Source organism: Macaca nemestrina, chromosome 10 (assembly GCF_043159975.1).
Source record: "Macaca nemestrina isolate mMacNem1 chromosome 10, mMacNem.hap1, whole genome shotgun sequence".
In the NCBI taxonomy this organism is placed as follows: Eukaryota; Metazoa; Chordata; class Mammalia; order Primates; family Cercopithecidae; genus Macaca; species Macaca nemestrina.
Genome location: NC_092134.1, coordinates 134,848,598 through 134,957,929, shown reverse-complemented (window position 1 = coordinate 134,957,929; position 109,332 = coordinate 134,848,598). Strand labels below are relative to the sequence as shown.

At 48.9% G+C, this 109,332-nt stretch overlaps 1 long non-coding RNA gene across 1 annotated transcript; it reads right to left on the bottom strand.

Moving 5' to 3' along the window:
- Positions 1 to 2,171: 2,171 nt before the first annotated feature.
- LOC139356894 (uncharacterized) lies at positions 2,172 to 84,534 on the bottom strand. The gene is made up of 3 exons (XR_011609405.1): positions 84,442 to 84,534; positions 46,319 to 46,467; positions 2,172 to 3,069 (listed from the first exon to the last, which is right to left on the bottom strand). It is a non-coding gene; the product is annotated as an uncharacterized lncRNA (long non-coding RNA).
- Positions 84,535 to 109,332: the final 24,798 nt, after the last annotated feature.

Here is a 109,332-nt window from a genome sequence, read left to right as displayed (position 1 = left end):
GGCACATTGCTCGACACAGTAGCGGGAACCATGACCATGGGCACACACAACTCCTCGTACTTCTCCCGGAGGGCCGACAGCTCCAGGAGTCCCATTTAAATTGACCCAGTATCTGCACGCTGGCTGCTGAGAGGCCATGGTGTGGAACGGCCAGGACATCGCTTAGTCATAGGGGGCACAACACCTCACTTGCCACTCTTGTGCTTCTATTTCATCAAACCCTATTTTCTCCTGAATATTGACCATAGCAAAGTCATTAGCCTTGGAGATGCATTTGAAACATCAACTTGCTTTGTTCAAGAGGTTTAAGACACACTTAAGTCTTTCTTGCCATGCTTAACACACTCGGCTGGCCCTCTCTGAAGTGTTTCTGGAACAAAAGCCTTGGCCTGCTGCGTGAACATTCACACTGAGCACACTGTGGCGAGGCCGCTTGGCCAGCCAGCAGGGGGCAGAAGAGAGCCACAAGTGCCACGTGGGGTCCCTGCAAACTGCGCCTCTCTCCCTCAATCAAGGGGGGTGCCTCCTGCCCATCCAGCGGCTTCCTCCAAGGCCTCTTCAGCTGCCACAGCACTGACTTCAGACTGCTCAGCCAATGGGGTAACAGATTCAACAGAGTTTCATGTTGTTAAAGGAAAATTTCTCTTACCAGGCAACCTTAATATCAGATTCAAGGTAAAATAACCAACAAGATTGTTTCCAAACCAACGTGCTACTAGTGCCTTATCCTTCAATGCTGCTTAAACACGAAGTATGAGGAAAAAAGAGCATGGCACTTACTTCTTAAAAAATAACACCTCTTCCAGGTTCATGTTACCCATATCATAAAGACTTAGAACTGTGGATTCCCTACAGAAACGTGGAGTGGGGGTGGATCCCCACCGCTGACCCAGCCTCCCCCCAGCTCAGTCACCCCCCTCACCATGGGGTTCACACCTCTCCAGGCCTTGTCACCTCAACAAGGAAAGGTGGCGTCTCTGAGATCTCTTCACAGGGAGCACCTGGGAGCTAGAGAGACACACAGACACACCCATAACTGCTTTAAAATCCTGAAATGCAATACATATTCAAGGACTTCATTATTAGTTTTTTAAAACTGTAAGAACAGAGTGAGCCTGGTTTTAACCTCTCTGCCACAATAACACCGTGTACATCTGTCTTTTACTGTTTGTTCCTTCTCCAGCAGCTGCTGCCTGGCTGGCTGACTGAAGAAGAGCCTCTGGTACTCTGGGAGGAGGCCCTCGGTAAAAGCGTGAGCACCACGATCACGTCTCCGGACGCCGCACACGTTAAGGTCACCCACAGACCACCATTCCCAATGCCTAGAAGGCACGAAGGGGCCTCCTGCTCTTTGTAAATGTTAACTCTCCTAAGCTATGTTGTGTTGAAAAATTTTAACTGCAGTCCACACATACTTCTTTGTTTCAGTCTTGTTTTTATCCTAGAAGCATATTATTATGGAAAATTAAGTTTGCAAGGTTGAAGGGTTTTCTGAAAGTCGACTTCTAATCCTGGAAGAAAAAAAAAAAAAATGGGCCAGATGTGGTGCTCACGCCTGTAATCCCAGCAGTTTGGGAGGCTGAGGCGGGCAGATCGCTTGAGCCCAGGAGCTCGAGACCAGCCTGGAAAACACGGCAAAACCCTGTCTCTACTAAAAATACAAAAAAATACAAAAAAATACAAAAAATTAGCTAGGTGTGGTGACATGTGTCTATTCCCAGCTACTCAGGAAGCTGAGGTGGGAGGATCACCTGAGCCCAGGAGGTGAAGGCTGCAGTCAGCCTAGATTTGCGTCACTGCACTCCAGCTTGGGTGACACAGTGAGACCCCGTCTCAAAAAAACAAAAAGCAAAAACAACTGCATAAAAAATCATTACAGAAGGGAGCTGGCCGAGCACAGTGGCTCACGCCTGTAATCCCAGCACTTTGGGAGGTCGGGGTGGGCAGATCACCTGAAGTCAGGAGTTTGAGACCAGCCTGGCCAATATGGCAAAACTCCATCTCTAATAAAAATACAAAAATTAGCTGGGCGTGGTGGCGGGTGCCTGTAGTCCCAGCTACTCAGGAGGCTGAGACAGGAGAATCACTTCAACCCGGGAAGCAGAAATTGCAGTGGGCCGAGATTGTGCCATTGCACTCCAGCCTGAGCAACAAGAGCAAGAGTCCACTTCAAAAATAAAAAGGGAGCTAATGTTTTTCATTTAAGGGAAAGGAGAAGAACTTTCAGTATTTATACATCTCACACACACATCTGCAGTGGTGGCCTCAAGTATTCAAGATACACATTCCCACAAATATAGTTCAAAACTACTCACCAAGTTACACGCTAAGAGCACATGCATTGTAAGAATGCTACATTATATTTTGTAAGCATCTGTATCCAATATTTTAGCATACTGGCAGTTTTCCCTTCAGGTGCTGTATGCCTAAATTATTACATGTTTAGTCATTCATTTTAGAATTTATTACTTCCTTTAGACAAAAGAAATATATTTAAACGTAAGCTACTAAATTAATGACTTAGGGGAAAAATTACTAAATTAACTTGGAAGTTCAACTTTGCAAACTGTATTTGTTGGACCTCATGTAAGCTAGAAGATGAGTTTTTTAAATTGTTGTGTGTTTCCCTGGAGGATGGAAGTCTCCTCTTGTCTCTCATCCACTGTGCACACCACTGCAGCCCGCGCCTGTCCTCCACGGCGCCACAGTGCGGCCTGCAATTCACCCTGTACCACGCCTTCCACACCTTACCTGAAAGTCACTAAGTATAACCAAGAAGGAAATGAAAAGCAGATAAATGACCTCCACCCCCACATCCAGCACGCAAATGTTAGACATTCATCAAAGTAAAACCAAAAACCAAAAACCCATGTTAGCTCACGATTGTAACTGGTAGAGTTATGTGCATGGCAATTTTAAAAGTCCAGTTAAGTAAAAACCTAATTGAAAGTCTCAAGAAATGCGAAGTTTATACAAGAAGACATCTGCAAACATTGACAGTGAGGAGAGGACTTCACTCTGCATCCAGCCTGTCCTGGAAGCCACGGCCAAATGCCAGGCTGTATAGATCTGAAAAGCAGAGAAAAACAAGCGTTGAAACGTGTACAGTCTCAGCAATGTACAAATTCAATGTAGGATGCTCAGAAACCTTGAATTTCCAATCAGAAAACAGGAACATGAGCAAGTTCCCCAGCAGTGCCCACCTTCTGCCTATGGCACGTGTAACAGGATCGCTGGCCACCTCGGGGGGACAGAGGCTTCCTGGTCACATTCGCTCTGGCAGCCACACAGCTGGCCCCACCACAAACACCTGGCTAATACTGAAGAACCACCCGCTCCCTGGGCTTTGCTCACTCTAGCCGGGAGAGAGTATTTACAGAGTACATTATCGACTGAACCCTCGTTCAATGCGTCAAGCTTGTTGAAGACAGTGAACTGAGCAGAGCAAATGTTCCCAGTTGGATGGCACTCAGTCACAACAGCAGCAGCCACTGTTCACAGGGTGCTGGCTTCGTGCCGGGAACAGTTCCAAGCATCTTCTTTCTGTCCGAGCAATGTGCACTGCAACCCTGTGGGGCCGTTTGCAACGTCCACCAGAGTTCTGAGGCAGCCGAGTCCAGGCTGTCTGTGGGCCTCGCCGTGTGGCCGTCCACGTCCCCTGCAGACCAGACCTCACTGCAGGTACCACGGGTTCCAGAGCCGTCTTGAGGCACATGCTCCCTTTGCCACCTCTTCCTGGCCCCTGACACCAACCCTCACCACTGCTGCCAACACTTTATTTTCTCATGGCTCCTGAGGGGCCTGTTCTTTCTGCCCTTCCCTGCTCCCTGCGTCCGGCTTGGAGGATGCCCACATCAACGCCAACGCTCATGTAATCACCACCCCTTCCATGGGGCTTGATGCCTAGGAGTCTCAATATCAGAAAGTCAGATTCCTGTGCTTGTTGGAGAATTTCTTCCCATTGTGGAAGTGAAGGAGATCAAATTCTAGGTGCCTGCAATCACCTCATTTCCACAGCTAAGCAACTTCAGTAGCAGCACAAAACAAAAAAGCTTTTTTAAACTTCTTTTATACAAGCTAAATACAATTTAATTTTTACATCCACGTTCTCATCAGCTCCCACCTGATGAGCAGGCAAATGGTAATTTTCAAAGAAACAAATTGTTCCATAATTTTAACACTTAGCATTATCACTATTAAGCAAGAATTATCCCAAAAATACACGATGATCTTGTTCTCACATTCAAAACTTGATTGTCACACAGTGAAATAGCACTTAATGCAAAGGAATGTTTCTTTTCAGGTTTCTGCTCTGGAAAAAAAGATTTCTGGCAAAGAGATAAACAATTATGTAACTATCCAAAATGCCTCCTAGAAAAATAATGTCATTAGTTAGTTCTTTAAAGTGTTACAAATGCAGTTGAGTTTTAATAGTAATTTGTCCACAATTATCAAAAGAATCTTTAAAAATCTTAAAACTGAAAGAATAACCATAAATGGATATAAAACGCAAAGCAGAAGAGTTAATATTTGGGATAGAGTTTGGCCCATATTTTTAACATATGCATAGTTATTTATCTAGCTGAAGTATATCCCTCTCCTCCTAGGCTCTTCAACAAGCCTGATTTTCAAACATAGACTGGCTTTTGATACATGAAGGCAGCTTTAAAAGATGTCAGGATCGGGCCGGGCACAGTGGCTCAAGCCTGTAATCCCAGCATTTTAGGAGGCCAAGGTGGGCCAATCTCTTGAGGTAAGGAGTTCGAGACCAGCCTGGCCAATACAGCAAAACCCTTCCTGTATTAAAAATTTTTGTAATTAGCCAAGCGTGGTGGCACACACCTATAATCCCAGCTACTCGGGAGGCTGAGGCAGGGAGAACTGCTTGACACAGGAGGCAAAGGTTGCAGCGAGCCAAGATCGCACCACTGCACTCCAGCCTGGGTGACAAAGTGAGACTGTCTCAAACAAGCACTTAGACCTCAGAAAAAGCTTGAGCATCCCCCGCCCCAACCAACCCAAGGAATCACATGGCAATGGTTATCATGTGATTTCGACACAAAAAAGTTCTGTTCTCTCTCAACACAATGGTAAACACTTGCCATCAGCCCACAGAAACTCCCAGGACCCAGTAACACCGGACTAGCAAGAATAATGGGCACGTACACAGTGTTCAGCTGCAGAAAGTGATGGCACCAAGAATGTGTGTGTGCTCAAACCAGATTCCTCGCTTTCAGGGTGGAGGGTCTCCCCGGGAAGATCATCCAGCGGGATGGTTTCCACTTCCACCATGAGGAGGAAACGGGGGTTTCCTGAGGGCACTGACAGGACTTGGGTCTCTGCCCTTGTCCTCTGTCCTGTTACGGGATGAGGGTGGGCTGAAGGCAGGTTCTCCCTACATCTTCCGGGCAGGAGAGATGGAGCTGACAGGTGGACGACGGCTTTTCCAAAATGTTCCCATGTTTATAACCTGTTATCGACCTGCTTTCCCTGGAGATCATGAAGCCGCATCATTGCTTCTCTTGCATTAGTGACAATCCGTTGGTACGGCCTCTGGGTCAGCCTCTGCGCGGGTCTGAGTCACTCACTTGTGCCTTGGCCTCAGCATGCTCGTCTGTCAAATGGGCGGCCCCACAGACCAGTGACTTTCAACCGGAGTTCCAAGGAGGTTGCCCAAGGACAGGCATGGGGAAGAGGAGGAAGAAAGCTGTCCGAGGAAGGGGGGAAGGGGAGGGCTGTCCAGGGAAAGGGAGGGGGAGGAAGAGGAGCATGGAGGGAGGAGCAGAACGGGGGTTCTCTGAGGAGGAGGACCAAGTTGCTGAGGTGTCTTGGAGTCAGAGGTGGCATTGGGTTGGGCTCTAGGCCCTCTGTTACATAGTTTTAGGCTTTAACTATTTGTTGTTTGTGGACACTTTAAAAGATTTAATTTGAAGAAAACCGGAATTGAGGATACCTTGCTTCTAAAACACAATTTCTCAGGCCTGAGACTAAGTGCTAGGCATTGCTCATTCTGTTACTGTCATTTCCTCCTATTTAAAATCAGCCGAACACCCACAATCTCCCTTCAGTGTAAGCATCACCTTTTCAGAGGATCTCAAACAGCAGAGTGAGCAGCCCTTGACACCGGCCTTGTGCATGAGGAGTGAAGAGCAGACGTGCAGTGAGGGCTGCGGACAAGGGAGGCCGAGGCCCAGTACCTCCCTGCACCGCTGTGCTCTGCCAGGCCTAAAGGACACCCTTGCCTCTGGGGTGAACAAGCAGCACAAGCTATCGACACTTATTCCAAAGGAACAGGAAGAAAATTCAAATGAAGTTAACACTGTTATCCCAACACAACACTGCAACAGCCCAGAAACAGAAGGGCCAGTGAGCCTGAGATGGGTGGTTCCCACAGAGGGACAGCAACATTGGCATTAGGGCTTTTTGGCAAAAAAAAAAAAAAAAAAGACAAAAAAGGTAACATGGGCCACCCATTATTTCCTGCCAGTGGAAAGACACCCACAGGCCCCCAGACGCCAACGGTCCCCTGGAAACGAGCCCATGCAGTGCCTCGGGTCTTCACACGAGCAGGCACGTGTTGTCCTCAGCACCCCCACCCGGGACACACACACACCACACTTGGCTCCCACACCTGAGGGTCCAGGAGAATGGCAGGAAGTCCCCGCAGGACAGGGCATCCTGTGAGGGCACTGCAGGGCTACGCACCTCAGAGAGGCCCCCGGGCAGGTGCTCTCTCCCCAAAGGATGAGCCAGTCCTGACCACACCCAGATCGCGGTGGCCTCCAAGCCAAGCGCCAACATCTCACGTCCAAAGGGATGCGCAGGTACCTGCTGTGCGTGGAGCCCAAGCCCCTCGCAGAGCTCAGGACGAAGCCAGTGTCTAGTCCCGGGGCCGTCACCAGCCAGGAGAGGCGTCCGGGGCCCTTCCCAGCAATGGCCATGGGAAGTAACAACTCAGGCCCATCAGGGGCTTCCTCACTATGCAGGTTTTAGAAGTGGAGACAGAGGTTCAGGTCTAGTGGCACAAACATCGATGGACCCCATGGAAATGCGGGTGCGGCCCCTCCATCCCACCAGCCTTCATGGCTGCTCCTTTCTGCTCCCATCACACATGTCCCCACCCAGCCAAGCCCCTTCTCCTTTTCCACACTGGATTCATCAAATCAAATCTCGCTGTCCTTGGCAAATGTACCATTAATTTATTTACTGCCCAGAACAAAAGCACACTCCAGTTAACATGACACCCCCGCTATGATAGAACCACCTTAATTCAGACATGATGTGGATGAACAGAGGGAGGAGGGGTCGAGGGCCGCCCTGGAATCGGCAGCTGTTTTCTGGGGAAAGCCTCCATCCCACCCGAGCCCGACATCGTGCCACACTGTCCCCATGGTGTCCGAAAGCTCCAGGAAGACAGGGTCACTCTGACCCCTTCACACCCACAATGCCAAAGAGGAGCAGGTGTTGAGGAAAAGTCTCCTGCTAGTGCTGAAGACAAGAGTAATTCCTCGTGGTGCCCAGAATGTCAGAAGAAAACAAGGCACCATGTGGACGCCTTCCAGGTGAATTTTGGAATGATTCTACCGAATGCCAGTCATCCTTTTTCAGAACAAAATCCATACAACATGTGTCGCCAGCAGAGAGATGGTCCCTTTCACGGCTTACAAACACACCTACGTTACACTGAATTTATCTCAAGCCACCCTCTCTGCGCTAATGTAAAACGTCTCCCTTATTAACCAGTAGCCTTTCTCATCTGGTGTTTTTTAACAAGCAAGAGGGCCCTGTAACACTCAGGCATTGTCTAAAACGTCAAATGGAAGCCTAAAATCCTCTTCCATGCAGCTTCACTGCAAAGTATTTTGATGTGAGCCAAATCGTGCTATTCCTACACCTCCATAGGAAACTCAATGCTTCATCAAGGAGAGCAGCATGATTTCTGCTAGGCACAGAAACTGGAGGGGTGGGGATAGGGTTGAGGGAACATTACATAGAAAGCACACCCCGATAATCACCTGCATGAGAGCCACACTGGCCGGCAGCCCCGGTCGGCTCAGTCTCTGCAGTCACAGGTGTGAGGCCTACAGGGCAGACACCTGGCACTGCTGACCACCCCAAGGTCATGGCCTCTGCCCCTTCTCTGCTGACCATCAGTTCTAAGCTTCTGGCAACACCGCCTGCTGCCCTGCCTGACTGACTCCTTCACGAAAAGCAAATGTTGCCAGGATAGCTTATGAGTACATATGCCAGGAAAGCAGCTCTGATTGATGCTGAAACCCCCTTCTCACAGCCCTGGCATCTCCCCTACCCCCGATGTGTACATGCTTGCAGCTCTGACCTCGCTCAGTGTCCACATAGGCTCTGTCCCCTGGACAGCCCAATGCAGACTCAACGTTGAGTCAGAAATGCACAAAGAGGCTGACAGTTATGAACCACCTGCCTGTCCCCCGAAACACAGGTTGAAATGCTCACCCTCAATGCGATGCTGTCAGGAGGTCTCTGGGAGGTGATGAGTTCCCAAGGCTGGAGCCCCGTGAATGGAGTTTGTGCCTCAGACAAGGAGCCCAGCAAATCCATCACCCTCCCACTGTGTCAGGGCCAGAGAGAAGGTGTGTGTGAACCAGGAAGGGGCCCACACCGGAACCCACCCGTACGGCACCCTGATCCCGCCTTCCAGCCTCTAGAACTACGAGAAATAAATTTCTGTTGTTCATAAGCCATTCAGTCAATGGTGTTTCGTTACAGCAGCCTGAGCTGCCTGAGATGACAATGCTCACCGTCCTACAGAGACGGCTACTCCCCTCTCCCAGAAAGAGGGGATTAATTAAAATCCCTGTCTCTCCTCGCCACCACCACAGATCTCATTCCCCCACCCTGTAAGCCAGCAGATGCTACGATTAAAGGAAAAGGAGGATCGTTTTAGACCAGCCCCTCCTTGTCAGTCTGAAGCCTTTGACTTTGCCCACTTCCACGGTGGCCGTGTCACCGGATTCCCCATGCCAGCTCTGCATCTGTACCGGGTCCCAGGCTCTGCACAGACTTCTCCAGTTGCCCATCCAGCACACCTATTTCCCCTTCACCTTTGCAGATTGTCCTTCGATCCGCAATATTCTGGTTGCCTCTCTACAGCCCAAGGCCTTCCAATCCAGCCATTCAGGGTGAGCTCAGCCGTGCACTGGAGTCCTTGGCTCAGGTAACCCAGACCCAAGCCATTGGCACCAACGATCTACTGGCTGTGGGGTCTGCACAGCCACCAGCTGCCCCAGCCACACCAGGGCCTGGGAGGGGAGGCAGAGAAAGCTGTGAAGCTGCCAACAGCCGTGTGGGGACAGGAGCCTCTGGGATGAGGATGCCATGGAAGGAAATTCAGAGAAAGAGCCCCAGGGCTGGACGGGTCATGTCCAAAGTCTGCACTGCTGAGTTTTTGAGGTTTCTGAACTCAATCGCTGACCCCGCGTGGCGTTGGACACGGCAATAAAGCAAGACCCTCCCCCCCTCCCCCCCCCACATACACGGGGCCTCTGCCCTGGTGGGAAGTCCGGCCTGGGCGCTCAGCTGGCACAGCGAGCCTGGAAGTGGGCCGATTCAGACGGCACGCCTGAGCTCAATAGGGACAGACACTGTCTCCTGCTTATCTCCAACACTTTCTCTGCATGTCTAGTTACAAACAGACGACGCAGTCTCGGAAGCACAGATCCCAGGCCTCCCCCTGCTCCTCTCCTTGGTGCCATTGACAGGGAGGGGCCCGTATGGCCTCGAAGCCGCACATCCACAGCCACCCTGCCGCTGAGACAAGGGCCTTTGACGGTTACTTCTGCCAAAGAACCCTGCTCCATCTTGGAGCACACCATGGCGGGAGGGAAGCTCCACCTGGAGAAACAGCGATGCTTCTCCCCAGGGCCAATGGAGGGCACCCCCCCACCCTGCATTCAGCAGCTTACTTACCTTCTGGAAAACATCTGAATTAATGGGGAACACTAAAATGAAAAGGTCACGCAAGAAAGTTTAGCAGGCCCTGTGAAGTCTCAGCAAGTCCAAAGGTTTCTGAACCAAGACTGCTGGGGTCGACGAGCTTACAGGCAAAGTTTCCACACGGGCCTTCAACAAGCAACGCTCAGCAGAGAGCGCCACGCTCTGGGCAGAACCTCAGACACCACAAAGTCACATCAGAGCCAACAGCAACTGAAATACAGCGCTCTCCTAAGATGTGTGCGTTACCTGCAGGAAGTCACTAGACACTAAGATGGGGGAAGAAAAGGATAAGATTAAAAACAAATTTAAAGTAATTTCTGCATACAAAAAAAATTCTATATCCACTGGCTTCCTTTCTGGGAGTAGTAACTTTTACATGAGATGCACATCCCAGTTGGAAGGAGTCTGGGTTTTCCATGGGCAGAGACAAGGGCTCTCCAGGAAATGTGAACCCTTTCTCACTCACTGAGCCGCGTTCCCTGAGGCCATCCTGACCTGCCTGAGCACCTCCCTGCTCTGCCTCCAGCCAGCTCCTTCCAGCACTCACCCCGCTGCTCCCAGAGCCTACACTCGCCCAGGATCTACTCTTCTGCTGCTGTCAATCTTCTCCTGCCAAACTTTCACTTTAGGGTAAATAAGTTGGAAACTAAAAAGTTGTAAGACCCCTTGGTTTTTTAAAAATTTGTCTTCTCAGAAAACAAAGAACACTAATTCTACTTCCATGGTTTAATATCTTGCCCCCATCTGCATGCTCATGGATATGTGCTTTTATATATATTTTAATCAAAACTTATAATACTGTTGGCTACATTCAGTTTAATTACATTTGAGGTAAGAAGTTTTAAATTCAGTGAATTCAGGCACTCAAAATTTAAGCCCTCTGACATCTATTAACCAAATGGAAATATGACAGGTGGATATTACAAAAATCAAGAGAAGTGTTTAATATAAATCCTGGACTTTTAGATATTTCCAGAAATGTAACGTATATATTAGTACACAAACTTGAACATTTTCACAAACCTTTGAACTCAAATTCCATTCTTAACTTTTACAGGTAAATCAATATCCATGTGTGATTTTAAGCAGCTTAAGCATAAGCTCTTAAAAACCACCAGAAATGCTGGGGGCAAATTCCACTGAGCAGTAAATAATGAACTGCACCCAACAACCCAGGTACCTCCCCCTGAGGCATCTGGAACATGAGGATTAGGAGCAGCCTTTTGTTTCTGAGGTGCCCGAGAGTGGGGAATCCCAACTCCCCAAGTCTAATAAGGCCTCAGCGATAAGGAAAACTGGTTTAAAAAAAAAATCCCTGCCGGCTCCCTGCCATGGGCTCCTCCCTGCCACGGGCTTACAGATCTCACTTCCTCTCCGTCCCCCAAAGCCTGACTCCTGGTCCCAGCCCTGCTGCTCACTGGGGTGAGGCCGTGGGTGTCACTGCACCTGTAAGGGGAGAAGCTGGTCAGGATACAGGATTCCTGGCTATCCTGCCAGTGCTCAAGCTGATACTGTAACTTTGTAGTGAGTTACTTAATGCAAAGGTTTAACTTCTGAGTAATTCAGATATGTGTATTCTAACACGGAAATCCTGAACGTAGAACACAGGCCACACCCTCACACAGATGCTATCTGGCTAGCACTCTTTGGCTAGCATTCTTTCTTGTTTGCCTTTTCAATAGACGTTTTTAGAAGCAGTTTTCAGTTCACAGCAAAATCAGGAGGAAAGTACAGAGTCCTCACATTTCTATCTTCTTCCCCAGCACAGGCAGAGCCTCCATCATTCTCCTGCCCCCACCGGAGCAGCACTTCTGTACGACCGACAGACCCACATCAATGCGGCACCACCACCCAGAGTCCACAGCTCACACGAGGGCTCGGCCTGCTGCTGCTCACTCTGTGGGTTTCACAGACATGGAACGGCATGGATCCCCCATGAAAGCCCCATCCGGAGTTGCTTCCCCAACCTACACATCCCCCTATGCTCCTCCTATTCATCCCTCCCTTCCCCAACCCCTGGCAGCCGCTGACCATTTTACTGTCTCCACAGCTTTGCCTTTTCCAGACTGTCCTGCGGTTGGACTCACACAGCAGGCAGCCTTTCCAGATTGGAGACTCACTTAGCAACATGCGTTTAAGATCCGTGTCTTTTCATGGCTTAGTGGTCCCGTTCTTTTTAGTGCTGAATAATATCCCAGTTTCTGACGTAACACAGTTTATCCATTCACTTACTGAAGCACATCTTGGTTGCTTTCTAGTTTTGGCAATTGTAAATAAAGCTATAAAGCTGCTGTCAACATCTGTGTGCACATTTCCTCGTGGAAGTAAATTTTCAGCTCCTCTGAGTGAACGTCCAGGACTGTGATTGCTCCTGTGGTCGGAGTGCTTAGTTCCATGGAAAACTGCCACGCTGCCTCCCACAGCAGCTGCCCCACTTCCCCCAGCGATGAGTGATGGTCCTGACGCCCACACATCCACCAGCTCATGGTCGTGTCAGAGTTCCAGTATTGACCAGGCTGGTGGGTGTGCATTGGCGCCTCGCTCTATGACATAAGACGTGGGCCATCTTTCCACGTGTAGATTTGCCATCTGTGTATCTTCTTTGCTGGGGTATCTGTCCAGGTCTTTTTTCCATTTTTAATCAGGTTGTTCATTTTCTTGTTTTGAGAGTTCCTTGCACGGTTTGGATAACAGCCTTTATCAGATGAGTCTTTTACAGATACGTTCTCCTCGTCTGTGGCCTGCCCTCTCATGCTCCTGAGATACTATTATAAAAAACATTTTAGACAGAAGATGGACCTCCCAGCCCACCGCGGTTCTCATTTTGGCCATGGTCACCACCCTCCCAGCCCTGGTTCCCACCTTTCCACGATCTGCTTGTCCTATGGGGGTCGCTCCATACGAAGTTCCTAACATATCTCCAACGATGGCAACATAAAAGCAGGCAGTTTGCAGGTAGGAAGGAGCTGAAGGAGGCCGGAGCAGAGTGTGAAGGCCAGCGGCTTCATCCTTCGGGGACAGGCAGGCCTCTCAGATGTCCCTCTGGGTCACCTCCCAAATGAAGTACCTGCCTTGGCCATGGGCAGGAAGCAGGACCTGGCCCAGATCTCAGCGTATTTGACCTGGCACGGCATTTACAGTTGAGCCTCCGTAACCGGAAACTCTACTCTGGGGAGAACACATTTTCATTATCAAGGCTTATTAATTAAGAAACCAAAGAGCAATGTCTGGAGCGAGGATGCAGGGACTCTGTGTGACCCACACGCTCATTTCCACCTGACGCAAAGGACCCTGGAGTGAGGGTGCAGTGCCTGCTCTGAGTCACCAGCACCCTCGTCGTTTCTACATGAAGAACCCTGTGAGTCTGTCCCAGGACTTTTTAGCCTAGACTTAAAAATTCACAGCCCAGGAAACCCTAACCATTTTAGGAACCTGAGGGGTGGGCCAAGGGGATCTCACAGTTTGGTGCTGGCTGTGGGGGCAGGAAAGGGCGGCTGGGGCTTCCCGCAAGCACTCCCGGGAGGCCGTGCACTGGCCCGAGGCTGGTTCCACCTCCTGTCCTCGGTTCTCATGCCCAGCAGTGACAGGAGCGCTTCTTCCGGAGCAGTCCCTGGCTCCAGGCCCCAACATCCATGTCCAGGCCCCTAGTGGGGCAGCTTCTACCCAGGGAGGCTTGGACTGGAGACAGCCTGGAGCTCTAGGCAACCACCTGCTTCCCGAAGTGGCTGCAGACAAACTCCTGCTTCCAAAACCTGGCATGGGCTGTGTGAAGCCTGGAACATGGGAGGCGCACTTCGCAGGGTCCCTGATCAGATGCAAAAGCAAGGCTAAGAGCAGGAAAATTATTTAATTACCCTCTTGGTCATCAAATAAAGTCATAGTCACTTAGACCTCTGTGTGACTAGAAGTATACACATTATAGAAGGGTATATAAATGTAAATACATACATGCTTATTTTTGTTTCATATACCTTACATATATATATGCATACATGCATATATATAAAACATTGATAAACCATAGTTAAGATTTCAAATCTCAGTCACAAAGATCTCAGAAGCAAATTACTATCCTTAAATTCTAAACAAAGACGTAACATTTTAGATTCTTGTGAACAAAACGTTCTCTATTAGCATTTTATTTTAAAAACTAAGATTTCTATTTTAAATAATCACTTTCACTGAGAGATTCTATAACTTGCTACATACCTTGATTTCCAACAATAGCTCATTAGTTTCAGAAAAACTGCTCTACGGGACTTTTGCTATTTTAAAGCATAATGATGTCTTTCTCTCTATACCCAAGAATACAAAGATGCCCGTGCAGATGTTTCCAAAGCAATTCAGATGAGATGGTCTAGACACACAGTTTAGGACCATCACATTTTCAAGAAAAAAAAAAAAAGAATCACATTTTCAAGAAAAAAAAAAAAAAAAAAGAATCTCATTTTCAAGGGCAGAAGATCAAGACCAAATCCAGGATGTTCTGAAGGGGTCACCTTATATTTAAATTATTTCATGTATTTGTAACTTGGGTGGAACACATCCTTAAAGATAACGAAATAATGCACCACAGCCCTTAAAACCCGCAGCATAGTATCTCTTTTGTTTGACATACACTTAATTTTGTCACATCTTCATTTTATAATTTCAAGATTTCTAAAGCTCCTAAAGCCTCAAATCGAGAGAGAATTTGACTTTGGCAATTCCCAAAGTCACAAGCAGGTTGTATGTCCACAGCTATTTGGAATGTGGTTTCTGATGGAAGCTTCATGAATGCACATGAAATCCCTCTGGACTGCAAAGACTGACTCAGCGTGTCTCAGAATGAAAATATATACGTTTGTGATGGACAACAGAACAGATCCTAATTACTAAAACAACAGGAAACTCTACAGCACTTCTCATACAGAACTTCTCATACAGAACGAATGCAAAGTGTTTGAGGAAAAGTCTTTCCAAGTGAAAATATCAGAGCTGATTGGAACAAAGAAGATTCTGAAGATGATCCTGCCTGCTTTATGAGACTTTTAGAATTTTCCTCATCGGCAAGTGAAAATGAAGCTCCTGCTTGCCCACTGAGGACAGGGAGAGAACAGGGTAGGATAACAGACCTTCAAACACTTCATAGGGGGAGAAAGGAAGACAGGCCAGTCCCGTACACCCATTGGCACACCCACACCAGCTGTGCAGATAACTGTGATGGCTGGGCATCTCAATGAGACAGCTGGGCATGGGTGATCTGCCAAAAGACAAGATGGCCAAGTTTGGGCGGAATCCCTGGAGGGTGGTCACTCCAGGGCCTCTCAGGTCTGTGCCCAGGAATCTGCATTTCCAAGTAGCCCAGATGAGCTGCTACCCAGAGGCCCTCACCAGTCATGGCTCACACAGGCATTGGAACTCCACACGCCTCCTGCTTCTGCAAGGTCTGGCGTGGATTTTCCTTAATTGCCGACACCGTGCTCCCCTACGCCTACTCTCACCATTGGTCCCGAGTTTACTGAACTTACAAACAGAACAAGAGAAGGGAACTACAAGGGAAAGCATCCACCTGAAACAGGACTGACCAGGGCTTGTGTCAGCGGACACAGCAAACACAGCCCATATCTGTGCACGGCTCACCACTCACAAAGTCCACAGCAGTGCGGTTTCCACTCAGAACGTCCGGGTGTCTGCGGGCATGGAGAAGATGCTGCACAGCTGTTTCTATGCTAAATACTTAAAGATGTGAATTTTATTACATATAGAAAAATGTGTTTAGAATACAAATGTGTGCATTTATGTTAAATACATGAAAACACATAATCCAGGTGTTTCGGTTCATACCACTGTGGAGACTTTTTGGTTTGTTTTCATACAACTGCCCAATTGGGGCCCAGAACCAACACCCACCAGCTATGTCACTGAATCTGTTTTACTGTCACAGACCAGCCCTACCCCCCCCACACACACACAAAAAGCCATGGCACTTATTAAAAAATTAATTTTACAACATTATTAGAGATGACTTGTGGTCCTCTTTGAAGAGATTGCAGCACGTGAAGGATTTCAAATACACGTATGTTCTGGGTCTCCTGATCTTAGGACCCGTCCACACTGGTGGCTTTAACGGTGCTTCGTGGAAACCTCCGGAAAGCATGTGTGTCATGTCTAAGAGCAAACTAGAGTTCACACCTCAGCACTGTGTGCCTCTTCTTTCCTCCATCCCACAGGCACTGTCTTCTCCCAGGGAGCTGGTGCTGTGCCTCTGTCCTGCCAGTCCCCGCCAAGTCCCTGGTGCCATTGTGAAGAACCAGCCTCTGTCTGTCCAGGTGTGTTATGCAGAAAGCAACTCATCCAAATCTGTTTAAGAAACACACATTTGAGATGCCTATAGGCCTCAGAAGGTGGAGGCAGACAGGATAAAGGCAGCTGTCGTAGGAGCTGAAGATCAAGCCTGTCTAGCGACTGATGGACGCTGTCTGCAGTGAGCCACCGCATTTAGTGAGGCTGTCTGGCTCTTCACCTCCGCCAAGCCTCCACCCCTCGTGTCTGGCCTGGATTCTCTGACGCCTGCACGGCCTTCACCTGGTTCATAACTCAGCTCACAAAGGCCCCCATACAAAGGCTCCCGTACCGCAGCAAGGACGGCGGTGGTCGCACCTGCGGCCATTTATCCTCTCTGCATCTAGCTCCTCACCCTGAGGCAACAGCACCTCTGGAGTCACAGCCTGGCCTCCCAACTCTCCCCCATCCCGGGCTTCTTGGTGTGTTGCTCTGCTGCACACACCTCAGCAAATACTGCTGATTAGCCAGAATCACCCAGAAATCTCTTGATTCTGGCTGCTTTTGTAATTTGTAATATTTGTACTTCGGGTGTGATTTGAGGAACAACAAATTTTAAAATTAGAGAAGATGTGGTTTTTATTCTCTCCTTTCTACTTGCAACCTTGAAAATTCTAGTAGCAGCAAGGGTTTGTTGAAAATAAATTCCACCAAAGAGAACCTATTACAAAGGTACTACAGGGTGTCAAATAACCACATAGATGTAAATAGAGATGCAGACAGATATAAAATCCTATGGTTAAACCAGATTGAGAAATGCTTGCCAGTTTGTAGGACTTCTAAAACTTGACATAAATGTTGGCTAAGGGATATAAGATGCTTTGAGATGAGTGAGATGCTTGGCCTAGAACCACAGGCTCTCTCCTCTTTACAGCAGAAAATCCATAAGAAAGTCAAATCTGAAAGAACCAGGCACCGTTGAGTGGCATGATCAGCCATCCTTCCCCATCCCTGGGCCAGCTGCGGTGAGTGCAGCCAGTCCTTCACCAACATCCGTCCTCCAGACCATGGCTACACTTTACTCCCAGCTCCCTGTCATTATGTAGATTAGGTAAATCATGGCCACTCTCACCCTAAGCCTCACCCCTACACCCCGCTCTGCCAGCGTGGCACTCACCCAGTCCCAACCACAGCAAGGACAGCTGTGTCCTTGGGAACGCAAAGCAGGGGTCTGGAAGGAACCTGGATCCCCAAATACCTCATGGAGTAGTCACCAGCCTGGAACTTCCTCCCTGAAGGGTTTGCGAGAGAGAAAACCTCCTTTGTTCCTGAAGCTACAATCCTGCAGAATCTCTAGTCACAGCATCCTTACCTACCCTCGTCAGGAGCCGTTCATGCTCATCAAGACATGAGAACAAAACTGCAGTGGCACAGTCACACCCCCCCAGAACGCAGGCCACCTGCTGCTCACATTCATCGTATTAACACCAAAAAGCCACCATGGTGGATATCCTGGATGTGGACACTCGGCGGCCTTTTGCTGGAGATGCGCTTTGTGCATTTATCGCACGACCATCTTGGCATCAGGAGGGCCTGCGCAGATGGCGGGTCCTCTCCTCCGGGAGCACGTGCTTGAACGCCAGAGTGTCCTGTGGATCCACACAACCGCGCTGTGTGCCCCAGGAGCTTAGAAACTACCACTGCATCAATGTGTCCACAGGTGACGCCGGGGGCAGAAGCCAACCTCAAGCAGTCACGGTCCTCCGTGGGGCTGGCGTCCAGGCAGGAAGGCGGCTCAGCAGCTCTCCTCTCACTGTGGAACTTCCTAGGTCCCCACATGAACAGAACTTAAGTAACACGCAACAAACAGGAACGAGAACACGACCAGCAGCTTCTAAGATGAGCAAACTGGGCTGATCATGAGACACCTGACGGGGACGGTGCCAGAGCCCCTCCCAGTGAACTGTGAGGACAGCGCTGCCGGCATCTCCCTAAAACCAGCCCAAGTCGAGTTAGACTCGAGGCTTCCCAGGAGTGGGCAGAGCCATTCAATCTCCACAGTCTGAACATTCTAGGCCATTTCATGGACCTCATCTCACAGATGGGAACCAGGACACTGCACCATAGACCCTGCCCCAAGCCCCCGTTCCTTCCTCTATACCACACACCAGTACAGAGAACACTTAGGGACTGGCCATTCATGTAAAATACTGCTTAACTGAAACTTCTGATTTAGAAAATCTAATTCCTACTCACAGAGCTGAAAGTGTTCTGTGCTAGGAGGCGGCAGCTGTAATTAAGCATGAGAGAAGAAGAAGGGATCAGAGTGGTGCCAAGTACTAAATATTCATCTAAATCTATTCACCACATCTCCATGCTCCTGTCACCTGCTTCATTTTCTGTCCTTAAAAGACACCATAATTAGGTCTCAAAATAGACAACCTGTTTTACTGATGCTTAACTATAAAGGAGGGAGCTACGTATCCAAAAGAGATATGGGAAAACAGAAAATGTCCACAAGCGATCGGGTTGGAGGGCAGCTGCAGCAGCACCTGGCTCTGTTGCGTTGTGAGCCAGCCACGTGGGCTGGACAGCTCATTTAGCCACTGAAATTACATCATCTAAGATTTTTGTTTCAGTTACTTTGATAAATTCTCCCTCCTGCTATGGAGAGTAAGGGTTGAGCTTGCTTTCCTTTTATTTTTTGAGTCGGAGTCTCGCTCTGTCACCCAGGCCAGAGTGCAGTATTACAATCATGACTCATCGTGGCCTTGACCTTCTGGCTGAAGCAATCCTCCCGCCTCAGCCTTCCAAGTAGCTGGGACCCACAAGCGAGTTTCATTTCTTTGCTAACCAATTCCTTTTCAACCACCGTGCGGTGAGCCCATCAGGACCATCTGCCCGGGTGTCCACCTTGCTGACCGGCTGTGTGGTCTCTAAGGAGGATGCACCCCTGTTGCCCGGGCTCTGCATGCAATGCTGAGTCTCCATGTCTGCCGCCGTCTGAGGGATTGACAGCCCGAAGCATCCCGACGTGCCACCGTAAGCCGGGCTTTATTCCACAGGGTGACTCTGCTTCCCGTGATGAGATGCAACACGTGAGCACAGATCCAAGGGTGTGAGCAACAACACATTTCCCAGATACTAAGCAGAGGACTAAGGCTTTAGTTCCTTACTTATTTGCCATAGGCTTGATTCAAAACAGCTTTCTGGGATCCTGGGGACAAACATCTCTAACTAGTGAGAATTCTGGCTTCAGTAACGGAAGACTCAACTAATGCCCATTTAGTTTCTGCTGTTTCCATCAGAACTTGAGGCCAAAGAAAGGGAAAAATAAAAGGGGGACCAAGGTCCTGACACCCCAGTTTGTACAAGGCCAACCATCCTGCTTGAGGGGTGAAAGGAGCAGTGTTTTTAAACTGTCGAGTTTTAAAAACATGGCTGTAGGCTGGGCGCAGTGGCTCACGACCATAAGCCCAGCACTTTGGGAGGCTGAGATGGGAGGATTGCTTGAGACCAGGAGTTCAAGACTAGCCTGGGCAACACAGCAAGACCCTATCACTTTAAAAAGAAAAAAAAAGTCTTTTATTAAAATAGTAATAAAAAGGTTAATACAATAAATTACTATGTCAACATGGCACCCCCTGCTGTCAGACGAGGTGGATTCTCTGTGGCTACAATGAGGCCCGGAGAAAAATGTAATCGGCATCACAGGGAGGAAGGTCAGCCCCGAAGCCCCACGACACTAACTCCTGTGCAGTTTGTTAACCAGCCTGAAGTCTCCTCCGCCATCAGACAGAAGCCTGGTTTAGAGGAACGCTGCCCACGGGACCTGGGTGGACTTCCGACACCAGCCAACCAGACAGCCCCACCCTGGGACCCTGCCGGCAGCGCCGACTGGAGAGAATGGCCTCGTGAGTGTCCTTTCCCGCCAGAAGCCGCAGACCCTGAGCCAGTCCTGGCTGTGACTGAGGCTGCGCATAAACGTCTGTGCCCAACAACTCACCTTTGTACATGACACGCTGAGTCCGCCTCATTTCAAATGTTTCACTAGCCCCAAGGCGAGTATGGATATTACAGGTTAACTCACTGCGCATGTGCTAGACTTTCCCTGTAAGTGTTCAGACACTCCACGAACCGGATGAAGAAACCCCACTTTCCCTGTAAACGTTCAGACATTCCATGAGCCCGATGAACACACACAGCAAACAAAAACCGGAACGTTTAACGCCGCGGCCTCCCCCCTTCCTGAAGGATGTGTGCTTACAGCTCCCCCGAGACCACATTTCCCAAAGCACAGACTTACTCTGAAAATAAAACCTCCTTTTTTCCTTCCTCTGTACATTTCATAGGTCATATTAGCAACTATTGCTACAAATGCAAAGAAATGGGGTATCATCCGTGCTGGTCACCCAATTCCTACCACCAAAGCTTCAGGGCCCCCCAGTCTGACGGAAGCTTCTGTCGCCCTAAAGCCAACTCTGGAGATGAAGGCCGAGCTGGGGAAAGGCTGCGTCACCCACAAATCCACACCCCGGGGCCCTCTGCAGCTGTGTGTAAGGAATTCTTGGTCTGTCCTGGGGTTTGGGGAAATCAGGATGCTAGTAGATACCATACGCTCTGCCACAGGACCGTGAAATCTGCGGAACCTCAGAGGAACACAGACAAATGGCTGCACGAGTCCCATAGGCCGAACCTCGATGGGCACCCGTGTCAAGAACACAGACACGCCAGGAGAGGCAGCCGATGAAGGCAACGCTTGCAACCCCAGCACGCGGCAGTGTCCGAGTGTGGGGGTCTCTGGCCAGGCTCCACCACAACTGCCATATTCTGTGACAAAATTTTAAAAATAGGTTTTAGCTATTTACAACTCTAACTTGTTTTACAGATAAACAACACAGGGTTCCAACAGGCTCCAAAATACTTTGCCTAGAACCAAGTCTAGAATGCAGATGGCTGCTGCTCCGAGTGTCATGAGTCCCCTGCAGTGCCATAAGTCCTAGATCTAGGTGACTAAGTGCTCTTCCTAAACCAGAAGGCACCCTCTGTCCCCAGACCAGTCCATCAGCCCCGGCAGAAGCTTCTAGAGTAAGAGCCTGTGGATTTGTATTGGATGGATGTAAACCAGGCAAAGTCACCGGGGCTCATCCTGGAAGCCCATCCATTTACCCTCTCATGCCCTGAAGATCTTTGCCCCCAGCTCCACACCCTCAGTCACGCTGAACCACAGGAACTGGCTTCTAGGCCTTAAGCCACTCCCACCTCCCACTCTCCCCTGGACAGAGCCTTCTCAAACCATGAGGCCCAGAGTAGCCTTAACAGGTGGTCCCAGCAGACCTGGCCGCTGCATTTTCTTCCTGGCAAAAGAGTCAACAGTTACCCAAGTAGAGCAACCAAACGGGATGTTTTTCCACTTAAAAGGTCTCATTTTTGTCCATTTAGAATTGACACTTTGTGTATGTGTGTGTGGGCGTGTGTGTGTGTGGGCGTGTGTGTGTGTGGGCGTGTGTGTGTGTGGGCGGTGGCAGGGGTTCTCGTTCTGTCACTCAGGCACAGTGCACCGTAAGTACAGTGGTGCTATCACGATTCACTGCAGCCTCAACCTCCTGAGTAGCTGGGACCACAGGTGCACACCACCACTATTTAATTTTTTGTAGTGTCAGGGTCTTGCTATGTTGCCCAGGCTGGTCTCAAACTCCTGGGCTCAAAACTGAATTTGCTCACCTCAGCCTCCCAAGGTGCTGGGATTAAAGGTGTGAGCCACTATGCTCAGCCTATAATTGATATTTCTTAAACTATTAACTGAGTTTAACACATGAATTCCACTGACATAGATACCAGCACACACTCACAGCTCAAGGGTTTTTCTGAATCTCGATTCTGTCCATTCAAGATCAACACCTAAAGAAAGGGCCAGAACTGACCCTCCCCTCAATGAAGCCTAAGGGCAAATGCAGCAGCATCTCAGGGTATGAGGAGACAAAGTAAGAAGGGTGGAAAATACACATTGAAATTCCGGTGTTAGAATCATAATCAACACTGTAAGAGACAATCTGCTTTCCAAAACATCTAGCTGCTGGATTAACCTCAAAGTCACCAGATTCCACAGGCAGGTGCTCAGAGAGGCACAGCTTTCTAAGGCAACCCACCCCGGGCAGCGTAATAGCCTTGGGGCAAATAGACAAACGCTTGTTTCTCTCAAGGGGAAAGGTGCTCATGTCCTTCCAAATAGTTTCTTCTTCTAAATCAGACAACCTGCTACTACGCTGTTTAGAGTGCCAGTGTGTTCAGAAGTATGAAGTGAAAATACATCTCAGGACCCCGAAATCACTAAGCTAAAGGGAAGTCAAGGTGGGAAACGGCTTAGGGCAAACCTGCCTCCCATGCTCCTAACAGAGACTAGAGGGAAGAAAAAAAAAAAAAAAAAAAAAGCCACGTTCCTCCCTCACAACCGTTGGTCCACAAGGAAATTCCTCAGGGACAGAGGACAGAACTCAAAGTCACCATCTGCACACGGAGACAAATACAGATCTTACTGCTTTCTCTAGAAAGGTTCACCAGAAACGCATCTGTCTCTGATCTACCTGTGACCTGGAAACCCCTCCCCGCTTCGAGTCATCCCTCCTTCCTGGACCAAACCAACGAACATCTCATATATTGATGTCTCACATCTCCTTAAAAAGTGTAAGGCCAAGTTGTGCCCCACACACCTTGGGCACATGTCCAGGACCTGAGACTGTCACGGCCCATCCTCAGCCCCTCCTAAGGCTGGTGTCCCGGGTGTGTCCTCAACCCCTCCTGAGGCTGTGTCTTTAACCTTGGGAAAATGAACTTTCTGAATGGGCCGAGAACTATCTCAGACGCTTCTGGTTTACAGGAAGCATTCTCTCCTGCGGGTATAATGCAATCATGTGGAATCAAAAAAATGCCACTTTAGTAAAGGCCAAAGGAATTAGGGTTTGATGTACTTAAAAAAAAAAAAAAAAAAAAAAAAAAGGAACGTTCTATTTATCAATGGACCATGAGACCCCACACCCCCTTCTGCAGTGATGTCAACTGGGACGAGGGGCCCCTCCTGGGGATGCAGCAAAGGCTACCCTCTGACCCCACTCCCCAGAGTCCCGGCTTCCTGCTGCTCAGGGAACAGCAACCCCAGCTTCATGGGGCTCGGGCCGCCAAACCCAACTCCCATCCATGCTGGAGAATCACCCCAGGGACTAGCGAAATGGCAAGTGCAACTCTCACCTCATCCCCTTAAAGGAGAAAAGGCACCTACCCACTCCTCTTCCTGCTGGTGGGAACAGGAACAGGGGCAGGAGCTGGAGGGGCAGGGGTCGGGCAGCAGGAGGGAAGCAGCCTGGGTCCCTGCTAGTCCCAGGTGGCAATTGCCAATCAGCCCTGACCTTCGCTTTGCAGAGAAGAAATCCTTCTCTTCTGGCAGGTCCCTGTTAGAAGTTTGCGCCCATTCCTTTAAAAAAAAAACTCAGATACAACATGGGTGTTTTGCTAACAATATTTCAATTGCCTGGGGGCCTTGGGTCGAGTGACGCCAAAACAGGAACCTGAACCCTGTTATTCAGGAAACCACCTTCCAGCCCCATCTACCCTCCCAGACTGTCACCTTATGGTATTTGTCTGCTGGATGATTATTTTTAACAATAACTGCTCTTAAGAGCGAGGTGTACAGGACAGACAAGAAGTCAGCTCGGGTGGAGGGGAAGCAGGAACAGACCCCTCTCCCTGCAGGACGGTGGAGAAGGGACCTTCAGCACCTGGGTTTGCAGGATGCTGGATCTCCGAGAGCATCGCTCACAGCTCAAGTATGGCCAGACCCTCCTCTGCCACAGCCTGTTCAGGAGAAGGTAGCACCTACCCTAGAGACCCACAGCCCTGTGTGGGGTTCAGCTGGAGATGAACTTTCCTCCCTTGGTAAGAGCCAGAGCCAGGGCCAGGGGTGAGGAGAGGAGAGAAGCAGCAGGTGTGAGGGGCACTGTGGCAACTCCACACCACGCTAACTCTCATCTGACGTGCTCCAGGCAAAGCCACGCTTCTTGGAGGGCATTTCCCTTCACATGTCCAGAAATCATCAACATCTAGTCTCCCCACTGAACAGATTCTTCCCCAGGAGGCAGGGGCTTGGCTGTAACATGTGGTAATGAGGGGCGCGCCTTCATGCCCATTCCATAGTGTTTCCTGTTACCTAATTTTTTTTTTTTTTTTTTTTGAGACAGAGTCTCGCTGTGTCGCCCAGGCTGGAGTGCAGTTGCCGGCTCTCAGCTCACTGCAAGCTCTGCCTCCCGGGTTTTTACGCCATTCTCCTGCCTCAGCCTCCCGGGTAGCCGGGACTACAGGCGCCCGCCACCTCGCCCGGCTAGTTTTTTGTATTTTTTAGTAGAGACGGGGTTTCACCGTGTTAGCCAGGATGGTCTCGAACTCCTGACCTCATGATCCGCCCGTCTCGGCCTCCCAAAGTGCTGGGATTACAGGCTTGAGCCACCGCGCCCGGCCGTATTTTACTTTAAAGCTAAAAATGGTCCCCGTTTACACTGTGTAGTGACACTGACAGCAAAACACACGAGATTCAGTGTGATCCCACACCCGTCACTGCTGACCTCAAGATCTTTATTTGTTCATTTTGCTTCTAGAGTTTGTACTCTATCCCCGAGTTCCAGGCCTGTGGATTCAACCAAACATAGACCAAGAATACTTTTTTAAGGTGTCTGTACTAAGCATTCAGACTATTATTCATTAAGCAATATCGTTTAACTACTACTCGCATGGCATGTCCATGGTATAGGTGTTACGAGCAACCCTGACATGACTGAAAGTCTGCAGGAGGATGTGCGTATGTCATATGTAAACACGATGCCTTTTATACCAGGGACCTGAGCGCCCACAGACCTTGGTGTCCATAGGCAGTCCTGCAGCCCACCCCCGTGGGCACTGTGGAATGGTTATAATAGAAAACAGAGATTTTAAACAGTTATGTACCAAATCTAATCTTTTGTTAAGAAATTCCTGTGTATCACGTGTATTATTTGCAAGTCCTTCCTGGCCCAGAGACTTGACATGTTCTTATCATCTTTTCGTCCACTGATCTAACGAGTCATTCCAGTAAGTTTATTGAACACGAATAAATTTTACAATTAAATTATTATGGGAATCACACTCATACTGTAAGCTGCTTTGATTTTTAAAGTGAAATAACCAATAGTTTTGAAAACCAGCTATATCATAGAATAACAGGATAAAGCAGCCCCATGACATGCAGAAACATGGGGTTTCAAAGCTAACCAGTATAAAACACGTTACAATCCCCTAAATTGAAAACGTTTTACACCACAACAAATATTCCAGAAAAAAACAAGATGTTCAAAAAAGACTTATGCAGAAAACCACTTTTCCCCTTCATTTTTCACACGGTTTCCAGAAGCTTGTGTTTGGCAATAACCATGAACCAGAAGTAGCGTCCGCTGCAACTGCTGCTACTGCAACACAGAATATTAAAGAGAAAAAAAAAGGACACAGTATATTTCCTATTGATGAGAACAGGTAGAGCGTTATAAGAATGAGTGTGTTCTGAAGTCAACAATGTTCCATTTCTAGGTCTCTTGCAGACACTAGACGGCAACCACCAAAGCTTATGTACTTGGCAACGTTGGAGGAGACCAAGTTCAGAGCTGTCACAATACAGCACCATCCTCACGCGATTATCTCAGGAGGGTTTGAGGGCAAGTGCCCCCATCACAGCGGGAAAGCTGCCCAGCCCAGCACTTCCTGAGATCACAGACCTTCACCTTCCCACGTCTTCAATAGCTCCTTTACACTGGGAACCAGTGAGCAAAACCTAAAACACTTCCTCAAATCTCAAGAGTTTTGAGAGCTCTTCTCCTCGCCCCTTCTCTTACTGAAAAAGCCTCTTTTCCAAGCAATCTGTATGCTTCCCAGAGCTGCGGCAGGAGGAGAGCTAGTGTTCGGTAGACCGAGTTTCAAGCATGGGGAGACCAGGAAGCTCTGGACACGGATGGTGGTGATCGCAGCACGACAGTGTGAACACACTTAATGCCCCCAAACCATACACTTAAAAATGGTTCAATTGCTATATAACTTTACCACAATCAAAAGACTGAGAAAAGTCATCTGTAATTACTGTCTCCACTATCTTGCATCCTGTAAGATGCATTTGCTTTTGGAAATCCTCAGAGCAATCATGAAAGATTAATACCCTGTCGTCTCTGAAACACAGGCAAAGTCAAGGCTTTTGATTATAGGAAAGTAGCTGGAGAGCACAGCGTCCGTTAGCCACGGCATCCGTGGTAGGACAAACACATGGTAGGAAGGTGGTGGTCATGCTACACGCAGATGGGAAGGCTGTGGGGAGCCACAACACCCGATGCTTGGGAGGCACCTGGGCAGGAGCTGAGAATGTACCAAGCACGTTCGATCACGCAACTTTCATGGACCCTGAGTCCAGCCACGGCCGCTGACATCCACTGTGCCCGGGGTGTCCTCTACCACAGAGATAGGCACCCCATGGAGGATAGTGCACAGATTAAATGCCAAAGCAAAGAAATGCTCAGGTCCACCTTCTCATATAGAAGCAAAAACACATTTCCCAGACCACAGCAACATGACTCTCCACCTAAATGTACCCCCGTCCCATTTATTCTCGAACCAGTCTCTTCCGGACCCCACAGCATGACTCTCCACCTGACTGTACACCGTCCCGTGCATCCCCGAACCTGTGTCTCGGCCCTCACTCACTCCCTCGTTGGATCAGGCACCAACAGTCCACTGTGTGCCTGGTGCACTGAGCCTTGTCAGGAGCCTCTGGGCCATGTACCAGGACACGCACCTGGAAACTCCCAGTGCACACGTTGGCCTCCTGCAGGACGCTTGGCTCTTCTATCTGCGGGAGCCGGCACCCACCCCTGACTGAGCTCTCTGCAACCTCCACCTCCCAAGATTCAAGCAATTCTCCTTCCTCGGCCTCCTGAATAGCTGGGATTACAGGTGCACACCACCACACCCAGCTAGCTTTTATATTTTTAGTAGAGATGAGGTTTCACCATGTTGGTCAGGCTGCTCTCCAGCTCCTGGGTCTTGTGATATACCCGCCTCGGCCTCCCAAAGACAGGCACCTGTTTTAACAGCCACCCCTGCTCCCAGCCACAACACGACTGAAAGTTAGCAGAGGATTAACTGAGTTGTTGATTCTCTTAATCAGAAAAGACTTCCTAAATCTGAATATTTCTGCCAAACATTCTCTCCTCTGCTTACAAGCTGTGAGCATGATATAGAGAAGTTTCATTTTGTTTTTCTGTGACAGAGTCTTGCTGTCATCCAGGCTGGAATGCAGTGGTGTGATCTCTGCTCACTACAGCCTCCACCTCCCAGGTTCAAGGGATCCTCCCCTGCCTCAGCCTCCAGAGTAGCTGGGACTATAGGTGGGTACCACCTCACCCGGCTAATTTTTAGTTGAGACAGGGTCTTACCATGTTGGCCAAGATGGTCTCCAACTCCTGACCTCAGGTGATCCGCCTGCCCCGGCCTCCTAAAGCGCTGGGATTACAGGCATGAGCCACCACACCTGGCTGAGAAGTGTTTGACAGAGGCTGAGGGGAGGCTCCTGTCCCACCCTGGGACATCCACATCCCACCCAGCTTCCCACCCCGACTACAACACTCAAAGCGTCACAGCAAGGGCAGCTGCATCCCCGCGGTTCTCTGCACTAACGTCACAGCTGTGTGAGCTGCCACAGCCCTGGAGCTGCCACTCAGCCTTATCATGCTGGCACAAGCACAGCAGAAACTACTGAGCTCCAAGAGGGAGGAGTGGGGGCCCAGGGGAGTGAACCAGGAGGCAGGGGTGGCGGCGCAGGGGAGTGAACCAGGAGGGAGGAGTACAGTCCAGGGGAGTGAACCAGGAGGGGGGAGTGCAGTCCAGGGGAGGAGGGAGGAGTACAGTCCAGGGGCGTGAACCAGGAGGCTCTAAGGGTAGCAAGTTCACACACCTCAAATAACTCTCACACCCATCCATGTGCAGGGAAGAGACGGAAGCCATGCAGGACCTGCAGCACTTTCTCATCGCAAATGAGAAGTGAGGATACCTACTCATGCATGAAATCAGAGCTAAAGTTCTACCGTGGTGGGGAGACGCTGTTCAACAAGTTTCATAGACCCAAATGGGAACAAAAAGACACCAATCATACAAGATCAGTGGATGGAAAGGGATCAGAAATTTAAGCCTGTAACAAACTTTCAGAAAAAACCTCACTTGATCTGCAAGATGGCTGCGGCTCTGCCTGATCATTTCTGAAAATGTCTAACCCTCGATAAGCCATCTCAGAACCGATAAAGAGGAGTAACAAAATCAAAACGCCAAGGCACCCTCCGTATTTTAGATGACCTGCAACAGTACGGAAATGAGCAGCGGTGCCAGAACTTTCAAGTTTGTTTGAAGCAAATTCCAGCATGAGGGCAGCATCTTTCTAGCTGAACCAATGAGGTGGGCTCCTACTCACTTCATTGAGCAGGGAGATCAGCTTTCAGGTAAGGTGCTGTCAAGGGTCTGCAAATCATGATCCCCGAACCAGCCTTGGCCAGGGAACCACAAGTGGTTTTTACACTTTGAAGTTTTAACAAAAGAAAAATATGCAGAGAATTCTGTGACCCACAAAGCATAACACATTGCCTACCTTGCCCTTTACAACAGCTTCTAAAGCTTTGTTGTCAGTTACAAAGTGTTTCTATAAAATAATGTCACTGATTCTCAAGCATGCCAAGAAAAGTCACACTTCAGAACAACCCTCAATGGAGATGCACCATCCTGTGTTTCAGTTTTGTAAAAGCCCAAATAAGGAATGTAATTCTGTGAGAAAATAAACTAGCTCAAAGTCAAACACAAAATAACAAACCAAAGCATGTTTTGGCCTCTCAAAGTGATCAGTGAAATTGGGAAGAACATTCACATAAATCATACTTCAAAAAAAAAAAAAAAAAGGCAAAAACAAAACAAATTCCACTTCACCATTATTCCTTAAATTTATTTAACTACTGCTGCAAAATAAAGTGGAGAGACTTCTTACTGCAGGGTAATAATCGGCCATCATCACCATGAAACAGACCACTGTACAGACTCAGGCCCTCCTGCCCACAAAGGCAAGGGGAGGGAGGAGAAACGATGGTCAGAAAGGGACAGGGCAACCATGACCTAGTCAACAATTGTACCCTCCCACCTTTCTTCTGGACTTAAAATTTTGGAGGCATCTGGGTTTACCTTCCTGTGTCCATAAATCAACAAGTTCTTGAAGCCAGAAATCTACAATACTTCTGGCGGCCAACTCCTCTCGACCTTCCCCCAAGTTTTAGGGTCCCATCAGCTCACCCCTGGATAGTATCAATGGCTTCCACAAACTGTCCATCGACTGCAAATTACTTTCTTTCCATGGTTACAAAAGAACCATAAGCATTCTGAAATATGTTCTTGGTTTCATGTTTGTGAAATCTAAGCAACATAATAATAAAAATCACCGAATTCTGCCAGAGGCTCTAGGGGTGTTTTCCTCTCTGAAAGGAGCCCCTTCCGGGACTGGGGATTGAGTGACAGCCTTCAATCACGGTTATCCTGGTGGTAACAGGGAACTCCTCAGCCTGCCGGGAGCTGGGGCCCTCGATAGCCTCACAGCTCCACACGCCAGTGTTCTAAGGATCACACGCGTGCACATGGCAAAGCTTGCTGCACACACGTCAGGTGCTAACAAGCCCCAAATGTCTCACTCATACTTGCTAACCACATCTCTTCTCTCAGCCTCCACGGCGTTTCACGCTCTGCCTTTATATAGAGATGAACCGCGCATCCTGAGCGCCACCAAAATTCACCTCCTTCTGGGCAGAGGGTTGCATCTTTCCATCACGGGGGCCTCACTCCAGCTGGTACAGAATTTGCAGAGTGGGCGAGTCTAACGTTGATACTTTCTCAATATTCCCTTCACACCCCTCCAAAAACAAGAGTACTGCCAGCTTCTTACCGAGGTTGTAATGAGAAAAATATTTTTCTCTTGTGAAGAACGTGACTCTGTATGTACACTGTTAGCACCCACACCGTGAACACTCTGCTCTCCCGTGACTGTATTCACAGGTCACAAGGACAAAACTTCTCCATAGTAGCCAAAAAAAAAAAAAATTTTTTACCATGACTTCCACTCATCTGAAAGACACAGATGTGGTTTTTCCTTCATAACAAGATCCAAATGATCCACAAGCCAGGTTTAATAAACACGTTGGTCCAGGTGGGAAAATGACCCCTCAGTCTCACTCCCCTCAAAGACCAGGGCAGCCAGGAAACTGCACTCTCCAGTCAATGACAGCTGGCAGGATTCCCTAAATAAGCAGCTGGAAAATTCCCATCTCGCAGAGGGCGCCTTTCAAGACTCAAGACGTCCCCACACTCCCTGAATGTCCTACCAAGAACAGGGCTACCCAACTGAGGACTGAGGCAGTAAACAAACATGTTTTCGCCTAGGTGCGGCGGCTCACACTTGTAATCCTAGCACTTTGGGAGGATGAGGCAGGCGGATCACAAGGTCAGGCAATCGAGACCATCCTGGCTAACACGGTGAAACACTCGTGTCTACTAAAAATACAAAAAATTAGCCAGGCATGATGGCGGGCACGTGTAGTCCCAGCTAGTCGGGAGCCTGAGGCAGGAGAATGGCGTGAAGCCGGGAGGCGGAGTTTACAGTGAGCTGAGATCATGCCACTGCACTCCAGCCTGGGCAACAGGGCAAGACTCCGTCTCAAAAAAAACCCTAAAATTTAACAAGTTTTCAGCAAATAGCATCATCGACCCACAAATGAGAGGTACCGTTTTCATTTTAGGAGGGAAACACTACAAAGCATGTACATTTTAGCCCGTAAGTGAATTCTTTGGGTGTTCCTGTGTCTGCTGTCAAATGCAGCACATCACACCTCAAAAGGCAAAGTTCTATAAGTCACATTCAAGGTGGGGAAAATCATTCTAAGTTTTAGCAACTCAGTAAGAACCTGATCAAGAGAAACCTACTTGTTCCAGACTCTAAGCAGCAATATATTGCTACAATGTAATGAAAACAAAGAGATGATTTAGAAAATTTCAATGCTAATAAAAGACAAAAATGTAATTGGATTTATTCTACTCTAGACAGAGAGCAGCCGAGCAGTTCACCCATAAGTTATTATTGTTGCTGTTTTTCAGACAGGATCCCAACTCTGTCAACAAGGCTTGACAGCAGGGGCGTGATCTCCACTCACTGCAAGGTCCGTGTCCCAGGCTCAAGTGATTCTCTTCAGCCTCTGGAGTAGCTGGGACTACAGGTGTGCAGCCATCACACTGAGCTAATTTGTGTGTTTTCAGTAGAGATGGGATTTCACCAGGTTGCCCAGGCTGGTTTCCTGTGTCTCAAGCTCCCAGGCTCAAACAATCGGCCTCCCAAAGCACTGGGATTACAGGCGTGAGCCATCACGCCCCGCCTTTTTTTTTTTTTTCTTTTCTTTTAAAGTGATTAATGTGCTTCAGAGTCTTGTAGACATTTAGAAAAAAAAAAAGAACAAGCAAATTCTGTAAGGGAAAGAAACCATTAACACGTTTTACACATCTCAAAACTGGAATGCTAAGAATAAAATGTATTTTTATTCGCAGAAGCAGCATTCTTAAAGTTCTGTAAAAGTGATACCATGAACACCACCACATCACAGACGAGCATGGCAGGACTGCTCAGGTTCCGAACACATTCTCCTGCCAACTTTCCTCAATGGGAACACTTTATTCTGTCTTTTATTCAAATTAAGTATCTTGCAAGGGAGTTGAAGAAAACTGCATAGCAGATTTTAAAACTTCAATGTTTTCTCCATTTTCGTCACATTCTGATGCATTTTACTGACTACACGGCCAATAAGTTTAAAGCTTTTTGCATCGATAAAGACAACGCTCCTTTTAGCAATAGGCTTTTTCTTTTCATACAAAGATATATACCTTAAGCTAGTAAACTGGGCATTTCACAAAGATCTGGCACAATTCCTAGCACAGATTTTAGCAAAATAAAACCGTTATCTTTCCGCAATTAAATAACCAAGCATAGGAAACTGCACAGTTAAAGTAACGGTTCCATTATTTTATATAAACCCAAGTGATACAGTAGAGTATGCTTTGGAAAACAGTATTTCCATATGCTAATGATGAAGCAGAAGACAGTTCATCAGCCTCATATGACATTTGGCAACCGAAGTACTCTGGCCCAAGCCCAGCCCGGTTAAATGGAAATGAGGTAAACGTGTGAGTGACTGTGCTGGGGCACTCGGATAGCCACAGTCCGGGAAAGAACAGCTAACATCTTTCTTCTTCATGGGAAAACTGAAACATACTCAAGAGACCTTGATTCTTTAATACAGTCTGCCCCAGTACTAACCTTAAGCTCCCATTGATAAAGACTGCGATACCCACAGAGGTGTTTATCCAGGCCCTCGAAAATCACGGACATGGTACATACACAATGTTTTCAAACACTCAATGCTGCCAGTATGTTAAATGCGCTGTGATACCGCAGGTCTTGGGCAGGACCAGAAGCGTCACAGCCTGGTTACCTGTCCTGGTGTTCAATGCTTTGTATGTGCAAAGCCTGCTGTTACAATTTACTGGGCCTAATATGATTCAGTTCATCACAGAAGAGAGCTATGACATTTACTTAATTCCACACAGGGATTCTCAGGTTCACCTTCCATGAGTGACTGCTCTGTCCACGAGACAGCAGAGGGAAGACCCAGGAAAGGCCTGGGAGATGCCTGGTGCTCACAAACTGGTATCAGTCTGCTGCTTTTGGCTTAAAGGAAAACAGACATAGAAGGAACTAAAAGGGCTCACTACACCTAATATCACAACGTTCTCAACTTTACCTTAGCCAAAAATAAAAGCGGAAAAGCGAAACTACTCACTCCAGGGCATGATTCCAGTGCTAATCTGAAACATGGAATATTTAGAAGACAAAGCTTATTGTGAGTGCAATTATAATACACACATAAAACACTGGTTTCACAAAACCCAGTCTTTGTGATTGCTTTTATAAAAAGTAAAATTCTCATGAGGATCGCATACATTAACTGATTTTCAAATGAAGGGACTGGTAAACTTCAGGGCATATGATTTCTGCCACACACGAGGGGAGCAGTGAGAGAGGAGAGCTAGGATCAAGTGTGCTCAAGCTGTCCTAGGACTGACATTCAGTTTCTGCCAAAACAAAAACCCAGGAGTCTGTCAACTTCGATAGCAAGCTCTGCTTGAGAGCGTCAAGATGTTAAAGTTGCAAAGGGGCTTCTCCCGGCTATGGGTACGTGTGATCCTTGCAAAAACATAGCACAGCATCATCAAAAACCAGGAAAGAAGAAAAGCCTTCCAGACATGAAATCCAAGAGCAGAAGGGAGCAGAGTCCAAGCTTGCTCAGCAGAACTGTTCCTGGAGGAGAACAGCACAGAGGACGTCACAGGGAGCGCAAGGCAAGCAACAGCGGCTTCTGTCTCACTGCAAGCAGAGCCTGAGCCAGAGGCGCAGTCTCCTCCAACCTGACAAGGAGGCACGAGGTGCCACAGAGAAGTCAATTCAGGGTCCTTTTCAGAAAGGGGCAACAATGAGAAAATCTGGTCTTACCCATACACCCCCCCCACCCCATGGTAAGAGCTGAGCTCGTCCGTCACGTTCCCCACCCCTCATGCAGATGCTTTTCCTGCACCAGAGTGCCCATCTCCATGCTGCTCCTGAGGCCACACCTGTTGCCATCCAGTAGTGACCAGGAATTCACCTTTGTCCCGGAGAAGCAAACGCAGAGTTCACACACTCCTGTACGGGTTTGCTGGCTGAGAATCTAACCGCGCTGTCCGATTCCAGATGTGCTGGCACCAAGCAGAAGGTTCGATGTCCGACATTTATAAACGGTATCAGTGGGTTCTCCTGGGACTCCCAGGCAGCCGCAAGAGGGAGGGAGATGTTGCCCTGTTACCCCGAGCCAAAGTCACGCTGTGAGGCAAACACCACGGGCCACATCACACTCAAGCACTGACTCTTGACAACTGCTTGGTTCGTGTGTTAAGAAGAGTTCGGGGTACAGGTGTCAGACAGGCCTGATCTCAGCCATGGGACAGCAGTGACTGCCCACAAGTCCCGTATCTAAGCCCCGACTTACCCATCTGGCCTTCCTTCAGGAACAATGCCCAACTCACAGTGCTGCCATGAACGCTAAGTCAGCACGTACATACACAACCAAATTCATTTCAATTGTGCTTTCTACCCCAATTTAATACAACCAGGCGCTATCATCGAGACTGAATAACCAATATTAGAACAGAAGGTCAGGCCAGGGATGGTGGCTCAGACCTGTAATCCCAGCACTTTGGAAAGCTGAGGTGGGTGGATCGCTTGAGGTCAGGAGTTGGAGACCAGCCTGGCCAACATGGCAAAACTCCAACTCTACTAAAAATAAATTATCCGGGCATGGTGGCACACACCCTGTAACCCCAGCTACTAGGGAGGCTGAGACATAAGAATCGCTTGAACCTGGGAGGTAGAGGTTGCAGTGAACGGAGATCGTACTACTGTGCTCCACCCTTCCAGCCTGGATGACAGAGCAAGATTCTAACAAAAAAGTAAAAGGTCAAGATGAAAACTGATTGCCAAGGTCCACGTTCCATGTACTTAAAATATAAAATTCATTAGCTGATACTTGATCAAGTTGTTGTTTACTTCATTACAATCTTGTATATCCTTCTAACACAGCTCAGAATGTTTACATTTGAGTACACCTCACGTATAACAAAAAAAAAGTGCCGATATTTCATAAGAGAGCAAGTTCCAGAAAGGCTGCATCCTGCCGTAGTTAATCCTTTGACAACATAAAACTGAGCCATCCTGACATAGCACTGACAGATGGTATAAGAAGAATGACCTGCAATTAAGTCGCTAGATTTAGAGGACACAAAAATATAGTTTATCACTAATTCACTAGCGATTAGCAAGATGGTAAGGGAAGAAAAAGTATCAGGACCGTAACTAGGAATAAAGGCAAAAATAAACATGAGAAATTAGTCACGTTTAAATCAATACCCTTTCAGTGGGGCCGTAAGAGTTTGCACACCTGTTGTGTATACTTTATCATGCTAAGCTGTCACCAAGCTCTCTATGAAGGAGGTAAGAGCGTACCAAGTCGCAGAGCCTCGTATTCCTATTTAAACCCTAAACAGCCAACACCACACTCAGCACGCAGTGAGAACTCTGAAAGCTCAGGGGAACGCATGATGGGATGAAGGGCCCTAGCCCTGCCGTCACCCTGCTGCTCATTAAAAATATAAAACAAAGCCTTGTCTTCAAGGTGCTCAGATCTAACTAGTACAAGCTTTTGCTTTCAACAAGTTAACTACAAATGATGACAACTCTCAACAGCTGTGAGAAATGTAAGGCAACCTGAGAAGAGGAACTTGGCTTAGACTAAACCCAGAGATGGTTTTTTTTTTTTTGTTTTTTGGTTTTTTTTTTTTTGAGATGGAGTCACGCTCTGTCGCCCAGGCTGGAGTGCAGTGGCACATGATCTCGGCTCACTGCAAGCTCCGCCTCCCGGGTTCACGCCATTCTCCTGCCTCAGCCTCCCAAGTAGCTGGAACTACAGGCGCCCGCCATCACACCCGGCTAGTTTTTTGTATTTTTAGTAGAGACGGGGTTTCACCGTGTTAGCCAGGATGGTCTTGATCTCCTGACCTCGTGATCCACCCACCTCAGTCTCCCAAAGTGCTGGGATTACAGGCGTGAGCCACCGCACCCAGCCCCAGAGATGGTTTTTTAACCACAGAAGAGGAAAGACCTGAAGAACCTTACAGAAAATTGGCAGCAATTTCTATTTCTCTATGGTAGTGGAAAACCAAGTACTAATGTTAAAAACCCAAAAAACTACCTACCATCTTAGATGTGAGATTTATTATTCTCAAATTCCAAATTTGGAAATATTTTGCACTAAGCCCTTATTTTCCCTGTTTACTTGAAAGCTCTCTATTCTTTTGTCCTAAATATCTTCTTTCTCATCCTTCCAAACAGTACCTGAAGATGAACTTACATATCATTTTCAATGTTAACAAAGAACATACTACATTTCTCATGAACTGTTTATATTCACAACTCTAGAAGGGATTTTGCTACATCGTGAGGAATAACACAAGGCAGTAAATATGCCACGAATAAAGAACAGTAGAAAATGGACACATTTCCTGATGAGTGGCGATTTCTCATTGAGCTGCTGACAAAGTTATAATATGGAAAGCTAGACAGCTGCTATGTTCATTCTACCTCACTTCAGTGACCGAGTCATTGTTGTTTCGGTTCCCTCTCTCATCTGGGAATGAGACACACCTCACAGAGCTGTTTGTAATTTCAGGAACACACACATCAATGAAGTGATTGTTCCTTAATCGTTACAAAGGGTATAGAAACCTGCCAAATTTCAACTCGGTTGCAACAAACAACTGTTTTCATCTTACACTCTGGTGCCAGCGAGATGGTGCGTTCTTGGATCCCTGCGGGAGCCCCATTCCTGGTGCCATGGAACGCACACACATTTACACTCACATAATATACGTATATGGTACACTGTACCACGTGTACATGCAGAGAGCGTACACACATCCAAATACGTATGGTGTACATAAGTGCACTACATGCGTACAGAGTGCACACACATCCAGATCCATGTAGTGTACCTGCATAGTGTACACATCCACATATGTATAGTGTACAAGAGTTCACTACGTGTGCAAGCATAGAGCATACACACATCCCTATCCATATAGCATGTGTACGTAGGTATGCTAACATGTACGCACATGCATAGCATGTACACACATCTATATGTAAAAAGTATACATATACTATAACCTGTATGTACATGCATATTGCATACACATGCACATCCGTGTGTACACAGGTATGCTATTTGCTATATGTATACGCATGCATATAGCGTACATTCTTATCCAATGTACGTAGGTGCACTACAGCACGCATACACATGCACAGTGTACACATATGCACATGTATACAATGTACATCAGTACACTAACGTATAAAGTCTAAAGTATACACATATGCAACAGTGTACATACATATGCAGCATGTATATGTATTAGTGTGTACATATCCAGAACTTTAGTGTGCGTAGTGTACATGCATGCTTGTGTGCACATATGTATATATACATGTGTACAAATAATGTGCACATAACCACATGGTGTACGTACACGGTTATGTATATGGCATTAAACACATGCATGTATGTACACATGCAGAACAGATAGGTGTCCAAGTAGTGTGCATATAACCATAGTGCCCAGTTACACACATACACGTGTACATGCATGCCTACAGCATGTACGTGTGTAGGACATATGTAGTGCACATACCTATACACTGTCAATACATGCAGTGAAATACTCTTAGTATGCATACACCACATACACACATGTACATTTATACAGTACACATATACCGAGACCCAGAACGGGTCATGAGTATTGACACTGCGGAAACGCTTCCAGTTCTACCTATGTGAATTTTTTTCCAAACTATAATAGAACTCATACAAAAAGGGTTTTAAGGAAATTAATGAATAAAACTAGTGACAGAAACAGTGGGAAGGGCACAACCACTTTCCCTCAGAGCTCTGGGCCTGACCGTGGAAGTTCAGAGGTTTCCTAATGCAGTACACGTCAGGACTGACTCACGATGAAGCGCTCCTTAAAAATTAGAAGTGTGTCCTCATGTTTTGGCCTTTGAGACAAAGCCTCTTTTATTTAATCGAGTTTTGACTGAATTTGACTCACGGTACTCTGGCAGATTCTTCATTTTCTGGTGAGACAGACGAATGTCCCAGAGTGAGGGCAATGCCAGCCCTTTCAGGGTCAGCTTTTTGAGGAGCAATGTCCGGCAGAACACAATGCAACACCATAGTAGGATCCCCCACCCAGCCACTTAGACGCTTTCTGGTACTTACTCTAGTCTACTTGTTTCCCTTTCTTGAATTTAGCTTGGGGGGGGGACAAAAAAAATCAAAACCAAAAACAAACAGCCCATGTGTTTGTATGTCTGAAGTTAATACATCCACATCCAACTTTCTAAATGAGACGACAGGTATGATGGTCACAAAACAGTGGCCACTGTTGACAAAATACAAAGTCTTCTGCAAATATGAACGAGTTTCTAGGAATACAAAAGTCAAGGGAATTTACTTCACATATTAAAGCTGTCAAGGACGCTCATCAAAAATGTACTTACAGGTTTTCTTTTAAAGTTATTTTTGAAGATTTTTAAGTTGCAATATTTAAAAGCCTCTGGAAAAAAAAAAAAAAGGATACGGGTGTCTGGAAGATTTATACTCAGTGATTTTAATTTTTTTTGATAAAGTTAAATCAGGTGAGCCTTGAAGTAATGGGTTCCACTACTCTGAGGCTGTGGATGGAATCCACCACACGACGAGACAATTGAATAAACAGCAAGGCTGCATACACAGGATGCAGGCAGTGAGCTAGCCTGACTAATCATCAGGTTCTGGGTCAGTTCTACCCAGTTCTGCCCAGGCCCCATTGGAGATGAAAACCTGCCCTTTAGAAGCCTTCAATCCCCCACCTTTCAAAATCTAATCCTCTCCAACTGCGGCCCGAGTCCAAAAATCTACTGACATCATCCACGCGTTAGGCCAGCTGTCCCCCAGCCTTTTTGGCACCAGGGATGGGTTTCGTGGAAGACAATTTTTCTGGGGGGTGGTTTTGAAATGCAACTGTCCCACCTCAGGTCAGGCATTGGATCCTCATAAGGAGAACCTCCGAGATCCCTCACATCCAGTTTACAATAGGGCCCCAACGCCTATGAAAACACACAGCTTACGATTGGGCCCCAGCATCTAGGAGAACACGCAGCTTACGAGAGGGTCCCAGCATCTAGGAGGATCTAATGCTGCCGCTGATCCAAGAGGAGGCAGAGCTCAGGCGGACATGCTCACTTTGCCCACCACTCACCTCCTGCTATAACCCCGGTTCCTAACAGACCATGGACCAGTACCAGTCTGCAGTCCAGGACTAAGCCCTACTGGCCAGCACACACACCAGCCCAGGTGGAGACATCACTCGTGACCCTGCTGGGCAGGAAGGAAGCCTGAGGGCAGCTTCCTGACCAGGATGCCACACACCCAACCCAAATACAGAGGTTCTCCATAAAAACCCACTGTACACTCAACAGAAAACAGAGCCACACCTGGGCAACATAACAAGACCCCATCCCTACAACAAAGAAAAGAAAATTAGCCAGGCACGCTGGTGCGCGCCTGAGGTCCCAGCTGCTCGGGCGACTGAGGTGGGAGGATCGCCTGAGCCAGGGAGGTCCAGGCTGCAGTGAGCCGGGATTACGCCACTGCATGCCAGCCTGGGTGACAGAGCAAGAGCCTGTCTCAGAAAATACAAATAAACTAAAAACCAACAGAAACTGGGTGCATTTAGGGTGGAAGAAACCCCGCAGGAGACTAAAGAATGGCATGATAGGGTTTCTATCAGGAAGAACAGCGTGTCTCCAAACCAAGTGTTCATGCCCTTATGAGACCCTGTGCTTGGGTAGCACCAGTGAGGCCACATGGCTGGTGTCTTCCTGCTTTAAATAAAGTGGAACCAGACACTGTAATGACACAAAGGGACTATGACAAAACCTGGAAGTTCCAACTGGAGAAAACAATTACATGTGTGAGTTCCTATGACATAGTCTCATAACAACGGAAAGAAGGTATCATTTTCAAATAAGACAATTTTTGGTGTCTATTCAAGTGTTACCTCTTGGGAAAATAGGGAAGACTAATTTTCTCCACAGACAGAACACACAGACCACTTTGCCACACATCATACAAGGGGATTTATGGCAGTGGCCGCATATTTTCACATGTATCAACTTTTGGGCATCTTCTAGGTTTGCAAAAGCCAGTGACTACTTTTATTCCCCACAAAACACACAAATGCATGAGAATATCTCCTCCAATGGAGCATCTACACTAATAGGAAGAGGAATGTTGTACTCCAAGTGTATCTGCAAACACGGTTTCTTCTGAAAATCCAAGCACATGCAAAGCAAACACAGGATATCACTAAAGCGCACAGGAGAGGAGCACCTCTTAGTAGAAAGAATGTATAGGACAGCTGGTTGGGAACATTACTTTAAAAAGTTTGTATGGAATGAGTTATCCCAGGGAGCCTGTTTGGTACCTGCATTAAAAGGCAATTCATTATTCTACAGCGAACCTTTACAGAAGGTCCACAGTAAGATCCCTGGAAATGGCATTCCTCTAGCGATTTTCAATGCGCAGATTTCATTATCGATACAGCTTTGTAAGCAGTCAGGAGAGGGGTGGCTCAGAGGCCGAAAGCACACAGGTCAGGGCCCTCCTGTGTCCGACACAGCCTCGCCTGGGCCTTGCTTTCTGCACCGCCCAGGACTGCTCTTGAGATTGTGCCGAAATGGATCTGTGCACGCCAAACAGCTCTTAGCAGGCGCTCAAGAGCCGGAAGCAGTTCCACCACCTTCATCCCCCTTCTAACCAAATAGAGAACACCTGATACAGAAACAGGAGAAACAGATATTAAATGAATTGGCAAAGCCAAAATCCACCCGATCTACCACTCCAAAACAAACGTACACCACTGCCCAGTATTGATGTGAGCCAAAAACATGGAAGTCCTGAGGGCCCACACTGACCACAGCCAGACACCACTTCTGCAAGAACCAAGCACACGCCAAGAGATCACCCGTGATGACCTAGGAGAGCAGCTTTGAGCAGAGGCAAACGTGAAGGAGAGGCACAGGGGCGAGGGTGCTGGGTGTGCCCGTCTTTGTGACCTCACTGAGATTGCTGACCTCTGGCCCTTGGTGTCCATCCTATGAAGGAGGTAGCCCCCCAATCCCTGCCTCCCTTCATCACTGACTGAGGCTGCCCTGAAGTCTCCCCAGGGCTGAGACTGCTTCTAAATCCAGTTAACTGCACACCCACATATAAAACAAAAAACGAAATATCAAGTATGCAGACAGGAAAAGAAAAATATGTGAATCTTCCCCTATTCAACAGGCATTTAAAAAGTAGCAGGAAAATTGTGATAGTCTTTGAACCACCACCAGCTATCACATCCTGTTGAAATGTTTTAGCTAATCAGGAACATCTTTACCAGGCACCTGTGTTTTTAGGAAATCAGCTGACAGATTCCAAATCACCTCGCAGCCTGTGACCTGACCCCCACTCATGAGCATCACCTCTCCAGCAGAAGAGGCCCTGGACACCATTCAAATGGTGAGGAACAGGAACAAGGGTAGCTTTCCCTCAACACCACAAAACAAGCTCGACCCCGAGGAGCCCGGAGAACAGCAACGTTTGTTTAGACACTTTCCCACTGACCTTGTCAGAGCGAACATTCCCATCCCACGGCGCCCAGTGTTTTACTCTCCCTGGCATACCAGCAGCCGTCAACCCTCACAAACTCAAAACAGAGGCCAAGCTGACAGGAGGCCTCTCTCCATTCCCTACTGAATTCGCTCAGGACACGGATGTTCCCAAACACACACGGCCCTGAGTATTCCACACCTGGAGAACATTCAAACAGATGCTGCAAAGACGTTCCCCTAAAGAGAAACTCAGTTTCTAACTTCCCTTAGGGAAAAATATGAGGCCCAGAACTTTCCAGAAAATCAAGTCTGGAAGGAAACCACTCACCTCTGGCACTTCCTAAACCTGCCTCCCCCACAGGTGCTCAGGGATGTCCCCACGCCAGCCCCGTCCACCCAGGACGGCAGCAGGGCTCAGGCAGCCAGCACCTGGGCAGCTGGCGAAGCAACCCCAGGGTGAAAACGTCGTCCAGGCACTGCTTCCCGGAGCCCCTCAGCAAGAAAAACAGAGGCAGGACAGAATTGAGGGCTGACTCGAGGCTGGGGAGCCACAGACCCGCACAGCTCAATCATCAGACACGCTCTGCTGTGGACAGAGCCCAGGGAGAGGTCAGCACAGAGACCCTCATGCCAGCTCCATGGGCCGGCGTCCTCCAGGGCTGCAAGTTTGTGATCACAGCTTCAGAATCTGGTTCCAGAATCTTCCAGAATCAAAGACACACCAAACTGTAAAGCTGCCAGGACAGCAGGGCCCAGGAGCAGGCTCAGGGGAGGACCAGGTAGAAACCCCACACACAGCACACACGTGTGCATGCTTACTCCACACACGCCACCCCTTCACCCAATACTATACACACAGGCGCATGTATGCACTCCATACACACCCTCAAATACACTCACCAAATGTGATGCGTGTACACGCTCCACACACACCCTCAAATACATACGACACACATGAACATGCTGACTCCACCCACACCTGCTAAATACACTCCCCACACACACACAAACGTGACACACGTGCACACTCATTCCAGACATCACACCCCTCACCAAGTACACAGGTGCACACACCCCCCAGTCCAGAACCTGCAGACTCCACAAGCTTTGGTTTCTCCTACTGTTTCATCACATGAGATCGACACACAGGTGTCATTTACTGACATCTAACACCCAGGGAGGCCCTTAGAACTGCAGTCACAAGTCGGCTTCATTCAGGCATTCATCACCAGTCTCCTGAAGCCACCTCCTGTCCCCAAGGGGAGCGGGGGCTGAGACCGGAGACGTCACTGGGCTTACAGATCCCCAGGCTGGAAACCCAGCGAAATCAGGAGGGCTCGGCCACGGCCCTGGAGGGAGACGGGTACTGGCCCAGGTATGCGGAACATGAGTCCTCATTTCCATACAGTGCCACCTACGACAGCATCAAGTGAAAGCCAGTGGTTTGGCATTCCTGGGACAGACAGTCCTGGAATTACAAGGGAAGCTTTTTACTCCCCTTCCCTCTGAACACATGAGGTCCATGGTTCCCTCACATCTAACCCTGGGAATCGGAATCAGTGACTCCTTGTCCACCTGACCACCCAAGAGGATCCACACACCTGCTGCAACAGCAGCACCGCACCTGGTCCGCACGGGAGCAAAGCAAATCCCACCTTTTTACTAAAACTGGATTATCCCGACACTGGCAGCCTGCAGTGTATATATCGTCAAGCCCTCACAACTGCGCCACCTGCAAGAGGAACACAAGCCCTTAGTCCCAGGTTCTCAGGACGGCCTGTGAGGTGGATGCTGGCAGCTTCTCATCTCCCAGTGGAGAGGAGAGGAGAGAAGGCCAGGGTCAGGGCTGGCGTATCAGGAGGGTCAGGGTTCAAAACCCCATCTGCCTCACGAAGAAGCCCTTACTGTTCAAGTGACTTCTATCATCAGCCTTAAAAATGTACCACAGTTACCAGCAATTCTGAGGGCTGTTCCCTGGGACATCATAAGCAAACATTTTGTTAGAAAGGTTTTGCCAAATCTGCTTTCAAAATCCTATGTTATGAAATGACTAATGAAAATTTGAGCTATGAAATAAACCACATATTTAAATAAATCCCAAAATGACTATCACGAAGGAAGTTTTAACTTGATGTGAAAAATATCCTCTAAATGACATCAGCCAGAATTATCTTCTATCATTACTGATCCCATATGCTTAATGAATTATACAACATCATCTCAGATATGAACTTAAAACCATTAGCTGAATGCACGTTTTAGCACAACCAAAGTTCTGCTCTAATAAGCAGCACAGGCGTCTCTACAGAGGATTTTAATTGGGACTACAATGTGCACGATCATGGTAAGAGGTTTCATGATGGCTGTTCTCCAAGGTGCAACACAGAGAAACACCACTAACCTCGAAGACACCTGCTGATTTGTAACGAGATGACGAGAGACCATGTGGACAGAATACTCTAAATACTTGAAAAGGAGAAACAATGCAAGGAAAGAATCTTATCAGTTACTCTTGACATTCTTAGAAAAAACCGATTTCTCTTTTGGGATGATTAAAAAAGAAAATGATATTTCTGGATTTTTTTTTTTCTTTCTGAGACAGGGTCTTGGCTGTGTCGCCAAGACTAGAGTACAGTGGAGCAATCGCAGCTCACTGTAGCCTTAAGTGATCTTCCCACCTCAGCCTCCAGAGTAGCAGGGACCACAGGCATGCACCACCACACTCAGCTAATTTTTCTGTTATAGAGATTGTTATAGAGATGCGGTCTTGCTATGTTGTCCAGGCTGGTCTTGAACTCCTTGGCCTCAAGTGATCCTCCTGCCTTGGCATCCCAAAGAGCTGCCATTACAAGCATAAGTCAGCATGCCCAATCTTTTTCTTAATTCTATAACAATTGTGCCACATTCAGAGAAAGTATAACTATTATAATAAGAAACTTGGTGAAGCAATATGTTGATACAAAAACAAAATGGTAACAATTCTTCATTTTTAAATTTGAGTTTGAATATTTGTTCCATTCATTCTACGCCACGTTAAATAAAAAAATGAAATTGTTTATACAAAGCAAAAGTGATAGCTCAAATCAGGTTTTACAAAGAAGTCCAATAGATTATGATTCCAAGTGTATGTTTATTTCTAGATTTTAGAAAGTAAGTCATAGCCAGCTTCTACAGTTTTGTTGCCATAGGCTCAAGATTAAATCAAAATGTGCGAACGTGCCTCAGGGTGCGGCAGGGAACCCCATGCTCACCAAGCACGCATATGCAGAAATATTTTGCCCAAATCTATTTTGCAACATATAATTAAAGAGGTCCCAGATATACTTCTCTCTCTCCCCACAAAGTATGTGAGGTCAAGTTTATCCTAGTATTCGGTAAAAAGGCTCAAGTGAAAAAGGTAACAGCAATGCTCAGGCGACTCACGCAGGCCCCAGCAGACGCTCTAGCAGAAGGGATGCGGCACAGGCAGGGCTGTGAGTGCACCCTCGCTAACCTGGCTAACCTCATGGTGCAAAAGCACCCGAGGCTCTACAGATTCCATTCCCAGAGTTAGTGGAAAACTCCATCCTAGCACCGGGATGCTCTGTGTTCCTAGATCTACCTGCTTTAAGATATGCGTGAACTGTTCTTACTCTACACACGAGACTCACTAGGAGACACTTTCAGATTTAGCCTAAGCGTACGATGTTTTATCGGAAAATAGACATTCCAGCAAATGCATTTCTATAAGATTTTCTACCTCTTTTCACTGTGGGGGAATAAAAGGTAACTTGCCTCCAAGGGTTGGAGACAAAGCTGTTACTGCACACAAGAGCGCTGTGCACCCCGGGAACTGCTGCGCCACGAGGAATCCGTGCACCCTGGATGCAGGAGTAGCACACGAGGCTAGCACAGGCTGATGCCGGCCCTCTCCAGAAGCAGGCCTATCATCCTTCCTCCTCCCTCAGCCCCCAGCTCCCCTCCAGGCCTCAGTGGCTGCTGACAGGGCAGAGGCCACAACTAAAGGAGGCTCTCAGCTCCAACAGGGACAGGAGCTCCAGACGCTGGGGACTCCGCTGCTGCCCTCCGTGCCCACCCCCTTCTGGTCCGCCCTTCTCAGGAGTCAGGCATGGCCACTTTGAGCCTCTTTCCTTCTGTGGCTCCTACAAAACCAGTCCAGGGAGCCCAGGCTGCCACGCACACCAGGGATGCCCGGCACAGGCCACATGTCCTCATCCAAGCTCCTGGAACAAGAAGGGTCTTGCAATATTTCACTTTCTGGTTGAGCATCCCCAGCCTGAAATCCAAAGTGCTCCGAAGAGCATTTCCTTCGAGTGTCATGAGGGAGCTCGGAATGTTTGTTTCAGAGCATTTTGGAGTAGGGACGCTCAGCCTTAATTTGAACCTCTTCAAGGAAGCCACACACTGAAGCCCCCGATGTCCGCCCCACACAATCCCAGCGCACAATCTGAAGTCCTCAGCAACAACAGATTTTCTTTCTTCAAAAATAACCACAAGTCACATAAACTCACACGCAACCACAGAAGGGATTATGGACACCTGCACAGACTGGATGAAATTGAACTGTCACATTTTTACCTGGGTAATTTAAAGTCATTCCTCAAAACATACCTGTTTTACTGAGTTGCATTTTAAGGTGAACACACACAAATCATTTCAGGGAAACAAATGTCACTTTGGGCTGTGTGTGGTCTCTTGACTCCTGTGAATAACTCAGCGTTCACCCTCACTTCTGGATAAGGGAGAAGATGCCAAGAAATCTGTTAAAACAAAGACATGAAAACAAGATTAAGAAGGGTTTGAAAGGTTCCTCCTGACTCCCTGGAGGGGAGAGGAGGCCGCCTGGAAGGCTCACAGGGGACAGGAGCACAGCCTCCTCAGTGCTTTCTACACTCAGCAGCGTCAGAAATTCCTGTAGAAGCAGAATATGTGAGAACCGAGACTGGAACACCCCAAAGAAAGGGGATGAGGGATCAAAAAAAAAAAAGCATTCGTTCCTTAACAAGTAACACGGGCAAGAAGCCGCTTCAAAGAACGTGTGAAAAGTCACTCACAGGCATTTCAAAAAATAAGGGTAGCATGAGATTGCTTGATCAGCTCAAACAGGCTGCCGTCCCTCAGGCCATGAAGTCCCTGAGATGAGCCTCTCAGTGAACAGAAGTCACTCGCATCTCTCTGCCAGAGAAAGTCCTACAAGCCGACATGTGACCTCATGAAACCTGGGCTTCAGCCCATCAACAACAGTGAGTCTGACATGGTACATCCCTCCAGATGGTTAAAGACCCCAGGGGCTCAGACAACCTCAAAGGACTGTGTCTGACCAGCCCCTTTCCAAGTTCTGGACGATTTTTCTTAATGTACTATAAGCAGCATGTTCCAGTAGAGACGTCATTAACTGGCTCTGGGTCCTCTTAATTTTGAAACTAGAAACATGCTTGGCCAAGCACGGTGGCTCATGCCTGTGATCTCAGTATTTTGGGAGGCTGAGGAAGCTGGACTGCTTAAGTCCAGGAGTTCGAGTCCAGCCTGGGCAACATTGCAAAGCTCCATCTCTACAAAAAAAACAAAAATAAGCCAGGCATGGGGACATGTGCCTGTGGGTCCTGGCTACTCAGGAGGCTGAGGAAGGAGGATCACTTGAGCCTTGGAGGTCGAGGCTGCAGTAAGCTGTGCTCACACCACTGCCTGGGCAACAAAAGTGAGACCTTGTCTGGAAAAAACCAAAGAGAAAAAGAATTATATACCTGGCTAGGCCAAAATAAGAGGCCTGGTGGGACCACCTGAAACACAGCTGCAAATTCTGGCAGAGCCTCTCCTGGCTTGATTTGTGGTGGGCGTGGGACCGCTCTGAAGGATAGGACCCCAGGCACCTTCCGAGACTAGACCTTACAGTACAACTTGCCCTTGCTGGAAGGAACACTGGCCTTGGAGCCTGGGACACCCTGGGGCAGTGCCACCATCTCGAGGCCGCCATGGCACAAGGAGGCCCTAGCATCATGGAGCCTGAGATGTCCATCGGAGCAGGGCCCCTGACCTGAGGCCGCCATGCCAGGGGAGCCTGGACATCATGAAGCCTGGGACATCCTGGGGCAGTGCCACCAACCCGAGGCCGCTGTGACACACGGGGGCCCTGGTGCCCCTGAGAGGCTGCACAGCAGGTCCAAGCCCAGGCCAGGAGTGAAGAGGCTCCACATCCTTTCCATCCCTCCAGCTGAGGCCACAGACGTCTCGGAGCAGAAGTGCATCACCCTCAATGTCCATGGGTAAGTTTTTGGCAACAGAATCTGGAAGCATAAAAGATGGCTCTGGGTTGGTTGGTTGCTGGCTCGGACCAGGGCTCAGGCTTCTGCTTATGACCTGTCCTCTTTCCACACAAAACCTGGCTCACACCAAGCAACGTCTAAGTCCTGGAAGACCTGCTACACACAAATGCAGTTACAAAGCGGAGAAACAGGGATGCCTGGAGGGGGCCGGGCCGGGCCGGGCTGTGCTCCAGTGGCACCGGGGTTTCTCAGGAAGACCCTGGGCATTACAGGGTCCAGGGCACGGGCTTCCTGGGATCCAGGACATGGAACAAGCACCCATTCCCCGGTCCTGTTGAATATGAATCGGCTAAGGGCCGATTCCCTCGGAGGACTGAGCACCGCTCCACAATCCATACCAAGGTAATAACAAGCCCAGTACGAGCAGAAGGCTGGTGATGAAGACACGAGGACCAGATGAGCACGAGGCATCCTGACAGATCAGCCCTGGCACCGAACAAGGGGCGGACAGCCCCGCCTGTTCCTGACGCATCAGCCCTGGCACTGAGCGAGGGGTGGCAGCACGACCTGTGCCCCTGCAGATGCAGAGGGATGTGAGGGGGGCGCAGACCCAGCTTGGAGGCTAATCAACCACCTCCGCTTGCACTTCTGTTCCTCATGGCGGGGAGGCCAGGCACAGGCAGCATTAGCGCTCACCTTGCCCCCGGGCTGCATTTTTTTTCTGCTTATGAGTCGTGTTCGCTTTACGTGGACAGACATAGCCATAATAATGGTTCCCTGAGTATTTTGCTGCCTAAAGGGCTTTCAGAATTCACTTCCATCCTTAGGAAAGGCGGCCAACACCAGGTTGTCTCCCTTAAGATGCCATGTCTCATATGGGGAAAAAAAAATCAAGAGAAATCAAATAAAGGTCATAAAATACATCAGTTTCAACATTAAAATTTAATAGTATGCTTTAAATTGAAGATGAGTTAAGTCACATTTCCAAACCTCTGAAAGAAAAGTTACTGGGAGGGAGTGGTTTGCAACACACAGTTACGGGGAGGGAGTGGTAGAGGGGCCCAGGCTGGACCAGGTCTCAAACGTCAGTGCAAGGAGAAAGTCTGAACAAACGCTCTCCTGCCCTGCAGCTGTCCTCTTCCAAAACACACCGGTTATCTGTCAGTTTAGAACAAGGCCTGGGGAGGCAGGAGGTGGGCCTGGGAGGATCACCTAACAAAACCAAGCTCCTCACCCGCACCACGCTGAGCTGAGCAGCACACACAAACACCAGTAATTCTCCCCAGAGAGAAGACGGAAGGCAGCACACTGCCACACCAGGCGAGAAGACCGAGGGGAGCCAGAGGCACGTTTAATCTTGCTTGCATGGCGGAGGGAGGGGAATAACGCCGCTCTCACTCAAGTGTTGCACAATTCTTTCTAGCACTGAGCAGCAGAAAACAAAAATTATAGATGCTTCCTCAGAGAAATGTTTCCCAAGAACTACACATAAATTACGTTCAAGAAATAGCATTTGAATGCCTCAAAGCGCTTTTATTTTTAATAATCCCCAAGTAATTCTATAAAACCAGGAATCACAGTCTCACCCAGCTCCAGGATCACGGCCCAGGTGACGTGGGCGCACACATCCTGAAGATCCAATGTTCAACTAAAGTGGGGGGAGTGAAAATGATCCTGGGTATAATTTACACTGACACAGGAAGGTGGCTGAGCCCGAAACCCCTAAACCAGGAAGACTGGCATCCTGCAGAGGCTTCACCTCTGTCCTTTCCCAGCCTTTGGGAACCACCACTCTCCTCTCTACTGCCACAAACGCCGCTCCAAAGTACAACCAGGAAGATCATTCAAAACTGAGGAACGTGGCAGAACAGAGCTGTCAGGAGACTTGAATCACCAACAACGCTGGTTACATGACCCAAAGATGATTAAAACCCCAGGCCCTTCAAGACTGAATGTTATCTATACTTAAATGCATTTAATCACCACATTGGGGGGTTATTCCTTTGTTTTGCTGCAAATATATCCAACGGCTGTAAAAGGAAAAGGCAATTTGTTAAAGAAGCTTCTTGGAGTGTCTCAACGGGCCTCAGAGGCAGGATAAAAGGCAGGAATTCCTGGCAGAAACGCTCAGCCCAGGGCAGGCGGAGTTCTTGAGCACCAACCAAGGCAAAACAAGGTCGAAGACCACACCACACTCTCTTCAATCACATCCTTCATTCCACGTGTCCTTCTATTTCTCGAGACTTCTCTGGCAGAGAGAATTAAATTGTGCTGAGCCTCTGAAAGAAAATGGAAACACACACCCGCAAAGTCCCTGCAGATGCTGAGAATGGGTGCAGCCGTCACAGCCCGAATGTCCTTTCAGGACCATCTGACCTGGCTGCGATCCAAGTATCCAAAGTGCAGGAATGTATGTCGGACCTGTGAAGCCAGGATTACAGCCACTGAAGGGCAGTTTTCCATCCCACCGCAACCGGCCTTGTTAGGGGCTTCCTCGGGGACCACTGACCTCACGCCACCACCCCTCAACTACTTCAACTAACTTACATCATGCCAGAGGCCTCTCCAGGCCGACCAGCCCTGCCCAAGTCCTGCTTCACGGCAAACCCTCCAGGCAAACGTCCTCGGCCTCCTCCAGGAGGCTGTGCTCGGAAAGTGCCCTCACATTTACTTCTGTGGCTCTGAGACATTTAACTAGAGCCCAACACACCTCTTCCTGTTCACAGTATTGACTTAACAGATTTTTATGGTGAACTTTCATTGGGAAGAACACTATTTCAGGAGCCCCAATGACCACAGTGAAAATGCTTTTTACCTCCCCTTACGTGACATCCGCAAGGCCAGGTCCAAGGAATGTTCTGGATCTCAGAGAATGGCATATCCACTCGTAGTAAGTCTTGGTTTTGTTTCACAAGCTATCAAACGCTGCCCCGAAGCAGGAAAAACCCCACAACGTGGCAGGGAGGGGCAACCAGCGTGAGTTCGAAGGCCAGACCTCGCGGGTCTGCTGACAGCGCGGCGAGGGGTAAACAATGCAGGGTCTAAGGTCAGACCACCCGGGTCCCGCTGACAGTGTGGCTTCAGGAGTTTCTTAAACCCTTTGCTCTCCAAGTTTCATGTCAGAAAAATGCGGTGATAACTGTGGCCACCTCGTGGGATGACGGGAACACACACAGTAACAGTGTCAGCAGGTGACTTGCTGGGCATGTGGTGAGGCCACACTGCTGTAGGTTGCCCCACATGAAATCCAATTCGCTTTAAAAAAAAAAAAATACCCCAAACCTACAATCCTATAGAGGTCATTAATCCTAGCTATCCCTCAAGGCATTGAACGAACAATAATGAGCCATCCATCCCCCTGCTGCTGACCTGCCTCAGCCCCACCCTCCGGAAACTGAAATCCCACAGCAGCCACTGCCTCAGCCCCACCCTCCAGAAACCCCGCATCCACACCAGCCACACAGGATGAGGGCAGGAAAGGAGCAGGACTGTGTCTTGGGAACTTAAACTCTGGAAGCTGAGTTAAATCAGTGCTGCTCAAATCTTGTCACCAACGATCTTGTTAAATTGGAAGATTCTGTCTGGGGATCTCGAGGGAACCTGAGGCTCTGCACTGAGGTGAGCACTCGTGCTGGAATGAGACGTCAGGGAAAGCAACCGAATCTGGGGTCGCAGTTGCCCAAGGCTTGGGTCCCACTGGAAAAGTGGCACCAGGGCCCTCGGGACAGTGGCGGAGGTCCCAGGAGGAAGTCCAGGCGCAGAGACTCGTGGACCCAAAGCTTGCTCCAGGGCCAGGAGGGGCTGCTCCGCTGACAGCCACGAGGCAGGCAGCCTTCGAGCTCCTCCAGCTGCCATCCTTCAGGCAGGGAGGACAGTGCCCAGACCACCCCAGGGCTCCCCCAGCCTGCCAGGCTGGTACTCTTACTCCAGCCACTGACAAGAGTCCCCATGTTCCAAGCTAGGTTGAAACAGTGCCCCAGGCCTCAGGGCACATGCACCCCTGCAGGGCCACTCCTACCCAACACCTGGGGATGGTTATTCCCACACATCCCCAACTCACAGCAAAACTTAAAAATGAAAGTCGGAACATATAGCCAGGAAACCAATGCTCAAGAAGCAACTCCAGGGTGACTCTTCCTAGAGCTATTGCTACTGAACATCTTTAAAAACATTTCCAGGGTGACTTCCTAGAGCTATTGCTGCTGAAAATCTTTCAAATTCTTCATTTCAAAATTAGCTTTTATTACACTGTCTCCCTATTCTACCCAGACTCTAGAAAAGAAAACCATTACAAATTCCAATTCTATCTTATAGCAAGTTAGAAACACACACGTTTCCTCAAAGGATTCTACGTGTTTCCACGTCTTTAGTGGCTGTCTCTTTGTGAAAAAAGTAATGCTGTCTGGAAGCAAAAACCACATTAGAAATGCTTTAAATAAGATTCTTCCTCTTGTCAGGAGAGCAAAGCCACCGCCCTAAGCAGAGGTGAGGGTTCAACAGCTCCCAGGCAAAACCTTAACACACAATGGGGAAGGCAATTCATTTCAAGAGAGTTACCAAGGGCCACAGCGTGAGACCAGCATAGCCATGAAAATGCAATCATTTCACAACAGAATGAAATTCATAAAGAACTGCTGAGAAGCATGTGATAAGTTACATAAATCACCGTTCCTTAAATTCTGACGGTTGACTAGAACAGAAGTAGCTTCACGGTACAGTTCAAACAGGAGAAAGGCAGGGAGGGGTGCTTTCCACACCACACAGGGCCTGCAGGAAAGGGACACTCTTCCTGTAAACGGGAGATCCTGGGAGTGATGTGATAAACCACGGTGACAGGCACGGAACTGTGCAAGCCGGAGTCGTGGCCTGGGCCCCACCACGGAGCTTGTGTCCGTGAACGACGAGGCTCGAATGTCAGGCCAGGGGCAACCGAGGCAGTTATCAGGGAACAAGAAAACGAGCGCACGGTGTGAGGCAAAGGTCTGAAACTGCGCAGCAACTTCGAGTCAAGTGGGACAAACTGACTCAAAATACAGGTTCTAAAAACACCACAGCGAGCTGTTCCTGGGCTCTGGAAAGGCTAAGTGACTATTGCCCACACTGAGCATCTGCTCCCAGAGACGACCCTGGTGACAAGTAAGGCCCAGCTCCTCCGAACCCGCGCCGAACCTCAGCAAGGAACTTTGCTGGTATCTTATGGCGTATCGACATGTTCCTTTAAAATCTGGTATTTCATCAACAATGCAGGCGCCAGCTTTGACTCATTTACATTTCAATTAAACAAGATAATTTACACCCTGACCATGCCAGCTAAGAGTTTCCTACAATCTTGAAACAGAGCCAGAGGCTACAGTCTGCTCCTACACAACACTACGTCTCTACAAGTTCGATGGGTTTTTACTTTCCATGTCTTCACTTGCCTAGTGCTAGAAAGCAGATTAAAAACAGAAGAAACTCAGAAACACTATTGAATGAGACTCAAATATCTTGCAGTCATCATCCTGATGCGATGTTTATTCAAGAGAAATGTTCTCACCTGCAGAAAGCAGCACACATCAACACGCACCGGTAACTGTCACCAGCATTCCTGATCATCTTCCCTTCCACGGCCACCTGCAGACCCACGGAAAGCGGGGTGACACGGGCCAATTCTTGTAGCGAGCAGGCCAGGGTGCACTCAAAGTGCATCTCTTTCCAGAGGGCCACCACAGAAAGTTACACATTTATTCCATGAATGGCGCTGCACCAAACATTTCTGTAAGATTCTCTAAGCAAGCTTTTCCTTCTGCCTAAAATGGCCCGACACAAACTGAAAAAGCTCTTGGAGCTGGCAAAGACTTCAGTACCTCCTTAACTACTGTCATGCGAGCCCGTGTGAAGAGACCACCAAACAGGCTTTGTGTGAGCAACACGGCTGTTTATTTCACCTGGGTGCAGGCGGGCTGAGTCCCAAAAGAGTCAGCGAAGGGAGGTAAGGGTGGGGCCGTTTTATAGGATTTGGATAAGTAAAGGAAAATTAGTCAAAGTGGGGGTTTTTCTCTGGCGGGCAGCAGTGGGGGTCACAAGGTGCTCAGTGGGGGAGCTTTTTGAGGCAGGGTGAGCCACGAAAAGGAATTTCACAAAATAATATCATTGCTTAAGGCAAGGACCAGCCATTTTCACTTTTGTGGTGGAATGTCATCAGTTAAGTCCAGGCAGGGCATTTGCACTTCTTTTGTAATTCTTCAGTTACTTCAAGCCATCTGGGCATATACATGCAAGTCACAGGGGATGCGATGGCTTGGCTTGGGCTCAGAGGCCTGACAACGATAATCTTCACTTCTAAGGTGTGGGGTAAGATCATATAATCCCCAACTCGGCTCCGGATGCTGCGTGTGGCATCCAGCAACAACACGTTCCATTCCTGGATTACATTTGAGTCAAGAGTCCACAGTGAGAACGATTTCTGGTGAATGAGACACCAGGCAGGAGGGCGATTCCGATGGGCAGCTCTTCACACACAGCCCAGGAGCTGGGGGGAGGGGGAGAGGAAGAGGCCGACGCGCGTCCACCATGCTCACGCCCCCTTCGATGCCCCCCACTCCTAGAGGCCTGGACCCAAGGGAAATCTGACCTGAAAATGGGCAAACCCTCACTTTGGCAGAGGGACAGGGACTCAGGGCCACACCTTGACCTCAGAGCAACACAAGTGCAGACACAGTACCCCAGGACACCCTCCCCACCCAAATTCAAGGAAGAAAACCATCGCCCCGCCCCTTTGCGGAAACCCTGGCGGCTGGAGCAGATGACTGCTGCCCGGTGTGTGCAGCCTCTCCCGTCCCACGTTCCGGGCTCAGCACCTATGCCTCAGCCCTGGCACTGCTCACCACACTCACAGGTGTGCCAGGAGGGGCAGGTCCTAAGGTCTCCACAGCACCAAAACCTGCAAGGCGAAGGGGCCGCTCACTCCAGCAGGAGTCCAGAAGCAGTGACTGCAACAGCGTCAGGGCGTGAGAATTCTCCCCTCGGTCTCCGAGTCTCCAGTCTGTTGCCCGCCAGAGTCTTCTGCCAACCGCGAGGCCCAAGCTGAGGGGCACATTTGGTTCTGACCATTTCACTTGTCAAGATCAATACTGCAAACATATCCAATTCATCCTGTCACTAAAAGTGAAATAATCCGCCATCTCCATCACAGATGACGCAGTCAGGTTTCCATTACCGGGGTGTTTTTCTTTTCTTTTTTTTCTTTTTTTTTTTTTTTTTGAGAGAGTTTGTTCTGTCGCCCCAGGGTGGAGTGCAGTGGCGCGATCTCGGCTCACTGCAACCTCTGCCTCCCGGGTACAAGTGATTCTCCTGCCTCAGCCTCCCAAGTAGCTGGGATTACAGGTCCCCGTCACCGTGCCCGGCTAATTTTCGTATTTTCAGTACAGACGGGGTTTCACCATGTTGGCCAGGCTGGTCTCCAACTCCTGATCTCAGGTGAGCCACCTGCCTCATCCTCTCAAAGTGCTGGAATTACAGGCGTAAGCAACCACGCCCTGCCATTACTGGTGTAATTTCTAAGCCACTCTCTCACACCCACTCCCATTTTTTTTTTTAAACCAGCTTTATGGCTATCTCTTTTCCAAGAGAACCAGTTACCCATTTGAAGTACAATTAAGACACCATATTTAAAAACCAAAAATGCCAATTTGCACAGACGTCTCCAAATACCCAGTCGATTTGAGCCTTGAGAGTATGATCAAGCTGTTGGCTGAACACAACTTTCCTATCCATCTGTCTGCCTGTGAGTTAGACAGAAGGACCAAGCCACAAGCTAGGGACATAAAGACAGCAACCACTAAGGCAGCCGAGACTCCAAATAAAAGCTCGAAGGACCAACATAAAGGGGATATTATTTTGAAGCTTGTCAAAGGAACAGTTGGGAAGATGTTCACATTTTTAGAATTTTCATAGTAATACTTATAATTTACAAAGAATTTAAAATTGTGTAGTCATTATTTTGCTTTTTTCTAGATGTGCCCCTCAACAGGGTTGCTAGCTATAATTCTACATCACAGGATTCAGAACAGTACCCTTTTGGAGCAGATGCCTGTAATCGAGGAATTCCGCCTAGTCAGTTCACTTTAAGCGTGAGACGCCCTCCTCTCCTCCTTCCTTTTCAGAACTTCCAGACGATGAAACAGGGACCTCCTCAGACGTCCCACGGTGCAGGCGGCCAAAGGGGAAGGCGGCGGCAGCCTGAATAAGGCGACCGGGAAATCACATTCCACAAACAGAAATTCTCCATGTGCTTTACATGCGCTGTCTCTGAAGAACTATGTCAGTCTAACAGTCACTGGAAAACTGTATTCAAGTGTCATTTCACATTTCAAGCAAAGAAAACAGTGGTGGGGCGTGAGGGAAAAACATAGCCATGTGTTCCGGGGTATTAAATAAGCTTTTCTCTGTTATAAATGTATAATTATACATTCTCAGATTTCTGTATAATTGATATGCTTCCTAATTAGCAGACATAGTAACAAAAAGTGAATTCCAAGTGTAAGATCGGAGGACACGTTCACATGACTTCAGGTTCTGCTACTGGGTTTCAACTTAAGAAACTGGTTCTGTGTACTGGTAACAAGGCATGAGAGTCTGTGTGAGAGTCTGTGTGGCTGTAATCAGGGTTCGTGTTGGCTCCGTAGCAGAGGATATTACACTGTTACACTATCTTCTACAAAAAATCCTGAAAAAATGAAGGCTGAATAGACATACACACACTCCCAAAATAATCCAAATGTCCACCGATATCAAAAAGAGATGAATTACTGTTTCCATCATGGAATATTCCACAGCAGTGAAAACCAATTATAGCCACAGGTGCCAACTAGGATAAAGAAAATCTTTTAAACACGCTTAAAGTGAACTGACTAGGCGGAATTCCTCGATTACAGGCATCTGCTCCAAAAGGGTACTGTTCTGAATCCTGTGATGTAGAATTATAGCTAGCAACCCTGTTGAGGGGTACATCTAGCAAAAAGCAGAAGATGACTACACAATTTTAAATACTTTGTAAATTATAACTATTACTATGAAAATTCTAAAAATGTGAACATCTTCCCAACTGTTCCTTTGACAAGCTTCAAAATAAATACCGGGCATTGCTCCCCACACCCACAGGTGTGCCAAAATAAATGAAAATATAGTCCAAGATAGTAGAATCGAAACCTGAAGATGTACGAGCTGTCCCTGCCTCGGTATCTATACATCGTGTAGAAATTTAAGAGCAGGTAGTGACACTGCAATGCAAGGCTCAAACCAGCTGGGTATTTGTAAACTTCTGTGCAAATTGACATTTTTGGTTTTTAAACAGGTGTTATTTGTACTTCAAACAGGTAACTGTTTAGTTTTCTTGGAAAAAATACAGCCATAAACCTGGTTTAAAAACAAAAAAAATACAGGAGTGGGTATGAGAGAGAGCTGCTTAGAAATTTTTCCAGTAGCATCAGGGAGCAGTGGCTCATGCCTGTAAAATCCACAGGGCCTTTGAGGGCACTGGTGTCCTCTGCTGCCTTCCTGCTGGACTGACCCCAAGACATTCACTGGGTTTCCACCCCTGTCTCATTCAACATCCCCCCAAGGGTGGTCTTCATCCTCGTCTGGGGCTCAGCTCTGCCCCAATTTCCTAAATCTCTGCCTTCAGAGCCTGATAACAGCCATGCCCAGGGTAACCTTAAGTCCAAGTTTACCCCAGCGAGTCCCGATTTTATCTGTTAACCCAGCATCGCCTTAGTGATAATTTATCCTGTAAATTCCAACTGCCTTCACACCTCACCCCTGCTGTCTCACAGCAGACCCCACTCAGATGCACCTGCCCCAGACCCCACAGCCAGGTCTGTGCATGCTGCCCTGCTCCGCCCACGTGGGGACCACCTCTCTTTCTTAAGGAATCAGCTGGCGATCATCTCCTTGTGGAGGGCTGCCCTGACTTCCAACCCTCTCCGGCAAAGGCAGAAGCCGTCCTCGGTACTTCCCCCAAAACTCAGGCCAAGTATGAAGATGGCGCAGATGCTAACTGTGCCTGGGATGCCATGGGCAGGGTCCCCAGATGCTCTGCACATGGCCCGGGACACCGCCTGAACACAGTAAGTGCTGAAGAAATAAAACGGATGTGCGCTGACCTCTGATAGCGCCTCCTTCACCATCCACATCTGTCTCCCCCTCTGGACAGTAAAATCCACAAGACGGGGAGGGCTTGTCTCACTCATCTTCAAACTCCCAGGGTCACCCTGGCACGTAAAGGGGACTCAAATGTCTTCTGAAGGAAGCAGCTGGTTAGCTGCCGAGTTAAAGGGTCTCTGGAATTCAGAGCTCTGCGTAGGAGTCCAGCACACTTTAATATGAATGACTCCAACCACGGCAGAAGTGGCCGTGGAACCAGTGCTAACCAATTCAGGGTTTGTTCACTGTTTCAGTTCATTATCACAACTCACTCTAACAGCAACCGCGCACAGATCCTCAGACATCTACAGAGTGGGACGATAGCGCCGAGTCACGTGAACATCCCGTTGCAGACTGGGAGACACTGGTCAGACAAGGACCCAGGGAGAGCACAGACCTCGCGTTAAATCGGTTCCGTGTAAACAGCACTCCCTGCCAGGCTCTTTCCTATCTGTACAACTTCTACAAATTCAACTCTCGCACCTGACACCAAGAATAGTGTATACCCCCGTGTGAACGCCCCACTTACCTCCGAAAATGACCCGGCATGGCCCAGTACAAATCATTTCAACATAAGGGAACTGGAGGGCATGTGGGGCTTTCTCGCGTCCCTGCTGCCTCCTGATGGGAAGGTCCAATGCTTCACACCCCTAGTGAAGAGCGGGTCTCTTCGGCCCCCTCAGAATCAAGAAAACCCATGTTCACTTTCTCAAGACCACACACAACCGAGTCACAAAGCAGGGCGGAACCTCGACTCTCTGGGTTCAGGTCATGTCGAGTTTACGACCTGCTGCTGTGAACACTGCAGGAAATGATGAGCCTGATTCTGGCTTTGACCTCGAGCTCATCAGCATTAACTAATTTCACTTTCCAGGGGACCAACTTCAAAGGTCTGCAAAGTCAGAGAAGAGAGAGGAGATGGAACACGCCCTCACCCCAGACCTGTTGCAAGCACACACTTCTCAGATGCGTCCCAAGGTGCACAGCGTGTCCAATGCCTGCTCATGTTCACCGACCTATAGGTCTTCTATGTGGCATCAGCCTCCTGCGCACTGCGGACACGAAGTATAATGGCAAGTCCCCTCTGCAGCAAAGCTGAGGCGCAGGGACCCAACGGAATAGAACTGATCTTTTTCTGACAGTCTCAAAACAGAAGAAAATACTGTACAGCCAACCTCCCCTCACACAGGTTTATTTACCTGTGACTCACAGGCCATGACAGACAACTTCAGGTTCTTACCGATTCCTATTCTCCCCATCCAGGAAGCCTTTGTTTTTAATATTGTACGAACTTGCCATTTTGTAGGCCAAAAACAGCAAATATTGGCAGTTTGCTACGGTTCAACTGAATAAAATATGATCATGACCTTTTGTGAAACCATGAAGAAAAGGTGGATATCTCAGTATGTGTTTCCAGACTGGCTTTGTTCCTGAAGCACCAACTCTTTTCACTCAGGATTTTAGACACTGAAGAATAAACATCAATATCCCACCAAGGAAACCAAAAGAATGAAATAACTTTGCATCCACCTTGGAGCCTTTTTAGGACAAGGCAGGACACAAACTTTTAAAAAGCTGCAGTTGTCCCTCTGTATACACAGGGACATGGATTCCAGAACACGCCCCGAGTTTACCCAAATGTACGTATCCACAGGACTCCGTGGCCACCCCATGGAACCGCATGTAGGAAACGTCGGCCCTCCACAAAGCCAGGTTTTCTCAATAAGGGTTAGGTTGGAAAAAAAATTAACATAAGTGATCCTTCGAAGCTCAAAACCCATGTCGTTCAGGGTCAGCTGCATTTACTACTTGTGTCATATCTGAGGCCTGAAAGCCATCATTCTCGATACCTTAACATGACGGTTAACAAACTAACTGTTCATTCTGATTAGAAAGAGGAAGAAGCTTATTTTTACAAGCTGACAATGAGAGTGGACGCTACTACGGTGAATGGAGAACAGACCTAAGCAAGCACCAAGGCTGGGGTGACTGCCTGTGCTCAGACCCACTAAGGCCTATTCCTCCACATCCCTCTGCTGAAAGGAATAACTCCTTCTCCCCCACGATGAAAAGGCTTTTTTAAAAATATTCACACGAGAAGTGCTATGAAAAGCTGAAAGGTCACAGATAACATTTTAAAAAATAAACATTGATGTAAGCATTTAACAAGCCCATTATGATTAAAAAAAACAAAAACAAAAACGGTATTAAGTTGCTGGGTGCAGCGGCTCATGGCCATAATCCCAGCACTTTGGGTGGCCGAGGTGGGTGCATCATCTGAGGTCAAGAGTTTAAGACCAGCCTGGTCATCATGGTGAAACCCCGTCTCTAATGAAAATACTAAAATTAGCCAGGCATGGTGGCAGACGCCTGTAACCCCAGCTTCTTGGGAGGCTGAGGGAGAATCACTTGAACCCAGAAGGGAGAGGTTGCAATGAGCCGAGATCATACCATTGCACTTCAGCCTGGGCGTTGAGTGTGTAACTCCATCTCAAAAAGAAAAAAAAAGTGTCAAGTTTTCCTTCCAATGAACCTATCATTCAGCCACCGAGGTATCCTATAGCTACTTATTCAGCCATGAGATACACCACAGGAGATATAGGCGAACAGGACACAGTTCCTCCCTGAAAGAAGGCTGCACCCCAACAGAAGGCAGGTACACAATGCGAATGGAATTGGCGTAGGGAACACAGATGCTGCTGCAGGTGGAACTGGCTGCACAGAGCACCCGCTCAAGTGTCTGGTAAATAAGGACCTGTTGGTGGCATCACCTTCCGCACCTGAGCTGGGGCGGTGGGGAGCCTGTCACCACCACCACCCGGGGCAAAGACCCCCAGAACCGCACGAGCTTACAAACTCACCGAGGCAATGACCGAGCAATGCGCGTGGAGTGATGCGAACACGCAGACGTCAGGGCCACGCGCGGCGTTGGTTTTGTGCCTCGACCTGAGCCTGCCTTGGGTTCCCAGATGGCTGGTTCTGCATTATTTCTGTGTGAGATGCATGTTTGCCTCTGGACTGAGTGGAGACCCATCCTCGCCGGTGTTGGGGGCACCACCCTATCCACCCAGGGCTCGAGTAAAACAGCAAGGCAGGGAAGACTGGGCTCACTCCACCTGTCTGGCTGATGGGCCAGTGACATCTGTCTTCTGCCACCCGTGCTCCTGGGTCTCAGCTCCTCAGACCCAGGTGGGATCTGCACCCTCTGCTCCTCAAGTCTTCAAGCCACACCCTCCCAGCTTGCAGGCTGTGGCTCCTGGGACTTCTTGGACTCCGTAGCCCCTGCAGCAAATCTTCCCCTGGAGACACACGCACACGTGGCTGGCTGGCTGTCTCTCTGGAGAGCCCTGACTAAAAGCTGCCCCTAAAACAAGTGGTCTTCAGAGTTTCTTTCTAGCCCTAAGATCCCAGCGCCCCTCCTACAATTCTAAACGGAAAGATGAACGGAGACCAGTGGACAGAGGTGTGTGCCGAGGACAGCGGCGCTGGGCAGGAGGGCACTAACGCTCTCACTAAGCGAAGAATCAATGTTGCTTTCCACAAAAATGAGAACAGTAAAGATTTCTTCAAACAGAAATGAGTTTGTTTCATGATTTGCTCTTAATACATAAGAAATCATAAAAGTAGGCCTATTAACAATTACGTAAGTCTTTAGAGGCCCTTGAACTACTTCTGTCCCTTTGTGTTTTTATACAAAATAAGCCTGAGGTTAAAGAGGATAACATCACTGGCCACAGCTGGGGACACGCGAGGACACAGCTTATACCCATGAGGTCCCTGGGTGCCCCGAGTCCTTCCCTTGCTATTTATGGAATTATGGGAGAAACCAGGAGGGTCTGAGCATGGACCTGGCCATGCCCCCAGGGGCCAAGGAAAGCATCCATCTATCCAGTCTTCCCTCCAACCCCGCAGTTCCCTCCTACCCGGACTCTTGGGCTGACGCGGCTCAGGCACTCAGCAGCGCATTCATTCAGTGTTTAGCTTTGCATCACGAGGGCCTCCTCTGGCCTCCTCTGACCACCCCTGGACCTGCAGTCAGCACTAGTCTGCAGGACACGCATGGACAAGGTTGATGGATCACGGCCTCCAACGAGGAAGGTGCCAGGCAAGGAGTCGGAGACGCCAGGGATGGGGCAGCACTCACCCGGGGAGGCGAAGGCCGGCACCGGCCACCACAGAGGACCTCCCTTCCCACCCTGAAGGCAGCTCACCCAGGGAGGTGAAGGCCAGCATCGGCCACCACTGAGGACACTTCCCACCCCGAAGGCGGCTGTGATCACGTTTCCCATCGCACTAAGAGACCCCTGTATTGAGCACAAACCTTTTCAACCTTCGAATCAATAAAGAATCACAACACGGACATTCCCTCAATCCAAATGGCCAACCCACAAAACAGACACGCAATCATACACATTTCCTGTGGGAAAGTCAGTCCCTCCCTGGGGCCTCGCGCCAGGGGTGGGGGAGCATCATGGGGAGACGCCCTAGCCCCAGCCTGGCTCCTCCCCCTACAACTCCTTTTCCCTCTGCCCCCGCCCCTCCCCACCCCCTCCTAGCTTCAGAGGCTCCTTCCTCAAATTCTTTCCCCTTGATGAAGTCATTCATTCCCAAACTGCAAAGCAAAGGCACGGGGGCTCAAAAGAAAACCCACACCATGGCCCGTATTTTAGATTCTCATAAGTTTGAGAATAACCAAGCAAGAATCTTTGGCATCTGAATGTGGTCTGAAGGCATCTCAGCACAATGCCTGGCATTGGCCCGGAGTGGATCATGGGTGTCTCGGACGTCTTCGTAACTCTACACCAATTATTTTGAAACATCACTAGCAGAATAGAACCATGTGAATAGTTACTTCTCTATTAAAAGTAGCAAAAGACTCCAAGCTGCCCTCAGGGAACATCCTTCCCACGAGGAGTTTCTGCATCGAGCCTTTCAGGCACAGGCCTCGCCCCCGGGCCCAACTCCCTCATCCCTTCGTCATAAAGTAGCAAAGACAGCGGGGAATAAAGCAAGTGAAGGAGTCGGTCCCACACAAAACGAGCTCCAGAAGCCACAGCCACTCTCCCAGTGTGGGAGCCAAGTCCAGAGACCTGGAAACCACAGCGTTCCCAGGGAGGAAGGCAGAACAATGCCATTTCCCCCTAGTTTAGGGAGACAGCACCCCACGTCCTCTGGCCTTAATACAAGAGAGACTTCACATAAATGATTAGAATGAATCCACCACACACAGAAAGTGGGCTAAGGGCTAAGACACCCATGTACATGCCCAGCAAAAACACATTAAAGGAACACACAGATAAGCAAAGTTCTCCTGTTATCCACGAAATATTCAGAAACAAATCCAACAAGCAATCTCTTTGCAATCAAAAGAGCAATTCAGAGGTGCAGATTAAAAATCAAGATACAACTGAACCCCTAATACACCAAGAACCAAGCTCCACAGAAGTGAAATCACATCACCACCTCCCAGCTGAAGGAAGCAGCCCTGGCCACTGGCCAGCTGTTCACTCGTGGGTCAGTGAACGAAAGGCAATGCTGTCTAGGACAACGAGGAGATGTTAACCTGAAAAGGGCAAAATTGCAGAGGCTGGAGGGACTTTCCAGGTAACCCGGCCCCCTCAGTGGACAGAGGACCCCCGTGGGGCCACAGAGCCCAGAGCTCCAGTGTGTACGGGGCAAGCACTCAACTGCAACCCTGATGATGTCCGAACGCCTTCTACGTCTCTGCCCCATTAACAGGGAATCCGTGAATGCTAAGGAAATCTAATCCATTTCACAATACATTTAAATTTTTAGCAAATTAAAGATAAACAGTGAGAAACTTTGGGAATTAACCAAAATATAGTTCACTGAATGCCCAAACTCAAAGTTAGTCTCCAAGAGGTGATAAGCTGTGTGTGGTGGTTCATGCCTGTAAATTCCAGCAGTTGGAGAGGTTGAGGCAGGAGAATCACTTGAGCCTGGGGTTGAAGGTTGGGGTTGCAGTGAGCTGTCATTGCACTACTGCACCCAGCTTGGGAAACAGAGTGAGACTGTCAAAAAAAAAAAAAAAAAAAAAAAATTTAAAGGAGTTCCAAACAATTTGCCCATACCCTTTAAATTTTCACTTGGGTACATGGGGTGATGTAGTTCCTTTTTCCCTTGCAATACATGAATAATCTAACAAATAATTAAATATAATCTAAAAATTAAATGGAAAAATTTTCCCATTTCATTCTTCCCTATTTCAGGGAAAAACTTAAAATTATTTCCTCTTTCAGGGAAAAAGCTAAAAATCATTTTAAACCTTCCTTCCACAAAACAGTATACTCAGTTATCTCTATCTGCTTTATAATGTGGAATTCTGCTTCACATGTCTACAATACAGTTTTTGTTAAACAGCGTTTATGTAGACAGGCAAGAGAGAAATACTTGGTCTATGTAGAAGCAACAGAAGACACGTTTTAACAGAAAAGGGAGAAGATACCACCGTGTGGATCATCCGGAAATTCTGTTCTTATCTTGTCCACACACACAGTAAACACCCAAGCACGTGCCTAGTGTCCAACAGGAGCACAGAAAGGACAGGGATCGCTCCAGTTGTTTCATGACCAGCCCCACTTGTCACCACCACATAACAAAATCCACGCAGCAACTTCAGCACGTTTTCTTCACGATTCCACGGAAATCAGGCTGAAGAACTGAGATGTTTTGCCCACCTTTGAAATCCAAGTGTGGGACTCATAGAAATAAATCCATTATGGGTTCACTTAACTTTTCCAAATTTTTACTTGAGGAAACCTATAAAGTTCTTGTCAGGTACATTAAGTTTTTCAATAATTTTTAAATGCAAAGGTCGGGCAAGATTTGTAAAGAAGTACACACATATGGCCCGGGGCAGTGGCTCACACCTGTAATCCCAGCACTTTGGGAGGCCGAGGCGGGCGGATCACGAGGTCAGGAGATCGAGACCATCCTGGCTAACACAGTGAAATCCGGTCTCTACTAAAAGTACAAAAATTAGCCAGGCATAGTGGCGGGCGCCTGTAGTCCCAGCTACCCGGGAGGGAGGCTGAGGCAGGAGAATGGTGTGAACCCGGGAGGCAGAGCTTGCAGTGAGCTGAGATCACACCACCGCACTCACTCCAGCCTGGGCGACAGAGGGAGACTGTCTTAAAAAAAAAAAAAAAAAAAAAGGAGGTACACACACACATGCCACGTTCTTCTCTCAAAGAGATGGGCCCTTTTATAAGATTCCAGATGTAAATGTGGTTGTCACCCTTCTTTTGAGAGGATGGGCTGTTTTAAGCATGAACAGACTTTTCCTCCACGCACTGAGGATGCACCATGGGGCACAGCGCTGCCGCCACCTCCTCAGTCTCTGCTCAGGGTGGGGCAAGGGGAGCTCATCTATCTCCCGTGTACACCGTCAACAGGCCAGGTGCTCAGGAGGGAGCTTCCAGGACTCGCTGTAGGCATTCATCAGCAGGGCGGGCAGTGCCTCGTGCTGGTGGGCATCCAGCAGTAAGGGGGTCTTGCACTTCACTACCTAGGCCCAGCCCCAGAGGGGAAAGAGACACCTGTATCGTAATTAATGTGTATTTATAGACACAGAGACTCCGCAGTGCATGGCGCAGAACTAGAAGGAATCGTGGAAATAAGAGGAAAGACATTTGGTTACGACTGGCAGAGCCACCTCAAGCCTCGGCACTTCCTGCCGGAGCCCTCACTAACCAGACTGCTCCGGGGTCACTGCCGCTGCCTTGCCCAGCTCATGACAGGGCAGACGGTGACAGAGCCTCAGAACAAACTCCCACTACATCCTCACCAGCCCAGGGGTATGAGCTGCTCATGAGTGTCCCAAAGCCTGAATGCGGGAACCCAGAGGTGACTGAGCAGAAAGGGGGACAGCCACAATGGCCACGGGTGTGCAGATATTGCTGGGCACCCCAGCAGCCCTTTCCACCTTAAAGAGGACAGCCACGGGTGTGCGGATGCTCCCGCATGACCCAGCCATCCTTTCCACCTTAAAGGGGAATGGTCACGGGTGTGCGGATATTCCTGGATGCCCCAGAGCCCTTTTCACCTTAAGGAGATGTTCACAGTCTCATTTCAGTCTCCAAACTATTCAGTGAGGTGGGAGGAGCATCACTGTGGACCAACACTGATGGGCACCAAGTAAGGGCAATTTTACAACCACGTCTCGACCATGAGACAATCAGGTCTTTGGTCATCTTGGTCAAAGCTTTTTCTGTAACAAAGTCGGATAATTAAGTTGAACTTTGGATTTCCAAAGCTTCTTACAAAAACCACATCTTCCTAGGTGTGGCTCCATGGTGTCACGTGCACACATCAGTAGGCAGGCTTGTCAAGACTCACTGCACGGGCCGGGCGCGGTGGCTTAAGCCTGTAATCCCAGCACTTTGGGAGGCCGAGAAGGGTGGATCACGAGGTCAGGAGATCGAGACCATCCTGGCTAACACGGTTAAACCCCATCTCTACAAAAAAATACAAAAAACTAACCGGGCGAGGTGGCAGGCGCCTGTAGTCCCAGCTACTCGGGAGGCTGAGGCAGGAGAATGGCGTGAACCCGGGAGGCGGAGCTTGCAGTGAGCTGAGATCCGGCCACTGCACTCCAGCCTGGGCGACAGAGGGAGACTCCATCTCAAAAAAAAAAAAAAAAAAAAAAGACTCACGGCACGTTACCCGTTCACCTGAGAAGGCTGCTCAATTGTGGATGGCTCTGGAGTGCTCTGAAATGAATTTGCCACTTCAGCCTACACTCTACTCCCTTGTTTGGTTCAAGAAAACCAAAAGGCAGAATTTGTTTTGGCCAATCGCCTGCTGAACCCAACTGCAGAGGTTTTAATTATAGTACTTTCATTGCATCATAGAAAGCAGAGTCATATAGATCAACTTATTACCACTCCAAAGGTTTAGTAAATCTCCAGATAATCAGGCAAACATTTTAAGAAGCTACATTAAGGTTTCCAAAATTTAAAACTATATCCATGCTTCAAAAAACCACCATTCCCATTGTAGAAGGCCAAATGCATGGGAGAAAGAAAGAAATGTGCTGAGTGCATTTTTTTTTTTTTTTTTTTTTTTTTGTAATCTTACAGAGAAACTGCCACTTTAAAAACGGCTCTAGTTCCTGGCTCCAGATATGTGCTGGGTTGCCTCACTCAATTTCATCTCCACCTGAAGCTGGGAAACGAAATCCATTCCAAGACTGCAGGGCATGAGAATTCCCACTTCTGGAAACAGCCTGAAATGCAGACTTGTAGCAGAGAATTCTTTCCTGCCCACCCTAACCGTCCTCTGCGGAAGGCAACAGTCAAAGACAAGTCCAATCCCCTAGGCACAACCGCACCACGAAGAACCATTTCAAGGTGGGAGGTGCCCACCTCTCCAACGGCAGGCCTGCCGGCATCTCAGAGCAGCCAGAACTGCTCCCTCCTTCACAGGGAAGGGGAAACAAGGCCAGGAGGAACCGGTAGGGGAAGCGAATGGGGTGGCTGATTGGGGATCAGAGGTTTCCTCAGAGGGGCCTCAGGCTCGGGTAAGGAGAGAAGAGGAGGAACCAAGATGTGGCTAACAAGCGTTTTGTTCTGATTCATCAGTGGGAACAGGCAGTTTAGCTAATCACTTATAAGGCAGAGAAGGGGGATTTGAAGGCCTGTGTCTCGCCCTGTCCTCGGTAAATGGTCATCCGAAAGTCAGCCTAAGCCACATGGGAAGGGGCTTCTTGCAGTAAAAGTGGGGGCGCAGTTGTGGGGAGGGTGAATGTCTTAACCATCAGTTTTACAGGATCACAAGGCTCAGGCAATGTTCAGTATTGCCACACACCAAGGTTTTAACAGTCTGAAGAAAACTACAGTCCTAAGGTGTCAGTTCTCAAAGCCCTTAGGTTCCTCCTGCTAAGACTCCCAGAGAGTCTCCACTTCTTGCACTGAACCCCAACTTGCACAGGCACCTGCATCTTCCTCCTGCAGCAAATGCAGATGAGAGGCTGTGGCTCTGCTGCAGTAGTGATGCCATGGCAGCCCTGACACCACAGCAGAGCAACGGCTCTGGCCTGAATGTCCCCAAAACCTCATGCTGAAACCATCTCCAATGGGAAACTAAGAGATGGGGACGGTCTTTGGGAGGTCCCGCTCTCAGAACTGGGGTTGGTGTCCTTGTTGGGAGGCCTGAAGGAGCCCTCCTGCTCCTCCACAACGTGAGGCCTGATGAGATGCCTGCTGCCACGCGAGACCCGGTGAGATGCTGCCATCTGTGAGCCACAGGCCCTGGGGCACCAGATCTGCAGGTGCCTTGACCTTGGACCTCCCAGCCTCCAGAACTGTGAGCAATAAATGTGCTTACAAATCACCCAATCGACAGCAGCCGGACAGAGAGACAGTCATGTTACAATATGAATCACATTCTCAGTGGGCCAGAGGCCTCCCCGTGAGCCACCACCATAAAGCAAGAACTCCCTGGAGGATGGAAAGGGTTCCCAAGGAATTCTACCCAGCATCAGGGCACCTATCCTTTCTTGCAGGAAGATAACTGAGCCATGGCAGGAAACTACGGGGTGGGTGGGTTTGGACAGTAACATGTCACCTGCTCATCTAAGCCTCAGTCTCTCACCTGTCAACACAACAGCGGGGGTAGCACCCCTCACCTGAGCTGTTGGGGGAGGTAAGAGTGCTGGGTGATTAACAATTGTTAGCTCCGCAGAAATTAGGCAAAGAATCCACCGCTACGTCTTATAAAACCAAACCAGCCCAGAATTCCACATCACTACTAATTTGCATGGGAAAATGCTGGATTCTCATAAGTTCTGGCATGTCATTTGTATTAATAAAGTTTGCAGAGTTTTCATATACTAAGTATATAAAACAGGAAAATAAATCATGCAATTTGGAGGCTGAGGCAGGAGAATCACTTGAGCACAGGCGGCGGAGGTTGCAGTGAGCCGAGACCGCACCACTGTACTCCAGGCTGGGTGACAGAATGAGACTCCATCTCAAAAAAAAAAAAAAAAAAAAAAAAAAGATTTTGCTGCTTCATACTAGTAAAGTGGGCAGATTCTACATGCCAACTCTTATTCGAAGGTCACCTAACACTGACTCAGGAACTCTGTCTCTGATGTGCTTGAAGTTTTAATCCTAACAGTGTTAAAGACCACTCCCCCAGGAGTTCTGAACAAGTACTCCAGGTATACACTGAACAAAATCACACACTCTGACCGAAATCTAACTTCACAGACCCAAACTACAGAACCACAGAAGACACTGCTTCTGTCCAACTTTCTGTTCTGCCATCGTTTGTGTCCATTACTTTCTACAAACCATCTCATTAGAATTTAGGGCACACAAAAGGCCAATACAACACGGTTACTTTTCAAAGGTTTGGAGGTGAAGAACAGATACAATGCATTAACTTCCTATTGCTGCTGCAACAAATTACCACAAATGCAAACCTCCTCTCAGCCCAGGAAGTCAGGAGTCCCAGGGCTGAAGTCAAGGGGTCAGTAGGTTGTGTTCCTGCCTGGAGTCTCCCAGTTTATAGAGGTCACACCATGCATCTTGGCTCACAGTCCCACACCCCTCCGACCACTGTCCCGGCCTCAGCCCTGCATCCCCCTCTGGCCCCTGCCCCACCCCTGCCCTCAGCCCCACAGCCCTCTGGCCCCTATCTCATCCTCAGGTCTCCTCCTGAGGCAGACTCTCATACTCCCTCTCATCAAGGCACATGTGAGGACACTGGACCACTCCTGGACAACCCAGGGTCCTCCCCCATCTCCCTGTCCGTTACAGTCACAATTGTAAAGCCTCTTTTGCCATGTAAACTTCATTATACTAACATAATCATTCAATAAGTCCATTATGATGTAAAAATTGGCATTGTTTTCCTAATGAACAGATCAGTCACCTGTAACCTATAAATATTTGACTATTAAATACACAGTACTGTAGGAGACAAAGAAGAGGAAGATGACTGGACCCTAGATAGAAGGATGATCATTCTGAACAGAATCAATGTAACTCGACATTTGAGTCAGAGAGGCCAAGCAGTAAGACTTTCAAAAAAGCAACCAGAAAGTATGTACCGTGCCTGTAATTCACAGCTGAGCCGGGCCTCATGAGCACGAGCGTGCTGACACACACACCGGGCCCAAGTTTAAGATCTAATACAAGGAGCTTTCAACTGTAGTATTTAACTAGATCTTATTACAAAATAGCCTCTTGATTGCAGTTTTTAATCCAAAAAGTTCTCTGTGATTAAAGAAATTAATTTTCCTCTAAAAAGACATTTCTCTATCTATCATTCACATATAAACTAAACTGGTATAATAAAGAAAAAAGACAAATGTTTGACTTAGGGGGTTTGCCTATGACTTGGATAAGCATGATTTTCTTCTGGCCAAGCAGGGAGCAGCTGGACCAGACTGGAGGGAAGGAAAAACAAATTTCCACTCTGACCTCAGTTGGGCACCAGAGTCTGCCCTGTCAGAATGTGGGTGTGGTGCTTCCCACACACCAGCCTCTGACAAAACTCAGCACAAGGGTGTGGGAAAAGGCCGTCTACTTCGGAAAAATCTGTAAGGTGCAGACACCTCAAAAGCTTCAGAAGACTGTAAAGCGCCAAGGAGACCACTGCACCGTTGGAGTTTACAGAAAATGGTCAGCAGCACACGTGCCTGAGGTCCAGGGTCAGCTCCCAGCTGCTGCGACGTCGTGAGCGCAGCCCTGGCTTCCCCTCTGATGCAGAGGGCTGGTCACTCCGCCGGCAGCACTCAGAGCTCAGAACATTCTAGATGAAAGCAACGTGTTCCTTTTAAAATGGGGAACTGGGGCAGCACAACTGAAGCTCTACGACTGTCTCAGCTACTGGGTTTTGGGGTAGCATTAGGAAATCATGAGAATCCAAATCTCAATTTCAAACAGATTCCAGATTCACTGCAGGTTCCAGAATTTCCTGAAACATTCTTCCAATTTATCACTCAGGATTCCCTTGCCAAAGCTAATAAAGTCTAAATTCCTTACGGAAAAGCCACCAATAAGCACCACCACAAATAAGATCAAATGACGCCCGCCCTTCGCACCAAACATACAAACTGTTACTCACACAGGACTGTGCTGGAGGCAGCTCTCAGCTGACGCCGAATCCGTGAGACTTCATTATCCCCATTTTGGATGGAGTGTGAAGACTGTCAGGGAACCAGGGCCCCAGTGTAAAGCAGAGAACAGATCCTCTGACGCCTGCCTGAACATTTCCTTCCCACCTCTGTCTTGGATAGTGAACACCCTCAGAGCTATTGAGTCACCCGCATTTGCAGGTCATTTACCCAGCCACCAGGATAACATAATTATGCCATAAAAATGCCCTCTCAGGGCTTTGTCATACTTAACAAGGAAGCTCAGAAGGCTAGGAAAGCCCAAGAAAAGGGGAAGCGTCCTCCAAACAGACAAAAATCAAGGAAAACTGTGCAGAGACTCTCAAGAGAGCAGAAACACAGCCCGCTGTAGCCTTTCAGGTCCTGCTGGCCACAGCCCAGCATTAGGTGGCACCATTTCCACAGATGCATCCTGCTGGGCCCATTTGAAAGGTCCTGTGAGAGACACTCACCCCCACCTTCCGGCTCCTGCAAGACCCGCTGCAGCCCCACTCCACCCCGGGGCCGACTGTGCAAGTCTCCCTGGCGAGACCCCTCAGAGCCTGCGCAGTGTCTGAGACTGGGAAGCACCAAGGATCCAGAAACGCACAAACCTGTTCTCCTCAGTGCTGCTTTCTGGGTTCCAAATTGTCTTCAGAAGGAGTCCTGCATAAACCCCGGGCTGGGGAGCCAGCCACGGCCCAGCAGCACCCGGCTCATGCGCTCCACCCACCCCACAGAGGACTAGGGAGGCCCCAGCACGCTCTGTCCGCGGGGGCAAGACACCAGAAACAGCCACAGTTCAGGGTTCTGCCACCCGCCCCGCTGCCCTAATTACCTGCTGTGATCTGAATTCTCATTGGTTGGGAAGGTGATCTCGCAGCTCCACTGCCGTAATTACCTACTCTGATCTGAAATCGCATTGGTTGGGAAGGGGATCTCACTGCTCAAGCTCTCCCTGCTGCCTCCTCGGAAACAAAAAATCCAAAAACCCCTCTTAAAGAACGTTTACTATAACCTCAAAACAAGACCCATTCTGAGACCAGGGAAGATACACACGCACATCTGACATCTGGTGGGCACCGAGTGACTGACGCCACGGCTTCCTTGTGGCCTGTGAAACGGGAGGCCTGTCACGGTAACTCAGGCTGGGGTCTGAATAGGGGTCTTCCAAGCAACTAGGCAACCAGGACACACACCCCAAAACCCAAGTCCCCGCATTCATGTACCTGCCAGAGATGCTGCGTGGCCATCACACCAGTTGTGAACCAAGACCGATCTGTGTCCTGTGGCTCTCACAACGTCCGTACATTCCTGGGCCCTGCACAGGCCTGCAAGGGCACCCTGCTCGCCTCCAGTGGGGCTCTCTCCTGCCAAGGGGATGGCCCTGAAGTCCGTTGAGATTTCCAAAGCTCTCCAAAGTCGTGCTTCCTCCCGCTTGTTCCGAAGGCCTAAAGCCCTGAAGACACCAGTGAGAACTGACCTAGCCTCTTAAGGCAGCTCAAACACCTAAACACAGGAACACCGGACCTCTCTGCCCTGGAGAGCAGCCGATAACCCACTGGACTAAGCAGAAGGCAAAGACCTCACATCCACAAGCCAGTTGCGCCCACGTTTGCATTCCAGGAGCCACCCATGTGAGTCAGTCCCTCCAAGGCTTCCAAGTCCCACTTGATTGTTTTCATCGTATCTCGATAACATCAGAGACATTATATCTCATGGTATCTATGAGATCGTCTCTACTTTTATGAGCACATATGCTCCCTGACTTACCATGGGATGAAACTGTTCCAATAAACCCAGTGTAAGCTGAAAATATCCTAAATAGAAAGTGCATTTGACATAATAGTTTCAACTTACAACGGGTTCATCCAGAGGCAGCCCATCTCGGGTCGAACAATTCACTGACTGTGACTAGTTCACACCATCACAAGGTTGAAAAAAAGAAAAAAACTCACAAATGTAACCATTGTGAGCCAGGGACCATCTGTATTATGGCTCCTGTCTTCAGAGACAATAGAAACATCTTCTTAGACAAGAATCACAATTTATAATCCTCAAAATGTTAAACTAAAATTACTTTAACAATCTACAGGTTCAAGCAAACCCAAAGTAGGCCCACAAGGCCATTTGTGCCATTCACTAAGACACACCACTCTGTAATAACCCTCACCACAGCCCCTCAGTGTGGTTCCCAGAGGCGGCTGAGGCTTGTGGCTATGGACACTAATGAAACCAAAATCAGAGTACGCAGGTGCAGTCAAGTCATATGACTTCTCCACTAGAATATGCACAAATGTTCTTCAGCAAATCTGATCTTTGCTTTACCTCCCTCCCATGACCTCAAAAGGAGTCCACCCCCCGCCCCCACACACACCCCACTTCAAAAGCATAATTGTTACTTGCATTCAATTCTGGGCATTTGGAATAGACCTAATGGGGGATTAAACCTCTCCTACAACCCATTGCTTAGTCTTAGAGGATGAAGGATTTTGTATAACACAAGTCAGTATATAAAAGATCTTGTATAGAAACATACTTTCAAGTGGTCCTCATTATACTGATTCAAAATGCAAAGGACCCAACATACAGCACAATGTCTATTAGAATGATTAATTTGTTCCCCTAAAAATCCTAATATCTACACAGAAAAAATAACCTATACACATTTTATCATTCTTTACCATATAGTTATACAAACAAAGGAGTATCACAAAAGCAAAAGAACACATTTGGTGTGACTCGCAGTTCTAAATTTAATATAAAATTGCTAAAACCACCAAGACAAACATGACTATGAAATATTTAACGGTCTTCACCTAAATTCAAGTCACCATTCAACCACCAATACCTCTGCTCTCCTTACAGGAACTTTCCAAAAGTAAATTCTGGAATTAACAGGACACATTTTTCTGGTGATAGAAATTAGGAAGAAATTGGTTGAAGGCTGTTCCTTGGCTGTCAAACTTTTCCTCAATATTTTGTAAAATAAAAGCATCAAACAGCTCTTTACAATAACTTACAATCTATCAAGCAATACTGGAGCAAGCTTTAAATAGCCGCATTCTATCAGGGCTGACTAACATTAAATCAGCCTCAGTCTCATGTCTTGCAGCATCCACAGTTCGTCTTCTCAAAACCACTTAAGATTTCATAATTAACTCAAACTATGTAAGTAATCTCCTTCATCTTTGACATGAAGGGGTGATTTTCCCCCAAAATAGTACCTCTTTCCTTGACATGATTTAATCTGTGGTTAGAGTATTTAACAGGATTTTTTTCCTTCTTAGAAAATAAAATATACATCTTTCCAATATGAAAAACACTGATAATGCTATAGCTTAACCAGGTCAAAAGCTTTTTTTTTTTTTTTTTTTTTTTTTAAAGTTCAAAAAAGAACCTAACTGCATCTTTGGACCTTATGTGAGGCAGTGTCCAGGGTCACTGGGACCCCTACTTGGTCAGTGCCATCAGGTACCAGTTAAAGACAGAAACCCAAACGTTCACTCAAAGTCCCTTCCCAGCGGTTCATCCTAGTGGAAACCATGGGCACAAAGGAATGCGGCATTCCATGGAGGATTTTGGGGATAGGATGCTTGAGAACATCAAAGTGGCTCACGTCCCCCGAGTATAAAGCCAGTGACTGCTCCCGGCTTCAATGCAGCACCATCCACAGCAGCCAAGGTCCGAAATCACCTGAGTGCCCATCAACAGGGGATGAAGGGAATGTGGCCTGAACATACACAGGAGCAATACTCCACCACAGTGGAGACCCCTGTCATCCGCAACAGCATGGATGGAGCTGGAGGACATGACGTTAAGCAAACGAGCCAAACAAAGAAACGGCGCATGTTCTCACTCATAAGCAGGAGCTGAGAGCAGATCTCATAGAGGCCAAGAGTAGGTGGCCAACAGGGCCCAGCAGAGCCCACTCATAAGCAGGATGGGCAGAGGCTGGTAACAGGCACAAACACACAGCCTAACGGGAGCACAAGACCTACTATTGATAAATCAGCAGGGGGATGGCAGTGGGTCATCTACTGTGTATTTCAAAACAGCTAGGAGAGAATAACTTGAACATTACCAGCACAAGGAAAAGAAAGTATTTCAAGTGAAAGACATCCCAAGTACCCAGATTTGATCAATATAGGGATGAATCAAGATATCACATGCACTCTGAAAATATGTACATATATTATGTATCAACAAAAACCAAAACAAGTGACAGAAGCATTTGCCAAGCACATGCAGAAAAACGGGAAGCCTGACATGGTATGGCTGTGTGTCCCCACCCAAATCTCATGCTGAACTGTAACTCTGTGTTGGAAGTGGGCCCTGATGGGAGGTGATTGACTCATGGGGGTGGTTTCTACTGGTTTAGCACAATCCTCCACGTGCTGTCCTCATGATAGGTCTCCTGAGATCTGGTTGTTTGGAGGTGCATGGCACCTTCCCCTTCACTCTCTCCCCTTCCAGCCATGTGAAGACATACCTGCCTCCCCTTCACCTTCCACCCTGATTGTCAGTTTCCCCAGATGTAGAAGCCTGTCCAGCCCACAGAACTGTATGCCGATTAAACCTTATTTTCCTTATTACCCAGCCTCAAGTAGCTCTTTATAGCAGTTGAGCAGTACAGTCCTCAGGACCAGCAATGTTTTCCTTCTACCCAGCGGCCAACAAGGTCCCACACCCTAGCTGGTTTTCTGAAGCCTTTTCCAGAATGCTGAGGCTGTTTTGGGGATACTAACTTACCCCATCTCTGGTAAACCAGATGGGGCATCCTATTTGCCTCTTACCACCTTTCTCAGAGAGATCCCACCTCTGAAACAGCCTCCGCCAGGGGCCTCTTTTTGCAGCAGCAAATCTGAGTATTCCTTGCACTTCCCTTCTTCTAAATAAGTAAACATCTTAAGCTTGTTTTTCCATCTTCCCAGTTAATTGAAAAAAACTCTCTTATGCTTTCTATTTTCCTAAGACACACACACACACACAGAAGAGAAGAACCATGAGGACAGAGGCTCATTTTCCCAGATCTGAGCCTGGCCCTCAAACACTAGTCGAATTCATACTAGCATGATATCCAGAGGCAGAAATGCAAATATCCCCACGACTTCAAATACCCTAAGGATCTAACAGGCCGAATGGCCCATGTAACTATGGTTTGTTTTGGGCCACTCCACTGGTGTCCAAATCCGTGTCCAAGTGAGCTCTTTAATTTTGGGACTTTTCAGACAGCTGGGTTTTTTTGTTGTTGTTGTTCTGTTTTGTTTTTATTAAAGGGATCTATTACAGTTACAATTAAGAATATCCCAGGCCGAGTGTGGTGGCTCTTGCTTGTAATCCCAGCACTTTGGGAGGCCAAGGTGAGTGAATCACCTGAGGTCAGGAGTTCAAGACCAGCCTGACCAACATGTTGAAACCCCATCTTTACTAATACAAAAATGAACCAGCCATGGTGGCAAGCACTTACAATCCCAGCTACTCAGGAGGCTGAGGCAGGAGAATGGCGTGAACCAGGAGGTGAGGCTGCAGTGAGCCAAGATCATGCCACTGCATTCCAGCCTGGGCACCACAGCAAGACTCTCACAAAAAAGTAAAAATAAACCAACACACCCACTTAGTTCTTCACCAATGTCAGATACATCGGTTAAAAGAAAAATAGTATGAAAGCATGTTTTTAAATTTCAGTGTTGAATTTAACCATATCTTTTAAGAAGATATGAAGATAGAAGGTCCCCAAGGACCAGGGGAGAAAAAAGCACAGTTAAGAAAATTTTAAAACCTCAGGAGAAAAACAAGTATGGGGCAAGAACTCAAGGCAAACTTTTTCTTTGCACTTTGATTTCAAAAGAACAGAGATGCCCAAAATATAAACTCTCGCGTCTGCATTTTATATTCCTCTATGTCCTTTGAAAGGCTGGAGATGGGATCCCAGGTTCCAAAGTGCCTGGCCATGGTTCACATCAGGCGGCATCTTTCACAACCGTTTACTCCCCTGACTGTGCCTAGAGATCTCTGTGGCCCAATTTACACAAAAATGTCCTAATTTACACACGTTCATCACTTTGAACAAAGTCTCAAGAAATGAGACAAATATTGACACTCCACAGACACAAGTATTCTCTTCCAAAAAGTGTCAGGTTCCCATGAGCCAGGCAGCTTGGTTACAGAAAGCACTGGCTGACTTGCTGGTTTAATGTTAAAAGCATTTAAAATGTTAAGTGGTCCGGCCCCCCTCCCAGTGGGTGTGCATTGAGCTGGCTGCAGTAGTGATGCACACTGACCACGTTCTTTGATTTTGCTTCAAGCAGAGCACCCCACACCCAGGAAGAGGCCATAGGACGGCATCGAGGTCTAGGACAGTTCTAAGGAGAGCTGCAGGCTGACTGCCTTGTCCGCCAATAGTCTCTCATTTCAGAGGAAATCACTGAAGAGAGTTCATAACACGTGAATTTTAAAAATTCATATTTCTAATTTCATCCCATTAGAACTGTTGAATAACAGATGTGCACCTGCTCCAATGAGAGGACACTCGGACAGTCCCTCACAGGTCCTCGGCCTCCACCTCCCACCTAGAAAATGTCAGCTCAAGCCAATCACAGCACAGTGCGATTTTCTATAAATAATGTGCACACCTGCATCTGACTGAGATGTGAATGTCTGGAATGTGCCTGCCACGCCCAGGGGGAACTGCAGCAGCTGTGGGGACACAAGCCGCTAAGGAATCTGATTTGGAGGGAACTCAAGGCAACTAAAACCAGTTCCACTGTTTTTCTTGGCAAGGCTTGACCAGGCAAGCTGTTATCACTGTTGCTAATTCACAGTAACTGGGATGGGGACTTAACAGTAAGCAGTTAGAGCAATTACAGAATTTGCTACTCATTTACAATGGCACAGATTCCTGAGAATGGAAGAACTGTTGCCCAGGAATAGAGTTCAACAGGTCCTCCCCAAGCCCCAGGAAACATGGCATTTCCACGCACCCCTGCTTTGGTCCCCCGGCCACCACCCTCCTGATCTCGGCCATCTGATGGCATCACTCCCCACAGCTGAAAACACCTCACCGCTTATCACCCTCCCATCTGCCCTGCCTTCCTCCAGCCCGGGATATTCAGGGATGCCCACATACAGGACCAGGAAACCAGGGTTATCCTAAACCAGTGCCTGCATTCAAAGTCCTCCACGGAGGACAATCACCAACGGTCAATACTCCCAGAACCTTCCACCTCAAAACGGAAGCACATCTGGATTCAAGCTGACAACGCTGCATTCTCTTTGCCATGTACACACGGAGGCATGTCAGGTTCCACCTAAAGGTATCATCAGGTTCCACGCTGGTCAGGACCCCAAGCCTAGTCACTCTGCATGATCTCACTTCACCATCCACAGAGAAGCCTGCAGTTTTCCTCTGGTGCACGGTGTGGATGGTGGATGCATTTCCCATGAAGACTCGGAGACAGGAGCCTGGCTAAAGAGGCCAGTCACCCCAGCCCCTGCAAGGCCTGGACCTGCCCCTCTGCTGTCTGCACACAGTACCACAAGTCTAGCAGTGCTGGCTCTGTGGTGGGATCCATCTGGGCCTGCAGAGGACCCGGGGCACAGGAACCGTGCAGCCTGGCTGCAGCCAGATGCCTAAGGGATCCCCACAAGGGTCTCCAGCTGAGGTGCCCTCACCACAGGCAGAGCCATGCAAGAGAACTGCCGGCTGAACTGGAAACGTCCCAATCTGCTCAGCCAACTCAAAGGCAACAGCCACCTACAGCTGCTGAACCCTGAAACGTGGCCACTAGACCCAAAGGGCTGAATCTGGAATTGAACCTGTAAAGTTCTTTTCCAGTGTGATTAACTATGTAATCAAATCTTTATTCTAATTAAAGGAGTCTCAGGTTATGGGCTCCCTTGTCGGGCATCACAGCTCCAGGGAGTAAGAATGGGAAGGAGAGGCCCAGAGCCTCTCTCCATTCTCCACGCTAATTCAACACGTCATCATAAGGACAGGCACTCCAGCAGGAGAGGTGTGCATGGGAAGAACTGGGTTGGCCCTGACACAAGCATGACTCCCATGGCATCACAGCTGCCTCAGCCAACAGGCAAAAGACAATGATGCCCACCTGGATAGGCCACCGGATGTGATGAGGCACCCCAAGCCCTAGTCCCACAGCAGCCAGAGACCACCCGCTGCTCATCCCAGGTGAAACAGGCAGAGCTGCCCGAGCCCTCAAAAGCAAGAATTGAGGCAATTCCCGCGATTCCCACGACACACGTGACACTCCTCAGAGACAGACACAAGCTTCGCTGTGAAAGTGCAGAGGATGGTGCAGTCCCTAGGCAGGCTGCTTCTTCCAACGATTGGGGAAGAAATCAGATCCATTTCCTTGTAGGAGAATCATTTAGTACCGTGATTAGACAGAAGACAGAAGGTAGCTGATGTTGTCAAATCACCAAGCACCGCATGGCTGCTTCTCCAAGGAGGGCCTGGAAACTTGCAGCCACCTGCCTAGGGGCCGCAGTGTTTACAATGGAGATACGTGTGACTGAGGTCTGGCTTCCTCAGGGAAGCTAAATTTGAACCTTCACCACTGAGGAATCGGTCATTTACAGTCACTCATCCTCAATGCAGAAGAGGGCTCAAGACACTGCACCAGACTTCAACACTCAGGGTTAGGGTCAGGGTCAAATTCACAAGTTTTACAATATGTATTTACTTGGGATGCCAGAAAAGATGTAACTTCACACACCACCCCCCCACCCCCCAGGGTTTGCTTAGCCCCTTCACCAGTGGATCTCACCAACAGATGACACATCCAGGCCTCGTCCACGGCAGCACAGAAAAGCACTTGGAAGACAGCCACTCCCACCAAGCTTCCTGGCTTTGGTGTTTAAATTCTGCATCTCATATGTGAGATTACACTCCTCCGAACAGACATTGCGACTGTCATTTCACCCAAAAGGGCTTTAGGAAATGACACGCGGTCCAAACGCCAGAGGCCGCTGGCTGCCTTACTCTAGCCTAATTCCTTTGTGCCTCTATGGAGGCTTCACAGATATAGCCCGGTCACATTAATGACCGTATGAGAAGCTCAGGGCATAGACGAACTCAGTGCTGAATTTTTCCATTTATCGCCCCTTTGTTTTATTGAGAAGACAGCTGAGAAAGGCTGGGGCAGATGATCTCCTCCAGGGTAATGACTCCACCCACTTCTCTTCACCCCAGGTCACCCCCTCAGTCACACACTTTTGAGAAATCAAAGCAATTCTGTTCTCTTCACTCTGGGTTCCAAGTACTAAATTCCTCCATTTTCTCAATTAGATTATCAAGCAGCCGTTTGTAATCTGGACTGCAATCTGATACAAAATGTAAAGCTAATTTAGGTTGTGGTAATAGCTCCTATTTACATTATAGACAAGGCATGAATGATAACTTTAATCTGTTTGTTCATAGGATCAATTTTGTAAATAAACTATTCAAGCAATGATTTTCTTCAGTCAGATGCAAATTTGCTCATAAAAGATTTTCCAGTAGGAATTTTTAAATTCATGGTCTGTATTCCCTGAGCCTGTCTCTGCACCTTCCCCCGAGTGCACAGCAGGACTTCCCAGGGCATCCCATCAGCAGGCCCACTGAAGAGAACAAGCCCGCAGCCCCCAGCCCAGGAATCAAGTCCGAGCCCCAGCAGCCCCTCGTCCAGCTGAGGCTTCCTCACCAGCACAGCACCTAGAGGTCCTTCCAGGCTTAATGCCACGTGTGTGTGGAGAGTGCTGGAAGGACCACAGTGGACATTCTGCAAATGCAAATTCCCTCCTGCAACAGCCCAACAACCCTCTGTACTTTCCTCAAAGTACCCATGCCAGGCAGGCGTAGAGTCTAATGGGGTGCCTAGGAATCAGCATTTAACACAACTCTGATGAATAAACAAGTTTGAGAGGCCGGTCAGTGAGAGGCTGCCGTGGCCTCCACTCATTTGCAGGCTCTGAAGAGACAGATTCAGGTAACAGGCCAGATAGGACAAGGATGGGGAGGTGGAAGGCAAATTACAGGGACCACCAACCACCCTGCCACCCCCACTGAGACTCCGTGATTTAAGGAGAGGCAAAGCCAGGGAGAAAAGATGCCCACACCATGCGAGGGACTGAGATTTCACCTAAAGTGTGCAGCATGTGGCTGAGGGCCAAGGTTGGGCAAGCCAGGAGCACAGAATGGGGTTCACAGGCCCAGAGGTGCCCCCCCACACCCAGACCCCACGCAGACCTCCCAAGCACTGCCTGTGTCTCCTGCCTGGTTTATTTCCTGCCCCCCCCCTTCTACTGTTTTGGTTTCTCAGCCGCCCATCACCACCACCACACACCCCTCTCAAGATTGGTGGACTGAAAAGAGCAGGTGGGGTAAGAGCTGGGCTCTGGGACCAACGTCCTGCCTGAGACATGAGTTCTAACCCACCCAGCTGTGATGTGAGCCTGTGAGATTTCTCAAATGAGAAATGGAAAGGTAACTGAACCCACGTCCCAGGGTGACTGTGGAGACTGAGATCACATATAGCCACACCTCGGCGTCCAGTACACGTGGGACACCAGCCGTGTTGCCCCTGATGGGAATCCCTCTATGCCCCCTTTGCTACCAGAGTCAACTCCCAGAAGTAGCTGTGGAGGGTGCGTCCTCCATTCCCACTCCACTCACCTCCCATCACTCCACGCAGTGACCTGCCATGCAGCGGCCACCAGCAAACGCGGTCCCACTGGATAACTGACCATCACCCCCCCCACTTTGGGACGTCTTCCATTTGCAGTTCTGAAGCAGGCCGAGATTGCAGTTCTGAAATTGCCTTCAAGGGCACTCACCTGTTCCTTATTGCACGTAATGACCTGCCACGCAGGACCACCAGCAAACCCGGCGCCACCATCCAGGCTCCAGGGAATAACTGACCCCCCACCCCCCACCTTGGGTCTTCTTCCACTTGCGGTTCCCAAGAGGGCTGAGAAACCGCCCTCAAGGGCGCTCACTTGTTCCTTATTGCACGTAATGACCTGCCACGTAGAGCCACCTGCAAACCCGGCTCCACCGTCCAGGTTCTGGTGGGTAACTGCACCCCTCCCCTACTTCCCCCTGGGGTGTCTGGGAGGCTCAGAAACTGCCCTCCAAGGGCACTCGTCTGTTCCTTATTGCACTAATACCTCGTTTACAGAAATCCACTTTGACTTCCAGCACTGCAGGTGTGACAATTTAGGAATCCTGCTTGCTTGCAAGCTCCAAGAGCTTGAGGTCACGTCCACCTCACCAGCATCCCGGAGACCCAGTACTGTCTCACTCTGTTTAAAATTCCAAAACACTCTTTCAAAATGCTATTGGCATTTGGTTTGTGCATAAAATGCTAAAAACCTTCAAGTGAAACAAGTATCTTCAACAGTTTGATTCAATCATAACATGTGAGTTACATATCTGCCAAGTTGTAAAGCCTCATGCATTTATAACATTTTAGGTATGGTCAAATGGTTCATTAATATAAATTATGAGAATCTCTAAGAAACAGTTTTTTTTCTGGCATTAGATGACCAAAGGAAAACTGGGTTCTGGCTGGCTTGCGGGACTGTAGAGGCAGACATATCTGCTGACACAACCAAGCTCCTTGCCATTGACGTGGCCTCATCCCAGGCCCCTCACCCGGATGCCTGCATGCACCTGGAGGAGCAAGCTGACCTGCCCACATCTCTCAACTGCACAGCTGTTGCTCACACCGCAGATGGAGCTCAAGGCACGAGCAAGCCACCACACTAAAAATACCACGCAGCGTCCACGCCAGGTGACGGTGCTTTTCACTCCATCCCAAAGCCCCATGTGTGAGTTTACAGCCATGACTACTAAATGGATTTTTGGACCCTCAAGACATACTTTGTTTCCTTTATATGCAACAAAGTTAAAACACTATCCCCCACACATATCCTCTGAAACTGTGGAATTATTTGGGAACAGAGCCTCTGTCAGATCAGGATAAGCACTTGGGACAACACCCCGTGCCCTCGGTCCACACAAACCCATCCAGACCAGAGGCCTCCCGCACTGCTCTGGAATTTCTGTGGATTTCTATAAATGAGGTATTAGTGCAATAAGGAACAGATGAGTGCCCTTGGAGGACAGTTTCTGAGCCTCCCAGCCACATGGCCACGTTCAGGCTGAAGCCGCACCACCTCCAGAAACACTCTCCCTCGCCGAGGTGTGTCTGGCTTCTCCCTTTTTCCAGAACTTAAAACTTGAAAGGACAGGTCTGTGTAGAAAAACACAAACTACTTGCCATTCCTCTTCCCAGTTCAGGCTGCAGGAAGCTCATTTCAGCCCTCACCGTGTTCTGACTGTGGCTTGGTTCCCATAAGAAATAAAGTCAGAATTCTAGTCCCTGTCTCCTGGGTGGTGTGGCAGGCATACATACCTTCAGTTACATGAGGAAAGGCATAGCGAGCTCCCTTCCTTCAGTAAAACTGCACGGTTCCCAGAACCCTGGTGCCATCCCCCTCACGCCACTGTGAACACCTGGACAGAGCACGTTTCAATGCGTGCACCTTCGTGGACTAGTTTTCTATTTCTCCACTAAATCACCCCAAATTTAGCGCCCTAAACACTGACTTATTTTCTCACATTTCTGGAAGCTGGAGTCCAAAACAGGTCCCACCACCTAACATCGAGGTGTCGGCAGGGCTGGCTCTGGGGAAGCGACCGTCTCCTTGCCTCCCACAGCCTCTAGAGGCTTCCGCACCCCATGGTCCATATGGCACCCACTGTCTTCAGGACCCACAGCGGCCCTGACGGCCCCTCAACAGGAAGACACAGAACGTCAGGAGCCCAGACTCTAACGCTAGGGCCATGCCTCCCCACCCTCCTAGCTCCTCACGTACTCCTGTATGAGCTAATATAGATTCCACTTCAACTAGTGTCACCTTTGTAAGGGGTAAGTGCCCAGCTGTGAACTGGTTACCCTCGCCCACACAGACCCCAGGAATAAACTCACAGGCCATGGACCACTTCATAAGCAACGAGTGACCACCTGCTCGGGGACCTCCATGGCCCAGTGGAGTCCTGTGGTGCCTCCCCGTGGGCTCAGGGACCGGTGGCTGGGGTCTGCAGCGCCAGAGGGCCCTGGATAAAAAAGAAAGCTCCCATGTCGGGAGGCACCCACCTGCGGTTGGGTTCCCGGTACTTTAAGGAGCCCAGTTGGACAAGCCGTGAAGCGTGCAACTCCATCACCAGAATAGTGGCTGCACGTGGCGAGTGCACGGGTGGCCACCCCTCAGCCCAGCTGGCCGCGCTAAGCACATCACCGCCGTGACGCCCAATCAGACTCAGCTGCTGGCACAGTCCAGGCATCCGCCCCCAAGAACATTCTGGATCACGATTCACAGTAGTGATTGTGATCAGGGCCACACGTAGCTGAATGTATTTACAGGAGGACTCCACAGCCGATCTGGGTGGACTGAGAGCATTTCCCACTGTACTTTCTTACAACACCATTTTATTTGCCCTTTATTAAACTTTTATGGCTTTTTTCTGTTTATCTACTTTATGGGAGTGTTTCTTATTCTTATGACTGCAGCGATACTTCAAGCTACAACTATCAATGTGTAAAATTAGTTTGGAAGGCACATTATCATTAAACATTTCACAAGCAAGCAGTCAGAGGCACCCAACCCGGAGGCCTGTTTTCTTCTCTGAGCCAAACCTACATTGGACTCAAAGAAAACGGCACACGGAGAGGGGCTAGATCTCCAGCTCCCATTCCTAGGGGGCCTCCTGGGGAGCAGATATGGAAGGAGAAGCCCTGGGCTACGGCACCGTCTTACTAAAGAAAAGTCCATTTGGGTAAATGTAAGCACCAAACTGAAGAGATTAAGCAAACCATGAAAAGAGACCACTAACCACAGCTTCCCTAAAACAGAACTAAACTCCCTTTAGTTTGAATTGGAAAAGCAGAAGTGATGATCAGGATACAAAGAAAAAATGACAAAGTATCTGAACACAGGAGAATAAACAAGGGCCACTGTCTCTTCCTGTGTCAGTGGGAGCCTCGCATCTAAGCTGGATTTAGAAGGTTGCTACTTTGAACGGAAAGTTATCTTCAACCCTAGTTTGTAAGCAAGCAGAGCAGAACGCTTCAATTATTTCAAGGTTTAGTGGTAAAGCTCTGCAACTCTCACAACCATTTTAATTGGTGTGAATTTTAAAGTGACTCAATCTGTTGGCTGGAGCATCTAACGGCTTAACCACGGGGTCATGTTGGAAAATTATTCCAATTGCTTTTGTTTTTCCTACTGAAGATGCATTTGAACGTTCTTGTAGTTTGCAGTTGGCTGGTTCTGATGCTTGGTCCTGAGGAGGCCCAAGTACCCGGAGAGGAAGAATCTGAACCCTCAAGACACTCGAGTGCTGTCTGGGGAGATGGAGGCCCCAACCCGAGGGCCACCGTTGGACTCAGCACGGGCGCAGGGCCACCCTAGGCAACGGGCCACGTATTTGCCGCTTACAAAACAACATAAGCACACACCCCCAGGTGAGCACACACGCTCTGTACACGCTCATGTCTGTCCGTGCCAGCACCAGCAAACACTCCCAGGTGTGCACACACTCTCTGTACACGCTCACGTCTGTCTGTGCCAACACCAACAAACAACCCCGAGATGTGCACACACGCTCTGTACACATCTGTCCCTGCCAATGCCACCACATATCCCCAAGGTGTGCACACACATTGTGTACGTGCTCAAGTCTGTCCATGCCAACGACAGCACACACCCCCGAGGTGTGCACACACGCTCTGTACACATCTGTCCCTGCCAACGCCAGCACACATCCCCAAGGTGTGCACACACATTCTGTACATGCTCACATCTGTCCCTGCCAATGCCAGAACATACCCCCAAGGTGTGCACACATGCTCTGTACACGCTCACATCCCTCCCAGCCAATATGAGCACACACCCCAGGAGTGCACACACACTCTGCACATACTCACGTCTGTCCCTGCAGCCTCAGTCAAACAGTCACAGAGAAGCATAGGAGGAGGAGGAAGGACGCGATGGGCACTGAGGTCCTGGGCCGGTTCCCCTCTCTACCTCGGGAGAGATCCCTCATGTGATCCTGCCGTCACTCACCCTTCCACTTCCATCCTCTACCCTCCCACATGGATCAGGAGGACGCCCACTGCACAGAGCTGTGATGAGCATGAACAGAAGACGGCAGGAGCTCACGCCAAGGTGCTGAGCACGAGGCCTACTGAGTGCTTCTTTCTGCTGTGGCTGACATCATCAAACAAGAGACTGACACGGCTTCTGCAGAGAATGTCACTCGCTGAGAAACTGAAACGTGTGACCTAGGAGCCTGTGAAGGTCTAAGAACAAACTAACAAACCAAATGGCTTTGTTTGTTTTTCAAACACCATAGCCTGTTTTTTCCTTTTTTTTTTAATGCTCTACCTTGGGTATCATTTAGTTTAATTTCAAAGTAAGTCCAATAAATACACAAAATCGCAGCACTGAGCATGGAGCATTGTTTCACTTCATGTCCTCCAGCCTTTAGGACACATTAAGGAAAGACACGATTCCAGGATTCCCATTAGAAAGGCTGCCCTGAGGCACCTGCTGGGGCAGCCAAATTGTAGCACTTGATGCTGCCCCCAAGCTGCTTGGATGAAGCAGAAGATTCCGGAGGTGTCTTCTCTTCTGCCCCTCGCCCAGGAGAGAAGGTTGGGGGAGAAAGGTGAGAGAAGACAGGAAGAAGGAGGGGGGAGGGAGGGAGAGAGGAGGGGAGAGGGAGGGAAAGAGGACGGGGGAGGGAGGAAGGAGGGGCATCTTCCATCCACCAAGGCAGTCGCACTGCAGAGAGAATGGAGGGTGTGTTGCCTCTCAGGACAGCAAGTTCAAGCTGTTTATAATTGGTAGCGTAAACAGGGACCAGCTGAGGACAGGGCTGTAATTGGAGGTGACAATGTTTTATTTTCATAGTTGATATTGGGGACTTGGACCTAAAGCACTGTGCCTTGCCCTTTCACCTGATGGGCCATGCCTCTCTATACTTGAGTCTATTTGACTAAATACCCGATATTGACTAGGAATTATGACATGTAGGACACCCCTTACCACAGTAACATCGAATTCACGTTCGAAATGCAATTTGCTCAGGGACTGGCTTCTAACTCTGGGTGGGAATGTTAAGCTCAGTCCCGTTCAATTCAATAAGCATTTATCAAGAAACTCCTAGACCAAGAGCTGTGTTAGACACTGGCTATGGGGTGATGGAGATAAGAAGATGTGGAATTAGAGCTCGAGAAGCTCAAATGCTTTCATTTAATTCCCTAATGCAATTACCTAGCTTCAACCTGATGGCTGTAATGTCTAAATTCACTTTTTCTTTATTCCAGTTCTACGTAACAAAGCATAAATAACCACAGAGGAATGCTTCCGTGTTGGACTATTCAGTGGACAGAGAAGAGCATTCTGACCCGCGTAAGACACTGTCTCCGTTCCTGAGGAGCCCGTGAGGTGACTGCACGGAGCACACGCGTAAAGATTCGGGAGCAGGATCGTCAGGTGATGGGAGGGGCACGGAGGCAGCACCAGGCAGATGCTTGCTGAGGGGCCACTGCAGCCGGGCTGGCCGGGAAGGTCACGGGAGCGGGCACAGGCATCTCCCTCCAGCCGCAACTGGTTTTCACGAGGACGTGTGCAGGGAAGGGGATGACACTGAAATGCTGTGGCGCTGAGGGGAGGAGGGGAGGGACGCAGGGCTGAGGGCTGGCCACCACCCCTTTCATCCCTGCCCCTATGAACACTGCCAAAATCAGCCCCAATGGGGAGAAGTGAGGTGGGTGAAAGAGGTGGACAGACTTGGCTTCCATGGAATTCACAGATTCCAGTCATTAAAAATCCCGTCTGAGTTTTCATCTGGAAAACTTTGCAAATGCATTTAGGGACAAGAGGCAGAAGATGAAGCCAACACAGTTGGGCTCAAAACGCCGCCCTTCTCCTTCTCTCTGCAGCCAGGACCCGCCCCGAGCCCCTGAGTGTGAGGACCCGGAGCTGCCCAGCTCAAGGGCGGGGCCCCTGACCAGAGGAAGGAGACGCACAGCGGGGCCCCCAGCAGTGGATGGCAGGATCTGTGCCCTCTCAGTCCCAGGGCCCCAAGCAGAGAAGGCCTGGGGCTCCCAGCTGAAGTTTTGCTGTCTCCTCTGTCACCAAAGTCGAGAAGGACTGAGTGGGACCAATGCCGTACCTACCAGCTCCTCGGTGGCTGCCGATGTGGCCCTCAGGCTGCGGGTGAGACCGTCTAGGGGAGCCCAGACAGCGGCGGGAATCACAGCCACCAGTGCTCCAGGGGCCCCGAAACACAAGTGCAGCCTGAGGAAGGCAGCGCCCGCTCAGATCCCCGTCCAGGCTTGTGTGCCACACTTGAGAGGCACAAGGAACCAGAACATGGCGCTTTAAGTGTCTTTGTGGGGTGTAGGAACACAAAGTGGGGCCTCGAGTGGCTCAGAAGTCATTCCCACCAGCCCGCGGGGACCCGGGCGGCCCCTCTGGACGTGGCTGGCGTCTCTCCAGGGCGGGCTCCAAAGTCCCCTGGAGGAGGTGAGCTTGGGTCTTGCTCTGACCTGAGGGAGGCCCCTGACAAGCATCCTGAACATGCAGGCACACAGCTGGCTGACTCATCTGAAGGGACCTGCTGAACCACGAGCCAGGGAGGGCTGGAGAGAACTCAACTAACACACGAACCCTGCCCAGGCACCCACCTAGGGCGCCCACGAGAAAACTAGGGAAACTGTGAAGACGGAGGTGTGCATGGGGCTGGGAGAACCCAGGGAGGAGCTGCACTGTTGACCGGGAGGGATGGAGGGCTGGGCCCCACAAGCAAATGAGGGAGGCACTCAGTGCCCTGAAGATACCGCTGCACCCACAGTTGCAGGCCTGGCTGGCAGCAAGACCTTGGCTGCAGGGGCCCAGGAGCACGTGTGTTTGGCAGGAGCTGCCCTCCTGGAGCCGCACTACGGGTAATATCACTTTAGAGGCAGGTACCTGATACCAACGATGACAATCAAACATGCCACCCTGAATTACAGCCGTGTCCTTAGCGGGTCACTGTTTACGCTGACAATTACAAAGAGCTTGAACTCGCTGTCCCAAGAGGCAACAAGCCCTTCATTATCACGGTCGCAAGCCTCTGTGCAGACCTCCTCCCCCGCGGCTTCCTGTTGGGGCAACGTGAAGTCCCCTGACAGTGACTCAGATCCAGCCCAGTAGCTTCAGTGCAGGAAAAATCACAAAAACTCAGACACATCCTAAACATGGGCAGTTGGTAGGAGCCGATTCCTCAATTAAACCTGTTCGGAGGCTTTCTGGGCTAGCACAGCTCTGATCACAGGCTTGCGCTTTCTGCTCCCTGTGAAGGGGGGCGAGGAGGCTGGGCTCTGCCATTCTGCAGGCTCTGCTACGTGGAGTCTGCCCTGTGGCCTCGGTGGCCTGTGCCAGACAGTGTGACCGTCGCCCGCAGTGAACACTCGCCACAGCAGAGCAGGCTTGGGGAAGAACAGAAAGTGACCTCTAAGCCTGCAGAAGACGCTAAGCCACGCACGGCCTCACGCGCACTGCGTATCAATCGCGGCGGAAGCAGGAACGAGTTCTTAATAGTTCCAGGAAATGCAAACGTCGCCCTGGAAAACTGCGTGAACCTTTCTGGCTACTCACAGGTGGGGAGCCACTGCCTGAGACACAAAGGTAAAGAATTAGCCTGAAACTGCATATTATAAAACTTATTTTTAAATGACGGCGCTTAATTTAAAAGACTCCCAAAGAATACTGCATTAGAAAGTGACAGAGTGAAACCGTGAGGCTGACCACAGGAGTCTCTGGAAATTTCACCAAATGTTGTGTCAAAACTGGGAAACAGAAGAACCGCACCTGATGAAACATTCGATTAATCACTCGAGTCCTCCCCACATACAAAGCTCCGTTAAAATGTGTTCCAAAGGTGGAGAGGATGATATTTCTTCCGATTTCGCAGGGGGTGTACACCACCCCTGTGATATGATTCCTAATATGCATGGGGAGAGAGGGTGATATTATCTCATTATTGTGGGAGGTGTACACTCCCTAGTGATATGATTCCTAATATCCAGGCACGGAGAGGACGATATCACTCCCAATAGAGCAGGGGGTGTACACCCTTTCTGTGACATTGTTCCTAATAGCCAGCGGGGGAGAGGAAGATATTACTCCCAATATTGGAGGGGGTGTACAGCCCCTTGTGATATCGTTCTCTATATCCTGGGAGGGAGACGATGATACTAGTGGTAATATCGCAGGGGGTGTACACACCCACTGTGATATTGTTCCAAATATCCAGAGGGAGAGAAAATGATATGACTGCCAGTATCACAGGGGGTGTACATCCTCCTGTGATATTGTTTCTTATATTCAGGGGGAGAGGATGATATTACTCCCAATATCGCAGTGGTTGTACACACCTCCTGCGATATTGTTCCTGATATCCCGAAGGGGAGAACATAATATTTCTCTCAATATGGCAGGGGGTGTACACCTCCTTTGTAATATTGTTCTTAATATCCATGATGGGAGAGGATGATATGACTCCCAATATCACAAGAAGTGTACAGCCGCCTGTGATGCAGCTCCTAACATCTAAGTGGGGAGAGGATGATATTACTGCCCATATCACACGAGTTGTAAAACCCCTTCAGTATTTTGCCTACAATCCTGAGGGGAGAGGATGATATTGCTCCCAATATCGAAGAAGGCATACACCCCCCTGTGACACTATGCCCAATATCCACGTTGGGAGACGATGACATTACGCCCAATATCGCAGGGGATGTACACCCACCCAGTGATATTGTTCTTAATGTAATCCACCCCCCACCACCAGGGATATCCTTCCTAATATCCAGGGGAAGAGAGGATAACATTATACCCAATATTGCAGGGCAGTGTACACACCCTCTGTGATGTTGTTCCTCCTATCCAAAGGTAGAGACGATGATATTACTGGCCATATTGCAGGGAGTGTACACCCTTCTGTGATGTTGTTTTTGATATTCAGTGCGGGAGAGGATAACATTAATCCCAATATAGCAGAAGGTGTACAGACCCCTGTGATGTAGTTCCTAATGTACAGGGGAAAGAGAAGAATATTACTTTCAATATTGCAGGGGCTGTAACCACCCTGCCCCCCGAATATTGGTCTTAATATGCAGCGGGCTGGAGGCTGATAGTACTCCCAATATCCCAGAAGGTGCACACACACCATTGATATAGTTCTTAATATCCAGCGGGAAAGAGGCTGATTTTACTTTTGATACCACAGTGGGTGTACACCGCCCCCAACCCTGGGGTATCGTTCCTAATATCCAGGCGGGAAGAAGATGACACGGCTGACAATATCGAAGGGGGTGGACACCTCTTCAGTGATATGGTTCCTCTTATCCAGGGGGTGAGTGGATGACATTACTCCCAGTAAAGTAGGAACCTTACAGCCACCCTGGGATTTTGTCCTTAATAACAACAGGGGAGAGGTAATATTATTACCAGTATTGCAAGGGGTGTACACCCCTCCTGTGATATTGTTTCTTATATCCAGGAAAGGAGAAGATGATATTAGTACCAATATTGAAGGGATTTACAGGCCCCATGGGATATTGTTCTAAAGATACAGGTTGAAAGAGGATGAGATTCCATCCAATACAACAAGGGGTATACACCCCGCCTGTGATATGAATCGTAAAACCTAGAAGAAAAGAGAATGACATTGCTTCCAAAAACACACGGGGTGTACACCCACCCTGTGATATTGTTCCTGTCATCTAAAAGAAGAGATGGTGATGCTACTCCCACTACTGGAGAAGGTACACACACCCCTGTGATATTGTTCCTAATAATTTGTGGGGGAGAGCATGATTTAACTTCCGATACGACAGTGGCTTGACACCCAGTCTGTGATATTGCTCCTAATTTCCAGTAGGTAAAGTATGATGTTCCTGCCAAGAGAGTAGTGGGTGTACAGCCGCCCTGTGATATGTCTCCAAATATTCAGGGAAACACAGGATGACATTATCCCAAATCTCCCAAAAAGTGTACACCCATTGTGTGATATGGTTCCTAATATCCAGAGGTGCAAATTGTGGTATTCGTTCTCCAATCGCAGGCTGTGTACACACAACCTGTGAAATTGTTCCTAATATCCTGAAAAAAAGAGACTGCTAATAATGGACACACATTGCGGTGGGGATTAATTGACTATTAAGATCCCCATCGCAGGGGAGTGAGGCACCCTCCGCGATGTGGGGAGTAATAGCCCCCTCTCCCCCTCTGGCTATTATGGTCTACATCGCACGGTGGTTCAGGACACCAGCCCTGCCCCAACCTTGACCCAGACAGTGGGTATCATGGGACCACCTCAGGGTGGGTGTCAGCTCAGCTCTAAGGTATCCCTGCTGCCAAAGACCAACAGTTCCTGCTTGTTTGAATCTGGCCACAGGGTCTCTGTTGGTGAGACAGATGACCATGAGGCAGACACCCTGAAATCTAGCACGACAGAGCTCAATGCCCCCATGAGAGGCACCATAGCACTCAAACTTTGCAGACATACTAGTGAAGGCCACAGCATGCCCTGAGTGAGGAACAATCTGACCAAGATCCTGGGGTCCTGCCACACAGCCTTTAAACCAGGGACTGGAAACTGTTTCCCTAAAGAGCCGGGAGTCAGTATTTTCAGCTTTGCCAACTGATCTTTGCCTCAAGGATACAACTCTGCCATGGCTGCATGACAGCAGCTTCTGCAGGTGGCCAGTGAAGAGATGGGCATGACTGCACCCCCATCAAACTTTACTTATGGACATGGAAACGTCTCAGTATCGTGAAGTGTTATTTTTTAAATTTGTTCAACCATTTGGAAATGTAAAATCCATTCTTGATTTACGGGCCAGAAGAGCAGGCAGGGACAGGCTGCCCCTTGCCGACCTCTGGAATGAGCTTAGAGAAGGAAAGGACAGGCTGGGCCACTGCAGCCTCCTCACAGCGGATTCGCTGCAGGAGGATCCTTCTTAGCAACCACTTCTCATCCTTCATCTTGGCTTCAAGTGAAGTTCAGGTAGAGAAAGAGAGAACAGAACTGGCCTCAGCAACAAGAAGGAAGGAGATGCAGGGTCAAGCAGCCGTGTGGATCGGTCACACTCAACATTCACACCAAGCGGAGCACAGTCAGGACCAGCCTGGGGGTGCTGAATGAAGGCTCTCTGGGGTGGGGGACCTCTGGGTGGGCAAGATTCTCTACCTAAAACTCATATAGAGGTTCTACACAGCAGTAGTTACAGAAAACACACACTAAGAAAAAGGCCAAAATAAAAATAGGACACCAAGTTTGGCCAACTGGGTCTCACAAGCCAGTAGGTAAGAAAGCCCAGGAGGGCCCACCAGAGGAGCTGGGGGTGGGTTCCTGCCTGCAGGGACCCTGGCACACCCCATTCCCACAGATGAGGACCCAAACTTTGGGGAGGAAGCTTTCAGAGTCACCAAGTGAGCTAATCAGAACTGGAGCCACAGAAGAGGTGAGGACCCTGGCCACATCCCCGTATGGGCTGAGAAGCTGGGGCGGGGGCAAACCCCCAGGGGCAGATGCAAACAGTGGACCACAAGACTTCCTCCTGCCCAGAGGATGCTCAACTCTCAAGGGACCACCAAGACCTGGAACCCAGGGACACACCACCTGACCATCATGCCCAGGCCTCCCGGACCAGGCAATGTCCAGTACAGGCAGGCAGTCTGGGCTTGGGACCGGGACAGGGGTGGATGGTCCTGCTAGGCAGGCCTCCTCCTCCCTACCAGCTGGGCTGGTTGCACTGTAGTTCTGGTTCTGGCAACATATTGCTGCCCACTTTGGTCACACCAGTCCCTGGTTCCCTGGCTAGGCCCAGTGCTGTCCAACCCACCTACACAGACCCCACACACCCAGTGCCCACCAGGCTTCCGTCAGCCAGGAGGACCCATGCTCATCCCCTGAAGTATCCGTGGGAGCCTGCATCCCACAGGGACCCACAGCTCAGGGCCAACCTCCATGGGGCCTCTTGGTTGTGGTGGTATGGGCGGGGGGGAGTTGACCTCCAGCCCTCCCATACTGGCCACTGGGTTTTGTGGGGATCATTCAGTCCTGGGAGCTTCCTGGGGACCCCAGAAGGAAGAGAACAGGGTGGTCATGGCAGCCTCAGCCCCAGGCTCCTGACCTCCCCACATACCCTGCCCACCAGATGCCAGTAGCGGCCAGGGATCCCCGACTTCAGGCAGAGGCAGGCAGCACAGTTGCTGCCTCCTTTGATCCCATCCCAGGGTCCACAGCCCCTGGAGAAACCTGGCAGGGGCTGAGTTGGGAGAATCAGGCAGGGGGATGCCAAGTGAAGAATGTGAGGGACTGGGCATGAGGGGCACTAAGGGCACAGGGTCTCCTTCCCCTGGGGAGGTGGCAGTGAGACATATAGTAGCCAAGCCTCCGCATGCACCACCCTGCTGCCAGGCACACGTGGTGCCCATACACACCCCAGCGGCTGCGGGAAGGTTCTTCATCAACAAAAGGGAGGATGCACCCACACCCACGTAGGCATTGGTGCCCACACACATCAGAGAAGAAAATTGCTGCTGTGCCCAAGTTGTGGGGAAAGGGGCAATGTTCCCTTCCTCCCCATGGTGGGTCCAAAATTACCTGCTCCTGCCAGCACCCCCACCCTCAACTCCACAAGCTGCTGACCTCCACCCCAGTGCCATGCCATGTGCCAAGAACAGCTCAGCAATACATCTCAAAGGGTGCTATCCTGGAGCGGCTGTGCTGGGCAAGGGACATGTTTCCTAGTCACAGAGGTTTTCCTTCTTTACCGCTCACTGGCCCTGTGCCTCGGTTTCCCCCACTGTGGCACAGTGTAAAAATCCCATCTTGAATGCTAGGAACCAAGAAAGGTCACCACACGTGGTGAAATAGGGGGTGAAACTCCCTGCCTTGGACCTCTTGCTCCAAGACCGATGTCCATTGGGACTTGGTCAGACCAGCATCCTGGGGAGGGCTGCATTCCTTGCCTGGGGAACATTGCTCCCGGTTAGGGATCACTACGTTGAGGCCCCTAATGGATTGGGGGAGGCACAGGGGTAGAATAGAGGTAGCCCCATCATATGTGCCTGTGTAGACCCCAGAAAGCAAGCATAGAGTTCAGACTCTTGTCTGAAGCTGGCCACCTGAAAGTATTTGCGCTTTGGGGTGTGATGAGGGCCTGGGGTCAGGGAACAAAATGTGCTGGCTTGGACATGCAGGAGGTTCTCTGCAGCTCTCTCAGGTACAGGGTATGTTGCCAAGTATATGCTTTTAAAAACCCTAGGAGGAGGGGGCACCCAGATGGGACCCTGAAGTCAAGGGCAAGGTCCAGCGTTTCTACCTCCCCAGCTGAAGACAGGCTGGAGGACAATTCTCCAGAGTTTCATAACAAAGAAGAGAAAAAAGAAATCAAAAAGACCTGGAGGACAGGCAAGCTAATGGGGCCTTACAGGGATTACCCTGCTTTATCCTCAAAACAAGCCTTCCCTATCTGTCCTCTGGGCCAGGTGAGGAAACAGGTCACAGTAGGACATTCAGACCCTGGGCAGGCAGCTGGCAGCCTGGAGCCCAGGAGGTGCAAACACATTTTCACTAAGGCACATCCTGCACAGCCCTAAATCCATTCAACCTTGAGTCAACACAGCACATGCTTCTGTGAGCACAGGGTTGGGGCTGGGCTTACAGATGAACAGCATCTCAAGGCAGAAGAATTTTTCTCAGTACAGATCAAAATGGACTTTCTTATGTCTTCGTCTTTCTACATAGACACAGTAACAGTCTGATCTCTCTTTCTTTCCCCCACACAGAGAGTGTCACCCTGTATGTCAGCCACTGGGGGACAGGCTTCAGCTTACGCCCACCTTCCAGATTCCACCCTCTCACCTTGGCAGAAGCTGGCCAGGAATTGGGGCTAATGGATGGGTGGGGTCTGCAGACGACACCATGTTCAGGTCCCCATGATTGCCTCACACATGAGTGGTGGCCCTGCAGTTCCAGGTGCCACACACACGCCAGCCCCTGCTCGGACCCAGATCTTTGAGGAAGGGGAGCAGCAGAACACGGGAACTGACCCCACAGTGCCACTCACACTCACAGATGACTCTCCACACAGGCGTCAGTTCTCGGTCCTGGTCACCTCCCCCTGCAGGGCCTCAGCTCTTTCCCGGGACTCACGTGGTCCTTCCTCACATGCAGCTCTGGTAGGATGCATTGCTCTGTACTCAGGGGCTCTGAGGTGACAATGGCCACGCTCAAGTAGAGTGCAAGGGCACAGGCTGGGTGTCGATTGTCAGGATCGTGACTGCAGCACTCCCAGGCTATCATCGGGCATGCTGGCCCCCAGGCTTAGCTACGGCACCAGCGGTAGGAGTGCACTGCTCTGGACTCTGCAGAAGGAGGACAACTATCACCGCATTTTATGTTCTTCTTCTGATATCACTCTGTGCTTCTCATCTCCTGGTTGTAGGATTCAAGGCAGACTTTCTGAAGACCTTGTGGGAAACAGCAGAGTCCAGCAGAGAAGAGGAGAAAAGCCCAGCTGCAAAGATGAAAAAATGGCAGGTGTGATATGGGCCCCCAATCAGATTCTGTATTTAAACGAGGTCATCCGGAACACCTGCTATCATTGGATAATACTTCAAATATATATATATATATAAATATACATATACATATATATATTTTTTTTTTCAGACAAAGTCTCGTTCTGTAGCCCACGCTGGGGTGCAGTGGCATGATCTCGGCTCACTGCAACCCCCGCCTGCCGGGTCCCAGTTCAGGCAACTCTCCTGCCTCAGCCTCCCAAATAGCTGAGATTACAGGCATGCACCACAATGCCGGGCTAATTTTTTGTACTTTTAGTAGAGACAGAGTTTCACCATGTTGGCAAGGTTGGTCTTGAACCCCTGGCCTCGGGTGATTCACCCACCTTGGCCTCCTAAAGTGTTAAGATTACAGGCATGAGCCACCATGCCCAGCCCATTGTGGCATCTTAATCACAGAGGAAAAGAAGGCCCGGACCCAGCATGAAGATGATGGAAAGGGGTAAGAGCAGCTCTCTCACCTATGGTGTTGCCAGGCACTTCCAACGTTCAACGTAAGGGACACTAAATAGCTCTCCCAACAAAAACAACTGAGATGTTGGGTAAAACCTACCAAAATGCATCTTTGTAAGTGCATTACTGAGCTGGCATTGAAGGATGGAATCCACAGCAGTCAATAAAGAATTGGCAGAAACCAAAGTGGAATTTTTTTTTTCTGTTTAGACAGTTGCACAGAGGATGGGGCATCAGAAACAAAACTGGATGTCTCTCCAAAATGAGGTCAGAAATCTGATATCTTAGACTTAAAATAAAAGCCCACCTCAGAGCAGGAGCAGCAAGGACAGCAGCTGTCCGTGCATTGGTGCTGGGTGGAGGGAAAACCACTGACCCTGAGAACTGATGAGAAGCAGTCCTCCAGGAGTTCGTGCTGGAAGACCTCGAGAGCATGGGTCAAATCGACGTGGCACCAGGCGGCTGCTCACTTCACCTCTACCCCATGTGAGTGAACATCTTTGCTGAAACAATGCAACCCTGTCCTCAAAATATCTCCCCACATAAAATTCCAAGGAAGATAAGTCCACGTGCAAAAAGTTACAAAACATAAGTAAACAAAGTACTGTGGATACATCTAATAATTCAAGAAACAAATTCAGCAGAGCCACAAAAATCCACAAAGTGGACAAGATCAACTGCTGGCAAAGTATCCATGCTGTTTCTCCTGTTAAGAGACTGTATTTCATAAAAAGCTAGACACGCCCCTCTGTGGCCTCACACTTGCCTTCTCCGGCATGTCTGCCCCAGAAATGCCCTTGCACGGTCTTCTCCAAGAGACATATACGGGGCAAGAATATTTAGGCAGTGATTGTAGACATAGAAAACACCTGAAAGCCATCCAAACACACCTCTATCAAGGAAAAAAGCTGCCCTAGTCACATTGTGGAATATGATACAGCAGTGAAAATGAACGGCACTTAGAAACATCAACAATGAAAAATTACAGTGAACAAAGGAAATTACTGAAAAATACACTGCTATTCCATATACAGTTCACAAACCATAACATATGACATTGCTTAATAATATACACAGAAATGATAAACCTTATGAAAAGCAAGACAAACATTAATACATTAGTCCTATGTCTGGGTGAAGAAGGGAGACCCAGGTTATCAAGGAAGGGCATATTGTAGCCTTTCAAGACACTCGATGCTAACGGATGATGACATCAGTGCAATTATTAATCTATCGGATTATGCATTCAGTTTTTGTTTGTTTGCTTGTTTTTGTGGTAGAGTTTTGCTCATGTAGCCCAGGCTAGAGTGTAATGGCACGATCTCGGCTCACTGCAACTTCTGTCTCCTGGGTTCAAACAACTCTCCCACCTCAGCCTCCTGAGTAGCTGCGATCACAGGTGCCTGCCATGATGCTCAGCTAACTTTTTGTATTTTTTTAGTAGAGACGGGTTTCACCAGATTGGCCAGGCTGGTCTTGAACACCTGACCTCAAATGATCCGCCCGCTTCAGCCTCCGAAAGTGCTGGGATTACAGGCATGAGCCACCGTCCCCACCCAAATTTTATAGACTCTTTTGTGTCATATATTTCATAATTAAACATAAAAAATAAAATATTTACTGTAGTGTGTAAATGAAAGAGCAATAAAAAATGTTGCAAACTTTTAAACATCAAACCTGTTGTATAGCTCATAGTGACCTTCGTATTAAGCTGTGTAAGTTCCAAGTTGTATTTCACTGTAATTTTCTAAAAACTAGGTGAACAGATGAAAAACAGAATTCATTTTTAAAACAAGGTATTAAGATAATGTTAGTGGTCGAAGGTGTCCAGGTTCTTGGTGTCTTGAACCAAGACTTGGACACAATGCAAAAATGGAGCAAGGAAAGAATGAAGCAGCAAATTAGAGATTTACAGAAAATGAAAGCACACTCCACAGGGTGGGAGCACCTGAGCACAGGGAGACCGTTACTGAAGTTTCTGGGGTTTAGATCCCCTCTAGAGGTTTCCATTGGGTTACTTGATATGCACCCTACGTAAATGAAGAGGATGAAGTAAAATTACAAAGTCATGTACTCGGTGTATGCCCTGTGTAAATGGAGAGGATATTTCCTGTCATAGCCCAAGAGTTTCCATTTGATTAGTTCTCCGAAGTCAGGATGAATCGGACTTATGTTCCTGCCTCCAGACCCTTTTCTCCTGCCTCCGTGGAATGGATGGCAGACATGGAAAAGTGTTTTGTCCAAATGACATGCCCCAGGGCACTGGCAGCTGAGGACAAGAGAGAACCAGTTGGCACCACTGAGGAATGCTCACCCGCATCTCTACACCACACAGAACAAAGTGAGTGTCCTTGTCCTGAACCCTCTGAAGTGAGTATCTCGCCTCAGGGCTTTCATGAAACCCTTTTTTGGAGAGGCTCCTTCTCTCTCCTTCTGCAGCCACAAGGCAGCAGGGATAGCCCCTCTCGTGCTGAAGTTCTTCTTAAAAAAACAAAGAGAATAAAATAATAGAATTAATGTAATGAATAATAAAATAATGAAAATGAAACTTTTTTTTACAGAAGCAGATCTGGAATTTCATGGATTGGTGGCATTAAAAGCAGAAAATGGGCCTATAAGCCTGGTGGGGTGGCTCATGCCTGTAATCCCAGCACTTTGGGAGGTCGAGGAGGGCAGATCACGGGGTCAGGAGATCAACACCATCCTGGCTAACACGGTGAAACCCCGTCTCTACTAAAAATACAAAAAATTAGCCAGGCATGGTGGCGGGCACCTGTAGTCCCAGCTACTCAGGAGGCTGAGGCAGGAGAATGGCGTGAACCCGGGAGGTGTAGCTTGTAGTGAGCTGAGATCGCGTCACTGCACTCCAGCCTGGGCAAGAGAGGAAGACTGTCTAAAAAAAGAAAAGAAAAGAAAAGAAAAGAAAAGAAAAGAAAAGAAAAGAAAAGAAAAGAAAAGAAAAGAAAAGAGAATGGACCTATAGAGCTCAATTTAATGGCAAAAAATTAAGGAAAGAATAAAAAGACTCTGCTAATAATGGTGACATGAGTTGCTCATATTCTCATTTTCTCTGGGACCTAATATTTGGAGAAGGTGGGACCACCTGCCACCAGGCTCCAGGTGATTTTCAGGCTGTTTCCCAAAATCACTGCAGCCTCTTCCCTGCTGGTCCCTTGATGCTGCTGCCGTGCCGGGTGTCCTGTGTGCCAGGAGGCACCTCGGCAGCTTCCAGTGGGATAGGCCTGCAGCATTCTGAGCCTGAATGCCGTGATCTCTAGGAAGTAAGGAGACACAAAGAGGAAGGGTTCAGGGATGGAGCGGCCACATCTCAGGGATCAGTCTCAGGCCCGAGCTGGGAAGAATCCCCTTTCAGGACAGTGGCTCCAGGCTGAGGTCAGCGTTGTTTCTGTGCATTATGATGACTGACCTGCACCCACAGGGAAGTGTATCCGGGCTCCTTTTTTCCAGGCGATATTGGGAACATCTTGAAATGGGCACTGGTGGATTTCAATTCCAGCTTTCCAGAAGCCACTCCAAACGGAAATTGAGCTAGGGGATGTAGCTGGAGGAAGTAAATAACTTTGGGTCCTGAACAACAGTTTTCACATACAATATAGTGTACAGGGAAAAATAAAGCCTCAGGACCCCCATTCACAGCCAAAAAGGAAAAAAATATTAAGCTGGAAGCTGAATTATACAAGAAACTGCCTTTCCTTTTGTTCCAAAGCAGATAGCTACAGATAAAGGGTTACATATCTCCACAGGAAGCTGGAAGCTGGTCTATATTCACCTTATCTTATGTAAAGAACAGATTTACTGCATGTGAGATGAAGATGTAACTGACCATTCCCCACCTGCTCTCTTTCTCTTGCAACCTGAGAATGACCACAGACTCCCTCTTTTCTTCCAGCCCACACTTTTCCTCCAGCCCACCCTTCCCCTCCAGCCCACTCTTCCTCTTCAGCCAACCCTTCCCTCTAGCCCACGCTTCCCTCTGGCCCACCCTTCCCTCTAGCCCACCCTTCCTCCTCAGCCTACCCTTCCCCTTTAATTACTGAAGCCCTCAATATCACCTTGGGAGGAAGGCACAGACCACAGACTGTTTCTGTGATTCCGTGTTTTTTTCTTCAAAGCAAGTCCTTAACCTTGGCAGAATTAACTTTTAAATGGATTGAGATCGGTCTCAGGTACCTTTCGGTTTACAATCGCATGCCTCAGCCATCGTAGAGCTCTCTGGCATTTGTCCTCTTTTACCAAAGGAGGAAGGTGGATTCCATGACCTTAAAACCTCTTCAGGTCTCCATAGGTTTCTGGGGGGACACAATTACCTAAGAGATTAGAGAGAGCGTCATAAAATATGAGTAGACGGCGTGTGGCAGTTAGGGGTTAAGTTTGGCTGCATAAAACAGAAGACTCAAGCTGACAGAGGCTCACACCTATAAAGGTCTGTCTTTTCACATGAACGGAATCTGAAAGCAGGCAATCCTCCCCTGTGCACTGGATCTGTGATCTTATCAGAGAGCCCAGCTTCTCCTATCATTCCCTCAGGCACTTTGACTGAAGGTGGTTGTATCTTCTAGATCACCTCATGCCCCAAGATAGCAGCTTTGTTCCCGCAATCACAGCTGCATTCAAAGCAGCAGGAAAAAGAACATCTAAAAAAGAGCCATACCCAGTAGTTTGGCTCCTTTTAAGGAGTCCTTTTGGACGTCCTGCTCAACAATTCTACTTATATCACATGGGCCAGAATGGACCCACATGGCCGCATGGGTGCACAAAGATAGCTGGGGAATGAAGCATTTAGTGCAGAGCCTTTGTCACAAGAGGAGGAGGAAATGGATGTTGAAGCAACTGTTTCTGTCACATGGTGTGTTAGTTGAGCTTGGAAGGATGAGTGGGTTATTCACAGACAGGCTTGGAGAGAGACACAAGCAAGGATCGTGTGTGGAAGAAGCACGCCGGGAATTCGCAGGATAAAAAAAGTCTCCCCCTCACTGCAGATTCTTCTCGTTAAAAACTCAAGGTCTTCTGAATTATTTCCATATTCTTTCTTTCTGAATTTAGAAGATTTACAACTCAATTATATGTAATGGTAAGATATCGTCTTCTTGGGGATTGTTTAAAAACAAGTCTGTTTGGGTTTGGAAAGAGAAACCTAAGACCCACGTAGAGGAGGACGGGGTTTCAAGGTTCCTGGAACACAATGCTGGAAGGAATTCAGGCAAAATATTCCATGGTCTTCTGACTGCTCTCTGGTGCCTGTTGTGAAGTCTAAAAGTTGTGATGCTCATGGGAATGGCTATGTTCTGAAAGCTTTTCGAGGAAAGTGTCTTGAGCTGGGCTACATTGTTAGCTCTCTGGTTCACAGAAAGAGCCTTCTTAAAGTCCAGAGAGCACTTAGATAAGACAGACTACATGGCACTCAAGGTTTCCTCCGTGGTTTTCTTCCAGACATCTCTGAGGCATCAGAAGCAAGGGTCAACAGCTCAGTGTAATAGAAATTTTAAAATGAATCAAATATTTGGATGGAAGGAGAAACCTTCAAAATTATGCCTACTATTTAGCATTTTATCTTCCACAAAACAAAACAAAGCTATAAACTTCTCACTGCAACTGTGAGGGAAGAGGATCCTAAAACATTTTGTCTTAGCCTGTTTTCTGCTTCTCTTAGCAGAGTGTCTGAGATTGGGTAATTTACAAAAACAGAGATTCACTTCTCACAGTCCTGGAAGTGGGAAGTACAAGGTTAAGGGGTGGTGGGCATCTGGCAAGGATCTTTGTGCTGTGTCATCCCACAGGAAGGTGGAAGGGCAAGAGAGCATGAAGGAGTAAGAGGGGTCAAACTCACTTTTGTAACAGACCAACTCTTGTGATAAGGAACCCACTCCCCCAATAACAACATTAGTCCACTCACAAGGGTGAAACCCTCATGACCTGATCACCCCTTAAAGATCTCTTCCCTCAGCACTACTACATGGGGGATTCAGTTTCCAACACTTGAAATTTGGGGGACACTTTCAAACCATAGTAAGAAACAAATGGCAAAAATAAATTACTTATACAGTGTTTATCACTAAAAATAAGGTATACAAAAACATCATTTATAGTCTATATTCACTATGATATGTTGTGCTCTATTTTGATGTTAATTCTTGCGAAGAAATAAAAAACAGAGAGAAAGATTTTCGAGAGAAGTATTAAGAAACAGCACCATAACCTTTAGCAAAACTGAGAAAGAGGTGGAAGTAATTGTTTTAAAAACCTTTTTTATTTGCCGGTGGTTTGGAAGTCAGCGGTGACATTTCAAGGAGGAGTTGTCATTGGGAAGGCAGATTTCAGGAGGCTTTAGTAAGAGGGCATGAGGAAGATGGGGAAGGAAGGAGGACAGGTGACATAGAAAGATTCTTGGTGGTGACTGAAAGTGCAGGAATAGAATGTTGACTTCAGGGAGAAGCAATTCAACGAATGTTGTGCTTTTGCTTCTCTCTTTCTGTTCCTCTCCCCATCTTTCTTTCCATCTCTCTCTGCCTCTCACTTTGTCTGTCTCTGTTTCTCCCTGTGTGTGTCTCTCTCCTGGTTGCACTGTCTCTCTCTGTTTCCTTTTAAGACTCTGTGTATGTCTCTGTTTCTCTCTTCCCCTCGTCTCTTTCTCCATCTTTCTATGACTCTCTGTTTGTCTGCTTCTCTGACTTTTTCTGTCTCTGTCTCTGTCTCTGTCAGTCTCCCTGTTTCTTTCTTTCTTTCTTTCTTTCTTTCTTTCTTTCTTTCTTTCTTTCTTTCTTTCTTTCTTTCTTTCTTTCTGTCTCTCTCTCTCTGTCTCTCTGTCTGTCTCTCTCTCTCTCTGCATGTGTGTGTGTGTGTGAGACTCACTCTCTTGGTTTCTCACTCTCACTCTGCATCTCGCAGCTCTCTTTGGTGAGGGGCGCCCCGTGATCTGGCTCCCAACAGCCACTCCCCCTCGCCCCCTGGCTATTGGGAGCCACGGTGGACTCACAGCCTGTTTCTGATATTGGGAGTAATATCATCTCTCCCTCTGGAAATTATGAACTCTTTCACAGACGGGTGTACACCCCCAGTGTGTACACCCTCAGAGGGTGTATTGGGAGGCTGTATTGGGAGTCATATCATCCTCTTCCTCCCTGAATATTACGAGCAGTATCCCAGGAATTTTCTACTCCCTGTGATATTGGGTGTCATAGCCTCCTCTCCGACGTGGAAATTCGAAGTGATATCACTTGGGGTGTGTATACCTTCTGTGATATTGAAAGTAATATCATCCTATTTCCGGTGGATATCAGGAAAAAGCCTATTAATTATTAGTATTAACAAATATAACAAAATTTATAGTAATTATCGATATTAATGATCACAATAAACTTAGTAAAGGTTAATACTGGTTTAAAATGTTAACCATTTGTAATAATAATAGTAATATTACCATTAATAATAAATTAATGATATCAGCAATTAATGTTACTTAAATCAATACAAAGTGATGCTGGTAATAAAATAATCAGCATTAGGAACTAATAATAAGGTTTAATGACATTAGTACTAATAATTAATTGTAAGCATGCATAATCATGTATTTAAAATAATTATCTATAATTAATAATGGTATCCTAGTAATTATTAGTATCATTGATAATTATTAAAATTGATGATTGATGTTTAACAATCATACTATTACTCCTAATACCATAGGGAGTGTACACCTATCTGTGATACTGTTCCTAATATCCAGGGACGGAGAGCATGATTTTAGTTTTAATATCGCAGTAGGTGTACACTTACCCCATGACACTGATCTTAATATCCAGCGGCGTAGAGTATGACATGACTCCCAACATAGCAATGAATGACAGCCACGTGGTAATATTGCTCCTAATATTCCTGGAAGAAGCTTATACTATTACTCCCAATATCGCAGGGAGGGTACAGCTCTTCTGTGATATTGTTCCTGGTATCCGGAGGGGAGGAGGATGATAATAATTCGCAGACTGTGTTCACTCGCCCTGTGATATTGTTATTACTATCCTGGAAGGGAGAGGGTGATATTACACTCCGTACAGCAGGAGGCGTACACCCAGCCTGGGATATTGTTCGTAATATCCATGGAGGGGAGAGGCTGATAGTACTCCCAATATGGCAGGGGGTGTACATCCACCCTGGGACATTCTTCTTAATATTCCAAAGCCGAGAGGTTGATATTACTTCCAGTATCGCAGACACAGTAGAACCACGTGTGATACTTTTCCTGATATCCAGAAGGGGAGAAGATGGTATTAATCCCCATATGGCAGGAGGTGAACACAAACTCTGTGATATCTGTGAGGCGCCCCCACGATCTGGCTCCCGACAGCCACGACCCCCACCCCCTGGCCGTCGGGAGACACATCACAGGGGCATAAGGCACCCCCTGCGATCTGGCCCATAAGCCACACCCCCCCACGCACCATGGCTGTCAGGAGTCACATCACCGGGGCTGAGGCACGCCCCCCGATCTGGCTCCGAAAAGCCAACACCCCTCGCCCCCTGGCTATTGGGAGCCACATCGCCAGGTGGTGAGGCATGCCCCCCGAACTGGCTCCCAACAGCCACCACCTCCTCCCTCCCTGGCCATCGAGAGCCACATCGCTGGGGAGTGAGGCACCCCACGCTATCTGCCTCCCAACAGCCACACCACTCGCCCCCTGGCTATTGGGAGCCATGGTGGACTCACAGCCTGTTTCTGATATTGTGAGTAGTATCATCTGCCCTTCTGGAAATTATGAACTCTTTCACAGACGGGTGTACGACCCGGTGTGTACACCCTTAGAGGGTGTAGACACGTCTGTATTGGGAGTCATATCATTCTCTTACTCCCTGAATATTAAGAACAGTATCCCAGGAGAGTTTCTACTCTCTGCGATATTGGGTGTCATATCCTCCTTTCATAAGTGGAAATTCCAAGCAATATCCCTGGGGGCGTATACACTTTCTGTGATATTGAAAGTAATGTCATCCTCTCCCTGGTGGATATCAGGAACTAGTCTATTAATTATTAATATTAACAAATAAAATAAAAATTAATAGTAATTATCAATATTAATGATCACAATAAAGAGAGTAAAAATTTATACTGGTTTAAAATTTTAACAATTTGTAATAATAATTCATAGTAATATCACTATTAATAATAAAATAATGATATCAGCAATTACTGTTTCTTAAATCAATATAAAGCGATGCTGGTAATAAAAGAATTAGTATTAGGGTCTAATAAAATTGTTAAATGATATTAATATTAATAATTAATTTTAAGCGTGCAAAATCATGTATTTAAAATAATTATCCATAATTAATAACGGCATCCAATTAATTATTGGTATCATTGACAATTATGAAAATCGATCATTGATGTTTAACAATCACATTAGTACTCCTAATACCACAGGGAGTGTACACCTACGTGTGATATTGTTCCTAATATCCAGGGACGGAGAGTAAGGCTTTAGTTTTAATATCGCAGTAGGTGTACACTCAGCCCATGACACTGATCCTAATATCCAGGGGGGTAGAGTATGACAGGACTCCCAATATAGCAGTGAATGGACAGCCACCTGGTAATATCACTTTGAATATTCCTGGAAGAAGCCTATGCTCTTACTCCCAATATCACAGGGAGTGTACAGCTCTTCTGTGACATTGTTCCTGGTACCTGGAGGGGGAGAGTATGATAATAATTCGAAGTCTGTGTTCACCCGCCCTGTGATATTGTTATTAATATTCTGGAAGGGAGAGGGTGATAATACACTCTGTCCAGCAGGAGGGGTACACAGAGCCTGGGATATTGTTCCTAATATTCATGGAGGGGACAGGCTGATGTTACTCCCAAAATGGCAGAGGGTGTATATCCACCTTGGGACATTGTTCTTAATATTTCGTTGCCCAGAGGTTTATATTACTCCCAGTATAGCAGACACAGTACAACCCTATGTGATACTCTTCCTGATATCCGGAAGGGGTGATGATGGTATTAATCCCCATACGGCAGGAGGTGAACATAAACTCTGTGATATCTGTGAGTCTCCCCCCACCATCTGCCATACAACAGTCACCTCCCCTCGCCCTGTGGCTGCTGGGAGCCCCATGGCCGAGGGGGTGAGGCACTAGCCGTGATCGACCCCCCAGCAGAAGACCCCCCTCACCGCCTGCAGGTGGGAGCCCTATCGCTGGGGGGTGAGGCATGTGTCCCCATTGCCCCGGAGAAGCTGCCCCGCCGCCCCTGGCTGCTGGGAACCCCATCGATGGGGGATGAGATACGACCCCGATCTGCTCCCCAGCAGCCACCCCTCCTCGTCGCCTGGCTACTCGGAGACCCATCGAAGGTGGGGGAGGCAGGCATCCCGATTGGCCCCGAAGCACCGTCACCACCTGCACCCCGGTTGCTCAGAGCCTCAAGCCGGGGAATGAGGAAACCCTCGCGATAGACCCCACAGAAGCTGCCTGATACCACACCACCAATGCTGGAAGCCCCATCACCGGGGGTGAAGTACCCCGCGACCAGCATCACAGCAGTCATTCCCCCTTACCCCCCCGGCTGCTGGCAGCCCAGTGGACTGGGGGTGAGGGACCCCCCCGCGACTAGCATCCCAGCAGCGCCCTACTTCACCCCTGGGCTGCAGGGGGTGCTGTGGTGGACACACAGCCGGTGTCCAATACTGTGAGTAAAATCATTTCCCCCTCTGGAAATTATGATCACTTTCCTGGACGGATGCCGTGGGGTCGGGTGGGGGCGGCTGCTGGGGGCCCGATCGCGGGGCGTGTCCCACCCCCCGTCGGTGGGTCCCCCAGCCGCCGTGGGGTCGGGTGGGGGCGGCTGCTGGGGGCCCGATCGCGGGGCGTGTCCCACCCCCCGTCGGTGGGTCCCCCAGCCGCCGTGGGGTCGGGTGGGGGCGGCTGCTGGGGGCCCGATCGCGGGGCGTGTCCCACCCCCCGTCGGTGGGTCCCCCAGCCGCCGTGGGGTCGGGTGGGGGCGGCTGCTGGGGGCCCGATCGCGGGGCGTGTCCCACCCCCCGTCGGTGGGTCCCCCAGCCGCCGTGGGGTCGGGTGGGGGCGGCTGCTGGGGGCCCGATCGCGGGGCGTGTCCCACCCCCCGTCGGTGGGTCCCCCAGCCGCCGTGGGGTCGGGTGGGGGCGGCTGCTGGGGGCCCGATCGCGGGGCGTGTCCCACCCCCCGTCGGTGGGTCCCCCAGCCGCCGTGGGGTCGGGTGGGGGCGGCTGCTGGGGGCCCGATCGCGGGGCGTGTCCCACCCCCCGTCGGTGGGTCCCCCAGCCGCCGTGGGGTCGGGTGGGGGCGGCTGCTGGGGGCCCGATCGCGGGGCGTGTCCCACCCCCCGTCGGTGGGTCCCCCAGCCGCCGTGGGGTCGGGTGGGGGCGGCTGCTGGGGGCCCGATCGCGGGGCGTGTCCCACCCCCCGTCGGTGGGTCCCCCAGCCGCCGTGGGGTCGGGTGGGGGCGGCTGCTGGGGGCCCGATCGCGGGGCGTGTCCCACCCCCCGTCGGTGGGTCCCCCAGCCGCCGTGGGGTCGGGTGGGGGCGGCTGCTGGGGGCCCGATCGCGGGGCGTGTCCCACCCCCCGTCGGTGGGTCCCCCAGCCGCCGTGGGGTCGGGTGGGGGCGGCTGCTGGGGGCCCGATCGCGGGGCGTGTCCCACCCCCCGTCGGTGGGTCCCCCAGCCGCCGTGGGGTCGGGTGGGGGCGGCTGCTGGGGGCCCGATCGCGGGGCGTGTCCCACCCCCCGTCGGTGGGTCCCCCAGCCGCCGTGGGGTCGGGTGGGGGCGGCTGCTGGGGGCCCGATCGCGGGGCGTGTCCCACCCCCCGTCGGTGGGTCCCCCAGCCGCCGTGG